The sequence below is a fragment of the Dermacentor variabilis genome, chromosome 8, assembly GCF_050947875.1.
Source record: "Dermacentor variabilis isolate Ectoservices chromosome 8, ASM5094787v1, whole genome shotgun sequence".
Taxonomy (NCBI): domain Eukaryota; kingdom Metazoa; phylum Arthropoda; class Arachnida; order Ixodida; family Ixodidae; genus Dermacentor; species Dermacentor variabilis.
The window spans coordinates 109,181,927-109,326,105 of NC_134575.1; the positions used below are offsets into that span (position 1 = coordinate 109,181,927).

General features: G+C 45.1%; 1 pseudogene; it reads right to left on the bottom strand.

Moving 5' to 3' along the window:
- Window positions 1–21,227: 21,227 nt before the first annotated feature.
- LOC142591523 (uncharacterized) lies at window positions 21,228–81,024 on the bottom strand (annotated as a pseudogene).
- Between the last annotated feature and the right edge of the window lie 63,155 nt (window positions 81,025–144,179).

Here is a 144,179-nt window from a genome sequence, read left to right on the forward strand (position 1 = left end):
ATTGAATAATATGTATTTTGTCTTATTTCTGTTTAGTGTTGGCTTATTACATGCAAACCAAGTTGATTATCAAAGGGAAAATCAGATATCCACCTGTTCGTACCAATTGCTACAAAGGAAACCAATACGGGTTCCTCGAAAGAAAAGCCTCAGAGTTGAAGAAAAAAATTCGTCCTGGACCGGGACAAATTTTTCTTATTAATTACTGCTCTCCACCTTGAAGTTTCCGCAGAACTACTACGCCAAACAAAGTTGATATATTTGACAACTCGTTGTTTAGCGTGTTTACAGGAGGTATTCAGAGACCTGGATTGGGAAGAATTGGGGATAAAAGGTAATGGAGAATACCTTAGTAACTTGCGATTCGCTGATGATATTGCCTTGCTTAGTAACTGAGGGGACCAATTGCAATGCATGCTCACTGACCTGGAGTGGCAAAGCAGAAGAGTGGGTTTAAAAATTACTCTGCAGAAAACTAAAGTAATGTTTAACAGTCTCGGAAGAGAACAACAATTTACAATAGGCAGCGAGGCACTGGAAGTCGTAAGGGAATACACCTACTTAGGGCAGTTAGTGATGGCGGATCCGGATCATAGGACGGAAATAATCAGAAAAATAAGAATGGGCTTGGGTGCGTTTGGCAAGCATTCTCAGGTCATTAACAGCAGGTTGCCATTATCTCTCCAGAGAAAAGTGTATAATAGCTGTGTCTCACCAGTACTCACCTACGGGGCAGAAACCTGGAGGCTTACGAAAAGGGTTCTACTCAAATTGAGGACGACGCAACGAGCTAGGGAAAGAAGAATGATAGGTCTAACGTTAAGGGATAAGAAAAGAGCAGATTGGGTGAGGGAACAAACGCGAGTTAATGACATCTTAGTTGAAATCAAGAAAAAAAATGGGCATGGGCAGGACATGTAATGAGGAGGGAAGATAACGGATGGTCATTAAGGGTTACGGACTGGATCCCAAGGGAAGGGAAGCGTAGCAGGGGGTGGCAGAAAGTTAGGTGGGCGGATGAGATTAAGAAGTTTGCAGGCACGGCATGGCCACAATTAGTACATGACCGGGGTTGTTGGAGAAGTATGGGAGAGGCCTTTGCCCTGCAGTGGGCGTAACCAGGCTGATGATGATAGTGTTCTGCAATACGCCAAGGGATTTACCTGAATACAATAGCGAGGTATTGTCAGCGCACATAATACATTTTGATGACTTTCGTATTGATGGGAGGTCATTGACATATAACGAGAACAGTATGGCCCCTAAACTGATCCCTGCGGAACTCCTGTTACCATAGCAGTATACTGGGAAGCAAAGGAGCCAAATTTTACATATTGTTTTCGAAAATTCAGGTAGCTTGAAACGAGGTTGATTGTAATTTGGCTAAAACCATAAGTTAGTAATGTTTTTGGAAGTATGGGATGACTGACCGTGTCAAATGCTTTCTTTAAATCCAAAATAGTCCTACCGCAAACTCGTTTTTCTGTAGAGCAGTGTATATACTCTGGGTTAGTTCTAACACTGCTGATGACGTTGATCTGTTGGCCCTAAATCTATGTTGCGAATCTGTTGGAAGCTTGTTTTCGTTTAGGTAGTGCTTCAGTTGAGCCGCGATGATCTTTTCAAATAGAGTACTTGTTATGCTAGGCCCAAAGATAGGCCACGTTGGCCTGTCAGAAAAACTCCTGTCTCTGTACACTGGCGCATATCGCATGCTGCGGGCCATGACTCCAGATGCCTACGAAATCGCCCCAGTCAGTAGCAATGCCTCATCTGTGTCTAGGGATCATCAAGAAACCCAAAAGTTGGGAGTACGCGAAGAACAGTTGCCCTTAACGGAACAAATAGCAAGAAAAGATAAGGGAGGCGAGTGAGCGCATGCATGAGACAAATGCAGAAGTGAACGTTGGATGCATAACATGTGCAAAAGACACAAAAGTGCCCTAGAGAGATTGCGGAACCATGTAAGAGCATTTCGAGCTTGAACATAGTTGGCACAGTGCTATAAGAGATAAAAACAGTAACACCTTCGAAATACTTTATTAGTGATAACTTAAGCGCAAAAGAAAGCATGGGACCAAAACAGACGCCTGAGTGATCAAACTTTAGCATGGAAATCTTTTTCTAGAAAAAGCAGAAGGAAGTGTCCCTAATAACACGGCTGCAGGAGCCGATGATATCCCAATGCAGCTTGTCGAAAACGTCGTTTCAAAGGGCAAGGTGCTGCTGGCTAATGCCATTGAGCAGGTGATTTAAAGAAGAAAAAGTCGATTGGATGGCGTGAAAGCCAAACGAACATCTACAAAGGGTAAGGTGACAAGGCTGGGAGAAGCTCGTACAGTACAGATAAAGTAACGTACATGATTTATAGAATGGCAATGCGAGCCACAAGATTAGAAATGCCGAAGACGGTGTACAAAATGATGTACTGGGAAAACGACAGAATGGGCTTGGACCAGACACACGCTTAGAGGATATGTTTGTATTAAGGATGTGCTTAGTGACTTTAGTAGCTCAGTATGGACCTTTATGGAAATAATTGCTGGGTATTAGGAGAGCCTACAAGCAATAAGAAAGGGGATTGCTAAGAGATGTATGTAGCTAATATGTTTCTCTAATTTTCAGGCTGTGCACTGGGGTGGTGTTTTTTTCTCTACACCCATATTGTTAGGAGATTGTATGTTCTTGCTGGATTCTATGCCCACTAAACTCAATGCCCCATGCAGGGGCCCCCTTGTAAGCTATGATACACATAAAAGCCAATATTCTCACGCATGAAAGCATAGATGACGATTTCGTGGAGCTGCGGAGGAACATGTATAAAATCAACTGAGAACAAATTCTACGGGATAGGCGTAAATATACCAGAGTTTTGGAAGTTCAACAAGAACTCAACCAAAGATGCAGTCTGCCTTCATTGCTGTTCACACTTTATGTCAAGGACATCGAAAGACGACTGGAAAGCAGTGAATTATCGTTTATCATACATGGGAAATGCACAAACGGAGCAACAGAAGGTTTTCGGACTGATGTATACGGACCGCATAGTGCTACTAGCGCAAACTGCAAGAGACATACAGAGACGTGTGCGGCAAGGGATCCGCAAATCTAGTAATTCAGTGTAACACAGAGAAATGGGTAATTTTGATCCTAAATGAAGAGACGAGATATTACGCGGTGCTAACTCAACAGCAATTCATACGCATAGTTAAGCAATATAAATACTTCGGCGTATACATAGACGAAAGAAAGACCAACTGAAGCACCCACCAAGATAGTCTGAAAAATAAGGAGAAGCGGAATGCGCAAAAACAAAACACACAACTTTGGGGCCGCACTAAATATGAGGTGGTACGTGGAATCACGAAAGGAGTTATGTTGGCAGCGCTAACGTTCGCAAATCCCATTCTGTTCTTAAAATTGCATATCCTGTAGCGGTTGCAAATTAACCGTAGATTGGTAGGCCAGTTGGCTTCGGGAGCCCACGGAAAAACCACAAATGAGGCAGCCAAGGATAGGATGGGTTGGGCCTCGTTGGAAGTCAGAGAAACGCAAAATAACATTAGTTTCGAAGAAAGATTTAGGAGCATAGATCAAGATAAATGGGCAGCTGAAGTGCACAAGTCTCTTTACCTAAGAAGCGTGCACAGAGAATGGAATAAGAAGTCCAGAAATTTGGCGACCAAGTACGGGGCAACTGAAAGGGTAAACAGACAACCAGGAGTCATCAAAGAGTAAGTGAGAGAAAGATAAACAGTGAACTCGATGAGCAGAAAGAAGAAAATGACCATAGAAATGTAAACGAATGAGAAGAAAAGTGGATGAAAGCATCAACTGGTCACCAGTCGAGATAGAAAAGAGACGTTTACACTGTCGGCGCAAACACGACCGGATCCGTTGCAGGCATAGACAGTTATAGAAGGTAGATAAATAAGTTTTGTAGAAGAGGAAAAAAATTAAAGAGATGTACAGAAAATGACTAGAATGAAAAGCATGTATAACATACCTGGGTAGCACAAGTAGGCTAAGCGACAATTCCTACCCCTTTCAGAAGGAATGCCAATAAATAATCATCATCATCATCGAAGCGAAAGCGCAGTCTCGCTGCAATACACCCTCACGCGACCATCGTTCCGGAGGCGCCAATACTTCTTCTCGTTGTATTGACTGAATGCCAAGCGCATTACCGCCGGCAGTCATCGTGAGATGGGTTCCAACAAAGTTTCTTTTTTTAGTTTATTTCTGAACGCGTTTGAGGGACGGGGACGGGCTTCAAGTCATCAGATGTTTTTCCACATTGCGCGTGTGAATTATTCACGAATTAATTTCATTCTAGCATCGGCGAATTTTGAAACTTTCACTGTTAAGATATGATTGCTGTTTGGGAGACCACTAATAACTGCATAACGCAGAGAATAAATTAGTTATGACGTGAATTCTCTCAGCGCACCTATAACCTCACATTGTTTACTCGAATCACTGATTCCATGCTTTCCACACTAAAGTTGGATTCAATAGCTTTTGTTCTAACAAAAACAAACAAGTATAATAAATGCAGCTCCAAGTTATTTAGTAATATTGGCATGACTCGTAAACAAAACGCTGTTACACTAACATATTTATTCGTCAATGTGAAGATTGGAAGCAATTGTAGAAAATACTAGAATATGAAGCTAGTCTCTAGTGAAAGAGACGAAAAACCCAATATTTCGTGCATGCACATGTTTTACAGTATACTTTATAGAAATTGATGAAAAGCTGTATCAGGCAATGTTCAATGAACGCTGTCACGGCTACAAATCGGAGCACGGTGGATATTTACTTCAATCTGCATGACATATCCAAAAGAAAAGGAAGGTAGTGCGGCAAAATAACGATAAACTATGTTTTTGTAAATGTGGGGCACAAGGGATGATAGGAATATAGAGACTTGATATACTACACTTAGCCATATATTCATTGAAGGCTTAAACCACAAGGTCTATCTTAAGCCAAATATCTTTGCCTGTAGATAATTAACGTTTGCTTTCCCCTTCCATCAAGAATCTTCATATTTTATGCAGGAGACAGAGCTCAGTCTGGCTGGTGTAGTGGACAATATCCAGTGCTCTTAGTAGCTGACTTTTAGATAATTTATTGGTGATAAACACTGGTGAAATAAAAAACGCGATAATTATTTCTGCAGAAAAGCAACAATGCAGACCCGTGCTACCGTGCAATCTGGCTGCCCTATTTCCAGCGACGATGTTTTTTCCAACCTGAACCGTTTTGATATCAATTGGCTGGACCATCATATTTTACTGTGAATTTATACCAACTCGCCCAACTATCAGTTCTGTTGAAATTGTAGTTGATAATATGGACTCCATTTCATGTAGTAATACGCTGGGCATAACCTGTTCTCCAAGAATACCTGAAAAGAATGCATATGACACTTGTCTAACGTCCTCATTAACCCATTAAATAGATTCCACATTAAACTTCATGCGACGAGCAGTAATTATGTGCTTCCCGTATTTTTGCAAAACGACAAATCAGTGCCAGTCTGATTTCTGTGATGCACTCACTATTTTCGAAGGTAATTATTAAGCCACATTCGTAAATGTTTTGCAACACGGTACTTTTAACTACCTATTTCCGCCGTCCCCATTTCAACAATATGTGATCTCGGTGCCAGATCAACTTCTCGGAGTTAACTGGGAAACATTGCGAATAAGTGTCGTGTTCACAGGATGAGCAGTTGTCTTTCGAAAGTGGTAATTTAACCAGGCACTTTTACTTCGGACGCACATCAGCCATGTTGATTCACAAGGTTTACCATCTCTGATATCAAGGAATCTCATAATTATTCCAGAACAGCGAATTAAAGCCTACACCCGTCGTAGAGCACACTTCGAACGTACAGCAGCGCATGCATATATTACGGCAAATGCATTACGGTACAGACAAACATGAAAATAGTTCGAATTAAACCGACTCATAATAAACAAATGCCCTGATCCTTATTTTCGCCGAATATAAACACGTCTCCTGGTTTATTTCACCGAAGCTATCGGTAAATCTACCAATGGGCTTAGTTTTCTCCTCACACAAACGTGAGGAGAAAACGAGTATTCAGCAAATGTTTGCAAAGTCTTCAATATGGCCAGAAATGCTAGGCTCTGAATGCATTAACCCTAACATGGGCTTTCACTCGTCGGAATTTGAAATCGTGCACAGCTGTCTCGAGAGAGCGGGGGGCATTGTGTGTGCACCCGTCGTTCTGGCGCCGTGACTATGGCTCTTTGTTGTTGAGCACGCAGCAGCGCTTTCTGATCACAAATCGCAGCAGCCACATTTGTAAAAATAGGAAATTTATGAACGCACTTGTAGTAAGGTTCAGCTTTAGTTAAAGAACCCTAGGCTGCCAGAATTACCGCCTACTTGAACTCTAGACTATCTGTCATAGTGCTAGCGCTGATTTGAGATGCTTAACACCATGGATCGATAAACATTGCTCACAACTCCCCTGTATAATATCAAGCGCTGTTTTAAATAATATTTCTGAAGGCCCGTTATTTGCGGTCATTATAAAAGATATCCAGCAGGTCGCTCATAAAATGTACCTTGTAGTCCCAAAATTTCTAAATGGGAGTAGATTCAGTAGTTTCAGAATATTTCGTAATTACCTTGGGCTCGATGCTCCAGCATTCTGCAATTTGCAATTGTTAAGTAAATGCATGCAAATCTTACGCAGTTCAATATTTTTTGTATATTATCCACAACCGTCTCTGGCCCATTTCAATTGAATACAAAAAAGCATATCTCATTCAGGTAACCGAGGGGATCGGGAAAAGCTTCTACGTGTATGCAGCATATGAAAAAAGATGGACATACGAGAATTAAGTAAATACATTTACAATTCGTATTTAAGCCTTCCGCTTCGTAATTTTGGGCCATATAATCGTTACATGGCCCCAGTCTATTAAAATATACAATTTTCTTCACATTTCGCTTACCAATGTTAGGGTGGTGGTTTTGTGGGTGCTTAAAGGGACACTAAAGCGAAACAATAGATCAGTTTACTCTAATAAAGCATTGTTCGAGAACCCTGCGGACAGTCATTTCAAAATAAAATTTTGATTATTGAATGAGAAAATGAAAGTCGAAGCATCAGTATTTGAATTTCGCGCCGAAACCCCGGTGTCGGTACGTCAGTGTGAGGTCAAGGATTCCAAGGTATATGTTCTCGTAGTTGGACCGCATTGGCTGAGTAAAGGTTCCCAAAACTTGCCATGTTTTATATTGTCACGTGGCGGTGACGTTGAAGAACACAGTAGCAATACTGTGAAGGACAAAACTAACTTTTATTGGGCGAACCTGTGCCCACAAAATAGGCTACACTTATAGGACAACGATAGCGGCGAGCACGGTCGGCGATCGTCGAAAATTTGATCAGCGGGTCAGGCGCGTCGGCTTTTATAGATCAGTCGTCGAATGTTCCAGATTAACCGCTGGGACCCCGTGCCTTCCACAAAGTTCTACACTATTCGCGTCGCGCATGCATGCAATCAGATTACACAAGTTGCGGTGAAAGAAAGTGGACGGAACCATCGATAACATTCCAGAAACTTCTTTTACATGCAGGCGTGTCCTGCGCTGTGCGATAACATTTGTTAGGCGGCGAAGCGTGGTCGCCCGATGAAGATAAGTACACTTGTCAATATTCGGTTCCTTTAGAACACAATGTAGTCAGTCTGTACCGCTATATAAATAAGTAGGCCCTAGAAGATGCCATCGATATCCATGACATCGCTGTGACCAGGTGCGGGAACTTCAAGGAGTCATCTCCCACCCGCCTTTCGTTCTGCCGCTTTTTCTGGCTTACCACGAGGATTATCGTGGTAAGCGTGGTGTTTTTGGGGATGTAGAAAGGTAATTTACTGACGCAGAAGAAATTTTTTTCTATTTAGTGTACGTTTATTTATTATCACACCTCCACACCACCAGAAGACCAGTGCTTATGACCAATGCTTGGTTAGGTGCTATTTACCTCCGTGACTCCTAAAATATTGCCTGTGCAGCCTACTTAACGTCTCCCCACCTTTTCTTTTAATATAAGCTTGCTGAACATCAACCTTCATTTAACAGGATAAAAGAAACATAACGTTCTCGACCATGTCAAGTTGCACTAAAATATTTGCTGTAAAATAATAGCATTGCATCTCATAGAAAGTAGGCGTCCATTGGGATTTTCTTTTAGATGAAAAAGAGGACGCACACATTGCTTGCAAAAAAAAATTCCCTTATTGGTAACACTTTGGTTTGTGCCCATTGATATTTTCAAAGCCGTTTACTTACTGTAATGCTGTAAAATATTAGGACTACAGTACGCAATCTAATTCACAGCTTCGTTTTGTTTTCGCGATGTAAGCAATAATAGGATTTTCCCACGTAGAACTTCAAGTAACACGTGCGATGAGTTGCACGTGTTTCAATTTACGGGATCGCATATTTAGCACACAACATAAAATATAGGAGCTCGCTCATTTCTGATGAAGCAGTTACGTTCCGAAGTCGGCATGCTATACAAGCATCTAATGGTAAATTCAATACTTCGAGTTGTCTTATTCGGAACTACGAGTGACTGTAATCACGTGGACTATCACGTTGGTTAACGTGCGGTGCGGTGAGAAAAGACCCCAAGGCGGTAATGGGACGATTTGCCACCGCGGACATTTAATTCACGCTATTCTCGTACACATAAACAAGTAATATCCTCTAGAACTGAGTATCTTCTAGCGTACGAAGTCTTACGATGGGGCATACTACGGAATTCATTCACTCGCCCAACAACACGCGAAGTCCGGGCGTCGCCGAGTACGCCCACCCCCTCCCACAGTGGTCGCTCACATGTGGCAGGAACTTTCCTTGACACGCCGAATGTGTCAGAGGCAGCTTGCATAGGCGGCGATGGAGATGCGGCGACAGCCGTTTCGTTGGTGGTTCAAGACCACGACGCCGGAACTCCGAGAGTACCAGACTCCGGAGCGCACAGGAACTGCAAGATCTCAGGACCCGGCCAGGCACAGGACACGGGCAGGACCTCGGTTCGGTGGCTCACGACCCATCACGACGCTGTCCAGCGGTACACCCGGGTAGCCCTCTCGTGACTCCTTCCACGAACCTCGCTCGGCCCTCGTTCGATCGGCCCTCCTGGCTGCCGCTGCCCGTTCTCTCGTGTCTCCCTCTTTCTTTTGCTTCTGCAACCAACCCTCGTCCTCTCTTATTTCCCGCGTCGTGCCGCATGTGCAGTTGCCATTGTCGTCGCCTTTCACCGCACTAAACCATAAGGCATAAAGCAGAACTGATAGAGACCCGACGAAGATTGGAAGCCTCTCATGTGCTTGCACTCGGGATGCATGGGCACTTGCCAATACTCATTGGTAAAGTCGAACTTGGAAAAGTACCGACCCTTGCCCAGCTTGGCGATCATCCTGTCGATTCGTGGTATAGGTTCGTTACCCATGACAACCAGGTGATTTAGTTGTCTAAAATCAATGCAGAAGCGCATGCTGCATACTTTTTTCTTCTCTACCACCATCGGGGACTTGTATGCCGAGTTCGACGGTTCAATAATCACTAGCTTTAGTATTTCTTGCACTTCATCTTCGACGACCTTTTCGATTACAAAAGGTATCGAATATTGCCGGACATGCACTGGTGTGTCCATTGTCTCACTTAGTTGGCAATATACGAGGTCGGTTTTTTCAGGTACGTCCGAGAATATATCTTGGAACGTAGGCAGTGTTTCCTTTGCTTCTACGGCGTGCTCAGCAAGCAAATCCGTGGCAATTTTTACGCCCTGGAGAGTTTCTTTCGGCTTCACTACAATACATGGCGCGTCGCTCCCTTCCTTTCACGAGTGTTGACAGCTACTGCGGCTTGGTGATCAGCCGACGGAAAGGGACATCTTTCCTTATACTGTTTAAGGAAGTTTATATGAAAAGCAGTTATTGGCGTGCCCAAGTCAACGACGTATTCAAGGTCGCTTTTCTTCTCCAGAAAGCTGAACAGTCCATCCGCGTAAGGATTGACTTGTTGTTCTCGTATGGCAGCAACAATAATACTATGTCTGCCACGGCAATGTGGCGCACCTTTGTCTTGCGATCATATTATTTTTGTGCAACCTTCGCTTTTCGAAGCTCCTCGTGGGCTAGTTGATATGTCTGTTGCAGCCACTCTTGCAGCTCTACTACGTAGCCATACGTCTTTGTAATTTCTTCGTCCAAATATTTCCTCGACCAAAGCTCTTCATGATGGTCATCGGTCCTTGTACGTAACGGTCATAAAGGAGATCAAAAGGTGAGAAGCTCAAGCTTGACTGTGGGACTTCTATGTACGCGAAAAGCAGTGGGGCAAAGTATCGATCCCAATTTTGGGACTTTCTTGACACATTCGCCGAGCCATTTGTTTCAACGTTCCAATAAAACGTTCCACTAAGCCATTTATCATTGGATGGTATGGAGTTGTGGGTAATTGTTTAAAGGAAAGCAGCCGGCTTAGCTCTTCATGAGTTGTGAGGTGAATTGCGTGCCTCGGTCAGTAACTGTTTCCCGTTGGATTCCAACGCAGGAAAACATCGCCGCCAATGGCTCGGCGTTCCTTTCCGAGTCAATGCTTGGTAAAGCGCCTGCGTCTGGGTAACGTGTTGCGAAGTCTACCATGGTAAGAAGAAATCGGTTACCATTAACGGAAGTAGGGAAAGTGGTCCGATAATATCAATAGTGACTCGCTGGAATGGAATATTGATTATCGGCATGTTTCGAAGAGGTACGCGTCCTACCAGGTGTTTTGGGATAGCCCTCTGACAAATGTCGCATGATTTCACGAACCGGTTGACATCTGCTTGGACGCCAGGCCAGTAGAATTCTCCTGAGACGCTGTCGGCCGTTCTCTTCGTCCCTTCATGACCAGATAGGATCCCTTCATGCGCTATCTTCAGGACGGAACACCGAAGATCTTTCGTAAGAACAAGCTGCGCAAATTCTGTTTTGTCGCAGATTTATAACGCCGTAAGAGGATATCATTCAGCAGTATAAATGTGACGGTGGCAGATTGCGTGGTTTTGCTCTTGCCCAGGTCCGAGAAGCAACCACTGAGACTTCTATCGTCCTTCTGCAACTTTGCCAGTGCATCGGCTGTGACGTCTAGTGGGTTTACAAGGGCTACTGGCAGCCTTGATGCAAGGGAATGTGACGTGACGCAGCAACTATAGTAGCATGCAGAGCTGGGTAGGTTTTCTCCTTGTCGTGCGGCTTACCCTCAGTATTATCTTGGCAATATAGTGCGGTACGTTCTATCTTCGCAAATGGGCCTCGAGGTGACTCAAGAGAGCGGCAAGCACTGTCAACATTGCCCAGAACAACATCATACAATGGACGCCAGCATGATATGGCACGCACAGTGCCTTTATAGAACGGACAGTCAACTGGGACTTCAGCTTCGGGAAGGTATTGTGCAGAAGTATCGATTAAATAGACAGTGCGCCTTTCCCCAGTAAACGTGTTGGCTGGCACAAGAGAGCGTTTTACTACGACAGTGTCGCAACTGGTATCTCTCAAAACAGTTACGGGCTGTCCTTTTAGACGCCCTTTTGCTGTCGGCATTCCTTCTGTTTGTAGTTTTGGCCCAACGATGCTTTGCGCACCTGAACGAATCTTTTCAGAACTGCGGTGTTTACAGCATGTGTGCGCTGTTTTGGCCGCCTACCATCTTCAGTTGTTTGGTCAGGTTCAGAAACACAACACAAAGCCTCGTTGCTGTCTTTAGGATTTTTTGGTAAAGCCTTTCGATCCATGCCCATGATGTTTCCCTTTCCTACCGGTCCCAGCATTAGACGCCCAATCCTAGTCCTGCAGTCTGACGGCTTGTGTCCTCGCTTGTGGCATATGAAGCAATGGGGCTTCGCTTGACCACTTGATGGCTCATTCGTTTGTTTTGCACTCTTCACATGCACCTTTTATTCTCGACATCTAGCCAGGCCTTGCGCTTCGAGATAGCGATGCGCTGTTTTCACCAAACTGTCATAACCTTTGCAAACTCGCTCCTTCAGAAAGATGGCAAGCTTCTGGTCACATCGTCACAAAAATTGCTCGGAGACAACATTGTTTCTCAAGGCGTCTTACGTCCTTTCAGTTTTGGCCAACTCTTGCCAGTGTCAAAATACTCGAGCAGCCTGCCTGCAAATTGGCGACCTGTTGGCGCCATTGTCGCGCTTAGCCTCTCGGAACTTGATATCATAGCGCGCTTCCGTAAATCGAAACCTCTGTAGCCTTAAGCTTCGCAAAATCAGCCACGTCTTCAGTGGACATGCGCGCTACGACAGTGAGAGACTCCCCCATTAAGCACAAACTAAGAGACAGGGCACACTTCTCGCTAGGCCACCCTTGGTCTCTGGCCACTCAATCAAAGCTTTGAATGTTATGCGTCGAGCTCATCCCAAACTTCACTGAACACAGGAATTAATTTGTGCGGGTTTCGGAAACCTTGATTATTCAATTCCCGATCACTTGAGTCAGCTGTGACTGCATGACTTGCCTGATGCAATTATTGCACGGGCAGGGGCAGTTCCATCACCTGGCGTTCTCCAGCTTGCCGCTCTAACACTCGTGCATGGCCCTCTTTGGCAACGTCACGCTCTTGTTAACGGCGTTCTGTTTCCCTGCTCCACTTCTCATCCATCCATTGCTGGAATGCCTCGCCTGTGAGTCCCAACTCTTTACCGAGACATATCAATATTTCGGCATCCATCCTCAACCACGGCACACGAACAAAGGTGTTACGAGAGTTTAGTCCTGTCGCGGACGCCGGATAACGTGGACCATCACGTTTGTTGATGTGCGCAGCGGTGAAAAAAGAGCCTAAGGCTGTAATGGGACACGCCGCCCACAGGCGGACATATGATTCACACTATTATCTTACACATAAACTAGTAATATTCTCTAGCACAGATTATATTCTAGCGTATAATGCCTTACAAAGTGGCATACTACGGAGTTCAGTCAGTCGTCGAATAACGCGAGAAGTGCGGGCGTCGCGGCGTACGCCTACTCCCCCCCCCCCAATTGGTCACTCACGTGTGGTAGGAGCTTTCCTTGACACGCCGGATGCGTCGGAGGTGGCTTGGCTCGGCGGCGACAGCCGTTTGGTTGGTCTATAGGCCTCCGTGGCGCATTACATAACGGCGGGTGCGTGTTGTACAATATGACCAATTCTGTGACAAATTTTATTCTCTTATTGAAGAAATGTGTAGTACATTCGTAGAAATAAAAATTTTAATGGGTTTGACTCACCTACAGTTATTGTAGTGTACCAGATACCAAGCGGAAAGGCCATTGGTCCGAATATTTTGTAAACGTGCCCTTTTCGACTGCGCAAGATAAATATCTGATTGATTCAATTGACTAAGTATATGCCGTTACCTGTTGCATTATATAATATGAAACATACTTTTAATATCCACGAAAATGGCCAGTTCTTTCCGAAATGATTAAAAGACACTCTAACAGTTTTTGAGTTAAGAAGGCATTCAGCTAAAGTGATTATGCTTCATTCTGAAAATCTGAATTTGTTGCTTCTGATAAATTGATGTATTCGACTAATGCAACCGTTGTATTTGGCTAGCAATGCAAATTAGTGTCCATAAAAGTAAAAAAAAATAAATAAAATGTGATGTTTTACGTGCGAAAACCACTTTTTGATTATAAGGCACGCCGGAGTGGAGGACTCCGGAAAGTTAGACCGCCTGGGGTTCTATAACGTGCTCCTAAATCTAAGTACACGGGTGTTTTCGCATTTCGCACCCATCGAAATGTGGTCGCCGTGGCCGAGATACGATCCCGCGACTTCGTGCTTAGTAGCCCAACACCATGGCCACTGAGCATCAGAAAAGTATACACTATGAAGAAGGAAGGGGAGGGGGGGTGTCGAGAGCTTGCTTTCGACCATTCTGTGCTTCCGTCTTTTTTGGAGCTTCCATTCATGAAGCGACTTGTTGTCATAACTGCTTTCGTCCGCACGTGATCTATTTAGACCAAGTAAAAGCACACTCGATTGTTTCAAAGCATGTTTTGCATGCGTATGGGCTTTGTAAACACTTATTTTACCCGAATCTCCAAATTCTCATTGGCAAGAACATTCAAATATATAATTAGATATTTAAAAAAATGCGTACCAGCGTCACGCAAATACACTACGACGTCTTGGAAGCATAACTAATGCCGCCTATGCATAATCCCACATAATGCCGATTACGCTTGCGCGGAGTCACACATTAATTGAAAATTTGAATGCTAAAGAGTTCTGACAGTTTATCCATTAATTATAGAAATTATTTTTGGGGCAATTCTATGAATAGCAAGAAATATGACCTAACCTACAAGATTACGCAAAGTGCCGTTCTATAACAAATGTTTAACTTACCATCGCAAATAGATGACACACAGCTTACCATGGCAATTACCAACGCACACTGCCACATCGTCATTTTGCTTCTTGGCGCGCGTCGTAGCCGTTCACTCTGGCAAATGGTTTCACCTGCAAAAAGATGCAATGAATAAGGGTGCATTCTGCTGTTGAAGAAAACGCACATATGGAAAATCGCCCCCAGCCCACAATTGTTCATACAAAAAAAATCCTAGTTTATTTCATTTCAGACGGATAGTTAGCGTCACTCTACACGTTTATCTAGCAGCCAAAACAAACAACTTTAAGTCTGGCTATTCACATCGCGTCACAGCAATGTTTACTCACTCGTAGCGGCATTGACACCTGGGCAAGCCTGCATGTTCTTTATTGGGGTATATTTGGGCTTGAGTACTTTCTTACACACGTGGTCCCAGGTGTGGTGTATGTCAACGCATAGGGCACAAGGCACAGCACAGTTGCGGTCTTCAGGGTCTTCATTTGTAGTCGCACACGGTAAGCACGCCAGGGCGTTTGGTATGTGACATACATCGGATGTGTGTCAAACTTGTTAGGATAATTTATAGGCGTGATATTGCCTTTCGGCCCCGTAATAGAATTGTTACGGGGTATCGTGTGTTTATTTACAGATTAAGGTTGGGGGGGGCGGGGGGCATAGAGCATTGATCTGTAAGATAGCCGTTAAAACGCTGCGGCTCGCCGCACAGATCATTGTCCTCTTCTTCAACCTCTGTATTCATGTTGTCAGAGGATACGTACAAGACTAGCATGCTTGTCAGCGTTCGATTCGTCCGCTGAACAAGACCATAGGTCTGTGGACGATACGGCAATGAGTGTCGGAAATGCACACCGCACAGACGAAGCAGCTCTTCTACAGCGTCGGTAATGAGTTGCCCTCCGCGATCCCTTATGATTACGCGAGGTGGGCCATGTCGCAGAATCACGAAACGCAAGAACCTGCGAAGCAAGCAGGGGTGGATAAGGGGGTTGCTATTGTTTCTGCGTACTGAGTAAGATCGCGAACACAGGCAATGACTCATTCGTTGTTTATCGCTAATCTTTAACAGCTATTCATCCTTTTTGTTGTTGAGTTTCCAATAATGATGCGATCTTGGCATTTATATTCAGTATATATACACGAAACGTCTTGATATTGAGGCCTTAAGCACAAAACGATGGTGTGATGTCACATACCATCGGTTCTACTAGGTCAAAGGCAGAGAAGCTCAAGAAATATGTGACAAAAGATACAGGAATAGCTACAGCCGAAATCATTTTATAGATTGAAAAGAAAGCAACATGATGCTTAATATTTGGAAAACGCCTTGTTGAATTGCCAACGTAATGTTTAGGTAAGCATAATGAAATATTTATTGAGTTGGTTCGAAGGTAACAGCAAATCAACGTCGAATGCCAATGTTTAAAATTAAATTGTCATGATGTCAAGAAACTGTCACAACTCATCGCTCATGTCTATCTAAGGAAGCTGAGCTTTCGAAGTTTTATACAATGCTGCATTGTGAGGCAACACATGGTATGTGTTCCCTTACGACTTGTCTATGGTTTCAAGTACTTTCTTCCTGTTTCGCAGCTGCCTAGGTCTAAGAGGGGGCGTAATTTAGAACTCAAAAAGAGGCCTTAAGTATTCTCTTTCATATACGCCTGATCACTTAAATCGCGTTTCCTATTAGTGAGCTGTACAAAGTGCTTTAGTGAAGGTATTTCGAAACGCAAACCATTTTGCTACTGACTATCACGTGTTTCGATCACTCGCTACTCGGCGCATACATCGCAAAACATGTTAGCGAAATGAAAACACATGTAGCGCACAAGCATGAGTCAAACGTCTAAGTGCACCTAGGCGGATTAGGCAACCTTGAGAGTTAATGGTGTGGGGAAGATTGAAGAGTAGAATCAGAATTACACATCATATACGCTCATACACGATATATGACGTCAGTGCGCACCTATGCCGACGATAGAGGTTAGAAGGAGAATCAAACTCATAATAAGAATCAGTTTATTCATGACATAAATGGGGATAAATCATAATAAATAAATAGAGAAGGAGGTCCCATGGTTGAAAACGTGAATGGGACCTCCTGTGCATGGTGACTAGAATTAATAGTACAAGTAACAATTACAGCATGTAAAATTTACCTTAATGAAGATTTTTGGAGACAAGGCATAAATGAACAAAAGCCGCAGATGAATGCATTAAAGAATAACAAGGCTTCGGATTAGCCAATAATAGGTGAAACTATAGAGGGACCTTAAGAAAAAAAATTAAAAATGCGGTAGACAAATATAGAAACAAAGTTAAAGTCCAGTCCAGTTAAAGTAAAAATCACAACACATACTAGACTCGAATAGGAAAGTCGGAGGAAGCTAAAAGAAAGTGCTTAAGTTCTGTAGGAAATCTGTGAGTTTCGAGAATTTTAAAGGAAATGTCTTCCAGACAGCTAAAGCTGAAAATGTAATGACTGCTCACCGTAGTTCATGCGAATGTAGGGTAAAATGAAGCTCAGATTTACTGCAAATCTAGTATTGTTTATATTAGTAAGGGATGTATTTAGTATGATGCTTACTGGGATATCATTGTTTAATGTCCTAAAGATAAATATGGCGAGGTTTTATTTGTTTATTTATTTATTTATTTATTTACCGTACTTTCTAGGCCCAAATGCATTACAGAAAGGAGTGGGTCGAAAGCTAATGAGACACATTCAAAGTATTATGTGCATGCAATAACAGTCTTGCGCTAATGCTACGAGGTGAAGATGTTATTAGGTGAATAGCTCGATTCTGAATGACTTGCAACGAAGTTAGGTGACTGTTATAAGTGTTTCCCTATGATTCATTGTTATGGTTAATATTAATATGAACGAAAGAATAATAAAGCGATCTGAGAGTAGAAAATGAGAAATATGGCTGTACTTTAATTAAAACGCGTATTCCATATGCAGATTTCTTTTTTACGTTAGCTATGTGAAAGTGAAATTTAAGGTGGCAATAAAATTCCGTATTTAAATAGCTGCGATGATCCACTGCAGAGATTAGGTGGTTGTTGATGGAAATAGACTGAAGCAGCTCAAGCGATCACTGATGCGAGGCAAAGAAAACAAAATTGGTCTTATTATTGCTAATGTGTAGCTTCTTAAGTTCACACCATGTGGGAATTTTCCAGAGATCTGTGTTTAGCTCTTTTGATTGTGTTGTTAAACAATTGGGTAGACTAAATTTAGTAGCGTCTTCAACGTGCAGAATGCACTTCGATGAGGAAAGGCAACTAGGCAGATAAATAATATAAATTATGAAAAGTAGAGGACCTAATAGGGACCCCTGTGATACAGCAATGTCAGCAGTAGCATTTTTTAGCATAGTTCCCAGAAATGTTACACTTGTTTTCTTTCTGGTAAGTAACTGCGCATTAAAAGTAGTGGCGTACGAGTTATTCCAATGACTTCAAGTTTAACAAAAAGAATAGTGTGATTAATTGTGTCGAAGGCCTCGTTTAGCTCAACGAATATCGAGGCTACAAAGGTACCTTCATCAATCGCTTTTTTGAGATAATCAGTAGGAGATATAAGCGCTAGATTAGTCGAAAAGCCAAAACAAAAGCCATGCCGATAAGGGGAAAAATGCTAAATTGATCTATATATACTGCAAGATACTTTTGATAAGTTGTTTCATAACTTTATTAAAAATGGAGGAACACAAATGGGTCTGTTATGCTGTGTAAGCATACGATCACCTTTTTTGACAACAGGAATGACTGGACCGTGTTTGAGTTCACGTGGGAAAACACCGGCGGTGAAAATCAGGTTAATGATAGCTGAGAGAATGTTAGCGATATGTTGTGCGATTATTTTATTGTGGTAAGCGTGAATGTTATCGGCGCCGGCACTAGTGGATTTAAGGGTCGTAATTATTTAAATTATTTCATAAGTTGTCGTTGGAAAAACGAAACATTCATATATTAAACGGTTAAAGGACATTTTACTGCATGAAGCAGAATCAGAAGTGTATTTAAAGGAAGCATCACAAAATGTGAATAATGTGTGCCACTTCACAGTGAATGGCTCTAGAAAGGACGTTCTGAGAGTTACGGTTTGAAAAGGTGTTGACTATTTCAGACTTTTTCTTCATGCTATTACCACATTCTATCAATATTGTTCGTTATAATTCCTCTTCGCACTTATCAGTTGTGGAGGAAGGGAGTTAGAAATTTTTTGTAACCGGCAAGTAGTTTAGTATTGAAAGGTTGCTACTTAGCTTATTTACACGAATTTTCACGAGACCGCATTACTTTCAGAAGGCTATCTATAAGCCATAGATTTTGTGAAGATTACACCTTTTTTCAGTTTCATTTTATGATAGTGTGAGCTGAAATACGATGAAAGTTTAGTTGAAAACAGTGAAGAAGCTTTTTGAGGATCATTTATTTCTTTATTTACAGAGTACCTACATCGCCATAAAGGCATTACGGAGGGGGGAACAAAATAGAACCAGTGATACAGAAAAGCTTTTGGACAGATATACTCACAAACAGAAGCACTACAATAGCTGTTAGAGAAAGGCATACAAGCAACGTGAAACAAGCAGGTTCCAAGATATATAACACATACATTTGTTTTATAAGAGCGCCGTCACAGCATTGAATAGAATAGTTCGTTATTTGACACATTTACTATATCATTTGATAAGCTGTTCCATCGTCTGATTGATTTGGGGAAAAAAAGAGTAGTAAAAAGTGTTTGTTGTGCAGTTAAAGGCTGAGATCTTTTTGTTGTTATCACAGCGAGTCGATATATAATTTGGTTCCAGGAGATAGTTATAGCGATTAATACCTGTCTCATTATTATATATTCAGTGCAATAGTTTAAGCCTTAACTTCTGCCTACGCATATGTAGTAGATCCCATCGTAAAGTGGCCTTCATTTCGGAAACGCTAGAGTGTGGGCTGTAATTATTGCAAACAAACCTTGCTGCTTGGTTCTGTAGTTTTGCCAGTCTTTTAATGAGGTAATCTTGATAGGGATGCCATATTACACAAGCATAACCAAGTATTGTTCTAACATGTAAGAAGTATAAAGATTCTTTAACTTCGCTTGTTGCCTGTTTAAAATTTCTGCGAATAAAATGTAACATCCTACTAGCTTTTGCTATGACAGTGTCAATCTGTTTATGCCAAGTGAGTGATTCGGTAAAATAGACTCCTAAATACTTATATTCCGACTGTATGCCGATAAGCGTGCCATTGATGTTATATCGGTGCTGAAATTTGGATAATTTTCTGGAAAAATTTACGCTACAGCACTTTCTTGTATTTAAATTCATGTTCCATTTTTTACACCAGATCGCTACCTTATCTAAATCTGTTTGCAATGTATCTATGTCATCTTCAGTGGTAATTTCTCTGTAAATCACACAGTCACCAGCAAATAGTTTTATGGGTGATGTAATTAGTTCGACAATGTAATTTATGTAGATTAAAAATAACAGGGGGCCTAGTACGCTTCCCTGAGGAACGCCCGAAGAAACAGTTATTGGTGAAGATGCAGCGTTGTTTAGGACAACAGACTGGGTTCTTCCGTTTAGGCAGTTTCTTATCCAATTTTGAACGTTTTCGTTTATATTTAACGCAGCAAGCTTTACATCTAGGATCTTATGGGACACAATATCGAAACATTTTTGAAAATCAATAAAAATCGCGTCTACCTGGCTATTGTTATCAATGGTTTTAGATAAGAAGTGCTGGAATTCTATTAGTTGTGTGTTGCAGGAATAACCTTTTCGGAATCCGTGCTGGGAAGGTTTAAAAAAGCGTTTGAGACAAGGAATGCAGATATGTTACTATATAAAATGCGCTCGAATATTTTGCAACATATTGACGTTAGTGAAATCGGCCTATAGTTTTCTCTGAGTTTTCTATCGACCGATTTAAAAACGGGTGTCACGCTTGCCGTTTTCCAATCTTTGGGAATGAGGCCTGTTTCAAGGGAAAGCTTATAAATGATCGTTAAATACGGAGAAATGATGCTATGACACTCTTTAAGGACTACTGGGGATATTCCATCAGGTCTAATTGCTTTTGTGTCATCTAAATGCCGTAATAAAGAGTTGATGCCACTAACATCAAATTCAATGTCTGGCTTTATATCGCCTTGATTGGCATTGTTCAAAAGCGAAGTCTCCCCAGCACATAATAGAGAAAACACAGATTGGAAGTACTGGTTAAAGCATTCCGCCCTCTGATAGTCCGACGTCACTGTTTTGCCGTCAACAGTTAAAGATGGTATTGATATGTCTTCTTTTCGATTTTGTTTTACATATTTCCAAAAACATTTTGGGTTTTCTCTCAACTCCTTGTTTAATTTAACAAAGAAGGTATCTTTGGCAGATTTAATTGTTGCTTTCAATAGCTTATATATCTCTTGCAAGCGTTTCTGATTTGCCAGACCGGTGTCGGCAGAAAATGTTTTATACGTTTGTCTTGCTTTCCCTATAAGTTTACGTATTTCTACGTTAAACCAAGGTTTTTGTTTTTTTAGTTGGCGCAGGTACCTGCATGGAACATGAATTTCGACTTGTTTAAGTATTTTGTCCCGAAATGCTGACCACAAAGTTAACGGACAGCGTGCGTTTGACATATATTGGAAAGTAGGAAAGAAATTTTCAAGTTCGGTCCTGATAGCAGCATAGTCTCCTCTGTCGTAGCTGTACACTTTCCTTTGCGGAATTTGTGCCATCCGTACTCGCTATATGTTCAGTTCTATGACAACTGCCCTGTGGTCACTAATAGCTGGGCAAACAGTAGCTTTTGATATTATGTTCGGCTCATTGCAAAGTACTAAGTCTAGAATTGCATTTTCTCGCTTAGGTTCCAGTACGTGCTGCTGCAATCCATTTAATCCGAGCAGTTCTTGGAACTCTGTGAAAATACAGGACATATTACCAGCCACACATCCGGCATTCCAGTTGAAGTCTGGCAAATTGAAATCCCCCCCTAGAAATATGCTGTTAGGCAGAAGAGATAGCATCTCAGACAGCAATCCGAATGAGTCGCTGCTGCCGGGTGGGGGGTAGAATGTCCCGTACACTACATTGTTTCCGTTAGGCGATTTCGCAAGGCACCAGACAGACTCAGAATTGTTTTCAAATAAAATTTGTGTACTTTACAATGTATTTGATATCCAAATGAATACTCCCCCGCCATGTCCATGCCTATCTTTCCGATAGACAGTAAAACCAGGCGGAAAGATTTCAACCTTAGGTACAGTCTTGTCTAAACATGATTCGGTGCCCATCACAATCTGAAGTTTAACAGTGGCTGCTAAAGACATGAACTTATCGACTTTGTTCTTTATGCTGCGACAATTTTCAAGGAGGACAGAGAGCCTTTCGGGCTGCGAGAAACGTGCTGAGTTACCTTTCGGAGGAACAGAATTCAGAATGCGTCATTTGCCTCTGTCCAGTCACGCATGCGCCTGAAGTGGAACTGGCATCCGCATATCGCTATCCCAGACAAACGTTTGCCCATTGATGATCAATTTATCATAACTCAAGCGAACACGATTTTCTTTGTTCTCTCTTTTTTCATTAGGAACAGGAACATCATTAGTTAATAGAACTTCCGACCAGTCCGTTTTATTTACGCTAGCAATGAACATTCCTTTGTCAAGTACAACTCTTTAGAATGGAGTGCGAGGTATTTATGAGGCATTGAGCAGACATAGAACGTTAGGATAGTGATCGGTAATATCGGTGGTGACAATGCCAGCATCAGGTGGGCCTGTTTGGTTCGATAATTCATGATCAATTAAGGCGCCATCGGCAATGTTAGGACATCCAGTAGGGACAGTAATGAAACATGTATACCCAAAACTACCGAAGATGCTTGAATAACTACAATAATTAAATGAAGTGGTATCCATGTGGTTAATGTTGATCCTGCCCATGAATATTGAGGTACGATTAGCGCATGATATTGTTCCATGGTTTGATCAAAGGCACTAAAGAAGTCAGTAACTAAAGAAGGTGAGTGATAAATTCATCCAAACATGTCTTGTTTTCTATACAGAAGACGGGGAATCAAATTCAACAAATACAGATTCACAGTTAGTAATATCCAACTCCAAGTAATGGCAGCGTTTGTATGTAATGTTATATGAGCCAAATATGGCTACACCACCGTGAATACTCGTTTCTCTATAAGAATACTCAAAATGTATGAGTTAAAGCAGAATAGATTTTTGCCAGCTTTACTAAGCCAGGTTTCAGACACACATACTATTGGAAAGGTGTTGTAAGGTGTCGAAAACAGCTGCTGAGAATCATTAAAATGCTTGTGGAGATCTCTAGCATTAATGTGAATGATTGAATGGTAGTCGCACCACATGAACTTATTCAGTACAGATGTTGACAAGTAAGAGTCCGTGGTGGATGGTAATGACATTGAAGGGCCAGAATACAGGCAGTCAGTTAAAACAAGCAAGGCCACACTCATCAGCAAAGTGACACATACGGTTCACACTTGTCTTTCTAGCCTTAATACATCCACAAGTGCTTCCAGTTGTTACCTTTTGTTAGCACCATTGCTTTAGAAAAAGTTCCTTATTTCGTGGGTTCAAGTGGTCACTAACAAACATAGTAAAGTTGTCATATTTGCCGATGTCACTCAGGCAGAGCCTTGCCTTTTGCGGTTTGCTGATAAAATAATGCTTTTTCGTTTACGAACAGAATCTAGCAGTTAAGTTTTTCTTGCCCTTATGTTTAGTAGAGAGGCGATGAACAACATCGATATCAGAGGAAGTCGCGGAACATCCAATTTTTCTGCCAACTGTCTCCAATACCGCAGCCCAGTCCTCGCTCTGAGTACAGAAGACAATAGTAGATGATGTATATTGTCTCGCACCTCTTCGCGACAGGTACCAACGTTACTGAGATTACTTGACAGGTTATTGACCAGCGCATTTCACAGTTACATAGCAGCGCCTCCTCAAGTATTGTAAACGTCCTCTCAAACCTTCTAAAATATTGAAGTTGAAATGTAGTGAACCAAGGGCCGCTAATTTTTTTTAAAATCAATGTGCTACTTCAATTCCTTGAAAACGACGTGCTGGGGGTGTCTTTCGAACATTTGAGTTAATAAACTCCGCGCAGGTCTGGTCTGTGCATGAGTACTGTCTCGACGGAAACAATACCAGATTATTTTTGGGGGCAGTGTTGGTAAACAATTGCAGTATGGTGCGTCCGCAGGAAGCAACACCATAATTGCTTAAGTCACCATTGCCATCATCAAGATAGACACGGGCAGATCAGTTCAAGCCATGCTACCATTTTTTTGTTTTGCTAGTTGGTTCGCACGGCAACCATGATTGCTCCGTTTTCGCGACGTAAGTCATAGAAATGTGAAAACCACATTTTATGATTTGGCATTACCACGCCGAGTATCTTTGGCTTAAGTCGGGCAATACTAAATATCATGCAAGAAGGCGATTGACGTTTACAACGGGAAAGTGAACTTAGAAATGAAATGAGTCACGTATTTGGAAGGTAGCAAAAGTAATTTATTGCAGTTTAGGATGATTTATTGTATTTGACAATGTGTCTTGTGGTTATTGCTACAAAACACATTGGCGCATCATTTGTGTATTTGCACCAAATGTCACAGACGAACGAGTCAAGTTTTTTTTTGCTATTGCTAAACGATTTTTTTTGCAAGGAATAAAATGATTATCTTCGGGATTTCTATCGCCTGGTCAAAGCTAAATATAGAACTTCTTGTAGGTTTTCTTGCGACAGTCGCAATGAAACCGTACTACAGATCATATGAAATATTGCCATTGGTGATGTAGGGGAATGTTTTGACGTGCCACGAGGGGAAAATTTCCGCATTCCTGGGAGCCCAGTCATGCGCGTTTAGATCGAATCTACTCGTCGGGTTGAACTGATCAATAAATGTAACGGTTACGCAGTAACTCCTGTTCGTTTTTCTGATCACTCCCGGGTAACGTGTGAAGTAGGCCCCAAGAAAATATCCGCTGCCATCTCATTGGATGTTTCGAAAAATAACTCAACATTGCTGCAAGAGCCATCATTTCACCAAATACTTGTTGACGGTTTAAAAGCTGTCATATTTGAAGATGGGCTGTGGAAACAATGGGATCATTTCAAACAGACAATAAAAATGAAAGCTATCGAAAGATACAGTACTATAGTTTATCAAAGAAGTGATAAAATAGGGCTCAAGGAAATTTAGGAAAACTTAACTGCACTAGATTGCAAAGGGCACGGGGTTGATGCTGCAGATATGTTGATGACAAAGCGGAAGTTTGGACTGTGCGAAAAAGAACCTTTTCTAGGAGCGCTGGTGGGAGTAAGCGCAGAAGCTTTCGCAGGCGAAGAGACGCCCACTACATCGGCGGTGAGTCAGGACTGAAAGCATATACAAGGAAATAACTTTCACTTTACCATGCATGAAGGAGTCGAAGCCACACATAATGAGGACAGGACGCGTTCACTCGAAACTATGAATTGCGTTTTGCCTTTAAGTTCCTCATATGTGAATAATTTATTAGACTGTTGTTTGAAAAAATTTCGGGGCTCTCAGAGGAAGACTGAACTTGACGCAGAACAGAACTTGAAGTGCAAAAGGCGATGGAAAACTTCAATCATGGAAGTGTCAAGGTAGGATGGCCTATATTCAATAAAACATTTAAAGTAAGCACACCCAGAGTTCTGGTGGCAATATTTAATGAGGCGCATAAGTTAAAGTGACTACGTCCGTCAGTTAGTGAAGCATGTACAGTTTAGATTCGAAAGACGGAAGACACTGACAAACTTAAATCAATCTCATCTTACAGGTCAATATCTGCAACAAACTGCGATTAATTTTTTTCTCAACGTTCACCCACGTGTTCAGAAGAAGATATAAGATAACAGACGTATTTGGGCCACAACAGACGTGCGACATGCATAATCGTCCCATTGTTGCGAACATGCACAAAGGGCGGGGTGTGCTGGAGTGCTGTGACGCCATGCAAGTTGGGTTCACTGTCTTTCAACTAGACTTAAAAAAAATGCCCTACAGTGTATTGATCACAGTATCTTGTTCAATATGCTGAATCATGTTAATCTAGGCACTATAACTGAAGCGGTGGTGAAGGCGTATTGAAACTGCAATACGATATTAAAAGTCAACCAGGCTTCTGGGCCCCCATTAAGTGAAGCGTTTTGCTCGCCAAAGATGTCCTATCGCTCACTATTGCTTATTATGCAGGTTGTCCCCACTTATTTTAGTCAGAGTTTAATAATATGCGAATGGCACGTAGCGGAGCACTACCAAGAAAATGCTGTTTGCCTTTGCTTGGGGATGCAGAAATTATTCTTTTTCATTTTGCCTAATTAGATATTTAACATTAAATTATTGTTCAACTTATCAAATATTATGATTAGATAAGAAGTGTCAACGAGAAAATTGTACAGCGACATTGAAAACTACAGATACAGATTTCTTTAGCTCAATACGTGCAACATAAAAGTGCTTCTGCGTGCGTGAAAGAAGCCCGCTAATGCACGTGAAATTGTCGCGCGACTGGGCGCTCGAGCCACTGCGTGTGTTGGGCTGCCCCTTTCACGCTTAGAAACACACTTTTATGTAGCACGTATTGAGCAACACAATGCTAAATCGGCAATTTTGCATGCTGTTCTACAATTTTCTCATTGACACCTTTCATCTAATTATATTATATGAGAAGTTGATTATTTCTCATGGCTAACTGTGTAATCTCTAATTGTATAATCTTTAACAAATACCGCTCTACCGACTCTCCCCACTCTCATGGCATAGTATAACATACCGACATTGGAAATACAAAAAAAAACATTCAAAGATTGGAGTTACTTTTTCTAATCAAAAATAACATGCTACATCAGTCGTAATTCATTTAGTAAGTCCACCAGAACACGCCGAACAAGAAAGCATCACGTGGAAACCCTAACACCGTACAATGCTGAAGTCAATATTTTTAGGTACTCTTTCTTTCCGCATACAATCACTCAATGCAATTTACTGCCAACTGATTTACTAACCAGTGTTGATGCCCTTGATAAAATTGCTTATTGTAACTTGCAGATGTATTGTTTCCTGTTCCTGCTATGCGTTATTCTTTATGTATTCTGTTTGCAATACAAATTGCTGTGCTTCTGTAGTTGTTATTTATTTATTTATTTGAACCTCAAGGGTCCTTGGCGGAACATTACATGAGGGGCGGGCGCAAGAACGGCGGTTAACAATCAATGTTACATGAGAATCATGACGATGACATGGCTTACTCGATGGCAGTCTTGAAATGGACTGGATCAGGGATTAGTGCTAAGTCACAGGGAAGGTCATTCCAGTCGCGTGCTGTGTGGACAAAAAATGATTTCTGAAATGAAGTTGTTCGGGAACGATGCCGGATGACGCTCTTTGGATGGCCTCTGCGGGGTGTTCGACGTATTGGTAGGATGAAGTTGCTGTCACGGGGTGAACAATGGAAAAACCTGTGATAAAGGTAGAGACGTGAAATTCGGCGACGGGAAGCGAGAGAAGGAAGTTTTAGTTGCAACTTCAGGGCGGATATGCTAGAGTATCGCGAGTAGTTTGAAAGAATAAAGCGAGTGGCACGATTCTGAACAGATTCAAGGGCTGAGATAAGGTTAGACTGATGGGGGTCAAATATTGCGCAAGCGTATTCAAGTTTAGGTCGTACAAATGTTCTATAAGCTAGTAATTTTAAGGAAGAAGGTGTCATGCGCAAGTTACGTCGGAGATACCCAACTGCTCGATTAGATGAATTTATTATGTGATTAATGTAGCAAGACCATGTTAAGTCACTAGCAAGGTTAATGCCAAGATACTTAAAAGAGTTAGTGGAAATAATGGCAGTATCGTTAATTTTATAAGTAGGCGGAGTATAATTTCGGCGGCTTTTGCTGTGTTTTTGTTTTGCCCCTCCTGCTAGGACCAATTTAGGGTCTGCAGTATGCTGTACATAAATAAATAAATAAAATAAACAAAGTAATTAGGAGGAATGAAAAAAATAATTGCGATATCTCCAAGCGACGGCAACGAGAAGTAGCTTGGTTCTATCCGGCTACATGCCATTCGCATATTTTTAAGGTTTGGCTAAAGTTACGTGCGACACCCTGTGTATCGAAAACATTGTGTAACGGCCTTATTGAAAATTAATCCATTCTTCGGTTTCCTGCACAAGGCACTGAAGTGAAGCTTCTGGCTTATGCAGACGATGTAGCTGTATGTTGCATTGACGAAGAAAACATCCAGGCAACCATAAATAGTGTGAAAAGCTATTTTGTGGTCCCGCTTAACTGTTACGGGAGCGCGGTCAGGAGTTTGGAGAAGGAAGGGTGAAGGCATTAACCCGCCACAGAGCACGCAAAATCGCCGCTCAAAATCGCCGCGATGGCACCAAGGATGCCATCGCAGCGGTGGCGGAAGGCGAGGAAGCACATTTCCTAGTAGAACCTGGGACAACGCAGGAAAAAGAAACAGTGTGACAGCAGAGGTGCAAATTAAAATGGTCCCCGTAGAAAATTCGCGTACTGGAGAAAGGTCGTCAGTGGAAGTAACAGAATGGGAGAGCCGCTCTGTGCATGCACCTTGCACCTGCCTGCATCTGGGGGCTTTGACAGGCTTGTGCACGTGGCCAGGGAGTCGCTCAGCGCGAAGAAACAAAGGGACCAGACTCTAACACGTTTACACTACAACGAGAAAGAGGGCATAGCTAGGTGCAACGTTACCATCGACGAAAAGGGAGGACTGCTGTATAGACACTGCCGAAATCCAAGGTGCCGTATCCTCGATCAGTTAATCGTTCCGGAGACGTAGTGGGCGGGTCTCCTGACTTTGTGTCACGGAAATGTCACGGGCCATCTGGGAATCAACAAAATGAAGGAGAGGCCTTTCTTAGAATATTACTGGCCAAGATGCTTTAAGGATGTGAAAAATTATGTAAGGTCCTGTGACGTGTGCCAGCGAGTTTGGAGGCCGGGGAATAAACGCAAGGCAGCTTTAAAGTTGGTTCTCTTAATCACGGAGCCATTCCGTCGGCTGGTTATCGACACAGTAAGGCCTTTGCTGCCGAGCCGATTAGGATGCAAGTACTTTTTGACCATGCTCTGTCCCGCGACAAAGTTTCTTCAAGCGATTCCTTTGAAGGAACTGAGCTCCACCGATATAGTCGATGCTCTGTTGTCCGCGTTTGCCGGGATACGTTTTCTTGCAGAGATTCAGGCTGCCCAGGGGACGGTATTTACAAGTGCTTTAACCACCACCTTCCTAGAAAGCTGTGGTGAGCGGCTGATAGACAGCTCCGTGTACCATCCACAATTAAACAGCATTGAGAAGATGTACTAGGTGCTTAAGAGAGTGTTACGTGCATTGTGCCATGAACACAAAGCTGACTGGGAGTACTGTTTACCGCAACCATGTTCGCATTGAGAACGGCCTCACGTGAGGCAACGGGGTTCACTCCTCATCTGGCGTATGGTCGGATGATCCGTTCCCGCCTCAGAGTGTTAAGAGAAATGTTTCAAAGCACAGGTGAAAGGCATACGGTGGTGAGTTACGTTTTAATGTTGCTGGATCACTTGAGTGTCTCACGAGAAGTGGTTGAAAAAAACCTAAAAGAGGCCCAGGAAACCGCGAAGCCGTACTATGAGAGAAATGCGCGTAGGCGAACATTTAAAGGTAGGCGACAGGTTCATGATCCTAAGGCCTAACGGAAAAACTAAGTTGAGGTAAAGTGGGACGGACCCGTAAATGCTACCCAGAAGATATCTGAGACTAACTGCACCCTAGAACTTCCCTTGAAAAGGAATAAAGGAATCATTTACCACTGCAATTTAATGAAACCCTATTGTGGAAGGGCAGAGATTGTGAACATGGTGGTAAAAGCGTCTGAAGAAGTAGCGCTCGAACTTCCAGTTTTAGAGACAGGGACAGATGCGGAACGCTCCATTGAGGACAACCTGAATCTGTCTGCAAACCGATTGACTCTAGAGGCCCATGAAATAAGCGCCCTCCGGAAACTCTTTGAGGAATTTCGCCATTGCTTCAGTAGCCGGCCGGGGAGAACGAAGCTCATTACTCATGAGATTCATTTGACATAGGATGAGCCCGTCCAATCCAAACCGTAAGGGGTCTCACCTCGTCAGTGAGAAATAATGGAAGTAGAGATCAAACGAATGCTTGAGTGGCGAATAATTGAGTCAGAAGACAGTGATTACACTTCCCCAATTATTCTCGTACAGATGAGCGGGAAAGAGCCGCCGCCAGGTGTGGACTATAGAAAATTGAATGCGATAACAAGGGATCAACTTTACCCTATACTTAACATAGAAGAACGAGTGGAACGGGTGGGCGGAGGCCAGTAAATTTCAACGATCGACTTAGTTAGGGTGCCTTGGCAGGTGCCCATTTCAGAAAGCTCAAGTCGCTAAGCCGCATTCACTTCCTCACTTGGCACATTTTTACCGCTAATGTTAAATTTCGGGCTTACGAATGCAAGATTACGCGATCCTCTCCTTAGATTATGTGGCCATCTATTCTAACAGCTGGAACGATAACATAGAGTACTTCAGGAAGGTGCTGGCACGTCTGCGAGGCGCGGGTCTCACGGGAACGGCCGAAAAGTGCAACTTCGGGTGCTCGCAAGTTACCTCCATAGGGAATGTCGTAGGACACGGAACGCGGCGGCCCTCCAAACTAAAGATAGGGTCTATCAGTAGCTTTCCATAACCGTGAACTAAGATGGATGTCAGAGCCTTTCTGCGGCTCGTGGGATATTACCAGCGGTACATTCCAAATTTATCACAGGTAGCAAGCCCCCCGACAGGCACCCGCCGAAAGGGAGAGCCCGAAAAAGTTCGATGAAATGAGGCGAAAGAAAGCGCATTTCAGCACCTGAAAGAGGTTCTGAGCTCAGTACCAGTGCTTCGGGTCCCCGATTATTCCATGCCAATGGTATTGGCCTTGGCGCTGTCCATGCGCAGCGCAAGTCTGGCTAGTCCGAGTACGTCGTTGCTTACGTCAGTCGTGCGCTGACCTAAGCGGAACGCAATTACAGCGTCACATAAAAAGAATGCCTGACCATCGTTTGGGCACTCGGGAAGTTTCGCCTTTATTTATACGGGAGGCCTTTCAATGCGGTTACTGACCATCACGCCCTTTGTTGGTTGTCCTCTTTAAAAGACCCCTCTGGATGCCTTGCCCGCTGGGCTCTGCGCACTGAAGAATATGATATACACGTCATATACCGCTCAGGTCGCGAGCAAATTGACGCTGACGCTCTGTCCAGCTCTCCGCTGCCAGCCGACACGGCCTCCCTCTCCACCATGAAGGTGGTATCGTCGGTCGACATGCATGCCTTCGCATTAGAACAGCGCAAGGATCCTTGGGTGGCCTCTCTTTTGGATCCCCTTTCTGGCTCGCCTGCATGTCTCATCTTCCGCTCCCCGCGTCGCCAGGCTGTCCATTTTGCTGTGCGGGAAGAGCTCTTGTATCGACGCAAATACCAGCCCAATGGTCGCAAGTGGCTCCTGGTTATCCCTAGGACTTTGCGTTCCGACATGTGCGCGTCGTTCCATACTGACCCACAATGTGCACACGCAGGCGTTTTGAAGACGTATGAGCGCCTGCGGCAACGTCACTACTGGCGAGGAATGTTTACTTTTGTCCAAAAGTTTGTGCGCTCGTACCCTCAATGCCAACGCCTCAAATCTCCGCCTCCTCCGGCGCACGGCTTTTTACAGCCGCTTCCGTGCCCTGCTCGTGCCCTCGACCGCGTGGGAATTGACCTGTACGGGCCGCTACCGCTAACACCCGCTGGAAAGCGATGGGTTATTGCCGCAGTTGATCACCTTACACGCTATGCTGAAACCGCTGTTCTACCTGCAGCGACCGCCAGTGACGCTGCATCCTTTCTGCTCCATCGTTTCATTCTTCGTGATGGCCCTCCCCTCGGGAGCTGCTGAGTGATAGAGGCCATGTGTTTCTGTCGCAGGTGGTTGAAGCTCTGCTTGCTCAATGCCGCATAGTTCACCGGACCAACACGGCGTTCCATCCTCTAACTAACGGGCTTAGAGAGCGTTTCAATCACACCCTTGGTGATATGCTCACCATGTACGTTTCATCGGAGCATACAAACTGGGACATCATCCTCCCATTTGTCACGTACGCATATAATACGGCTACACAGAGTACTACAGGATTTTCTCCATACTTTCTTCTCTACGGTCGCGATCCTTCCAATACTATCGTTACAGTTTCGCCGTGTACACCAGACACGCCAGAGTGTGCTCCCGTTTCAGCTGTCGCCCGATACGCTGAAGAATGCCGTCAATTAGCCCGAAAGTTCACCTCCGCCGACCAACAACGACGAAAAGCCAATCGTGATGGTGACGCTACGAATCCGAACTTCACTCCCGCCACACTTGTATTGCTGTCCGTGCCTTCTACCACGCCTGTACTTTCGACTAAACTTCTGTCGCAGTATGATGGACCATACCGCATCGTCGAACGCACCTCTCCGGTCAACTATGTCATAGAGCTGCTTACGTCGACATACGACAAGCGCCGCCGTGGACGGGATATTGTTCACGTTCGCCGCCTGAAACAATTCTATGACCCGCTCGTCTCCACGTTGTAGGTCGCCAAGATGTTCACTTTTCCACCGGGGGTAATTACAATGAGGAAGAAGAGCACAAGAAGAAGGCCAGCCAGATCGTCTCTTCCATGCCTGCTGTGCAACCAGTGGGCCAGCCGGATCGCCAGTGCTTAGCACGAGTGTGAGCCGTTCGGGCAACCAGCTGTTCCTGCTCTGCGTCACCTGCCTTCTCGGTTACGAACAGAGGATACCATCGGAACTGTTCAGTACACCCATTACATAAGGAATTTATTGTGCAGTACGACATTAGTGATATAATGTTCGGAGTCGTCCTCAGCCAGGTGGGCGAAGACGTGGGGGAGCATCCGGTACGGGATGCTCGCTCGAAAATTCACGTGCAGAGAGGAGGCGTACAGCGGGTCCGAAAAAGAATGCGCCTGCTTAGTTTGGGCGGTCCAGAAATTACCTTGTTATCTGTACGCAGCGAAACTCACTGTCGAGACCAACCACTCTCCTCTGACCTGGCTCAGACACATGTCCCCTAAGAACGGACGCTTGCTCAGATGGAGTATAATTCTCCAGGAATATAATTTCACCATCCTTTACAAGAAGGGCAAGCTAAATGAGAACAGAGATGGTTTGAGCCGGTTGTTTTGGTAAACCGACGTATTACCTTCTTTCTTTTGACTAACGAGGTAAGAAGTGTTATTATGGGCTGGAAGTCATACTTGTAATTTCAAAAGTTTGCTTTTGTATAGTTATAAAAGTTGTTTTTTTTTGTTTAACTTTCTCCCGTTTCAACGACAATATCGCTCTGGCGTTGTCGGCATTCGGGGAGATTTGGAAAGCTGCTTAGAAAGGAGGTGGTTGGAACTGCTTAATCAAAACTAGTGAAAGGAAAAAAAAAGCGAAGGTTGATTTTGACGTAGCAATAGCCTGGTGAGTCAGTGGTGAAAAGCTTGCGCTTTCACGCGGTGCAGAACTATGTTGTTTCGTTTATTTTACGTACGTTCTCTAGGGTCCCAGATCTAGAAATTCGTCACACGAGGCTCGCTACTAGCAAATTACACGTTCGATCAGCGTTCCTCATGGCTAGCGAATTGAGTTCACCGGGCATTCCGAACCTCCGGGGCGAGGGGGAGCTGTTGGATACGGAACATTTCGCTGGCATCACTCAAGTTCCCCCCACCACATCCAATCGCCATTGCATTATAATTATCGTACACCGGGGCGCGTCTACCACGTTAGCGGACCCGTCAGAAAGGTTGGCGACCCCCACCTGATGCCCCGCACGTCGAGCTATTCCCCCCCCCCCCCGCTTGACTCTTCCCGAAAGTGCAACGGGAGGCTGGCACGGATGCAGGTAGTTGATGTTGGTCCCGAGCTATGCTCTTTTGCGTATCAGGAAGGTCGTTCGAGAACAACCCATCTCCTCCAGCTGAGCGCTGCCAGGTGAGGAGGCGACCCCGAAGACAAGACAACCCTCGGAATATGCAGCCCTTGGAGCGTCCCCATTGGCCGAATGGAACGGCACTTGCACGGGCGCCTACCACTGGAGGAAAATGACGACACCTGAGCTGGCTCGACGATTGGCCGAAAGTCACGTGACCCCGAGAGACCGAACGGGTTAAAAGCGAGAGACAGGGATAAGAGTTTTTTTTTCGTACTTCTTGCCACGGGCCGCAGCGACCGATTTGCTGCCGGTCGTCGATAACTTTATGACTTTTCATTGCTTTGTGTTATTTCTGTAAATAATATAAATAAACCTTCAGTTCTCAAAATCCTCCTCAACGTCGGCCAACTCCGGCACTCAACTGCAAGATCTACTAGTGTTTAATACGCGGTGCCACCATCAGAGACAATGTCGTGCACGATGCAGCGTTGCGTGTGGAGATGTAGAAGGAGGATGGAAGCGACGCCTTCACAATTTACTCAGCCAAGTGACCTTTCATTGTGCAGCACCATGAATGGTGCTTTTGGGCCTGATATCAAGTCATGGGGCTCAAATAGGATCTTCAATGGCATACTATGCGCTCAAGTAGCTTCTTTGCGCATCGAACCAGCCTGTCAGGGGTGTTTACTTGGCATGGCTACTGTCATCGACTCATAACACGGCATAACCTATTTACAAGGCATCCATCCGGATCTGCATCGATAAAAGCAACAGCACCCAGTACAATATCGCAGCCAATCGCATTATGTGTCAGTAGGCAAGAAGTCAATGGCTGCTCAACGTCCTCAGAAACTTGTGCTTTGAATGCCCAACGTCAACATGGTTGGTGCTTCGGTGTCAGCTGTGAAGTCAAGCTACGCAAACAAAATCTGCCACCGCATCCCAGGCACAGCAGTGTTCTCGTTGGGAATTGCACCGGCCTCCATAGCGGATTCTTCTTGGCCCGTCTGCAGTCATCGACAGAAAACAGTGCAGAGCGTTTTTCCAAGCCGCCTTTCCGGAGCAGTGTCGACCACAGCAGCCGCACGCCATGCAGATTCGTAGCCAGTGACATTCTCAGGCAGTGAACATTAAAGTAACGACTTCACAATGTACTCACCTGAGTGATGTTCCATTGCATAGGTCTAACAGTTTGCACACGTAATTGCCAATGTTTTAGATTGAAGAATAAGAGTGTATTTCTGCTGCCATATCGAGAAGCATTTCTATAGTCTTTTAGTATATTGTTATTATTGCTGAGCGGCGACGTCGTTCGTAATCCTGGTCCCGACATCGACAATGAAGTAAGTGAATGCATTTTCTCTTCGAATCCCGCCTAGTTAACAACAAATGGTCCACAATATTAGTGTGGACCATTAGGCGGTGGTGTCATATTAGCCGTGAAACTACAAATTTAACGTGTCCCTGTCGTCTGTAGAACAGCGTTAGCAACAGTTTTGTGCTTCATAAATGTGAACATCAACAAAAAATTACTGGAAGATGATATCGACTGCCATCTAACTGCAGTAGGTGCTGTGACAAACCTCACGACGGCTTCAACAAGATCACCGGCCTCTTTACTTGAGTGCTGGTTCTGTTAATTAGGGATTTTAACTTTGGTACTATTTTAACCGCTTTTATGTGCAATACCACCATTTTTATTCGCATTTATAAGCACATTGGATCGACACAAGCCGTCAGTTTTCCAACACGTGAGACGGCCACAACATGATCGCTTCATGATGTCATCTGAAACTGAAGCGAAAATTTCTTCCATTGCTCTTATTCTAGATCATAGCGATCACAAAGTAATTTTTTCTGAATTCTCGCTGCCTGCATCTGTAAACGCTTGAAAACAATCCTACGTTACACCAAGGCCGACCTCAGTGCATTAACATCAATTTCTCAGCCTTATTGCTTTAATTATAGCGCGAATATCCAAACCGAACAGTTGAAGAGAACTGGGTCATGTTGAAAAAGATAATCTAGATTTAACACACAACTATATTCTTGTCAGAAATATACCCCCGAGGAAAAACGTTCCATGCTAGAAGTGGCATTCAAAGCGTCCTTCGAACCGCAAGGAAAGGCTTTTTCATGCTGTACGCAACATAGCTGCACGTTGGTCTAAAGAAAAGACAACTAGTTTTCTCACATATTAGAACGTATTAAAGAAAACTAACTTAGCGTGTTTCAACCACACGCTACCAGACATGCCCAAGGATAACTCAAAGCAATTTTCGACCTCTATGCGGGACAACAAAGGTAAGGGAATTTAAACACCTAACGGAAATGCGGCACTTGACCAGAAGTGCCCTACAATACTTAAGGTGTGAGGAAGAAGTTCGGCAAGCTGAAACGCCCCGTTGCCATAGCGTGACTCGTAGGCAATTCGCCTCTGGCGGCGCCCTACCTGCTACTCCTGCGTTTGTAGCTGTAGTTCTACGACCCGAAAAGGACGAGGGCCCTTATGTGATGGGTCATTTCGGGTCGTAGAGCAACAAAACAATCACAGCAACAACATTACGATGCATCGTATCGGCGTAACTCTGTATGAGACGGTACACTCTGAGGCCAGAACAACAGTAAGGACAGCTGGTTGGGTTCGTACCCTCGACTCGGCCTAGGCAGATGCGGGCATTTCCCTCGCTGCAGCGACTGAACTTAGCACAATAATCATCGGCTCAAAGACAGCCATATCCAATTTTGCGCGTGTAATTGTGGCGCCGACCCCGCTACGAATACTTCCCCCTCCCCCCTACTCCCCAACAAAAAACAAGATAGTGAAGAACCCAACCTAATTGCATTGATATAAGTCCCGGCTCACGCACGGAACCTGGGGAACGAGGCGGTGCACCAGTGTGCTCGATCATTCGTCACCTAAGCAGTGGGTCCCGTCTCTGACTTGGGCGACATGGTCATTGAGCAACTGTGCAAATACCACAACATAGAACAACACTACCGCCTGGCACGACAGACGAAACCCCCACTTGATCTGGCGCCTCCTTCAAAGGCACTCATTTCCCAGTCCACAAATATACACACACTTTCACCCTGACTTGATAAAATCACGCTGCTCACTATATGGGCGCATAGCCTCTTTAAATCATAATCTGCGGTACAATAGAGAAGACCCACTCCCACGAGATCTTCCGGCCACTTCCTCCCCTAAAGCGTGGGAAGCAATACTCCGGAGCTCGAGCCTGGAGGTCAACTTCGGGACATCGAAACAGCTGAGGAGGTGGCTTTAAGGCATTGCCTGGTAGCCACCCCTCAACAAACCAACTTGACAAAATAACGTTCCAGGGCGTGATGCCAGCGTGTGGCACGGCCACCACGAATGTGATCTCAAGAGGTGGGTGTCCTTGAAAACTAACATGACGGAGGTACTCTGACGCACCGCCGTTCGCAATCTTGGCGACGAGCAACCTTTGCATTGTCGTGCGCAACATTGGGGGGCGACATTTACGAGTTATATAGAAGATCAGAATGGTCAACAGCATACGAAATGGATATGTCCACTCGGTGGACTCTTGCGGATTACCTCACCTGGTGTTATGGATGGACCGCAGTGCCTTTTCTGCATTGTTGTTAGTTTATATCGGTTTTTAAGTCTGCTGTTTCCCAAGACTGACGCGCAGTAATACAAGTAGGTCCTAAACAAGGCGCAGTATGGAGTCCTTCTAACACTTCCCGGAATACTACTACTACTACTACTACTACTACTACTAATAATAATAATAATAATAATAATAATAATCTTTATTTCAGATAACAAGGTATCGGATACAAGGGCAAAAGGCAGGTGTGCTCTGCCTGACGGGACTCATGCACCGGAATACACACACTCAGAGCATGTACCAACAAAAAGAACATTATACACTACCAGACAGGCCGCCATTGGAACATGAACCTGACAATGTTTAACGCTAGAACGTTATCAAGTGAGGCGAGCCTAGCAGTGCTATTGGAGGAATTAGAGGGCAGTAAATGGGATATAATAGGGCTCAGTGAAGTTAGGCGGACGAAAAAAGCATATACAGTGCTGAAAAGCGGGCACGTCCTGTGCTACCGGGGCTTAGCGGAGAGACGAGAACTAGCAGTCGGATTCCTGATTAATAAGAATAAAGCTGGTAACATACAGGAATTCTATAGCATTAACGAGAGGGTGGCAGATCTTGTGAAACTTAATAAGAGGTACAAAATGAAGGTTGTACAGGTCTACGCCCCTACATCCAATCATGATGACCAGGAAGTCGAAAGCGTCTATGAAGACGTGGAATCAGCGATGGGTAGAGAGAAAACAAAATACACTATACTGATGGGCGACTTCAATGCCAAGGTAGGCAAGAAGCAGGCTGGAGACAAGGCAGTGGGGGAATATGGCATAGACACTGGGAATAGCAGGGGAGGGTTATTAGTAGAGTTTGCGGAACAGAATAATATGGGGATAATGAATACCTTCTTCCGCAAGCGGGATAGCCGAAATTGGATGTGGAAGAGCCCGAACGGCGAGACTAGAAATGAAATAGACTTCATACTCTGCGCTAGCCCTGGCATCATACAAGATGTGGACGTGCTCAGCAAGGTGCGCTGCAGTGACCATAGGATGGTAAGAACTTGAATTAGCCCAGACCTGAGGAGGGAACGGGAGAAAGTGGTACATAAGAAGCCGAACAATGAGTTAGCGGTAAGAGGGAAAATAGAAAAATTCCTGATCAAGCTACAGCACAGGTATTCGGCTTTAACTCAGGAAGAGGACCTTAGTGTTGAAGCCATGAACGACAACCTTGTGGGCATCATTAAGGAGTGTGCAATAGAAGTCGGTGGTAACTGCGTTAGACAGGATACCAGTAAGCTATCGCAGGAGACGAAAGACCTGATCAAGAAACGCCAATGTATTAAAGCCTCTAACCCTACAGCTAGAATAGAACTGGCAGAACTTTCGAAGTTAATCAACAAGCGTAAGACAGCTGACATAAGGAAGTATAATATGGATAGAATTGAACATGCTCTCAGGAACGGAGGAAGCCTAAAAGCAGTGAAGAAGAAACTAGGAATTGGTAAGAATCAGATGTATGCGTTGAGAGACAAAGCCGGCAATATCATTACTAATATGGATGAGATAGTTCAAGTGGCTGAGGAGTTCTATAGAGATTTATGCAGTACCAGTGGCACCCACGAAGATAATGGAAGAGAGGATAGTCTAGAGGAATTCGAAATCCGACAGGTAACGCCGGAATAAGTAAATAAAGCCTTGGGAGCTATGCAAAGGGGGAAGGTAGCTGTGGAGGATCAGGTAACAGCAGATTTGTTGAAGGATGGTGGGCAGATTGTTCTAGAGAAACTGGCCACCCTGCGTACGGAATGCCTCATCACTTCCGAGTGTACCGGAACCTTGGAAAAAAGCTAACATACTTCTAATCGATAGGAAAGGGGCCGCCAAATACTTGAAAAATTATAGACCGATCAGCTTACTGTCCGTTGCCTACAAAGTATTTACTAAGGTAATTGCAAATACAATCAGGAACACCTTAGACTTCCGTCAACCAAAGGACCAGGCAGGATTCCGTAAAGGATTCTCAACAATGGACCATATTCACACTATCAATCTTGTGATAGAAAAATGTGCAGAATATAACCAACCTTTATATATAGCTTTCATTCATTACGAGAAAGCGTTTGATTCAGTCGAAACATCAGCAGTCATGGAGGCATTGCGGAATCAGGGTGTAGACGAGCCGTATGTAAAAATACTGAAAGATATTTATGGCGGCTCCACAGCCACCGTAGTCCTCCATAAAGAGAGCAGCAAAATCCCAATAAAGAAAGGCGTCAGGTAGGCAGATACGATCTCTCCAATGTTATTCAGAGCATCTTTACAGGAGGTATTCGGAGACCTTGATTGGGAAGAATTGGGGATAAGAGTTAATGGAGAATACCTTAGTAACTTGCGATTCGCTGATAATATTGCCTTGCTTAGTAACTCAGGGGACCAGCTGCAATGCATGCTCACTGACCTGGAGACACAAAGCCGAAGGGTGGGTCTAAAAATTAATTTGCAGAAAACTAAAGTACTGTTTAACAGTCTCGGAAGAGAACAGCAGCTTACGATAGGTAGTGAGGCACTGGAAGTGGTAAGGGAATACATCTACTTAGGTGAGGTAGTGACTGCGGATCCGGATCATGAGACTGAAATAATCAGAAGAATAAGAATGGGCTGGGGCGCGTTTGGTAGGCATTCTCAGATCATGAACAGCAGGTTGCCATTATCCCTTAAGAGAAAACTTTATAACAGCTGTGTCTTACCAGTACTCACGTACGGGGCAGAAACCTGGAGGCTTACGAAAAGGGTTCTACTGAAATTGAGGACGACACAGCGAGCTATGGAAAGAAGAATGATAGGTGTAACGTTAAGGGATAAGAAAAGAGCTGATTGGGAGAGTGAACAAACGCGAGTTAATGATATCTTAGTTGAAATCAAGAAAAAGAAATGGGCATGGGCAGGACACGTAATGAGGAGGGAAGATAACCGATGGTCATTAAGAGTTACGGAATGGATTCCAAGGGAAGGGAAGCGTAGCAGCGCGCGGCAGAAAGTTATTTGTGCGGATGAGATTAAGACGTTTGCAGGGACAACATGGCCACAATTCGTACATGGCCGGGGTAGTTGGAGAAGTACGGGAGAGGCGTTTGCCCTGCAGTGGGCGTAACTAGGATGATGATGATGATGATGACACTACCGTCACATACACAACACAGTTTTATGCAAATAACCGAACAAGGTGCAAGCTTTTCGAATCTTCAAGGAAAAGTAGTACAAGTAAGTAACCCTGGGATCATAAAAAAATTATCTATACGCAACCTATTGATTATTAGGACAGGAAAGCAGGTAAGCTTTAACATTCGTTTTGAAAGAGTTCAGGGACAAGCATTTCTGAATAATTTCTATGGCCTGTGTATATCTATTCAGAAGACTGACAATTAAGTATGAAAGCATTTGGTTTACGTAATTGGTCCTCACGAGTGGGGTTCTATAATGGTCGTGCCTTAATTTGTAAGGCACATTACTACTAGAGTGCAATTCAAGATATTTAGAAGGATCCAGCTTGATTTTGTTAGAGACGTAAGAAAGCAATTTCGACTGGTATAATTGATTCACTTTTAGAACAAAGTGTTGGAAAAAGTGCAAACTTGTATGGTCGTTATAAGAGATTTTCGACATAGCGTATCGCTTTTTCTGTAATGTTATCAACCTCATGAGATTAGTTTTGGTTGTAGACCCCCATATCAGTATACAATAGTGAAGACGTGAATGTATAATAGTGTAATATAACTGACATTTCAGCCATTTGCGAACAAGATTTCTAATCTTGTAGAGCACACAGAGTTACCTTGATACCTTGGCATGAATTTTATTGTAGTGGCGAACTGATTAGATCGGCAACAGCAATATTTTGTTCGGCCTTAATTTCATATGCTCCAGTCACCGTGAATTTTGGTTTGGAAGGAATGTGCACACTTGATGTTTACTGCACGGCTTTAAGAATATAGAACTTGCAACCGAAGAGGCAATGTATTGGTTAATTTGATGCTTTCTATCTTTCTTTTTTTGAGCCGATTCACCAGAAGTTAAGGAATGCGCATTGAATTTGTCTGCCAAGGCAACGCCACCGAAGTCAACATTATTGAGTGTTAATGTGTTACGAACATGACAAGTAGCCCTTCCCACAAGGTCACTAAGACAATTGCCGATTTTTCTAGGACAGTTTGAAATTGCGGCAAATTTATTCTTGTGGTATTCTTTCCGTGCTTTTTTTATATCAGCACCTAAGTTGTTTCTTATTTTTTTCTATTCCTTAAGTATGCTGGGTCTTTTAATCGGATGAATTTGTCGAAAAGTTTGTCACGTGCTACAATTCGTTTATACAACTCCTTTGTTACCCAAGGCTTTCGAGATTCTTTGTTGGTTTTTTACTAACAATGAAAATGCACTATCACATTTGCTTTTTACTAACTCAAGGAAGATATTGTACGCTATACTAGGATGTTTTTCATTGTAAACATCGCTACGATCAATGCTTGCCATCATAGATGTAAACGTAGCTAGATTATCTTGTTTAAAACTTCGGTATACGATTTGTTAAGCTGGCAGCTTTTTTTCGTTTTATTGTTAACCGGGAAAAAAGCAGAAAATAGGTAGATGGTCGCTTAAGTCAAATGTAAGAACACCAGATAGAAGACTAGACAACTCATGGTTTGTGACACACAAATCGATTAACTTGTCGCTTTCTAACGTTATTCTGGTTGGGGACTGGAGTGAAATGTATCAATGGCTTCATAAAAAAAAAACGTCGTTGGGAGCTGTTTGTCAACATATCAATTTTACAATCTCCCACTAAAACAACAGGCGTATTTAGGATACATGCATATTCAAGCAGATCACGTACAAATTGAACAAATTCGGCAATTTCACTAGATGGGGGTTGATAAATACAGGCAACCAGGGTTCCACAACATTTCACAACAATCGATTCCTAGTGCATACGAACAAAAGAAAAGTGTGACAGAAATTAATACTGAAGAGTTTCTTTAACCTACAATGCTACGCCGCCGCCTGTACGGTTTTCTGTGAACACACCTTCAAATTTGTACCCAGGGAAGGATACAACACCATTTTCACTGGTGAACCATGTTTCTGACTATGCAAGTATATCAAATCTATGATTCAGGCAACCCAAAGCCGTCTGTATTTCAAAGTGATTATATTTTCGGCTTCTAGTATTCAAGTGCAAAACTGACTTCCTGTCACTTTCATGAACAAGCGAACTGCGCACAGCAGGATTAAAAGATAAAGCATCGTATCAAAGGGCCTAGTTTGTGATGCCATGAAAAAAGAAAGGAAAGGCGTACAGATAAACCAGACAAAGGAACAGCGGCGTCCGTTAGATTATCTTTTCCAGGTCTGCATCCCATGCAATTTGTATTGCCGGTTCACCGTTCCATTCGCGCACCAAGAGCTTCCGATTACTGTGTCGTGCATATTCATACTGCTTCTCTGTAGCCTTTGCCCTCATCATGCACATGAGCTTTTTGTTCTGCGCTGTTAAATTATCAAGAAAGTATACTATGGGCCTGGCTTCTCTCATATTTTGCTTCTTTGCCATCCATTGATCCTTCGATGCACGCGAGGAAAAACGAACCAGAACTGCCTGGGTTTTACCACATTTAGTTGGCAGTCTATGAAGGTCTTCTACGTCCTGTTTAGTCAAGTGAGCCTGGCCTAAATCCTGCGCAATAGCATTGATCTTCTGGAACAGATTTTCGTTGTCGACTTGGACAAGCCCATGTACTTCTACATTATTCCTTCCGCGGTATTGTTCCAAACTGTTCATTTGTTGTCGCAGTTCCACGATTCCTGATCAGTGTTCGCTGACTGAATCTTTTCAACTCCTTTCTTTACAGCAACAATTACTGTTTACTGAAGCTTCATTTCTTCTAGTACTTGATCGTACTGATCTGAAAGACGCTGGACATACTTTTCGATGCTTTCCACAGCCTCTTTGACCCGGAAAAGGACATTTAGTTTCTGTTTAATATCTGCCAATTCAGAAAGATTTTGTTGATTTCTATTAGGATCTTTTCAGTGAACGACTGCAAGTTCTGCACCTGCTTTGTTATTTTTGGGAGCCTCGAGCAACTGCAATTACACATGTTTGACATCTCCAGCTTTTTTAGCAGTGTCTGCTATTGCTTTGTAGGTAGTATTGCTCGTACCAGAACATGCACCCAAGTGGTAACCATACCTGTACTCTGAACAGACGAGGCACGAGCCATCTGTTAGAAGCGATTGCTTACAAACCAGACGTATATCGGAAGCAGAACTAGCCTTTGCAACCGGGAAGGAAAAGCATGCGGCACTGAAGCAGCAATACACTTAAACGCAGGCACGCGCTCTTGAGCTTGTGCGATCAAAGTAAATCAGTTGTGGTATCACTGGAATCACTCAGCAGCAGTGGCGGGTAACATGAATAAAAAAATAAATGTGAAAAGGTGAAAAAACCAACCTGCGTAGCATCGGATTATCTTAAGCTGCTTGAAGACGGTCTCGTTCCTGGCCACTGCCGCTGAGTGTGTGTAGGCTCTACGTGGGTAGCACAGCCTTTTATATTTTCTTGTCAGTGACGTATGGTCCGTGTTGACTTGAGGCCCAATGACAGTCTCTCTTGGCGCTGCAGTGTGGTGGTGGGCGTTTCCAAAGGTTTCCGAAGTTCCTGCGTAGTAACGGATTATTGTTAGCTGCTTGAAGAAGGTCTCGCTCGTGCCACTGCCGCTGAGTGTACGTATGTATGTGGCGACAACGACTTAGCACACAGACAGCTTTGCTTAACTTTCTTTGTAGGTTGATTTATCGGCTCCTTCGGAGACACGTCCTTCGTGAAACCGACTCCGAGTAATTTAACTCCGAGAAATTTTTTTGTAAATACTAAAGTGCTGGCTGCAAACGCTGCCAAATGGCTACATTACAGATTGTGGGCAGTAAAATAGCTCACGTCATAACCGGAGCACAGTATGGGCAAGTGATGATTTAACATCATCATAATCATGACTATGCTCTTCAGAAAAGTGATAGGTGACTGTTGAAGAGAAAAAAATGACACCGATTTGATAATCGCATAATTGTTTCATGCTTGTGGTTCTAATTTACACGGTGTCTAACTCCATTAACTCGGCGCCGTTTTGTGACTCTTCCGAGAGGTAACAATGGTATTAAAAAGAGTTTGCGAGTATAAGAACGGATAAATTACCTAGCAGATCAGTCAAGTACTTCTGCAGCAGCTAGCTGAATGGCGCATAGGCCTGTGGGCCGGGGAATTGAACGCGTCCTTGAACAACTCTTGTCACACGAGGGACCCAGAGATGTTCCAGACACAAAGGTAAGAACAGATGTTTCTGAAAAAGATATTTTGTACAACTTTTTCAAATAAAAGTGCTAAAAATTATCGGCGCCAACCGAGCAAGCGCGCTACTGCCGCTGCTCGCGCGTTCGTCGTGGCCTTCATCGACAGCTGGCTCTGTTGTGCAAGAAACTGTCATCCTCAGCAATGGCTGGAGCCTCTTCGTCTGCCACAGCTGGCTTCATTGGCGTTCATTGTAGGGTGATAGAAGAGGTGTGGTGCGCTCACAATGCGGCAGAGCTTCCCGCACTTCCTGTCGCCGCCGACTGGTGGCGCGTTTCGGAGCGTCCCCTGAAACTTTTCTATGAGTGGCGGTAAAGCGGCTGTCGCTCGTTGCCGTTTGGGTCATAATAAAGGCAACATTCACGACTCGCAACACACGAAGCTTCTTTCGGTAAACCTTCGCAGAGTGCAGTGGTATTAAAAGCAACATTCACGACGTGCAACGGACGAACCTTCTCTTGGTGCACTTCCACAGTGTGCAGTGGTAATAAAAGCAACATTCACGACGTGCAATGAACGAACCTTCTTTTAGTGCACTTTCTCACTGTGCAGTGGAATAAATTATGGTTTTACTTGGTCTACGTAGGTTTGGCGGTGTTTTGATCAAGCCTGTTAAAGGCTAGATAAGGACGCTGCAGTGAGCCTATCTAGGGGCCCTCGAGTATATTCTCCTGCTAATCGATAATATGGTGAGTGTGGGTAGGCCACAACGCTTAGGCCACAACGGTTAGTGCACAACCGCACTTCCGGGTTTCGAGCAACACCGCGCCGAATTAAAAAACAAAACATTTTGTTTTGTTTTTTCGCATGAGGGCACTGCAGCGCGAAAGTTGGTTGTACTAAAGGAACAATTTTCACGCTGCCCCGTCTATGCGCAAAATTTATTGCTTAGGCATCACTTCTGCGCACGTTAAGCTGGTTAGCTGGTTATTTATGTACATTACATCGTTCTTAACGTTAACGCGCCATGACGCCGAAAGGACGGAAATTCCAGCGACATTTACGCAATAGCATTGCTTATTTGCAAAGAAATAAGGAATGTACGCACCAGACAACACACGTTCACTTTCACCTTTTAATTTTGCTTGCACAACTATTTGAACCATATAGTTTTTCTCCAAGTATATTTGCTATTTACTGGTTACTTCATCCTGCAGCAACTGCGCCGTTTTTGCCTGTCTGCGCTGTCGGGATGATTTTTGTCGTTCGGCGATCGCTTCTTGTAATACCCTGTTCCACCAGCTTTTCGGTTTCTTTTTTTCCTATCCAAAGAGTAGATTGTTCCTCCTTCCGCATTTATGTCGTTATCACACATAGAAGCTCACTATATTCCCACTCTTTATTTGGCCATTTGTCAAGTTCTTTCTCGACTCCACTGACTATATTTCTTATTTGTTCAGCGTTAAAATTTGGACTGGCCATTTTGCACTCCTTGCTCTCTTTGCCAACTACATATCCCATTTTCAAAATGATGCGTTTATGGTTGCTCCATATGCTGCTATGCCCTTCCTCATCAATGACAATTTCTCTCGACTTATCATGAATTCCTTCTGTCATTAGGCAGTAATCAATGGTTGATTACCGGTTTCCCACTTCCCCCGTGATCTACCCTTCACACTTAGGCCCTGTATTCCAGATAACGAGCTTATATATGTTGCACACAAAGGTCTAGCATTGACTTCCCGTTGTTGTCGGTATAGCCATCTGAATCCTGCATGTGGGCATTCATGCCACCTAATACGATAATTTTAGCACCATTCCCGAAACTCTCAATATCAGCGCTTATGCATTCCACTAACTGTTCATTCTTCTCTGTGCAATTATTTCCGGTCCACATATACGTAACGCTATGCCAAGTTTTTTTCCAACTCATTGTTCCTGATAACCAAAGATGCTCTTGACATTTTGAATTTTCTCTTTTCCATTTGGCTCGCTGATGGATGAGCATTCCGACTCCCCTTCCCTTTCTTTCCGGCTTTGTTCTGTTGCACCCTTCCCTAACATAATTCTCAATCACTGGCGGCACTTCCGAGTCTCTAAAGTGCGCTTCTGTAACCGCATACACCCCTATTTGTTCTTTATTTAACTGCTCCTTAATCTCCGCCCACTTTTCCTTTCTTCTGACGCCCTGCATGTTTATGTGGCCTATTGCATGGCGAGCTCTCTTTCTTGCCTTCCTCCTTTTTTGTTATCGACGGCGATGTTCTTCTGAAGTTCCACTAGGGGACTATCTTCATTACTATCTACTCTGGCCTCCTGAGCGCCCGTGGGCCCCCTAAAAAAGCAACAGCGTGACCACCAAGTCGCCAGCCCACTACTCGTGCCAGCCTGTAATTGAAGTGGAGCCCCTCTTGTTTAAAACCACCAAACCTTCTCACTTCCCTGTTTACTTCGATAACCTCGAAGCCTTTCTCTCGGCTTATTTTCCATATCGCCTCATTAGCAGCCACTACGGCTCTTTGCACGGGGCTGTCACGTACAGGCACTTCCGGCACCGTGCACACCACGATCTGCACATGAGGGGACTGCTCGTGCAAGTCGTCCACCCCCTTCGCCAAGCGCTGGGCTAGCCCTATCGCTTTCCGATATAGGACGTCATTTAGTCCACCTGCTACTATGACAAGGTTGCGCACGTGGGCATTTTCCGGGAGCTTTTCTTTTGCTCGCTCCATGACAGAACCCAGTGTCTGCCCAGAAAATGTCCCTACCGCCACTCTTTTATCGCCTTTCACCCTCTTCACAGTTGCTTCTGAGCACCTAGCCAGGTTTCAGTCGCCAGCGGTAATCACGCTTTCACTCTCTTCTACCTCTCCTTGCTTCCCTTTGTCCTTTTCCTGGAAACGGACCTGGAAAACAGGCGACAGCGCCCCTGACGGGCGCCAGAGCAGTCGACGTTGAGTGAGCGGCGCCGGCGCGGTGCAAGGGGATACGGCAGTGCACCTGCTGCCCCCATTCTAGTACACTGTACAGCGCATTATTCCAGCGTAGAAGTTCTCTTATGCCGTAGGAATAGGTAGGCCACGTGTACGATGGTATGAGTCATTAGTTAAAGAGGCACGAACCACACATTGTTTTACGTGACAGACACATTTATAAGTGGTGGAACGTGAATGTGTGTTCGCAGCTGTATCGCTGCGATGATCACAGATTAGGGCACAAATATGTTCGTACCTTTGTTCAGTACTTTGGATCACCTCTGTGTCATGTGTTAAACAGCTTCGCTGGTCATCCATTATCACATAGTGGATGTGCTCTGAATTTTCTTCTTTTTTGCTATATTACTGCTTTTTCATTTTGTTCTCTTTTTATTGTCTTACTTTATACATGTACACTGACGTTTCGATACGCATCATCATAGACGAGAAAGTCCACAGGGGTATATGCCATTGAGCTTGAACCTGTTCTGCACTGTCACCTTGATCGCCCCACACGATGGTTGGATTTTTTTTTTCAACATCTCAGACACATATTTTTCCACATACGAACCATAAACAGCTTGGCTGTAAAATGTGGCCATTGCGTGAACTTAAAAACACAGTTTATGAAATGTGCATTAAATTCTGCCGCATACAACAGAGTCAAAGATAGGACGAATGAACCATTTACTAGAGATTTTCCCGTAGATTAGAACATAGCGTTGTGTGTACCTGAAGTAAACAAGCACTCGAAATTCAGGCATGGGTGCTGGTTCATGGACCGTGTGGGCTACAAATCGAGCTAACCATCCAAAAACCATGCCTTCTAAAGCCAAGTACACGAAAAAAAAACGCTTACTTCCAGTAACCTACCTGAGCTAAACCTTGAACCCTGTGCACTCTGCCACAAGTACACTATGACTGCTTCTCCTCTGCAAAAAGACTGACGCGATACTAAAATAATCATTGGAAATAGGCACCGAGTGGTATCTTCTTGTTTTCTGTTTAAAGAAAGCGGAACCAATAACAGGCTGTCATGCCGAATCACCCACAAGCTGCATTTCGCAAAAAAAGATTTCATGCAGCTTATGCTGCGTCGAATAATATGCCTCAGGTGCTGTGCCTGCAGCATGAGCAGTTCAACTGGAGCAAGTCATGCTGGCACACATTGGAAATCTTTTATCGGTAGCGCGGCGCTCACTTTGTGAGAAAGGCACCAACGCAGTTTGCGTCGATGCAAAACAGATTCCCTCACGCATATTTTCCTTCCTGCTGAGTGAACAAATCAGAAACTCACCGCAGCACTCTATGTTGAAGGTAAGGAAAGCGGTCCATCGGCCGTTCCATCCGTTGTCTTCTTCGAAGTCAGTCAAGCTCGGTCATAATATATACACGGACGCTACCACGCATAATAACCAGGAGTACAAGGCTAACAGAACCACCAATTATGCTCCTGGAAAGAAAGCGAAGCAGACAAAGTCGCCACACATTTTCTCCTTGTTCTTTTTCAGCCATATTCATTGCTTTAAGCTGTTGAGGTGAGATTTTCGCCAGACCTCCTACACGGCTCCCACTTGATCTGTCAGTGGAATACTCACAGTTGCAGCGTTGGCGAGCAAAAGCTGAGCATTTCACCATGTTGTCGCTTGATAAGGAAAACAAATCAAAGGAAACACATATAAGTCTTAAAGAATTGGACTTCGGCTGTGCGTATTGAAGGAATATGCTCTATATCATATAAATTGCTCGGTCCGCGCATCTGGCCTGAGACGGCGGCGCATTTTCAAGGCGTTCCTCGTGGGAAGAAACGTGTAATACTGTTCATGAAGCGCAACGGCGCCTTTAGTGAAAGAAGGCTTGTCTTCTGGACTTTGTGGAGTCGAGGAGAAGTGTTGAGTGAAAGCGCATTTAGTATTACGACGAAGCAGCAGAAAACATTACAAATTATTCAAATATATAGGCAGACGGCAGCGTCAAGTAAAAAACAGACAGGCCCTAAAATGTGTGGCATCATCATTAGTTACTCTTCAACAGCTCCGTCACGGGGGTTGTTTATGACATCTCTCTGAGCTGCGGCCAGTCCTACAAAAGGCTTACCAAGCGTTGCCTTAGATATCACCCCTAGAAACAAGTTAATAAAGTGAAACAGAAGTATTGCCCCAGCATGGCTTTGCACGGCCGGTCATGTGGGTGCAGGTCGAAGCCTGAGAAGTCGCTCTTCTCAAGAGGCACACAGATCAGCGTACACAAGATAATCGAGGCCTTCGCGATTGTCGTGCACAGCCTATCCGTGTCAGCCCGGAAATCTTTAAAACGTATGACAAGGAGATCGCCGTATCTACATCACCAAGCTTTCCCTTCTCTCTACCCCCCTCGTCCCCAGCGCGTGGTTTAAATCTGTGGGTAATAGTACCATCATTTCTTTGGCCTGCGTGCGTTTTGCTTTTTTCAAAGTTTTTCGCCTCCTATGTCTTTCGCCACAATGAAGAAACTGTGTCGCCTATCCCCTTGATTGTTCCGCTTAATTGCGCTGTTCGTCGTAATATGTCGCCAATCACACAGTAGGTGATCAGGCTCAGCATCGCGTCTGCGAAAGCCAATAAAACAGCAACGTCTGCTACTGAGTTCATTGCGTACTTCACAAGAAAAATTGTAGCCGTTCATAAGATATGCGGTGAGTGCCATCACACTTCCCTGCGTGAAGCATTGTCTACTTTTGATGCTCATCGCCTGATATGTTTGAAATAGACAGAATTATTTTCTTATCAGATCATTCCAAAGAACAATTCCTCCACAGCTAGAACAGCTGCGCAGTAGCCTGACAATGGACTGCTGAGATAAAACAAACGAAGAGCAGCATATCTAAAAGTAAAGGACCGGAGGGCTTTGTGTAACCAAACTAACACGCGTACTGGCCAGCTCTTTAAACTGAAATTTGTCTTACAGATACTCGATGGAGGCCTTTAATAAAGCGTGCATATAGTTTACACCAAGCAATAGCAAAAGAAAGACAAGCTGAAAGTTGACGATAGTTATTGTGCGAATCTGCGGGCAGTCCTTCACGAGCGCAAGACGCAGTGTTTGTCTCGCGCACTCTGTATTGCGTTTTCATCCAGATTCGCAAAGACATTTCGACACCAACACTGGCGTCTGCTATATGATCGTGTTTATTGCCTCTTTTGAGTTGAGCTCAGCATGAAAGAACGATGAGTCCACAGCTGGAACAGCTGCGCGGTAGTCTGACAATAGAATACTGATAAAAACACGCGCAAGAGCAGCATATCTCAAGGTGAAGGACAGCAGGAGTTTAAGTAAACAAAATAACACGTGTAATGACCCGCTCTTTAAACTGAAATTGGTCATAGAGATACTCGAAGGAGGCCATGAATAAAGCGTGCATATAGTTTACATCGAGCAGTAGCAAATAAAAGACGCGCTGAAAGTTGACGATTGTTATTGTGCGAATCTGCGGGCAATGCTTCACGAGCCCAAGAGCCAGTGTTTATGTCATGCACTCTGTATTGCACTTCAGTGCAGATTCGGAAAGAAATTTCGACACCAACACTGGTGTCTGCTATATGAGCGGGTTTATTGCCTCTTTTGAGTTGAGCTCAGCATCAAAGAACGATGAGTCCACAGCTGGAACAGCTGCGCCGTAGTCTGACAATGGAATACTGAGAAAAACACGCGCAAGAGCAGCATATCTCAAGGTGAAGGACAGTAGGAGTTTAAGTAAACAAAATAACACATGTAATGACCCGCTCTTTAAAATGAAATTTGCCTTACAGGTACGCGAAGGAGGCCTTCAATAAAGCGAGCATATAGTTTACAGTGAGCAATAGCAGAAGAAAAACGCACTGAAAGTTTGCAATAGTTAGTGTGCGAATCTGCAGGCAATGCTTCATGAGCGCAAGACCCAGTGTTTGTGTCATGCGCTCTGTATTGCAATTTTGTCCATCTTCGCAAAAAAATTTCGACACCAACACTGGCTTATGATATATCATCGTGATTATTGCTTCTTTTGTGTTGAGTTCAGGGCCAAAGAACGATTCGTCGGCAGCTGGAACTGCTGCGCAGTAGTCTGACAATAGAATAGAGAGAAAAACACGCGGAAGAGCAGCAAATCTAAAGGTGAAGGACAGGCGGACTTCATTAAACAAAGTAACACGCCTTCTGACCCTCTCTTTAAACTTAAATTTTTCTTACAGATAGTCGAAGGAGGCCTTCAATAAAGCGCGCATATAATTTACACCGAGAAATAGCAAAAGAAAGACGCGCTGAAAGTTAATGATAGTTAATGTGCGAATATGCGGGCAATGTTTCACGAGTACAATACCCAGTGCTTGTGTCATGTTCTCTGGATTGCACTTTGGCCCAGCCTCGCAAAGAAATTTCGATAGCAACACTGGCGTCCGCTATCTCGTCGTGATGATTGCCTTCTATGTGACGAGTTCCGCACGTTTTTAATGTTTCTTCACAATACGGTGTTAGAGCATGGAAATCATTACAGCCTTGAAGCTGTGGCCATCGGCAAGTCCTGTACTACGCTCAATGCGTCCCAATTTTTACTTGCAAGGTCACGAGGCATTACCGAACAAAACCCTCCTGAATACAAGAATCACTAATATATACGCGACAGGCGGCGGCAATGTGCGGCTCTGGTATTCTTCCTATTCACCTCTCCGTTGATTTGAAGGGCTGAACACCGACATGTATCACAGGCTGTATAGCATTGCGTCGCCATAGCCAGTAGTCTCATTTGAATCATATATCATAGTTTTCAATGTGCACACGTTTGCCTATTTATGAGTACTAATCTGTTTTTAGTGTATGAAGCACCGCGTTGTCGTCGTTATTTCTCCAGAAAAATCTGGGCTGTCAAAATTACCAGGCAAGCACCTTTCCACAAGAACGACTCATGTCCTAGTTGTCGTTGCTGCTGCTACTGGCAGTGAGACCTTCTGAATGCGACAGTAACAGCTAATGTCACACTAAAATAGCCGCAGCGCCTTCTTGAGTCTGCGTACTCAGCGAGAAACCTCGCCCAAATATCGCCCATCCTACTGAGCTACGGAGCTGAAGAGCAAATATCGAGCGCGATTTTGCTCCTCTCAGATTGACGAACGCTACCAAAGTGAACCAATTCAATGCAGCCTGGGTTCGCGACTTTGGGCACTCGAAATATATAGCGCGTCGACAGAGCTCTCTAGTGTACGGGGAAAGGACCAGACGAAAATAGCCCAAGGGAGGTTCATCAACTACTTCTCATTTGGCTCGAAGTACATATATGTAACACTGTCGATGTTTAATGAAATTTAAATCTACACAAAAATATATACATATGCATAAGAATTAAAACACGCAAATTGAAATCCGAGCGTCAAATACGCGGGAGTACTACGTGAGACGTCTACGTAGCGATGCCTCAAGGACAAAGGATATGTATCATGATTGCTATAAACCACGTCTTGCGCAGCTGTGATAGCAAAGTGTGCTCCATTTGTTGCGGAAGACACCCAGTCCTTTGTGTGTGAGTGCATTGTCAAGAAACCAAAGCACACATACAGCAAGAAAAAGTGGGAAGTATCGAAAGACGCTCCATCGAGGTTATAACTTAGCACCAGGCATTGTTGCACAACGTAAATAAATATGGCTAAAATATGTAACCTGAACATATTTTAATCTGAAACCAGCATGAACGGAAATGACAACGGCTAATGCAGAACCAGCAACCTGACTCGGTAGTTTGGATTATGCGCTCCTTGCAATTATTCATTTTCTAACTTTCGCTTCGCTTGTCACTACTTCTACATTTAAAATGTAGTGGGCATTACATACGCCCAATCGCCGTGAATCCTGGTAGCGTGCTGTTCGTAGTACGGTAAGGAGTGCTGGAAATTGGGGGCTGCTCATTTAATAGCCGCTAATAATTTGACATGAAGCACGGGATACAAGTGTAGCGTGTTCTTTTTTTTGCATTTGTCAAGGGTACGAAATTTCCATAGAGCCTATGTGGATAAGCGTGCCGTTGTCCCGGACGCCTTCTTGCTGCAGAGGCAAACGCATTAAGCCTGTCCAGTAGCACATTCACAGAAATTTTTGTTTCATTGCGTCCTTCTCGCTATAGATTTACGTTACGAGTGCGTAGCAAAACGTCAGTATGTCGTGTTTCTTTCAATTTTGGAACTGAAATTGCTAAATTGTGGACCAAGGGCAAAACATATTGAACCGCGTCACGACAATCCACTGTGGCATTAATATGGCCGTCCGTTATTGAAACCTATTGCAGTCTTCGTGAGTAACGTTAGGAGTTATTGATTCGTGCTTTGAACGTCGGGACTGTGGGATTTTTTATGAGGAGCTTTGGGGGAAATGTATTGCTACTTTGAAGACCTGACTGCAGGTGTTTCTGTAGTATATCCGCACTAATTTATTCCACCTTTTAATCCCATTATACAGGGTGTCTCTATTAGGTACCTTAGAAGCTTTCATAAGTTGGCTTACTTATTTTGGATCTTTTGGGAATTCACAGAAGCGTGGGAGTTGTTACACAGATCCTTTCGGAGCGGTTTCCCTTCTTGAGGGAGCTCTTAAGGATACCTTTGGAAAACTATTTCTGCTTCCTGTGTAAGTGCTAAGTGTAAATCTGGGTGCAATTGTTCCTATATTTTGGGAGCCTTGCGTAAGGGAGCTCTTACGTATAGTTTGGCGATTTCACATTTTGCTTTATATATGAACATATAGGCGAAAGCCTGGGAGGTACTTTGGCAGCATTAGGGAGCTATGTTTCTAGGGAGCTATCTTTCATAAATAGGAATTTCAGGGAGGCCATTTAAGCTCCTGTTCAAAACAGTTATAAAGATATCCGGGAGATTATTATGCTCCTTTTTGGAATTTTATGATGTTGAAGGGAGCTTTACTTTGTCTTGGTGTATGTGTTTAATATAATGGCTCCTTCAAGGAGATCCGATATGTTTGACAAAACAATAAAATGTCTGGAAATTTATTGTAGCTTCACGATCAAATGTGCAAGTACGACAGTAGAACCAACAATTGTTGGCATAATGAAAGAGACCTAACCCAATAAACTGGTTATGAGCATGTAAATAAGCACGACGGAAATTTCAAGCTTTTCGCAAGCTTCAGTAGAACTGGAAATCCATAGTTGCCACCAAGACCAAAACTGAATAGCTGAACACAGCACCAGGAGCTATTGGGCAGTCCTTGGATCTATTAGAACAGGCCACACTTGTTTTTGCAAGTCATAGATAATATTACAGAGAATAATACAAAGTAGGCCAGGTAGCCCCGATCACTCGAAGGAAAATAAATGTAGTGAAAGTCACTTTTAGTACCTACGAAATTTTTAATTATTATTATATCATGATCATCAGCCTATTTTATGTTCACTGCAGGACGAAGGCCTCTCCCTGCGAGCTCCAATTACCCCTGTCCTGTGCCAAGAAGAAGGAGTATTTTATTGATTGGAAAATGTAGAAAGGTCGGCCGGATAATGGAGCATCTGGCCTGCTGCTCTACGTAAGGGAAGGGGAAGAGGGGAAGAAAAAGGGTCACAATGGGGGATGATAATGGGAGGAACGAGGTGAATGACACATTACACAACTGGTATCACAGGCGTGAGTCCAGGCCCGTATCACCTAGGAAACGTGAAAGTGCAGGCATTGTCTCGGTCGTCTGCCAACTCTGTGGCCACGCGCCTAGCAAGAGGTCCTCCGACAGTGGTCCATTGTGTAAATGTCTCAATGTATCTGCCAATGTCAGTCTTTCTCGCGCAAACTCAGGGCACATCACGAGCACATGTTCTATAGTCTCTACAGCGCCACACACTTAACAGTCCGGGGAGTCTGTCCGTCCAATAATGTGCAAATATTTGCGCGTGAAGGCGACGCCTAATCGCAGTCTGTGTATCAGGCATGTATGAGGGCGTGGAATTCCACGCAGAATGGGAAATTTCATATCGGGATCCAGGCTTTTAAGGCGGACGTGACGAGCGTCTGGCTGGGCCCAGTATCTTCTCGTTGCACTCCTCCTTAATTCCGACAGGAGGCATGTGATGTCCGGTCTGGAGAATGGCACTACAGTTCGCAGGCCATTGCTGAGGGCGCGCCTTGCTGCAGCATCGGCCATCTCATTACCGTTGAGCCCACAGTGTCCCGGGATCCATTGGAACACTTTGCGGTGATGTTTTTCTTGAGCGTTTGAAAGTAGCTCGGTGATCTGCAGGGCCAGAACCTGATATGCGGTGTGGCGCAGGAAGCATCCCAAAATTTGCAGCGCGGGTTTTGAGTCCGTGAAAATGCACCACTCTCGAGGTCTTTCCCCGCAAATGTGGCGAATCGCTTCCTGAATAGCCACAAGCTCTGCAGCGGTTGATGTTGAAATATGGTCTAGTATGAAAGCTCGAGTCATCTGTTGGGCTGGTATCACAACAGCTGCTGTCGATGCCTCAGATGACGCGGAGCCGTCTGTGTAAACATGAACATATGTCTGGTATTCTGACCAGATGTACGCGAGAGCAAGTTGTTGTAGTCCACTGACGGGAACCAATGATTTCTTTGGTATGCCGGGGACATGTACGCATACGAAAGGTTGAACCATCACCCATGGTTCCAAGTAGCGCCTGCGAACTTATTATTTCATCACCCAGACTAATCTTCTGCCCTCCTCGAATCCGCCTCCCTTGATTGATATATAAGTACAACTTACTACCACATGTCACGCTGTCATATAACATGCAGCTACAAAGAAAAAAGAACCCATGGTCGCACAGCGAACACTACCAATTTCTTTAGCACTGTGCAGTACCTACAAGACAAACTACTCAACTAGATAACATGGCTTGTTCAAGACAAGATGGTCATAATGCGACAACTGTAGTCAAGCAGGTGATGTCTCAGGCTGAACAGGACTATTCTTTGCAAGGGAAAAAAATTCAACCATATAGAATTCCAGCTGATATTTACAATACATACGTCGATTTCACTACGTAGGTGCTTGTTGTGATACCCCCTAACCCATTTCATCATCCAAGATAGTGTATAAAGTGTGGCACCTTTGCAGTGGCACACACCTATTGGCGCATGCACAAGTCCGTGTAAAAGAGATCCATTGAAGAGCTACATGTACCCAGTGGCCCCAGGGGGACATTACTAGTGGCCTCAGTGGTGCATACCTACATTTCCACACATGTAAGGAGAGCTATTGGTTCAAAATTTATTGTCTAAGAACGTACCTCGCGGTATATAACCGACGCAGACACAAACACCGAGACACTTAGCAATCTGAGCAGTTTAAGGAAACCTCTGTTTATTCCACATAGCTCACTATCCCCACTAAAACTCCCTGTTGAGCATAGGAACTTACCTCACTCTGCTTCACGCACCCGATCCTCCTCCTATATGACGATGGAGAAGAGAAAAGTGAACTATATAAAGGCAAAGAGTTGTTGGCCTAGCAAAGGCAACCCCCTTGTAAAAATTTCTCTTCCTTACACATCACTTGTCCGACTACTGCTGATCACCTTCAGCTGAATATTGCATATCACACAAAGCAGAACCTCAACTATCATGTTGCTTTTATACTGAAACATGGACATTTCTATTTGATGTCAAAGGAAATATGTCAAAGGAAGCCTTAACAATACCCACAAGTGTAAAATTCCCACAAAGGCACAGGGGTCCACACTTTTTAGCAGGGCTCTACGAATTGGGCATCATTATCAAAAGTTTCTCGGAATAAAGCAATAACACTTTCGCGGCCGGGGGTGCGGCATGGAGCAAAGCAATCATTTCAAAAAGAGGGCATTTTGTATCTTCTACCGCCACATTGAACACGAAAATCAACGTGGCAGGCTGATGGTGTGCAAGCTGTGGTGTCCTTGAGTAAGAAAGGAATCCACACGAAAAGTATTGGCTCGTTGAGATCGCAGTCCTTGATAGGTAAAATCCTGGAAACTAAGTAAATCAACTACATACTATTCTACTTGCGAACGAGTAACATATAAATGTTGAAATGTAGCATAACAAATTATTTGACAGTGCTTGGCCATTGAATGCCACAAGGTCAAGTGTACTTGGGCACCTTATGTTTTCAGATAAGCGATAGCCAGTTTCTACCATTGCAGACTGCACACACAAAATATTTTGAAAACTTCATGTCGTGTCAGCATCATTATTATGTTGTGATCTGAGGTTTGATCATAGCATTCCGAAAGCTATCAAATTTTAATGAATGGCTGCAGATATTTCCAGAATGTTTTGTTAAGTATTATGGACCCTTAATATTTGTCATCTGAAAAGGTGTTTTTGACTAGAATGAAATTACGAATATTAGGACAATCCTGGTAAGTATTTTAATCCATCTAGGGTGGTTCATAGGTACCAGCAAAAAAGACTTAAGAACCACGATATTCTTTTGAAGAGCCTATCAGTAAAGCAATCTATGGCTGCAGTAAATAAAAGATTCTGAATTTTCTAATCAATTCTTTATATCTACAGAACTTATTTTATTAAGCAACTGGATGCGTAGCAATGCTGACCATACAAGGAAATTATGACCCCACATTACAAAAACTTTAAAAGTGAATGTTCTCTTGATATTAAATGTAATGTTTTGTTTTGTACGTGACCAAATTACGCAACACCACCAGCAATATTTTGTATATCTTCGGAGTGCACACACAGTTTACCGACGTAACAATAATCAATCCAGATCAACACCATAGCAACACATGGGGCTTTCTTCACATTGGATTAAACACCAATCACATGAGCATTCGGACATCTCAATAACACATTAGTCTTTGCCTCTTTGCTTGTGCCAATTTAACAAATAATGAGATGTGCTGAATTTTTTAGGACCATTTAAGCAATGGGCATGAAACGAGTACTGTGGTTAACTTGTTGCCTGTAAAGGTGCTATATCCGGTCAGCTAATAGTTCTGTCCTTCCACTGAAAGTTCCAGGTTTACATCACGCTGCTCAAAATTTCAGGACAAAGTGTTAAAGGAGCTGGTTGGAACCCATCAATGTTAGGAAAGTATATGATATGCAATATTACCATTTGCGTGAGAATTTTCAGGGATCTATAAAGGCATAGCTAAGTGCTGTGCCATACTCACTGACATAGCAGGCAGTTAGATAAACGATGGCACAAAGAAATATGCAAAGCGAAAGCTTGGTTCAGCATGGTTATGCCTTCGTTTCACTTGTTTAACCTTTGATTTAGCTGTACTTATTATACTTAAGTGTGCAATCATCTTTATACCAGGTATAACGGCTATGCCTATGTTAGTGGTTAGACATGACTGTGGTTAAGCTTTGGTAGACATGCATCGTTCGACGGTGCAACGCCTGTTGTGCCACAGGGAAAACGCAAATGCTCGATATGCGAAGATACAACGTGAGCATGCGCAGCATTGAAGCACAAACGGACAGGGTGCGAACGCGGTCACTGTATTGATCTACACGGTGCGACGCCTGTTGCATTCCGGGGCCTCTCCAGCGAAACAGCTCGCAGGGCGATATCTCCGTGGTGGTCAGAGGCCGCTTGCCGACGACGGCTCACAGCCTCCCGCTCCCACGCAACGCTCACAGAAGACGGCCCGGCCTCGCTTTCATCCATGGCCACGCTCGCACTGACTAGGAGAGCGCGACGCTTCTCTGAGCGAGGCACGCGCGAGTCACGAAGCCAGGCGGTGACCCAGCTGCGGAGAGCACATGCGCCAAGACGGCGGTGGTGGTGGAGCTCGGCGCGGTGAGTCACGTGATGCGTTGCCAAGGCTACGGTGCAGCTGCGGTCATATGAAGCTTAAATTGCTGGCGACGGCGAAATTCGGGCTCGACGCGGTCAGTAAAGCTTTCGCTTTAAAAGCGGCATCTAGATTAAACGAGGGCAAGTATTCTGCTTCACTTCATTACTGCAAAACTCAACAGTTACGGAAGGGCTTCACTCACTGAAAAAATGTTTAGCAATATGTTCACTGCTTAGCCACCCATAGCCATCAGCACGCAACAAATTGTTATGCTCAAATTGGTTTGTGCTCTTCAAACACAGACATCTGTCATGTAAATGTAAGAGCACAGTGAAATTCCGCAACGGCTCCTGAAAAAATGCCTACGTGGTGCGGGAAACAAAAAAAAGGAAGACAGGAATGTGGATGAAGGTAAGGTCAAACTGCCCCAAAGATTGATTTCAGCATTGTATGTAAGGTCTCGTGAAACATGATTAAACCAGTAAAATAAAACAACGAAGAGAATGTGTGCTGAACAGCAACTGACCTCACTACATAGTTATTACACGCGTAAGAGCACCAGATTCGCCGCATAAATTCACAATGCATGACATATAACCCATGCTGTCCTCTATATCGTACTTTCACTTGTTCGAGTAATAATTTTTGTTTGAAGATCCCTGCAGAAGTCACGTTGATGCAGTTAGTGGTTTCTTGTGTTGAACATGCCCAGTATTTATGCACTTTCCAGCGCCTTTTGCCGTGTTTTGTCGCGTTTTTACAATGGTTTGTGATATGTTTACATGTGTTAACACCTACGACTGGTAACGATGTTCCTGCAGGCTGTCATTAGAGCAACTCCTGAGGCGGCTTCCACGAACAGTTAACAACGAAGATAATAACTAATTTAAGAACGCGTTCTCAAATTTTTCGTAGACAACGCCTAGATCACCTAAGAACATGTTGTTAAATTTTTTATTACTTTCGTTATTAAATGTTCGTGGAACCCGCTCCCGTTTTATCCAATGTAACACTTGCTGCAGAAGGAGGTAGTTAACGCACTAAAATGTGACCTAATGACAGGCTGAGGGATAATTTTTATGGGTTAGGCTTTTATCAAGGTCTAAACATCTTGCGAAAAGTGACAGCACACAAATACTCGAATAAATGTAAGGCGCAAATGTACATTGGTCCAACACACAGATTTAGACTCAGTGCGCTACAGTTTTTTGGCTTCCGTTCTTAATTTTAAAAGCGATATGTTGTCACGACATTCGAACACAGAGTGAACAGCCGCGTGGGCTTTTCAGTTTAAATCTGTTAGCCCGTTCAACTAACAAAAGCAGAAAGCCTAGCTTGGATTTGTTTGTCACAGTCAAAACCCTGAAAGTTGACTGGCCGCTACGAGGGATTACCTCTGACAAGGGGACTTGGCAGAAATTGGTTGCTTTGTTTTTACGGGAGGAATTTGACCTGCTCATACTTGATAATCGCTTTTTTGCTAGAAGTCTCTAATGATATCATTGCGTATATATCAAGTAATGACAAAGGCCTCAATGCCTGCTCTATTGACATCAAAGACCAGTACCACAATTTATCGGATGATACGCTCTTACAGTGGGTAGAGAATTGTATTGACAACTACGGCTCAGTCGCGTTCCAGAATGCTACTGCTGTTTCGGCAAGCAGCTTCCTTGAGCTGCTTGGATCATACTTAGTGTCAACGTTGGCCTCATTGAATGAACACATTTACATTAAAAAAGCCGTGTGCTCATTCGTTCATGCATAGCACCAATTTTAGGCGACAGTTTTCTCGCTTATCATGACCGACTTCTTGCATACCGCCTTAGTAACGCAGTGGCTGTAAAAGATTTCAGTTTTGTGGACGACTCCTTGTTACTTTTTGCGAGTGAAGGTCAAGGCTTTGAGCCTGCTATTTTACCTGCACCTTGCCAATTCAACGAGTGTTTGTCGCCACTTGTCCTGACGCATGAACTACCAGTACATGGCTCGTTAAGGTTTTTAGATTTGCGACTTAGTAACCTTAGAGATCACTTGTGCTGGATGTACGAGCCTAGAGCGAGCAAGCCACTTTTGTCTTATCTGTCGGCCCATTACAAGCTTGTTCATATCGGCATTATAAATCTTTGCTTCACAAAGTCCTAAATAAGTCTTGCTTCCACTATTTAACACGCAATTTCCTTGCGCAGGCCTCCTGCCTAACATATGCTGGGTACCCTGAGCTTTCGTTAGTTTCCGTAGCAGAAAAGTTATTCAAGAAAATCAAACTGGGAGACAAAGCACCAGCTGACTGCGCTGCCAGAGACAGTGAGCCGGTCACGGGGCTTCCTTACTTGCACAGGAGATCGCACAACTTGACGAAGATAGGCAGTAAAGTAGATTTTGAAGTTCTATTTTCTGCTCGCGAAGAACTTATCAGCGCTTTGTAGGCATGTGAATGCTCATGCCACACAACAAAATATTAGCACTACTAAGCATAGGAAGCGGTCTGGAGCATACATACTGGGTGTTTACATGATTCCCCTGACTTGCGGTAAGAAATAAGTAGACCAAACGGGCAGATGTTTGAACGAGCGATTGAAAGAGCATTTTTACCATGTTTACACCACCGTGCAAGGTCGTTTTCGCATTCACTTCAGAGACTGTCATTATGACCCTGTATGTCAAAACTGCGTCGTAATCTTCAAACACAGAGAGCAGCCTACACGTGAAATCATAGGGGCTGACAAGATACAGCGGCTGGGTTACCTCTGCATCAGCCTGCCGTCTATTGCGTTCCCCAAAAACGAAATCAAGTATGTGGCTGTGATGCAATAGGGATTCATGTGTGACATATTGCAAAAGTTGTTTTTTCATACGTTTGGCTCATGTACATAGGTCTGGCGATTTCACAAATAAAGATCACTTAAAGTCAGCGCCTGTGTTGTGTACTTCCTTCAGTCCTCGTCTTTTGTCCTGTGCACACATGTCGATAATCTATCAGCAACTCGCCCAATCTTCCACCTTATCAACCAAACATTGCCACTTGGCTATGACACTCATTGTGCGAAAAGAAATCCCTAGACAAGTGAGACCCATCACTGGCACAAAAAGACTGATCGTGGTATGAATGCTTGTCTCCACGAATAAATCCGGCGAGGCACTTAAGTTTGCCTCCATGTGGGAGTCGTCATCATCGTCAGCAGCAGCCTACTTCTAGGTCCACTGCAGGACGAAGTTCTCTCCCTGCAATCTCTAGCCCCTGTCCTGCACCAACAACTGATTACAACTCTACAACTCTAGCCCCTGTCCTGCACCAACAACTCGCGCCTGAAAATTTCCTAATTGCTTCAGTCCACATAGTTTTCTTGCGCCCTCAGCAGCACATCATTTCTCTAATGGTGCACCAGTTATCCATCCTACCCTGTATACGGCCTGCCCAGCTATATTTTTTACCTTGGTACAACTTGCAAGGCAAACATGCCTTGCATTGTCGCATGTAAGCCATGTAAGACAGAGTGAAGAATTGCTTAGATAACCGGATGAATGCACCAGGGACATCTTAGAGGCTTTGGAAATTGACCCCTTAAATTTTTTTGGCATCAGCATCACGTCTCTTAAGCCGTCCAAGAAAGAAATCCATTTTTTTGAAAGTGCGCTGTAAGCAGAATGCACGAGCGGCGAGGTTTCCTTTTTTTTATTTTGCCCTTTTTCCTTCTTTCCCTTTTGACCAAGGTGTGTTTTCTTTTGATGGTCTTGTTGGTACTGCCTTAGTGCTCTGTATAAAAGGCTCAGCAAGCTTGCACGTAGTTCTTAGTCAACGCACTGTGTGTTTGCGTCCTCTGTGTCCTGTTTTGAAATGCTGTTCTATTTGTGATAATGAACAAAGCCCGTCAGTCACTCGATGAGCACACGCTTACGTATGCAGTAGTTATAGCCAATTCCCTCGACCACGTGAAATGGCAGCTGTGAGGAAGTTAGCACTTCCTGCTGGTCTGAAAACGTTTAATAAATACATGCATCTAATTCTCTGTGGAAGAAGAAGAAACTTTATAAATGAATGGTATGGCAGTTTCTGTTCTGGTGACCTCAAGTGGTGGCTCGAAGTCATTGGACTAGGGCGGCATCTTCGGCTTGCCGCACGGCCCTGAGCTGGTCTGCCGACTCTGAACTTGTGAGAGCCGCTTCTCAGCGGCGGCGACAACGACGGAGAAGGTCCCCGGTGGCTCTCGCAGCCGGGCCGGCATCGCGAAGAAGCGAGCTCGAGGCTTCCCTTAATGTGGCAACGGCCGCGATTACGGACGCTTCGCCGAAAGAAAGTAGTTTCATTACCATAGTATCCGGCACATTCCCAGTGCATGTGTCACTGCGTTGCTCTCTGTCCGCAAGCTCTACAGGCATCTGTTGGATATAAACCCGGGTAGCAGTGATGTAAGGCGGCGGGGCTACGGTAGATGTGTGTCTGGAGCAAGCGAAAAGTTACGGCCCTCATTCCTGTTTAATTTAACGTGCGGTGGCAGGAACGTGTCTTTCGAGTCTGTAGTGTTGGGTGAGGTCTCTGAACGTGGTCAGGCGATCGACCCACGCCCATTGTGATTATTGTTGCTGCATTTCTGTTGTAGTGTCCCGATCCGGCAGATCCGATGCCCCGCACTCGGGGGTGGAGGCGGCGGCCACATAATCTGCGACGGCTCGGCGTGTGAGACCTCGAGCCGTGGCTTGGGCCGCCACGTTGCCCGCGAGCGGGACATCAGTGTGTGGCGGAGTCAAGAGGATGAAGACCGTAGAATTTTGAGGTTGCGAGGGCGATGATGAGTCACCGTTGTCACAAATTTTTAGTACGAGGGCCGCTTCCCGCGAAACGCGAAGCCACGGATTGCCGCCAGCGAGTCGCGGATCACGATCGCAGCATTCGGCACCGTGGCCAGTGCTAGGGCTATTGCGGCTTCTTCGGCCGCCTGCGTGTGTCCCGTGGTCACCGTGGCGCTCACGAGGCACCTACCCGTGCAGTCCACAACAGCGATAAAGTGTGCGCTTCTCCCTCCGCCATATCGCGCAACGTCTACGTACACTGCCTCGTCGCTTTCGCCAAACTTCTGCAGGTTTCTTGCTCGTTTGTTGTGTCTTCAGGCGTGGTGCGTCGGGTGCATGTTCTTGGGAAGCGGTGGCATGATCACGTGGTTGCGTCCTAAGGCCAGAACCGCCATCTGTTCTCCATGCTGGCTGTGGTACGTGATGCCGTGTGACTCGAGGATGCATCGACCTGTCTTTGAATTAGATAATCGTTCCTGTTGCGCAACGTCGTGCGCCTCGATTAACTAAAGTGAGTCGTGAAGTACGAGCTCTAGAAAATTGTCGGTGCTCGCATTGAGTGGAACGGCGACCACCCTTTTGAAAGCCTTTCGTATCATGCATTCGACCTTATGCAAGAAAAGGTGAGGCGTGGAGACAGGACACAAGAAAAGTGGACAGCATGAACGCCGCGTTCGTGTTGACCACTTCTCTTCTCTTGTGTCCTGTCTGCACGCCTCACATTTTCTTGCATAATCCTTACCTTCTAATCCTTACATTGCATAATCCATACAAACTAGCTCAGCTTCTGTCGTTGTAAGCTTCATTCGACCTTGTTTTTTTTTCGCACCCTATTCACTTCAGGTAGGGGGCCACATACGTTATGCGCCTTATCGCGTAAGCCTGCACGGGTCTCCACGCATACCATTGCGCCTATTCGTGATGCGACGCAAGAGTCGGATCGTGTCATCTACCGAACGGCGATGTCTTCGCATCGCCTCTCCGTTATGGTCATTTACCTGCAAGTGTAACCCCAGGATTCTAATTTTGTCTACGGGCGATACGGGAGTACGATTTGCCAATATAATGCGTATTTTGGAGTATTCCCGTTCCTCATCGCGCAGGGTTTTACGACTTCTCCTTGTGGGTTTGTAGATTAAGAATTCAGACTTAGCAGCCGATCGCTCGAGGCCTGTTGCACGCAAGTCATTCTGGACCGCATCTAATCCTGCCTGTAGCGTTCGCTAGGCGTGATCGTCACATCCTCCCCAGGGAATCCAGAGGATGATGTCATCCGCGTAGCCGCGGATGATGTCATCCGCGTACTTCTCGGGTAGCCCGAGTAGAACTAAATTAAGGAGTAATGGTGGTATGACGGATCCTTGCGGCGTGCCCGGTGGACCCGTCTCAAATTCCGGCGATTTCTCGTCGCCAACGAAGATGCATGCGCGCCTGCCCGGGAGGAAATCTCTAACGTAATTATACGTTTTGGGCTAGTCCAAATGTTCTAGTTGTTTTTAAGATCGCTTCCTCTTTAACGTTGTCAAAGGGCTTTTTTAATACATAGGCCGAGTTGCCTTAGTGGAACTGGTAGTGTCGTCCACCATCTGGTGTTTAAGCTGAATCAATACGTCCTGTGTGGAGAGGTTGCGGCGGAATCCTAGCATGGTGTGCGGGAATGCGTCACGGTCTTCGAGAAAGTCGGTCACGCGAGTGAGAAGTGCGTGTTTCATGACTTTGCCGGTGCAAGACGTAAGCGGAATCGGTCTTAGAATATGGAGCGTAACTTGCTTGCCTGGTTTTTTAGTCATGATAACGCGGGCCCGTTTCCACGCTTCGGGAAGGGAGCCGCCTCGCCAGCACTCGTCGACGTAGGTCGCGAGGCGGGAAATTGACTCGTCATCTTCGTTAGGGATAGTCTCGTTGGTAACCCGGTCCGGGCCGGGCGCCGATCGGGTGTTTAGTTCGAACAAGTCTATCCGAATTTCGGCTTCGCTAAATTCTGCGTCCAGTTTCTCGTTTGCGACGCCGTCTTATTCGGCGTGCTGGATGTTTTCGGCCTTCTTAACGTAATGGTCACGTATTGCGTCGAGGAAGTTATCGCATTTGAAATCTCTTGCTACTCTACGAGTCTTCTGGCCTTGGGCGGCCCGAGACTCCTCCGGATCTAATATGTGTCGAAATAGGCGCCAAGCGCTCGCCCCAGTCATCTGCCTCTCGAGGCTGTTGCACGTGTCTTCCCACTGTGCCCTGCACACCTGGAGTGCGTGTTCTTCGATGTATCTGTCTGATTGCACTATTCGTTTGCGCAACGCCTTATTGTGTCTTTGACATTTACATCTCTTTGGGAGGGCTCGCTTTGCTTCCCACATGTGTAGAAGCCTGCTGTCAATTACTTCGAGGTTCGCTTCGGGCGGAACGTCCCTCGTTGCCCCGTCTACGTCCCTTCTGAGCGTCTCAGTCCACTTGTCTGTCCCCGTAATTGGATCGTCGCCTCACCCCGCTTCTTGTCGTTTCTTGTGGAACGTGTCCCACTTCACAAGTTTGAGTTTACGGCCTTGGCTTCCAGGTTTAGTTCCAAGACCGCTCGGGTCAGTGCCTATCGTGGTCTCGATCAGCGTGTGCTCCCTCCCTAAATCTTCCTTCGTATTTAGCCAGTGTGCTTTATATAGAATATTATTATTATTATTATTGTTTTATTATAGTATGTATGAAGAATTATCTGTATAAATTATAATTCATAGCCAGAAATTTCACGTCCTCTTACCTTTGAAGGAAAACAACACCAGTAACATGAATGTAGGCATGGTTTGAGGGTCTCTCCTAAAAATCACAATCCCTTTTCTCTGCGCTAATATTTATTGCATTAGGAGGCAATTAGAGCACGTGACGGTTGTTCAAAAGGCTGGGGAAAGGCCGTAGCAGCGGTCGCGGAAATTCCGAAAACATCTCAAAAATATCTAGCGCAGATGTCAGCTTTAAGTAATAATGTCACTGCGTCTTTTCAGCGGGGCGATATTAGGCTTCACTGACTGAAATTAGGCTTCTCTTAATGTGAAATGAACGCGCACTTCATTCGCACTGGCTAACACGTGGAATCAGAAAATGAACACTGTGGACCATAAGCGAGCTAACAAGAATGCTTTGAACACGTAAGGTTGCAATGGTACAATCGCGTAAGATGCCAGCACTGCGAACTCAAAAAAGTAATTTTTGAAATAATAACAAGCAGCATAAATTACTAATACTACTAATCCCAATCTCTTTTCACAGCAAAGGCAAATGTTTGTGTTAGGCCGGCTTGAAGTAGCCATAGGGCTTATTTATTTATTTATTTGTTTATATATTTTATACATAATACAGACCGTTGACGCACCCAAACAGGGTAGGAAAGAACGCAAAGAGAATGTATAGCATTGTGGTGCGGTAAGAAGACAAGCAACACATGCGTATTTTTTTATAGGGTATTCATTGTAGATGTTTAGTGCACGCTTTATTCGGTTAGGTCTCGTTAGTGTTCCAGGAAAGTAGCTTTTATATGTGTCGGTTCTCGCGAAGAGCGGTGTTGAAGAATGTGACTTGACATGGTCGTGTTAGTTTCCTTGCTAGTGGTAACAGGTACTCGTCGGAGTCTACAGGCAGCTTGTTACTCAGGATCAGGTAAAATAATTCATAGTCCTTCGATTTTTTGGCGTAAGTACGGTGGATCTATAGCATTTCTTTATTTCGTGGGAGGGGAACCAGGCCGTAATTACTTAGTGCAATTTAATCTGGCGGCTTCCCTCTATATTTGCTCAATAATGCTAATTCTGTCGACAGTGCGTATTCCATACGACGCATGCGTATTCAAGCGTAGCCCTGATCATATAACCATAACTGATTAGGTTTTTGCATGTAAGGTCATGTGCCTTAGTAAGAAAAGTTAACGAAAAGCCGAAGTGCAAAGTTTATCAATGTGCTTGTTGTAAGATAGAATGTTAGCGATAGTAGCTCCGAGCTGTTTGTCGCATGAAACTTACCGTAAATATGAAGAATAAGGAATGTAAGTGCTAAAAAATGCAACTTTTTTCTGCGGGAAACGAATAACGGCACTTTTTCTGCGTTAATGATCATTTGCCATCTTATGCACCAACTGATTATGTTTACACTTAAGGCAACCTTAGGATAAATTTGATGGTTGCTATTGCAGATCTCATGGTAAAAATCATGATTGTCAACAAAAAAAACTTATTCGAGTACGACAATCTACGTTGGTTACAATGTCTATATTATACACCAAGAAGACTAGGGTGCCGAAGACACTCATTTCCCTATCGCAGATATTACTGCAACACAGACAGGGTAGTGCCCTTTTATTTTTAAATACTTCTGTGGAAACGTCACATGCAGCAATTCAGGACAGTAGTATTACTGGCAAGCCGAAACTTTTGAGTGTATATATTAAGCGATCCCCTTACAAAAATTTTAATGTGTTTTTTATAAAGTCTTTTGAATTTTTTCTATACAACTCTATTGTGTTTATTTTGATTGCCTATAAAATTTTCCTATAGAGTTCCAAAAGTAATTTGGCCCCCGCATTCTTATAGGAACTCTAAAGACACATTTCTATAGAACATTTCTGTCGAGTTGCTTTAGAGATGCTAAAGACAAATTTCTATAGAATATTTCAATGGACTTTCTTTAGAGATGCTAAAGACACTTTTCTATAGAATATTTCTATCAGGTTGCTTTAGAGATACTAAAGACAAATTTCTATAGAATATTTCTATCGAGTTGCTTTAGATATGCTTAAGACAAATTTCTATGGAATATTTCTATGTAGTTACTTTCGAGTCCCTACAAGCAAATGCTTATAGAAGTTAGGCCGATGTGTGTAATGCGCTTGCAATTTACCAAAGTTCTACTGCAGGCAAGGACTACAGTGAATGGAGTGGCAAAAATAATTGGTGCTACAATCACAAAGTATTTAGTTTGAAATGTTTATTGCACGCCAGACTAGACGCATGCTTCATATATGTTACATACACGTTTCAGACTAGAACTTGCAACGCGCAAGCTGCCATCGTGCTTCTCGGGTCAAGTTGGTGGTGCAAACACATGAAACATGAGGTAAAAAAATTAGTGGCACACTTCATTACAGTTGACACCTGGCAATAACAGGCTTGACTAGTACAAGAAACCTTACCATTAAAACTGCAAAAGTTGTGCCTGTTTCAGCAGTGCACATTAAATGGTTGGATACTAAAGCCTGAAAATAGACTGATATGAATTTGCACTGCAATGTTGTGGGAGCGTGACGAAACAACACAGAATTATAGTCTGGTTAAGTGCAAAAATAACACTGGCAGTCCCTGCAAAAATGTGGCAAATAGTGGCCTTCATAGATAAATACACCTTATACCGAAACCACACAGCATTTTAGTCTATGTTTATGTGTAAAATTGACACTAGCAGTCCCTGCAAAAATGTGGCAAACAATGGTTTTCATGGAAAAGTACACCATATATCGTACAAAGTTTAAAAGCTTGAATTTCCTTGCAAGGAAAACAATTTTGTGATCAGAGCCAATATTCTAAAATTATGGTGAGAAATACAAACCAGATCGACACACGCAATGCCTAAAAAAGATTTGGCTCGGGAGCTCCTATGCAAGGCACATGAACAGTAACATCGTTTTTCTCGGAAACTATGGGACCAAATTTGATGAGGTTTGATACATTTTAAAACTTTTAAATCATAGTTTTTAATTAACGCAATCAATTTTGTGAGAGTTGCTGAAAACAGCAAAATTTGAAGGAATATAACTTAATCAACTTGCAACTGTAAATAAAAAAAGAACTAGCACAAGTCAGTTAAATCGGTAAATTTTCTTACTCAAATCCATCCAATATACAGAAATACTATTCAGACAACCACAGAACTTATTTGAATTAGGTTAATGGCATTTGAGAATTCTACTCATTGCAGGAAGAAGTATTTGGCAGGTTTAAGAAAAATAACACCACGAAGCTTAATAATCCGCGTCTCTGTGCCAGAAACAGATATCGCAGTTCTGCAGACTCCATCTGCTATGTCTAAAGTCAACAAATTTGATATATGAATTCTCACCTTAAATTAAATTGTTGCAATGTTTGAGTTAAGCGCATCTACTCACAAATTAGTGAATGTATTAGAGTAGCATATTGTATCTCAAATTCAACAGATTAAATTATGGTATTAGGTTCTATAGAAATGTCATCTCATTTTTTACCTATTAGTAAGATTTGTTAACCTTACAGCTTTGTTTCTTCAAGATTAGCAGTTTTCATGAATTCACATCAAAAGCAGAATAGTTGTCTAAAAACGTTTCGTCATGGTACTGTGCTAAGTGAATTAGGCTTTTTCGAATAACATATTTACTTTCATGCAACGATATTTCTTTATTTCACCTGATTCCTTGCTGGAAAACTGTACAGCATTCATGAAATATGCATAAAGAAATATTGCGGTTTGTCTTAGCATTCCACCACTAGCACAACCTGTATGGAGCTTTGGCCACTGCTCAGATGTTTCAACTTCATTCTTAAATGATCACATGCTATTTCACTTCCCAGAAAAGGGGTGGGGAAAGGCTAGTTTTTGGTCATTTGGTCCATCTAGTAATCGGCGATGGTGGAGCCTGGAAGATACAATGGAAATTAATTTTCAAAAGGGTTAATAAACTTTCAGCCCTAATGTATCAGCAGGCACAAACATGCCACAAATATCTATATAGTTGTAGCACTATGCTAAGTTTCATTTCAATATTTCAGAAAAAAATTATGACAGAAAAGTGGCAGAATGCCCCACCTCCCTCACCATTCTGCCAAACAGCGGCAGTAGTTTAGAGAATCACTTTTTAGGATATTGTTAATTTCCCAAGAGTCTGCGACATTGGCACTGGGTCAATGTGCCTGGCACTAGAATATCATTGCTAATGATAAAAAGTATCTCCAACCGACAACAGCCTAGTCACACATTATTCTCATCTTACAATGACAGAACATTCCCATTTATAACATAAGCAAGCAGAAACACCTATGAGCTAAGAGTCCTATACAGACGTCACACTATGCATAGCAAACAAATTTTTTGAAAAGAAGGGAATGGCCTACTGGCTTCTATTGTTAAGTGGTAGACAAAATTATTTCATCCGCTGTTAGCCATAGTTGCTATGTACAATGCCTAACATCCCAGTAATGAATTTCTCACATGGGGCTTGAGATTAAGCAATCATGATGATGCATGTAAGCATCCATTGCATGAGGACCAATAATGTTTTAGGTTGTTTTCGCAAATTATGTTGGATAACTGCCAATTTGTGGTATTTGCAACACAGTCGCAGTGTCACTGTAAGATACAATGGGCATGTACATTGATATGTATCCTAAACGCAATGACAAGACTTCCCAATTGTAATTGAAAAGTTATTTCAGTTTTAATTAAAAAGGGTCCTTCTTGCAACATAGCATGTGAAAAACAGAAAGCAAAAATTATACTAAATACGTAACTTTGAAAATTGATTGCATAACCGCTCTATAGGTCAAGCAGAAGGTTTTACAAGAAATGAGCTGCCTGAAACCAGTTGCGACAAAGAAATTTGTTACTATGGAGGTTGCGGACAATTCAGTAAACAGATTGTGACCCAGTCTTTTTATGTGACATTCCTCAGCGATTTTATTGGTCAATTGGTTGCCGCAGGTGAACGCGCTAGGGCTGTTTCTCGCACCAGTAGCCAGCGCCTCCAAGTGCGCCGTGCCTGCCCAGCGCCCCATGCATCCAGCGCGCGGCATTGGGCCCATAATCGGCCATGTACTGGATACTGGGTACTGTTTATGGAGTGAAAATATAGAGCCATTCTTAGGCAGGCCGCACTTTAGCTTCTTTAATGTCCTATAAACGTTCCTTTAGAGAACTCAGCACATATGTCATATACTGGCACATTTTTAGAATGGGAATGGAGAGTCAGTCTGGAGACAGGCCGCATTAGAAGTTCTGAAAACGTTCTATAAACATTTTTCTGTAAAATTTGGTACATAAGATGTCAATACGACCTCTATAGAACTTTTATGGAGGGTGGATGTAGAGCCATTCTATAGAAAAGCCGAATTAGAAGTTATGAAAAGGTTCTATAAAATTTTCTATAGTATTTGGTACATAAGATGTCAATACGACCTCTATAGAACGTTTCTGAAAACGTTCTATAAACATTTTTCTATAGAGTCTGGTACATAAGATGTCAATACGACCTCTATAAAATGTTCACAGAGGGTGAATGTAGAGCTATTCAATAGACAGGCCGCATTAGATGTTCTGAAAACCATCTACAAATTTTTTTATAGAATTTGGTACATAAGATGTCAATACAACCTCTATAAAACGTTTCTGAAAACCTTCTATAAACATTTTTCTATAGAATTTAGTACATAAGATGTCAATACGACCACTATCGAGCGTTTCTGAAAACGTTCTACAAACATTTTTCTGTAGAATTTGGTACCTAAGATGCCAATACGATCTCTATAGAACTTTAGGAGGGTGGATGTAGAGCCATTGTATGGACAGGCCGCATTAGAAGTTCTGAAAACGTTCTACAAAAAATTTTTAATAGAATTTGGTACATAATATGTCAATACAACCTATAAAGAACGTTTCTGAAAACGTTCTATCAACATTTTTCTATAAAATTTGGTACATAAGATGGCAATACAACCTCTATAGAACGTTTCTGAAAACGTTCTATAAACATTTTTCTATAGAATTTAGTACATATGAGATAAGTACACCTTCTATGGAACATTTATAGAGGGCGAATCGAGAGCCATTCTATGTACAGGTCGCGTTAGAAGTTTTGAAGATATTATATAAAAATTACTTTATAGAATTCAGTACACAAGACGTCAATACACCCTCTATTGCACATCTATTGTGTGTGAAATGACTTTTTTCTATAGACAGATTTCGACAGGCTTCTTATAAAGATTCTATGCAGACATAGATTGCGAGTTCCTATAGATCTCTTTTGACTCCGCAGGAACTCATTAGGAGTCCTAAAGCAACTCCAAATTTCATAAGGGTCCATTTCCATTTTCATAAGGGTCGTGAGATACAAGTTCAAATGATGTGCTAAAATTTATAAATAAAGTTCTCTGGGCATTTTTGTGAAGGGGTGATGCTAGTAAGTGGACTACTGTGATTAACATTTTTACTGTTGAATGGCACTTACTGAACACAAACTGCAAACTTATCACGCTGACATACCAAATTTAGTTTAACTATGGAAAACGCACAATTCTGCACAAGATGCGCCGATAATGGCACTAGAAAACATGCTATGATATTAACTGTTCAAATGTACAGCGTTTTCTCTAGCATTAGTTACCACTGAGCTTCCGCTTGCAACCTGTGCAAGAAGTTCATTAATGTAAAATAGTTTCAAAGCTTTAATTCCTTGAATCATGAGGTCCTCGCGGGAGACGCTCATAAACGATTTGCACACCAACAGCCCAAACGCAGAAATCACCCTAACAGTACTTCCCAGGATCGCAGACAAACACAAGTCACTTACTCCACAATCAGAGATGCTCTTAGCTCCCACTCTAGGGACACGTAAGCTCAATGATTTACTTATGGACGACTCAACTGACACCAGGGCGATCCTAAGTCTCGACCTCACCAAGGCATTTGACAACGTTAGCCATAAGGCTATCTTGGTAGGCCTCGAAGAGGTAGGTGTGGTACACAGGGTATATTAGCCATAAGGCTATCTTGCTAGGCCTCGAAGAGGTAGGTGTGGTACACAGGGTATATGTATACGTCAAAGACTTTCTGTCACAGAGGGAGGCGAATATAAAATTTCTGGATGTAATATCCTCTCCCATCACACTTGGGAGCAAAGGAACCCCGCAAGAGTCGGTGCTCTCACCCTTCCTATTCAACATAGCGATGAGGGGAGTCCCGGCGGAACTCAATAAGAATAAATCGATTAAATTTAGCATGTACGCGGATGATATCAACATCTGGGTTAACAGTGGGAGTGACGCATTCATCGAACTTAAACTACAGATATGGGAGAATATGTTGTAAGAGTATGCGGCCAGCAAAGACTTGGCGTGCTCGCCACCGAAATCGGAGCTGTTAATCATTGAGCCAAAACATCAAAGGAGACACGCTGGAAGCAGCAGACCCATCACTGTTTTCGTTAACGGAAATGAGGTTCCCAAGGTGGAGGGAATAAGAATTCTGGGCATGTATATCCAGAGAAATGGATGCAACCTCACGACAATAAAAAAACTAGAAGGATACGCGGTGTAGGTCACGGGGATCTTCAGGAGAATTTCACTCAAAGGCAGGGGCCTCAAAGAGAACAGCCTCCTCAGACTCATGCAAGCCTTCATCACCAGCCGTATAGCGTATGCCACACCGTATCTTGTGTTTAAACGAGAAGAAAAGGATAAAATAGATGCGATCAATAGGAAGAGCGTTAAGAGAGCCCTAGGGATCCGAGACGTGACCTCGACAGACCTCCTCCTCAAAATGGGGGTTCACAACACGCTAGTTGAAGTCACTGGGGCAGTACGAGTGTCACAGTTGGAAAGATTAGGCCAGTCTAAAACCCGGAGAAAAAACATGGAATGGGCAGGAATTCAATGCGACAGGGGTGCCCCGACTGACAAGAAAGACATTCCGTTGGACGTGCGTAAACGCTTCCGAATCGCCCCCTACCTAAAAATATGCATCTTATCTACAACAAAGCGAGGAGAGCTCACAGGGCTAAGGCTCTAGTAAATAAACTTAAAAACACACAGGCGCATAACGTAGCGTACGTGGACGCCGCTTGCGGCAGAGACGGGGCTGCGGAATCGACGGTGGTTGATGGTGACGGGTGCGTTAAGATAGCGTGCTCCACGTGCACGATGGACGCCTGTACAGCCGAGGAGGTTGCAGTAGCGCTCGCTTGTGCGGGTACAAAAGCGGGGGTAATATGAGGCGATAACAAATTAGCCATTCGAAATTTTAACAACGGGAGAATCTCGGAAGAAGCCCTCCACATTTTACTCAAAAACCCTCCCAGGAGGGACATACCTTTTATTTGGGTACCGGCCCATGAAGAAGTCCCAGGCAATGAAGCCACTCACGAGCTTGCCCGAGCACTCTACCACCGGGCAACTCCAGAGAAGCAAGTTCCAGGGATAAAAGATACCATGATCACGTACAGGGAAATTTTCGACCACTACAAAGCCGAAGGAAGAATCTTTCCGCCTCCGCATCGCTCTCTCTCTCTCTCTCTCTCGAGGACGCTCGCATTTGGTGACGCCTCCAGGGAAACAATTATACATAACCACATTGGATCTACTTAACAAAGAGGAGGGACAATAACGACGCCCTCTGAAAAATTCGTAAGCAAAAATGTACGTTAGACCATATAATATGGGAGTGTGCTGGCTCCGCAGGGGCCAAGGAAAACATTGACAGTAGAGAAGCCTGGGAGGCCTTGCTCCAGAGCGAGGCTGAAGACGACCAGCTTCCAGCAATCCGCCTGGCCGTTGAGGCCGTGAAGGCTCAACGTCCTCAACACGCGGGGACTGCTTCGTGCTCCCCCCCTACCTACGTGTCGGTTAAGAGGCGGGCACCCCAGTTCGGTGCAACAATAAAGTTTTCAATCAATCAGTCAATCTTCTTATGGACATGGGAAACCGACAAAAACGTCGATGTCATCCACCCCGCTGAAATGCACCCAGACCCCGACATTTGTTCGCCCGGGACTGACTACACCCCAATGTTTACGGCGGGAAGCTAATTGCTTACAACATCAACTACAAGATCAGGCAATCCTTGAAATCGACGCAACCAGCAACACAAGTAAAGCATGAGCCCCTGTTAGCTTCAACAGAGGAACACACGCCTGAAATCTTCAACACCAGCTCGTACGCAAGTTCCGCCAAAACTAGAACCCAAGAAGCATCTACACAGACGCTGGACGCGGAACCAACACCACCACAACACCCGCCAATACGGAAGCCCTCAACTACCCGCGAAGTGTTCGCTCAAAGAGCTACCTACACTAATAAGCAGGAAGGAAGGAAGGAAAAACTTTATTGCTCTATTTATAGCTTTCAGTGGCTAGCAGAGGTCTTCATGTTTTACTGAAGTCCCCGTCGTCTTGAGTGCTCGGCGGCCGTATTCCAGAGCACCCCTGAGTCTGGCCACTTTGAGCGCGTGTTGTACCAATCCTTTTTGGACTGTGAGCACGCCGCTGGTAGGCAGGCCCTCCCACTGTTCCGCACTGGGCTTTTTTTGTGGAAAGAAAAGAAATTTCTGCACTCCCGTGTGATGCGATATAGTGTTGGGATGGCCCCACATCATGGGCATGTGTCCCTGTATTGACTGGAAAACATTTTATGTAGGATGTGTAGATTGGAGAATGTTCCTGTTTACAGCCTTCGCCAGCCCACTGCTTCGTGTTGCGTTAAAGATGGGTGGGATGGTGGATATATTATCATTTTGCCTCTGTGATGGTTTAGTATTTCCGCGTACGTTGGTTCCACCGTCATAGTGGTATCCGGGTCCATTGACTGTCCCACTCGGTATGTGAGCTCGCGAACTAGACTGTCGGCCCTCTGGTTACCCTCTATTCCTGTGTGACCCGGCACCCAGAAAATCGTATGCAGTATCGTTTCGTTCGGAAGCCCTGCCTCGAGGAGGATTCACAGCGCCCCTTTGTTGATTCTACCTGCCGTGTAATTTCTCTAGCCTTCTTTGGAATCTGTGAGTATTATCAAGCATCTGTTTCCACGGTAACCCTCCGCCGCTGCTAGAGACATAGCTGCTCCTTCCCCCTCTGTTACCGTGCAGCTCCTTTGGTTTGCGCTGCTTATCAGCTCTCCCATGTGATCCACGGTCACTGCTGTAACTCTATGGTCTTTGGCGTTGTGGTCCCACGGGTATATGGCCGCGTCCGTGTATACCACATTGTTTTTTGTGGCCAGGTATTTTTCTACGCATTCTGCTCGCGCCTGTCTTCTGGGCGCATGCAGATTTGGATCTATATTCCTCGGTAGGTGGCTAACTTTCAGTGTCCGGAGAAAAGAATCTGGTATGTTAGCCATCCTATCCTTCGTTCCCTTTATGTTTTTATAGGCTAATCTTTTATGGAGTGCCCTGCCGGTGGTTGATTGCTGGACCCTCTACAGCTGCGCACCCATTTGCGCCTCCTTGAGCTCTTCAAATGTGTTGTGGATACCTAGCTTGCGTTGCTTGTCGTTCGACCTGTTTCTGGGCAGATGAACGCCATCTTGTATGCTTTCCTGATGAGACTCTCGGCTTGTTCTCTCTCTTGATGCGTTATCTAGTGAGGCGAGTCTAGCAGTGCTATTGGAGGAATTAGAGGGCAGTAAATGGGATATCACAGGGCTCAGTGAAGTTAGGAGGCCAAAAGAAGCATATACATTGCTAAAAAGCGGGCACGTCCTGTGCTACCGGGGCTTAGCGGAGAGAAGAGAACTAGGCATCGGATTCCTGATTAATAAGAATATAGCTGGTAACATACAGGAATTCTGCAGCATTAACGAGAGAGTGGCAGGTCTTGTTGTGAAACTTAATAAGAGGTACAAAATGAAGATTGTACAGGTCTACGCCCCTACATCCAGTCATGATGACCAGGAAGTCGAAAGCTTCTATGAAGACGTGGAATCGGCGATGGGTAGAATGAAAACTAAATACACTATACTAATGGGCGACTTTAATGCCAAGGTAGGCAAGGAGCAGGCTGGAGACAAGGCAGTGGGGGAATATGGCCTAGGCACTAGGAATATCAGGGGAGAGTTATTAGTAGAGTTTGCGGAACAGAATAATATGAGGATAATGAATACCTTCTGCCGCAAGCGGGATAGCCGAAAGTGGACGTGGAGGAGCCAGAACGGCGAGACTAGAAATGAAATAGACTTCATACTCTGCGCTAACCCTGGCATCATACAAGATGTGGACGTGCTCGGCAAGGTGTGCTGCAGTGACCACACGATGGTAAGAACTCGAATTATCCTAGACCTGAGAAGGGAACGCAAGAAACTGGTACATAAGAAGCCGATCAATGAGTTAGCGGTAAGAGGGAAAATAGAGGAATTCCAGATCAAGCTACAGAACAGGTATTCGGCTTTAACTCAGGAAGAGGACCTTAGTGTTGAAGCAATGAACGACAATCTTGTGGGCATCATTAAGCAGTGTGCAATGGAAGTCGGTGGTAACTCCGTTTGGCAGGATACCAGTAAACGATCGCAGGAGACGAAAGATCTCATTAAGAAACGCCAATGCATTATAGCTTCTAACCCTACAGCTAGAATAGAACTGGCAGAACTTTCGAAGTTAATCAACAAGCGTAAGTCAGCTGACATAAGGAAGTATAATATGGATAGAATTGAACATGCTCTCAGGAACGGAGGAAGCGTAAAAACAGTGAAGAAGAAACTAGGAATTGGCAAGAATCAGATGTATGCGTTAAGAGACAAAGCCGGCAATATCATTGCTAATATGGATGAGATAGTTCAAGTGGCTGAGGAGTTCTATAGAGATTTATACAGTACCAGTGGCACCCATGACGATAATGGAATAGAAAATAGTCTAGAGGAATTTGAAATCCCATAGGTAACGCCGGAAGAAGTAAAAGAAGCCTTAGGAGACATTCAAAGAGGGATGGCAGCTGGGGAGGATCAGGTAACAGCAGATTTGTTGAAGGATGGGGGGCAGATTGTTCTAGAGAAACTGGCCACCCTGTATACGCAATGCCTCATAACGTCGAGCGTACCGGAATTTTGGAAAAACGCTAACCTAATCCTAATCCATAAGAAAGGGGACGCCAAAGACTTGAAAAATTATAGACCGATCAACTTACTGTCCGTTGCCTACAAACTACTTACTAAGGTAATCGCAAATAGAATCAGGAACACCTTAGACTTCTGTCAAGCGAAAGACCAGGCAGGATTCCGTAAAGGCTCCTCAACAATAGATCATATTCACACTATCAATCACGTGATAGAGAAATCTGCGGATTATAACCAACCCTTATATATAGCTTTCATTGATTACGAGAAAGCATTTGATTCTGTCGAAACCTCAGCAGTCATGGAGGCATTACGGAAACAGGGTGTGGACGAGCCATATGTAAATGTACTGAAAGATATCTATAGCGGCTCCACAGCCACCGTAGTCCTCCATAAAGAACGCAACAAAATCCCAATAAAGAAAAGCGTCAGGCAGGGAGATACGATCTCTCCAATGCTATTCACAGCGTGTTTACCAGAGGTATTCAGAGACCTGGATTGGGAAGAAATGGGGATAAAAGTTACTGGTAACTTAGTAACTTGCGATTGCCTTGATGATATTGCGTTGCTTAGTAACTCAGCAGACCAACTGCAATGCATGCTCACTGACCTGGAGAGGCAAAGCAGAAGAGTGGGTCTAAAAATTAATCTGCAGAAAACTAAAATAATGTTTAACAGTCTCGGAAGAGAACAGCAATTTACAATAGACAGCGAGGCACTGGAAGTCGTAAGGGAATACATCTACTTAGGGCAGGTAGTGACTGCGGATCCGGATGATGAGACGGAAATAATCAGAAGAATAAGAATGGGCTCGGGTGCGTTTGGCAGGCATTCTCAAATCATGAACAGCAGGTTGCCATTATCCCTCAAGAGAAAAGTGTATAGTAGCTGTATCTTACCAGTACTCACCTACGGGGCAGAAACCTGGAAGCTTACGAAAAGGGTTCTACTCAAATTGAGGACGACGCAACAAGCTATGGAAAGAAGAATGGTAGGTGTAACGTTAAGGGATAAGAAAAGATCAGATTGGGTGAGGGAACAAACGCGAGTTAATGACATCTTAGTTGAAATCAAGAAAAAGAAATGGGCATGGGCAGGACATGTAATGAGGAGGGAAGATAACCGATGGTCATTAAGGGTTCCGGACTGGACTCCAAGGGATGGGAAGCGTCGCAGGGGGCGGCAGACAGTTAGTTGGGCGGATGAGATTAAGAAGTTTACAGGGACGGCATGGCCACAGCTAGTACATGACCGGGTTTGTTGGAGAAATATGCGAGAGGCCTTTGCCCTGCAGTGGGCGTAACCAGGCTGATGATGATGATGATGATGATGATGATGATGATGATGATGATGATGATGATGATGATGATGATGATGATGATGATGATGATGATGATGAATGTGGTACGGGAGTAAGTACGTGACCCTATTGACCACCAGGCTCCTGACCAGCTTGATCGTGTCCCCCTCCTTCATGCCGCTCCGCCTCTGCGACACTCTTAGTGATCATCCTGCTGACTTGCTCCGTCGATTGCTTGAGCAGGCCTAGCTTGTGTGTGCACCGTTTGCTGCTCTGGATCCACGTGCCGAGGATGCGTATTATGTCCTTCTCTGGTATGACTTGACCTTCTAGATACACTTCTATCTTTTCCTTGGTTGCGTTCCTTCCAATCCTCAGAATTTCTGATTTCTCGGTTGAGCACGCGAGGTCTCTCTTCTTGACGAATTATTGGACGCGTGTTGCGGCTTTCATAAGCTTTTCTTCTTTTTTGGCCCAATGATCCCTGATTTACCCAGACTGTGATGTTATCCACATACATGGCGTGCTGGATGCCCTCGATCTCGTTAAGTTTCTGGCCTAGCGCGATCATCGCGATGTTAAAGAGCATTGGTGAAATGACCGAGCCTTGAGGGGTACCCTTGCTAGGCGTGTCAAAGGTATCACTCCGCAGGTCTCCGAGTCATGCTGTCGCCGTGCGCTTTCACAAAAATGCCCGCACGTAATCGTGGACTCTCTTGCCGCAGTTGGTCTTGTTTAGCCCTTCCATGATGGCTCCGTGGCTGACATTGTCAAAAGCCCCTTTGAGGTCTAGGGTCATGATGATGTTTTTGCCTGCTTCGGGGATCTTGTTAAGGATCTCTTCCTTTATTTGTAGCGGAACGTCCTGTGTTGAGAGGCTCGCCCGGAAGCCAAACATGCTGTGGGGGTACAGTTTGTTGTCTTCAGGTGTCGCTGTATTCTTTTAGTGATCACTATTTCGTAAAGCTTGCCGAGACACGAGGTTAGCGAGATGGGCCGCAAGTTTTCTATCTCTAGCTTGTTGCCGGGTTTTGGTATCATGACCACTTCCGCGTGCTTCCATTCTTCTGGTACCGTGCCCGCTTCCTACTGCGTATGAGGTAGTCCGTGAGTTGGGCCACTGCTTCATCGCTGAGGTGGCTCATCAAGGAGTTCTTTATTTATCGGCTCGTGCTGCCGTGTTTTCGGTGACTGCTCTGTTGGCGGCATAGACCTCTTCTCTTGTAATTGGCTTGTTGAGTTCGGGGTTGTCCGTTCCCTGGTAGTACCCTTCGTATTCTTGCGGGTTGTCCTGGCCATAACGTTTGATCCGGACTTCACCTAATAATTCCTCGTCTTGTCCCTCATATTGGTGGACGAGCTTTTGAATTACCTTGTTGCTCGCAGATTTGGTTTTGGTTGGGTCCATGAGTGCCTTGAGTATTCGCCACGTTTTGGTTGTGCTGAGCGTGCCGTTTAGCGAGATGCTAAACTGCTGCCAGCCTTGTGTTGCCAATTCCGCTGCGTATTCCTCTGTCTTCTGGGTGACTTCAGCAATCTTCTTCGTTGGCTTCTCATTTAGCCTCTGTTTTTTCCATCTCTTGGTGAGCCCGCGTCTCGCCTCCCATAGCTTGAGTAGCCATGGGTCCACTTCGGTGCACTTTCGGAAGAACAGTAAACACATGAAGGGGGGAGATTACTTCAATAGAAGAATGGTGCCAACAGGTACTACAGCAACTACAAAAACAATACATGCAAGAAATGGACAGAACGGAACTAATAAGCAGACATATACACATACAGACATCGGTTCACGCCTCAACAAGAAAATAAAGCGTAAGAAGACACCACCTGAAGATGTAACGCCCTGGAGGTCTGCCGGAACCAAGTGAAATGACTACCACGCACTAGGGACAGCACACGCAGCAAGAAATCTCGCTCTTTCTTCCAATCCCGCAAACTCACCGCCAAATAAACAAAAAATTAGATTTCACCTAAAAACTGAAAGTAGCTGCATTAAAGAGAGGAAGATCCCAAAAGGTCTCACAATTAAGGGTAGACGTGCCATGGGCTCCTCACCATCCAAGTTATTATTGAATTGGAATGCGGTCCTAGAAAATGCATCGCTTTCTTTAATTGTTATTCGGAAAGAACACTGCAAGGAACAACTTACGGTAATTACTAATCAACCCTACATCATAATTTAATCTGAATCGGAAAAAACGAGAACTTAGACAATTCATCCAAACCAGGAAGTAAAAGTTACTAGACAAATACCAGCGTAAAAATATTAGAGCTGCACGTCCAATAAAAAAAACTAATGTAACCGCTAGAGCACACAGCTCCGCCTATAGTCCTGCAGGTGAGCATCCAGAGCACTGCAGCAACGTAATAGACGTATCCCAGAGTCCGAGGCCCGATGAAGTTGAGCTCCTGATACGTGGTCTATCGTTTCGTCCCAAGAACAACGCAAAAAACGAATACGAAGTCCACAAAGATATAACAGAAATTTCAAGATGCATGCCCATCAAGAAGTTCTTTTTCGACAGGCCAGACGTAGGAAAATAAGATAGAGGCTCTCTTAGATCACCAAGCCCGTGGTCACCGGAAACCGAACAGTGGCCAGACCTGGATTTATACATCAAGCTGATCTCAATGGAAACCCTAGAGTCAGCGTGGCATTAACGAAAACGCAAAAATTTGCCCCCATTGAGCATCAGATCCTCAAAGAACTTGCGAAAAGGAATAATATTGTAATAAAACCAGCACAAAGAAGCGGTAGTATCGTAATCTGGCCTATATAAATGTAGAAGAATGACGTCTCCAAGCAACTGAGCAACCACACCCACTACAGAAAGCTCCACTCTAACCCAGCTTCACAATACAGCAACACTGTTAAAGACACAATAGCGGAGCTCCTGTCTAGGAAATTGATCACACGCAATCTGAATATCGTTTCATGATGCGCAAGAATAAAAAAATAGGCAGCTTTTATCGTCTTCCTAAAATACATAAAGTGCCCGTCGAAGAAATATTTACAGCATAAATCCCAGGTCGGCCTATTTTGTCTAATAACAACACACCTACCTCGTCACTATCTAAATTCTTAAATCCCCACCTGACAAAATCTCCACCACCCTCCCAACTTTTGTTCAAGACATGCCGCACTTCTTTCGAATTATCAAAGGGATCAACGCCAACCAGATCCTTTTCGACAGCGCTATTCTAGTCATTTTGGAGGCTTCTTCCCTTTACACTAACATACCGATAAGGGAAATAATTGAAGCCGATTTGAAATCCCTCGTAATCAATATCCAAGCGCACGCTCCTGAAGTTTACCTGTCGCTCCTTAGGATAGTTCATGCCTTCAGCTATTTCGAATTCGATTCTATTCCTCACCAGCATACTTTCGGCGCTAGCATGGGAATACGATTCGATCCGACGTACTCCAACATCCTCATGGGTCAGCTTGAAGCAGACATGTTGAACTCCTACCCTTTAAAACCCCACATCTATTTCAGTTACGTTGACGACATAATTATAATGTAGGAACACGGCACACGCCCGTTAACCTACGTAATCAGCCATTTTAATCGCTTTCACCCGAGTATTAAATTTACTGCTCGTTACTATCCTAGTAAGATCAACTTCATCGACACGACGGTCTACGTAGAAAACGGAAAACTGAGAACGACGCTTTACCGGTCGCCTACGGGTAGCCTCCTATATTTTCGCTACAACAGTCATCATCCGGGACACTGCAAGCAAGAAATTTTTGCCGCACAGGCGAAACAAACAAGAGGAATCTGCAGCGAAGACCACAATTATGTCCACCACCTAAATGACTTCACAACAATGCTAGCAGAAATGTTGCTTGATGATAATGACAGAGAAAAGATATCTACCAAGCAACGTTAAATACTAAAATAAATATCTTTAAGTATTTTGTTGTGGAAGCCATTATGATCAGATGCAGATGAAGTTTTCAATTTTCCAAGTAAAGATGAAATACCGCCTTCGTCAATTATTATTTCAATCATATTAATACCGGAAACAACATGAATGTTAGGGCATATAGTAATATCCCGAAGAGTAAAAACTGATGAAAATGAATCATTTAATAACTTGGCACATTCGAATTCAGGAACAGGAGAGCAATTGGTATTAGCAAGAGTGACATGGGGGTCGTTGCTTGGATTTATGGTGTGCCAAAAGCGGTGAGGGTTAGTTATTAGCTAAGATGACAGAACACGACTGAAGAAGCGGCGACGATTAGCTTTTAAAAGCTGTTGATATTCCTTGTCACATTCTTTATAGCGAGAACTTGAAGCCGATAATGTGTTTTTGTCTGCATTCTGAGCAGTCGTTCTTTTCAATTATTAAGTCGACGTAATTGCTGATTGAACCATGGAGCAATGGTGCTTGTTTTGGTGGCCATAACTGGAACATATTGGTCAATTATGTTTGAAAGAGTATCTTTGAAAAGGTTCCAGTTATCTTTTATGGAAAGTGACTAGTGGGCATCTAATAAATGTTCCGTGAAAGGGGATAAGTCAATACTCGGATCAAACATCGCTCGCTTACAACACTTTATACACATTCCACTAACGCTCTTTTTGTTAAGTGAAGAAGTTAAGCTTCCGCTAATTATGTCATGATCACAAAGACCGTCGAGGTGGGCTATGTCAGTACACAGGTCAGGATGAGAAGTTAAAATTAGTTCACGAATGTTTGCGCATGTCGTCGAGCAACGTGTTGGTTTTTCGATAAGCTGGCACACCAAAAAATCAAGGCAAGAATCAAGACGTTCCTGTGCATGGGTATTGTTGGCTGAAACAGAAAGTGTAGGTCAGTGAATACTGGGTAGTTGAAATCTCCGAAGATTATAAGATCCAAATTAAACAACCACCCGCATATTTCAACAACGCGATGAAATTTGCTTTCGAACGACGCATTCATATCCGGGGGGCGATAAAAAAACACCAGCAATTAGATGAGTGGAACCAAGCCTCAGGGACACAAACACGCTTTCGAGAAATGAGTTAAAAAGAATAGGTAAAGCAATGTAATCGTTACAAGTTCGAGTTAGCACGCCACTGTCTCTTCAATCCTTTCTATCGCAGCGGAAAAAGTTAAAATCTATGTGACAGAGACGAATATTACTATTACGTTATGTGGCTATGCGCGCAAGACGCCATGCGTCTATTGGGACCTTGTAGTGACCGTGCTTTTCTGTGGACACGAGCAGATCTTGCCTTTCTTCTTTCTTTTTCGGTGTATTTTTATTATTGTTCTTGTAAGTCCTGCTTTTGCGAGGTGTTATCTATGCGTATGCATGTACTATGCCATGACTCTATAAAAGCTCTGCCTAAGTGCATCTGTATGTGTATGTGCATATATTGCACCGCCTAGGACGCTGTAGAGCCGGCCACTTATATCGAAACGTGTAGTCACACATCGATAACTTACCTACGATATTTTACTAACGACATACTGCTAATGCCGGTTGTGGTTTCGGTACTGACTGCTTTTTTCTTGAACTTCTCGAAAGCGTTTCACACTATTTTTCACCGTTTGCTTGCTCTAAAGCTTAATGAGCACACTCTTCACAAACGCTACTTATCTTATTCACATTTTTCCACAAGGTCATCCAGAGTACGTAATCCCGTAGAAATATTTATCCTGCTGTTCTGTGACATTTGGGGTTGCACATGGATTTGTTCTTAGGCCACTACTATTTTTTTGTTTTTAGTGACGACTTCCCTGAGAGTGTTCAATTTTCTTCTCTTCAAAAATTTTAAGGAGATTGTGTAATGCGCGACAAAATATTTAGCTGCGATGGCTCTTCTAAACTACAAAGCAGTCTTCACAGAATTCTTCGTGCTGTATATCTTGCGCATGAATCTAAATATTACCGATGTAAATCTACGCATGCATCTCGTGGTCTAAACAATCATAAGAACGCGGTTCTTTATGACATAAATGGTACCAGGTTAGAGTTTGTTGACTCCTAGAAGTAACTTGAGCTACAATAAACTTACATGAAGCGAACATTTTGACTACGTGGTTAACAATGCCGATCGTGCATTAGAGTACTACGCCATAAGTTTAAAACTCTACCGAACGAAATTAAACCAATCTTCTGTAAGACACTTGTTGCCTCTAAACTAGGGTAAGCTTCGGTAATTTCGGATCTTTAACAAACTAGTGTAATACATAAAATTCAACGTGTTCAAAATTGCGCTGCTCGTTTCATCTTGACCAAGTATCCTTTTTTACACTAGTGCAACCGTCCATAAACCTTACCCTTAATCTGCCTGAACTCTCATCCCGCGTGAATGCGTACGATTGTGCCATTTTCGTCAAACTTCTACGTGTTACAGGAGAAAGCAACTGCTTGCAAATGAAAACTTCATTCGACATGGAATTGATTTCCGTTACGAAAAGTGCCGTAGGAAAGTAATTGACGAGCAACTAAAATGTAATTGATTTAATGCACTTTACTTTTCTCTTAGCTCTTAACCATCTAGCACAGATTCAGTAAACAGGAGGAAGTGGCTTGACACTTTCACTGCGTCCCCTGAAGCCTTTCACACAAGTCTTACTTTTACAAACCATTGTTTTCAAAAATTCTTTCGGTCACCTCGTTTTTGTAATGAAGAAATCAGCAGTGATACAACTTTCTGGATGTGCGTGCTTGGGAGTAGAGCGTCGTTCTAACGTACGGACAACATGCACAGAATATTTTTGTTGCAAAACGTCTTGCTCCTCTATGAAACGCTGCGCCTTCCCAATTCTAGGAGTATGTAATTTATTGGCAATACGATCTTCAGTCTCCATCGCCATAGAAACAGTTTGGTCGACAAACTGGTTCAGTTTGTCGACCCATATCTGGTTCAGCCATCAGCAAGAGGAAGAAAAGACTAAGCTCGAGGATTTGCATGTCTGAACATGCGCATCGTGACTCTATTTCGGGCACTATGCCGTAGTTCCCAGAAAACTCGGGTTCTCGAAGGTGCGTCAGCTGTTTCAGTACGCCTCTTCAGTAGCGTAATTGCTTAAACGACATAGTAAGCAGTTGAAATACAGTGAGCATTACTGAGGTAAACATTGAAATTCGTAAAGTGCAAGAATAGAAAAACCCAAAAATTTATTTGCCTGAAAGTAATCCAGAACATATAATTCGTTAGGTGCGAGATGTGTCATTTCAACTCCATTGTAACACGTACGTTGACGCATTTATTCCTGTTTTGATCCGAACTTTAAAGCTGGTGTACGATCCTGTCGAACCAAAGCTGTTTCAGTATTATTTTACTCCAAGAACAAGCCTAAATAGGAACCGCCTGCCTATAGCCACTATTCCGGACAACGGAAGCTTCAAAACAGCCGTAAGAAACACGTTGTTTCAAAACGTTATTGCTGCGCATGTGTCGGATCAGTGGGTATACCACTACTTTCTATCGTGACTTTAGGCCTGAAAAGTAATTTGTTAAATGACTCAATAAATAAATAAGTAAACAAATAAATAAATAAACACGTATAAAACAAATAAATCGTCAAACGCTAGTACCGCGGTGGAAGAACTTTGCACCTCTGATAGTCAGCGGCCTGGCCCCCAGATATCACTTCCTTTAGTTTTCCGGGTTTAGGCTACGCAAACAACGCCTAGGCGAGCTTAAAGAGACGCATGAGCTAGGCGATCGGCAACTCCGAAGCTATGGTGACCGTTAATGGGCATGACAAAGTATGCTGAAGACCCGATTCCTACGTAAGTACTCTTGGATCTCGGATGGCCCTTCGTCCTGCGGAGCATTCATGGGAAATCCTTTTAGACTAGCTTGGAGGTTATGGACGAAACCAGTACAGATTATTAGCCTCTCCACAGTAAAAACGCAAAGGAATACGGTTGGCATCACGCCACACGGGACTGATTCTCTGTTGGCAGTGCGCGACTTCTTGGCATCGCGATGGGCGCACTGGGACCGCGGATTACCAGAGCATCTCACGGCATGCTGGTGTCAGTCGCGCCAATGGTTACTAGCACTGTGGTTTCCGCATGGCCTGCCTCACTTCATTTCTGAGCAGATCTACGAAAACCAGTTTGGTTCGAGCCTCCGGAGACTACAGTTCACGTAGCTACTTCGTTACTGCAGACCTGCGGAGTTCCCGCAGTGTGTCCAGATTACTCCCAATGCACACTGAAAAGACATGTGCTGTTACAGCGATTACGTGGCGGCGATATTGCCAGGCCCATCGCTGGAGCGTCATTTTCATCGTTACTGAAAAGAAGACGAAGTGTCTTTCAGGCGAAACGCCGGGTCTTCCAGCTCTACTCATTTTGTGAATTTCTTAGACTTTGCCAATGAACTGCTATTTCCTCGTTCACTGCGATGGAGATGGAGTCTCAGGCGCGTCCGTCGGACTCGGCAGTGCCCGCGGCGGCTGCCTCCAGGAAGCGCAACGGCACCGAGAGCGACACTGACAGCGACGACACCATGCAGTACTATGTCAGCAGTGAAGATCCTTGTGACGACACCTTCGAGCTGGTGTGGAGTCGTAAAGCAAAGCGAACATTTCTCAGCGCATCATCAAGTTCGAGTGAATCCACCGTGAGATCTTCGCGGGATACCGAGGAGCTCACCATCCTGTTCTCGCCAGTTCTCACCACTGACATCTTGAGACGCCTCAACTGGCAAGCCGTGTCTTCACATCTAAAGGCGCTGGTTCCAAATGAAATCAAAGACAGAGTGAATACCCGTAAGAACGTGCTAGCGATTGACGTAGAACACTCGACTGCGTTGGGTTCTTCGCGCAAGGTCACGGAACTTGGCGGGATGAAAGTCCGCCTTCACATTTCGCTGGGCAAAGAAGTACTGGCGTAATTTACGAAGTTGGCGAGACCATTGTCGACTCCGATCTGTCAATTTTAATCCAGCCAGCTACGGTGAACACCATCATCACAAACGCGTTTCGTCTCGGCACGTCATGGTGTGTGAAGATCGCACTTAAGGGCGAATCCCTCCCATCGCATGTAAAAGTGGGCCACTTCCGACACACAGTTCGCCCCTTTATACCAAAAACCGCTGCAGTCCTGGAAGTGCACGACGCTTCGCCATGTGAGTAGTGTGTGCAATAAGACTACCGTCTGTTCTCGCTGCACTGGGCCCCACACCACAAACACGTGAGAGGCCAGTGTTCTGAAGTGCACAAACTGCAGCGGCCCTCACGATGCATCTTCGAAGGAATGCCTTTTTATTCGAAAGGAAATGCAAATATTGAAGAAAATGGTTAGAGACCACTCGTCTCACCGAGAAGCAGCAAAATCTATTAGGTGTATTAAGCAACATCTATCAAGAGCCTCCAAAGCATCTGCAGAACGCCACACACGTATATTACCACCCACTCTTCCGCCCAGGCCAAACGCAGACATCTCAAATGACAAAGGTGCACCGAACAGCGCGGCTGCTGACGCATAGCCTGCACTTGCGAGGCTACATGCCCCTACTGAGCGAAATGATACTTCTACAGCAGGGGACACTTCGTCTGTTCCTGATAAATTGGCGGACCAAGATCAACAAATTGTTGTTATGATCAGCTCTCTGCTGAGTGCTATTCGTGTTCTTCTGGACAAGCTGCAGACACCAACAGCTCGAAGCGCATTGCAAGTGCTGGAGGCAATCGGTCCGGTACTGGCGAGCCTTCACAAGTCCAGTGATTGAGAACTTTTACAGCAGAACCATGGCTCATCGACAACAACAACGGTCGTTCCGGGATGATGTCAGAACTGCCTCCATGTTCCAATGGAATGCGAGAGGCCTGAGGTCACGTATTTCGCATTATCGACAGTTTGTATTTGAAAACATTTTCCTATACTGGTCATCTGTGCACCGAACTTCTCAGCCTCCATAAGACCATCAGGATATCAATCTTTTATTTCAAACACATCTGTACGTAGTTGTAAGGTTCTGGTTTACATTCGCAAGGACCTTACGTATTTTTCCCAACACGTAGCCCCGCACGACGGTAACCAATATGTATGTGTTACTGTGAAAAAGAAGAAGCTGTCTTTTACTCTTATTGGCGTCTACCTTTCCCCAACAAATCAGTTTGATAGAAAAAGGCTGGAAGGTAATATTACTGCTACTCCCAGTCCTTGGATAATAACAGGAGACTTCAATGCTCACCACCATATATGGGGAAGCTCCAGGATAAATTCGAGGGGCAGGTCACTCTAATCCTTTGCATCAGGCCACAACCTGTCTTCTTAATGACGGAAGCCCGAAATTGTGCGAGGAACTACGTACAGCAGCTGCCTTGACTCGATTTTGGTGCCACGTTGTCTGATTTTGAATGTGCAGTGGTTCACTGATATTGAAACCCATGGAAGTGATCATATTCCGACCTATGTGAGAATCGATGGACTAGACGCCGCATTACCGGTTGTCTCTCGCCAAATCGACTGGTCACTATTTTCAGATTGCGTAGAAGACACATGCAAGACACATATCGCACGCAGGTTAGAAGACATAATTGCAGACGCTGTGCAAGATTGTACACGCTGCTTCACACATTCATCAAAGCGTACAGAGAATGACATTGAATTGGAAAGGCTTCGTGCACCACATCACCGAGCTGAAAGGAGGTACAGGCGCACGAAGTCCATTCTTGACCTCAGAGAAGCTCGGCGCATGCACAATAAAATCAAACGCCGAATGGATAAGCCAGCGTATCAAAGATGGAAATGCTTTTGCTCCTCACTGGACCCCCGCAAGCCATTGTCCCGTGTGTGGTGTACCCTAAGGGGTCCTTGCTCAAGTCCCTCGCAACGACACCCTTTTAACACCCTTGCTCTCTATGAAAGCCGCCGTGAGATAGATGTCGCAGAGGAATTTTGTGCGAAAGTCGCCGGCGGCACAGTTTTAGTCCCTGACATAGTTTTAGGCAACATCCCCAGCCCACGAGATGCAAGTATGGACGCCCCATTCTCTGTGGAAGCGTTAGAAGCTGCTATGGCGCTCTGCAGGTGTTCGTCTTCACCATGGCCCGATGGCATAACATATACTGCTTTGCGCCACCTAGGTCGAGAAGCACGAAGAGAACTCCTGAGCCTTTTTAATAGTTCATGGCAAGATGGTGTCGTCCCACAGGAATGCAAAGGCAGCCGCCTGGTACCTCTTCTAAAAGCAGGAAACTCACCGCTCGAACCGGCATCATATCGGCCTATAGCTCTTGCTAGCTGCGTCGGGAAGCTCATGGAACTTATGATCCTCATGCGTCTCGAATGGTACCCTAAACACCACTAAATTTACCCTGACTCTATGGCGGGATTTCGACGCGGTCGTTCACTGATTGACAGTGTCATCGATCTAGTATCATCTGTAGAACAACAAAAATCTCGGAAGCGATTATCAGTAGTCCTCTTTCTCGACGTGAAAGGCGCTTACGACAACATTTCCCATCAAACCATTCTAGACGCACTATTGACAATTGAACTAGGAGGGCGAGCATATCAATGGATCCGAAACTACTTGACACAAAGATCCTTGTTCGTAAATATGGAAGATGGTCCGACTACCGACCACTACACATGTCGAGGTGTTCCCCAAGGTGGTGTTCTGAACGCTATTCTTTTCAACCTCGCGCTTCTTCGGCTGGCCGAATCCCTACCGGAAACAGTGAGTGTCTTAATCTACGCCGACGACATCTGCACCTGCACATCAGCGGTCACTCGCCTGCAGGTTCGCGCACGGCTACAGAAAGCAGCAACACAGGCATCTGACTACATTCACACACAAGGCCTTACCACCTCAACAGAAAAATGTGCGTTGCTCGGTTTTACGCGAAACGCGATGACTCGTTATCCAGTATGCATCACTGGTCAGCCTATCTCCTACAAGAGAAATCACCGGTTTTTGGGCGTCATTGTAGACCGGGACCTCACTCGGAGCCCTCAGGTTGCCCACTTAAAGAAGAAGCTCAAATCTATTGTTACACGTCTTCAAGTTCATCGCCGGCAAAACATGGGGATCGTCAGTGGGCTCCATGCTACAGTTATATCGAACCCTTTTCATCGGATTCTTACGCTATAGCTCTCCCGTGCTTACTAAAACATGCAAGTCAAATCTTCGAAACCTTCAGTACGTGCTGGCGCAGGCACTACGCGTTTGCCTAGGCCTTCCGCGGATCGCCTCAACAGCAGGAACCATTATAATGGCTCAAGACCATCCGATCACGACTTACATCAGCACCGACACGCTTAGGGCCCATGTTCGCCATGCATCACGGATGCAATCAAGCTCTCTTGCCTACCTGCAAGAACGACGACCACAGGCGTTCTTCTCCAACGAAGTCTACACGCATCGCGCCTCCCTATCATCGGGCTTCACACCCTCAGCACGTCCAACCTCAACTTTGTGGTGTTTAAAACAACCTCAAGTGCGTCTTACGGTTCCAGGTATAAGAAAGAAGACCTACCTGCCTACGTTGGTCTTGAAGCAAACAGCTCTGGATTGTTCGCACACTTTCTACTTTGACCAAGTTCACATATATACGGATGGCTCTTGCACTCAAACCAGCTGCACCAGTGCAGTGATTATACCATCACGATCACTAAGCATCCAATACAAGATTTCTCACTTGAGAACATCGACCGGTTCGGAGCTTGTTGCCCTCCGAGGTGCCGTTGATTGTATTAATAACCAACCGGCTAATCGGTGGGCAATATTCCGCGATTCGAAGGCGGCCTTACAATGTCTTCTGTCATATCTTGGTCGCGGGTCATGTGAACAACTCCTGTCAGAGAAACGAGAAATGCGCCATCACATGATCGCGAAAGGAAACGACGTCGTGTTTCAGTGGCTGCTTGGTCATTGCGGTACTTCCGGCAACGAACTCGCTGAAGAAGCTGCTAGAAAAGCACACGAAGGACCAACCCTTGTTTCTATACCCTTATCGCGGACCCACGCGGCTCAACACTTAAGCAAGCTAGCGCACTCTTTGAGATTGGAGAAGCGACACACACCTTAATTCACTCAACATCGATTGCATTCCGTCGATCCCTCTATGCAACTGCGGATGTTACCAGGGCTTCCGCGAAATAAGGAAACAGTGCTGTGCGGCTTGCGTTTGGGCGTCGCATTCACCAAAGCCTACGCATATTTGATTGGAATGGCTGATAGCGCCGAGTTCAATCCATGCGGTGTCGAGGAAACCATAGAACACCTACTGTTCTACTGCCCATCTTTTGAAAATGAAAGGCAAGACCTCTGCACAGCTTTCAATCAGCTAGATGGAAAACTGTTCAACTTGAACAAGCTCTTGGGACCATGGCCTCGCATATCGCAGCTACAAAAGGCCCCGCAAGCGCTGCTGCGATATTTGAAAGCTACCGGATTGAGTCAGCGTCTGTGATCCGGACTGAGTGACCGACTGATATCCCCATTGGACTTTCTCTTCTTTTAATCTTTCAGTCCCTCTTTCCCTTTCCCCAGTGTAGGGTAGCCAACCGGGCTCAGTCCTGGTTAACCTCCCTACCTTTCATTTATCATTTTCTCTCTCTTCATCGTTACTACTTCCGATCGAAACACGAGAAGGGTGTTTGGTGCGGATTATGAACGACTCTTGCGAAAAGTTCTTGCTTTAGCCATTGCATGAAATTACGTGCCTTTCTATCTCCACTCACGTTGGGCTTGCCGCTGGCTTGCAAGACAGGACATGTCCTTTAAGTACACGTTCATGCTCTTGTTGGTGCAGTGATGCCTTGACATAAGGGTAGTTTCTGGGTACTCCCCGAGTTCGTTACGACCATATGTTAACTACAGCTGCTGCAGAAATTCTTCTCCATAGGACAAAGAGGGCTGCCGGTTTTCATGCCACGTTCGCGCAATGACCTTTAAAGCAAAGTTCGCATTGCGCAGCTTGCGTTCTTCCCTCAGTTTGCTCTTCCTTGCCATTTTCTTTAAACGGCCCAATCAGACTTCGGTGTATTCGAACGAGGCCCCGTGGAAGGCTCCGTGTTGCGATAGATTGGCTGAAGGGGAGTTGCACCGGCATAACGTGACTGGTCATGGTGGCAGTGTCGGCTGCCTGTGTTGTTCCGTAGAGTATAGGTTTGAATTCTGCCCACCAATTTGCCCATTCGTGCACCGATGTCAGTTCCATGGTTTCCAATCGCTAAAGGACACGACTGCGCTGGCCTGCGTATGTGTGGCGCTCCGAACGATGCACAGCTCCTCCACCAGCTATGTCATGACTTTAGCCAACACGGTTTATACAAATAATCTGTTTATCTAGGACCAACTAGTGGCTAGAACTAAAGAGAACTCCCTCCCCTGTGCGGCAAAGACAGTCGAGGATCTCATCTGCCGCGTGCCACTGTCTTTCAACGCCGGCTTCGACCTGCCTTGATCAAGCTACACGCGGTGGTTTCCCATTGGTAAGGCAGCTCCTCCGTAGGAGTTGGTGCGCAAGGAGATCTGTCAAACGCATTTGGGTTTCACGTTTAGCGATGGATGCTGTTGGTGCTTATCTTTCTTGCTACGCTTGCCATATTAATATTGATCAGCGTGGTGTTTTCATGCGGGCTACGTGGCAATATGTCCAATGGTATAGATAAAAGAGAAAATTATCGATATAACTCAGTGATACCGATTTCCAATATAATATTTAAAACTATTTTCAGGCGGCGGAATGTTTACCTGGATAAAATGCTAAATTCTTGAACGGAATATTTATAGAAAGAAATGCACTATGACAATGGCGATTCGATCTTTCGTGGAAACCAAAAGAAAATCAATATACTCTGCTCTTATTTCTAATGTGCGCGTTTGGCTGCCTAAATTGCTATATTTTTTTGTACAACTTACTTTGCTTTATAATATGGGTCGACGTTGACAATCTCCACATTTACGCTACATCAAAAAATAGTTGCAGTTTCAGTCAAAGTGCAAAGCATCGATGCCTATAGAAAATTATTAGACCGCTGTCCGAAGTAAGGTAATTAGTTTTTTCGGATGTATAAATTAAAGGTATCATGCACTTACTAAAATAACACGTGTGGAGTCACGCGTGTACAGGCTAAACTACATACATAGATACATACATACATACATACATACATACATACATACATACATACATACATACATACATACATACATACATACATACATACATACATACATACATACATACATACATACATACATACATACATACATACATACATACATACATACATACATACATACATATACATACATACATACCCTTATTTCTCGCAAAAATAAAATAAGCCACACTTATGTGGAACATGTCGGCTAAATTGAATTTACAAAATTTATGGAATTGAAAATAAGGCAGCTCGTTTTATCAGGGCAAGATATTCACATCTATATAGTAGAACTGACATCAAACTTTCATTTAAACTGCCTACCATCGAGAAGCGAAGGAGAGCAGCTTAGACTTAGTGCACCATGCCTTTGGGAAAAATAGACGCAAACACGGCAACTGGAGAGGTGCCACCATATAGCTTATTTTTGCTAATCAAGAATACCCTAACTCTGATGCAATAGCAAGCCTTTACGCCTAGCTCGTACGTATGGACAATATGTGAAGTTCGTTCCGTATATTTTTGCGGAAGATCCAACGGCTATTTTTCAAATTTCGATGTAAAATATACAGTGCGTTGAATGGTGCGTTTGTAGACATTTGAACGAGATTTCGTTGCCAAAACGAGGGAGGCTCTCGATCGGTGATTGCGCATCTCGTCTCAATGGCATCTCTTCAATGATGCCGGTGCGTTTACACAGGGCAGCAACACGGAGACGCCCTTGCGGTCAAGGCACGGGTGCTATGGGGTAGGTTTTTCTCTAGAGTTAGTGACATTAACTCCATGGCTGGTAGCGCCACTCTCCTACTGTCACTGAATCTAACGAAGTAATTCTTCGTTTTCATTATATCATACCAAACCAGTTCATCTCATTATCCAACAATTGAACCATGGAATTATACTGCTAGCTATGTTAACTCACGCTCACTTAGAGTTTCCCTCTTACCATTTTAACAAAACGGCGAGCGACCTCTTAGCCGCGCGATAGCCATTTATTTGTTAACAGATTGAAGCACCTGCCCAACGTAAAGTTGTCGATATATCTTGTTTCCCACTTTGTGCGGACTATTCTGATTTATGTTGTCTTGTAACATATTATTTGCATTGCATCCTTCAAGCTGACGTTGCACCTAAACATTTAGTGCTTTTCTAATTACTCACGATTACCTAGTGAACGTAACCTCTTTGCACTGTCGTTCGCCCCTGTGTAATGTCTGTTAGGGCCTTTAGGGTATACGAATGAATAAATATTTGGCATACCTATCTGCAGGGAAGTCACCGGCATCGCTACCTCAAGCATGGACAGCAAATTTCTCCAAGAATGCAGTGGAAGAAGCTGGCTGACTTGACTGAGGAAAAACTGTGGATTAACAAGCACGTGATATTGCACGTGCGCTAGTGTTCTGTTTGCGCTTAATCGGCTGTCGAATAATCACTACGATGACGGACATCGAATTGCGATCAGAAAGGAAGTGTACTCTAGTCCCATTTGCACGACATAGTTAGGCGCCAGATGTACGCTTACGCTGCTCCTGCACAACTGCTGTTCTGCTTCTATGAATCATCGTCAATCGTATTTCTACAATTCATTTCTATCTTTGTGCATTCCCTTAAGACCAACAATCATTTGTAGCGTTACGAGAAATTCTCGGGCTACGGGAATAAATGTTATACTATAATGTCACAAGCACAGTGCCGATTCGTCACATCGCTCTTCTTAGCCCAGTAGGTGCAATATTGTCACGTCGTAGTGACAGTAAAGAACACAGTAGCAATACTGTGAATGGCGGAACTCAATTTTATTTGCGGGAACCTGTGCCCACAAAACAGGCTATGCTTAAAGCACAAAACGATAGCGGCGAACACACTAGGGGATCGTCGGATCGTCGAAATCTCATCTGCCGTCCAAGCGCGTCAGCTTTTGTACACAAGCCATCGAACGTTCCAGAGTAATCACTGGTGCCCGCGTGTATTCCATAAAGCTCTACACCATTCCCGTCGCGCATACATGCAATCAGATTTGAAGTTGAAGTTGAATTTATTTTCATCAGTAGTACAAACTGTAGTACGAACAGGTGAAATATAGTTGCACAATCGGACGTCCCAAAGTAAGAACTGTCGGGGGACCTCCTATACAAGAAACAAATGGGGGTTTGTACAATTGTGGCAGCAGTAGCAGGCTACATCATACAAAGGTTGTGTTTCTCAGCAAAAACAAAAACAAAAAATCAGGATAGAAAGAAGAAGAAAAGAAAAACAAAGCTTTGAGTACAAAAGTGTGGTAGCAGTGTGTGGAACATGGAACTCGGTAAAGTCTTCATCGGGAAAAAAATTACAGTGTTTTAATACAGAATTAGGCGGTGGTAGTATGGGGAACCACCAATGCTGTAGACTAGTGACAGGGACAGAATAAAATAAAAAACTAAAAAGAAAATTAGGAACAGTACGATACAAATATATTTAATAATGTTTACATCACACAACATATACTAGGAGTCCGGTAAGAAGTTAATATAATACGCTTAGCTTTGCGCTTGAAGGCTTCATATGCACAAGATTCGATATCGGACGGAATCGAATTCCACAATAATATGCCTGAAAACATGAGAGTAAATTTCCCATAGTTAATTGGAGTTTTAGGAGGGAGCAAATTTTGATGTGCGGAAAACCTTGTGTTATTAATATTAGTGAGGCCAGTACGGGTAAAGCCTTCAATACCTAGCTCCGTATTTATGAGGCGGAATACTATTAGCAACAGCTTATGATTTAATAACATGCGCAAGGGCAGAAGGTTTAGGGACGCAAGGACAGAAGGTTTAGATTGGCGCAATAGTTCTTCCCTTATATATAGCTTTCATTGATTACGAGAAAGCGTTTGATTCAGTCGAAACCTCAGCAGTCATGGAGCCATTACGGAATCAGGGTGTAGATTAGCCAAATGTAAAAATACTGGAAGATATCTATAGCGGCTCCACAGCCACCGTAGTCCTACATAAAGCAAGCAACGAAATCCCAATAAAGAAAGGCGTCAGGCAGGGAGATACGATATCTCCAATGCTATTCACAGCGTGTTTACAGGAGGTATTCAGAGACCTGGATTGGGAAGAATTGGGGATAAAAGTTAATGGAGAATACCTTAGTAATTTGCGATTCGCTGATGATATTGCCTTGCTTAGTAACTCAGGGGACCAATTGCAATGCATGCTCACTGACCTGGAGAGGCAAAGCAGAAGAGTGGGTCTAAAAATAATATGCAGAAAACTAAAGTAATGCTTAACAGTATCGGGAGAGAACAGCAATTTACAATAGGCAGCGAGGCACTGGAAGTCGTAAGGGAATACATCTACTTAGGGCAGGTAGTGACGGCGGATCCGGATCATGAGACGGAAATAATCAGAAGAATAAGAATGGGCTGGAGTGCGTTTGGCAGGCGTTCCCAAATCATGAACAGCAGGTTGCCGTTATCCCTGAAGAGAAAAGTATATAATAGCTGTGTCTTACCAGTACTCACCTACGGGGCAGAAACCTGGAGGCTTACTAAAAGGGTTCTACTCAAATTGAGGACGACACAACGAGCTATGGAAAGAAGAATGATAGGTGTAACGTTAAGGGATAAGAAAAGAGCAGATTGGGTGAGGGAACAAATGCGAGTTAATGACATCTTAGTTGAAATCAAGAAAAAGAAATGGGCATGGGCAGGACATGTAATGAGGGAAGATAACCGATGGCCATTAAGGGTTACGGACTGGATCCCAAGGGAAGGGAAGCGTAGCAGCGGGCGGCAGAAAGTTAGGTGGGCGGATGAGATTACGAAGTTTGCAGGGACGGCATGGCCACAATCAGTACATGTCCGGGGTTGTTGGAGAAGTATGGGAGAGGCCTTTGCCCTGCAGTGGGCGTAACCAGGCTGATGATGATGATGATGATGATGATAGCTCTTCGGAAACCCGCAACGTGGAGAAAAGTAATTAATAAAGGGAAAATGAGACATCCACCCAAATGTGGCTAAGTGCTACGAAGGAAACCCACACGGGTTCCTGGAAAGAAAAGCTTCGTAGTTGAGGAGAAATTTGTCCTCGTCAGGGAGTCGAACCTGAGACCACCGCATTTCCGGGGCAGCCGATCTACCACCTTAGCTAACATGGCGGCTAGCAGATGGCAGGCGAAGTCGAATTTATCGACAACTCAGAAGCAAAGGCAACAGTTTGGCTTAATAGCTCCGCGGAAGCCCGCAAGGTGGAGAGGAGTAATTAACAAAGACAAAACGGGACATCCACCCAAACGTAGCGAAGTGCTACAAACCTGCCGCGATGGTAAAGGAGGACAGCAGTTGCGTTCCGTGATAGCGGCCTCAAAGCTCACTAAGCACTTAGGCGGGCTCCATGAAGTGTTCCAGTAAATAGCGCAAGACCTCTAAGGTTAGCGCACATATGGCGATTCAGCTTGTAAGTTAATGACTGCTGCAGATGCGCTGTTCGAAATTACGCAGTGAAGTAAGAAGCGTTTCCGAGATGTCGCCATTTCAACAAATAAGCACCTTCATCGCACCATTCTTTAAGAAAGTGAATTGTCAACTAGCTTTCGGCTTTTGGCTGACATTGAACATCATCGTCAATTGTATTGGTGTAGTTCATTTATATCTTTATGCATTGCTTTCAGGCCAACAATTGTTTGTATCCTTAATGACAATTTCTGGGCTTCGGCAGTAGTGGTCTAATATGAAGTCACAAGCCCAGTGCCGATTCTTCACATTGCTCTTCTTGACCCAGTAGGTGCAGTATGTTCTGACTGGAAAACAAGTGGTAAAACAAGATTCAAATAAGTCACTAGTTTTGGCACAATCTCGTAGTAAACATTCAAAGAGAACAAACAATTTTTGGTCCCTATGAGTTGCTACAGGAATACCCGTGCCAAAGAGAGCCTCGACACTGCCAGAGAGCATATCTGTAAACAAACGGCCTTTCAATTGTTAGTAATGTCCCTCATGTTGAGCCCAATAGCTGATGTGTTATCAAGCTGCCATACTTAACTACCAAATATGCCATGTCTTAACAGCTGGAAAGATCACAAGACGACATAACTGTGGCCGACGAGATTCCTTGCTTTTTTGCCTAATCCAAGCTGTTATATTGAAATTGGATTGCTGTTTGCAGAAGCGAATATTCGGGCAGATGGACAAGTTAAGCTGCACTTTGCGCCATGCCCACAAAGCAAAAGGTACGCTGCCCCTCAATCAATGGGAACTATAGTTCGCCATCCCGGTTGGTCAATCCGTAGATTCAGCCTAGGAATTTCAAGTTTACAAAAAAAGAACGTGCTAGAACTGCTGTGAAGGTTGCAATCAGCGCTCCGGTGGAAGAAACGCCGACCAATTTTCCCTGCAGATCTAGCGACAGGCAACAAAGTTTCACCGTAACATTTTTTACGACGTTGACCACTGGCTTGCATTCTCCGGATTTCGTGCTTCCATTTACGACCATCTTTTAATGAAACGTTCTCTTACGGCGCCAAGCCCTCGCAGCCACATGAGCAGCTGGTTTCTCAAATAGGCCTCAGAAGTTTCGTTGCAGCTTGTCCTGCGTGCACCTGATCTTCGTCACGGTTAAGTAACCCATAGGTGACGGCGTCGGATTGCTTGCGAGTCCGACTCCCTCTGCATGGCGAGCCCTTTCACGTGCAATTTCCTGCCGCTGCTCGTCGAACGCTGCTAGTTCCCCGGGGTAAAAGAGAATGGGTGGCCTTCCCGCGCGTTTTTCGATAACGTACTGAATGGAAAAAATGCCGGCGCAGTGCGCGCGACACCCTTTTCTGCCCTTTCCCTCCCTGGAAGAAGCGAAACGGCACTGATCGGCTGCGGGCGTGGCGTGAGCGCGTGCTTATGCAGCTGAAATCCTTGACAGCGACTCACGCTCCGGCGTTGGCGGAGCTGTCAGCTATGAAACTGCCCTTTGACGCAGCTGCTCGCTATGGGAGCAGCTGGGCTTTTTGCTTGAGCAGGCCGCCACCGAAGCTTGTGAGGCAATACAAGCTCCGCTTGAAAAGAGAATGCCAATAGAGATACATACGGCTCTTCAGAAAATGCATGTTGAAGCTTCCTGTAGGCGTGGGCGTACTTGTAATTTGGGTGTGGGCCAACTTGAGATTTGGGGGTGGCCAAATATCTAATTGAGCGCCGCAGATCGAACTTTGAGTTATGAACACCTCGTGGGAAAACGAGTGAGTTTTCCTTGGGTCTTACCGAGGCGCCGTGAGAAAGCAGGCGAGAGCATGCGTGGAGAAGGAACGCGGCATTACACAGGCTTGCGAGAGCCACGGCAGAGGTGACATGGCTCTGCGGTGATGCGCTCTGCCCTGACGCAGCGCCTCACGCGCTACTGCGTCAGCTGGTGTTCCCTTTCAACCGCTCTGCTCGGTCGAGGCGCACTCGTTCCCGGCGTTCCGGCTCAATTGCTTAGATTGCATTGAAATGGCCGTATCTGGCGTGAAATTCTGACACTTCTATACTAAAGTTTAAGCATGATTTGCCAACGGAAAGGCCATGGGTGCACGTGCATGATATCGGAAAAACAAGTAGGCAAAGTTAACAAAAATGAAGTCATAGCCGAGGCAAACAATGATTACGCGGTATTAGACAGTTCTCAGATATTCTGTATATCTTATCGCAAAAATGATGGTACGTTTTTGTGGGGCCGAATGATCTACGTCGCAGAATTTTTTTTTTTGGTGCCAGAATTCAATTCCTCCTGCCTATTTGAGATTATTTATGATACTTGTAAAAATATGACTGCTATACTACTGGTCGGAGTTTGCCGCGTTTGGTAAATGCTCTATGCGACCTTTGCGCATCGTACTTTGTGTGAGAAACGCCAATATTTGCAAGGTAGTCTGTTTTCGGCGACAGTTCTTTAAAGAAACTGCCTCCAGCTCTTGTTTGTGATGATTATGTAACACGACAACAAGAGCTTCCGTCAGTTTCTTCTAGGAGATGTCTGGCGACAAGATTTCGAGAGCAAGTTATTTTGTATGTGGACCTACAATGAATATCAGAGCACAGCAACTCGTGTCCCACGGGTACCATGACCTTGAACTGCAGTAGGAACGATCTCCATGACAGAGAACCATTAAAATAGTTCCCGCCTAGTACACGCTCATGTTGGTTATTCACAGAATCGTTTATCCGTTGAGAGAACCTCCAGTAGTGGATGTGTAACCTTACCACTATCACACTTACGCCAGGGAAAAAGGAGAGATCCACAATTATCTACCGAAGTTGTAAGAATCAAATTCCAGAAATTCCATCTTGTAAACATACTTCTAGTCCAGCGCACTGCTGTGGTTGTGGCTCCCATCTTCATGTTTTTTCAGAACGGCACAGACGGTGCGTTTTTATTACACTATACAAAATGTTAAAAAAATAGACTGTGCCAGGTAACATATCTTAGACATGGACCCCAAGCGGTGAATATTACTTGCACGAGAAATCAGAGACACAGAAAGAGATGCAAATGAGAGAAAGGCAGGAAAGTCGACCAGAGTTGCCATGCCCAAGGGGAAGGAAAAGGAAAAGCAAGGACGGAAACAAAGAACGGGGACAGAAAGAAAGGCCTAAAAAGGGACGGGATGGCATCATTACGATCTTTCTAATAGGCCACTGCACCACTAAAAGGTGAACAAAGCTCTGACTGACTTTCGGTGCGACGACAGTTCTTGCCAGCATTCCAAGACTGTCTCTTCGGAAAGCGGCCTGTCGTCAAGGCGTGCCAAGTCGGCCGCTAGTGATGGCCGGTGTGCGCTGTATTGAGGGTAGTGGCAAAGTACGTGTTCTATAGTCTCCTCGCCGCGCACGAGAAATCGCGATGCATAATTAAGTAAGTAAGAATATAACTGACTAGGCTAAAAGATACGCAGCCGAATACATGGGCAATTACCATCAGTTTCAAACAGATCTTTAATCGCCAATAAAAGAAAACAGCACTAATGGCCTATCAACCTTTGTAGAGCTTGGTTGCTGTAAGATACGGCAAACTGAGCGCCTGTTGCCACTACTTCTTGCCAAGAATCTGCCGCCATCGCAACCGCATTCAAATCTTTTCGACACGGCCACCCGAGTGACAGCCGGGTGCCTGCTGCCACTGCTTGGTGCCAGGAATGACTCGACGTTGCACTGCAACCATTGTTCGTCAGAAACTTGTGCACACGTGGTTTGTTGGGTTGACAACCCGATAACTGTACGTGTCTTGAGGTAAGTGATCCGAACGTTGACCTCACACCACTGTTCGCCTTACATGAGCCACCCAGAAAGTAGGAGGTCTGAAAGAACACTAAAAAGAAATGAAGCAGAAAGAACGTGGAGAAGGGATGGCTGACCAATTGATTAGAAAGCTGCAGCTTGAAATTCAGAAGGCGAGTGCGGTAACAACTGAAGTAGACAAAGTAATTTGAAATTATGTCATATGGACTATTGGATTAAACTACACAAGGTTGGCGAGGACATTGCATTGTCCTAAGTTTAGTTAGAAAGAACTTGCAAGAGGTATAACTTCGCTCCAGGCACATGGTCGCACGGGTTGGTGACTTCGTTGACATGTGCAGTCACAAAGCTCGAGGCCACTAAAGCGAGGAACTACGAGAAAAAAAATCACCTCTGCTTTCAGTACGTGAAGATCGTCGAACAGCGAAGCTCTGTTACACCGAGTGTTACACCATGCAAGTCAAACTTCGCAAGCAGTTTATATTATTACGCGAACGAAGGATTAAGAACTGGAGACTATTTACAAATTATATTTACAAAGGATAACTGCAGCGCTGGTCAGTTCAGCTGACAGCTCGAGAGCCAGAGAGTGTTCGTCGTCTTCACCGGGGCGCCCGCGTGCATCGTCCACAAGCAACAGGCAATATGCATGCATCATTATCCGAGGCGGCATATGCACCGTCCCGCTACATCTAAATATCGGTGATAAGAGGAGAGTAATACGCCTTGAGGCGTGCGACATGCGCAACGGGTCAGTGGAATTCCGGGCATACGAGGCGCTGGAGCTGACTGGGTCGATTTCGTATGTAACTCGAGTCATGGCACGCAGCACTTGATATGGGCCTGTGTACCGATACGGGAGTTTTTCTGACAGGACAACGTGACGAGTCGGGGACCACAGGAGTACCAGAAATCCAGGCGAAAAGTGGACGTCTCTGTGTTGACGACCGCACAAATGCCGTTGCTTCTCTTGTGAGGTCAGGAGGTGAGCGCGGGCAATTTCACGTGCTTGGGCTGCCCTGGTCATAGCGCCAAGTGCAGGCTCGCTGGCCTCTGCCGTGGCGGATGGAAGGGATACGTCCAGCGGCAATGTGGGTTCTCGGCCGAACAACAGAAAGAACGGGGAATAACGGGCGCTGTCGTGTTGGGAACAACTATGCAAAAGGGACATAGGACAGGGCAAGGCCCCAATCAGTATGGTCGGACGACACATACTTTGCAAGTATGTCTGTTAGGGCGTGATTCAGACGCACTGTGAGACCATTAGCCTGTGAACAGTAAGACGTAGTCAGCTTGTGCTTTGTTAAGCAGCACTGCAGGATGTCGGCGATGAATTTAAAGACAAATGTCTGACCACGTTCAGAGTGCAGTTGCTGTGGAGCACCATGCTGCAGAATCACGTCGCGTTAAAGAAAATTGGCTGCATCCGTGGCGCAGCATGTTGAAAGCGCTCTGGTGATGGCCTGACGCGTGGCGTAATCTGTGGCCACAGCAACCCACTTGTTGCCTGATATGGATAGAGGAAAAGGGCCAAGTAAATACAAGCCAATGCGAAAGAACGGCTCCGAAGGAATTTCGGGCAGTTGAAGGCACCCGAAAAAGGGCGTCGATGGTATTTTTCGGCGCTGGCAGTTTTCACACGCCGCTACCTATTTCCGCAAGGAGCAGGCAAGGCCTGGCCAGAAGAAGCTTCGGTGAATCCGGTCCTAGGTGCAGGAGACACCACGGTGATTTGCCTTGGTAAATCTTGAAGTTCTTGGAGAATAGCTCACCGGAGGAGCTTAGGGATAACGAGAAGGAAGGCAGAACCGTCGTTGCGTACATTGTGGCAGTATAATACATTATCGCGGAGAACAAACAGGCGAAGGAACGAATCAGAAGGCGAACATTCCAAGCCATCGATGATGGCGCGCAAGGTGGCGTCACGGCGTTGCTCGTCGGCAAAGTGTAGCAGCTGAGAAACGGAGAGAACGAAAGCGTCGGCATCGGGATCATTGTCGTCAGTAGGCTCGTCCAGAGGATAACGTGATAAACAGTGTGCGTCTTAGTGTAATTCTCGACTTGTACACCACTGCATAGGAATATTCTTGCAGCCGCAGAGCTCAGTGACCAAGCCGGCCGGTAGGATCCTCAATTAAGGAAAGCCAGCAGAGCAGTTGGTGGTTAGTGACTACCAAGAAGTGCGTGCCGTACAAGTTCGGGCGAAATTTGGAAACCGCCGAGATGAGCGCCAGGGATTCACGATCTGTAATCGAATTGTTGCGCTCCGCAGCTGTGAGGAGGCGGCTAGCGTAGGCGGTAACACGATCTTGACTTTGTTGGTGTTGGGCTAAGACGGCTCCGATTACGCGACAACTGGCATCGGTGCGCCCCTCTGTAAGAGAGAATGGGTCAATGTGGGCCACTATAGGTAGCGTGGTGAGAATGTTGGTGTGGTCGGCAAACGCGCCAGTTTGAGCGGGGCCCCACGTAAACGGCACGTCAGTCTTCAGAACATCATTATATGGTGGGGCAGTCGCTGCGAGGTGTTTAACGAAGCGTCGGAAGCAGGAGCAGAGTCCTCAAAAACTTCGGAAGTCTTTTACAGACTGAGGTACATGAAACGACGTGACAGCACGAATTTTTGCCGGGTCTGGTTGAATACCGGTAGCGTGGGCGAGTTAGCCCAGCACTGAAATCTGCTGACGACGGAAGTGACACTTTGAGGAATTTAAATGCAGTGCAGCCTCGCAGAAGACTTGAAGAGCAGCTGATTAGCGCTCAAGGTGTGTCTGAACTGTAGGCGCAAATACGAGAACGTTGTTTATGTACTAGAGGCATGTTGACCATTTGAAGCTATTGAAGGAAAGAATCCATCATACGTTCGAACGTTGCTGGAGCATTGCATAGACAACATGGAACAACATTGAATTGATATAGACCTTCAGGGATGATGAACGCGCTCTTCTCTTGGTCCTTTACATCCAGATAAATTTACCAATAGCCAGACAGAAGGTCTATTGATGAATAAATAGCAGTTGGCACCGTGGAGACAATAGAGGGCGTCGTCAATGGGTGGCAAGGCGCAGACGTCTTCCTTGGTAAATGGTTTAGATTACGATAATCTGCGCAGAAACACCATCAGCCATCTTCGTTTATAACAAGCACCACTGACGATGCCCAAGGACTAGTCTAAGGTTCAACAATTCCAGTGGCAAACATCTGGTTCACTTCCTCTTGAATAACCTTATGCTCTGAAGCAGAAACTCGATATGGCCAGCGATGAATAGGACGGACATCACCAGTATTGATGTGATTGTCACGATCCGCCCGGGTTCGTGAACAAGGGAGGGCTCGAGGCACCCTTCGTTAGACGGACGCTCTGCAGCGTGGTGGGGACGAATGATGACAAACCACCGAGCAGCTGTGCTCGCCGGTGTTTATTGGTGGGGTCGTCAGTGTTGCCTAACTGACCCTGGCAGACCACGGAGCCTGGCGGGCCAACGAAGATTATGCCCGAGGGGGCGTCACATGCTTGCTACACTAACTTATCCCCAGTTTGTCGCCAACAAAAACCACTCCTAAGTGCAATGTACGAGGTTCTGTCTCCATCCTAGCCGGGTCGACGGTGCCTACTATCCGTGCGAGTAACGTTCCGGTGCCATCCGCCGCCGTCGAGTACTCCGCCTGGGCACCGGTGTTGATGGGCGGGGTGCGGCAATGCCGGGTGCTGCTCCGACAGCCTCGCTCCATCCGGAGAGTCCGTAGTGGTCGGCCTTGTGAGTGGTGACTTGCCCGACACTGCCCCAACGGGCGCCGCACCACAGGGAACGCTTTCCGCCTCTGAGGTGGGTGGTGCTCCGCTGGAAGCGACTGGTGCTGCCGCTAGTCCTCCTGCGGGCTGGAACCCGGAAGTGGCCGTAGAGGGTGCTGGTAAGGTCCCGAGGCGAGGCTTGACATAGTCGGCATGTCTGTGTCATGTGGCGCTGTCTGGCATGCGAACGAGCAGCGATGAGGCGCTGGCAGGATACACCACCTGTGCGGCGGACCAGGGTGGGCCAGGACGGAAGTTCCTGGCAATAACTGGAGCTCCCGACTCCGGCAAAGGCCCGGGACCGCACCCTTGGTCAGCAGCCAGCTTCTGCTTCAGCTGCTTCAGGAGCACTGTGGATCGGAACTCCGGATGCAAGGCGTCCAAGGGTGTCTTGACCATCCGACCCAGCAGGAGCTTACAGGGGACACGGCCAGTCACATCGTGTGGTGTGGTCCTGTAATGAAACAGTATCCGGGCAATTTGCGTCCAGAAATCCCCAGTCTGGCTCTTCTTGAGGTTGTCCTTGATGGTTTGCACCGCCCGCTCGGCAGCACCATTCGAAGCAAGGTGGTACGGCGGAACCATCATCGGGCGGATACCGTCCTTCTTCAGCCAGGCCAGGTACTCTGTGCTGGCGAGACCATTGTCGGACACGATGACGTCCGGCAACGCCTGGGTGGCGAAGACCTGTCGTAGCGCCACAATTGTCGCGCATACTGATGGAATGGTGACAGGTAGAACCTCCACCCACTTCGAAAAAGGATCCACCACCACCAGAAACTAATGGCCCTTGAAAGGTCCCCCAAAATCCACAAGTAGGCGGGACCAAGGTCCCAGTGGGAACGGCCAGGTGGTAATTCCCACATGGCATGAGGCGCGCTAATGCTTCTGGCAGATTTGGCAGCTCTGCACCATGTGAGTGATGTCCTAGTCTAGGCCACGCCCCCAAACATGGGACCGGGCCACCATCTTGGTCTTTTCTACGCCAAGATGACTTGTGTGCAGCAACTACAGGACTCTGGACCGGAGACTTTGTGGGATCACCACCCTGGAACCTCACAGTAGGCAGCCCTGCTCCAAGTTCAGCTCAGCGGCCTTGTAGCTATAGTACTGCTGAATCGATTCCTCACCACGGGACAACGCCTTGACCACTGAGACAGGACTGGGTCCCGGCTGGTCGCTTGTGATACCGCAGATCAGGAGAGCACCTCCGGGAAGGCGTGTTCCAGCATGAACTCTTCTGCCGGTTCTGGAACTGCATCAGGCACCTCTCGCAGGGGCAGGCTGCTCAGGGCATCAGCAGCTCACAGGTCCTTTCCCGGATGGTAAACCAGCTGGTAACTGTAAGGTGCCAGCCTCAAGGCGCAGCGTACCACTCGAGGTGATGCCTGCATATGAACTGCCTTGTCAGGCCCCAGCAGCCCTAACAGCGGCTTGAGGTCCGTGACCGCCTTGAATTTCCGGCCCCACAGATATTGGTGCTGGCTGTAGCGGCTGTATATTGGTCCTGCCAGCTGGCTGTAGCACTGCTCTGCAGCATGAAGCCGACGAGAAGCAAACGACACAGGGCGTTCCTGGCCATCCTTGTACCGGTGTACCAGGATGGCTCCCATGCCGTACGGCGATGCATCTACAGTAAGGACGACAGGATTGGCAGGATCAAAGTGTAGTAGTACTGGAGCCTTGGTGATTATCTCCTTGCTGCGGTGGAAGGGCCGGTGCTGCTCCTGCTTCCAGACCCATTGCTGACCATCTCGAAGCAGAAGATGGAGTGGCTGTAGATGCTCTGAGAGGTACGGCAGGAAACTCCTGTGGAAGTTCATGAGGCCGAGGTAGCTCTGAAGCTCATTCTTGTTCTGGGGCTTAGGCGCCTTGAGCACAGCATCAAATTTGCCGGGAGGCGGGGCTAGGCCAGCCTGGGAATTGACATGTACCAAGTTTTCAACACTGAGGGCCAGGAAAATGCATTTTTCCAGCTTGAGCTTCAGTACGGCGTCCTGCAGCCATGTCAGGACATTGTGCAGCTTTTGCAGGTGGTCCCTGTCGTTGCTTCCAGTAAGCAGGATGTCGTCCAAGTACACGGCCACGTGCCTCATTCCCCTGAAGAGATTGTCGGTCTTCCTCTGAAATATCGCTGGGACCGAGGCCCCGCCAAACTGTAAGCGCGTGTACTGGAACAGCCCCAAATTTGTCGATATTGTGACATACTTTCGGGATGCATCCTAAAGCACCAGCTGCTGGTAAGCATCCCTGAAGTCTAGCTTGGTGAACTTCTGTCCACCCGACAATGCTGACCAGAGATCTTCAATCCGGGGCAACAGGTACTTCTCAACGGTAGCGACGGTGCTGATGGTAACCTTGAAATAACCGCAGATCCCCACACTACCACCTCGCTTGAGGAATGGTACGATGGGAGCGGCCCATTCAGATGCCTTGACGGGTACTAGGATGCCCTCTCGCTGTAACCATTGCAGCTCCTGGATGACGCCATCTTTCTGGGCGAACGGCAGTGGGCGAGCCTTGAAGAAACGAGGCCGGACTCCCTCGGGTACGTAAATGGCAGCCGTCGTGCCGGCGAATGTGCCCCTGGCTGGAATAGGGACTTGAACTTTGTAAGGAGGATGGAGAGGTCTTTCATCCCATGCAGGCTGGCTTCCTGGCTGGCACTCTGGTAGACAAACTCCCAGTGCATGAATCCAGTTTCCGCCCAGCAGCGTCGGCGACGACCCCTTGGTTAAATAAAGGGAAAAGGTTGCCTCCCTGTCGCCAAAGCGAAGGCTGACCTGTGCCGGACCCTGGACCTGGGAGAGCTGCTCGTAGTAGCTGCGCATCATCACGCCCGAAGCCTCGACGGATACGCCAGGTAAGGTACGCTTTAAGAGTTTCCCGGATTTGATCCACTGGCCCCGGCGTCCAGCTCTTTGGAAATAGGGTGCCCGCCGGTTTCGACGGTCAGCATGTACGGCGGCACAGACGACATTACAATGCGCGTGTGCCACATGTCGAAAATTGGTGGGTCCTCGGCCACGACGTGGAGCCTGGCCGCGGAAGAAATCGAGCCTGCGACCGCACGCCCCCGCTGCACACCCTTGCGGCGGCTACCCTGGGCCGCGGGCTTGTGTGGTACATGGGCTTGAACCAGTCTGCTGCTGCTGTCCGTTTATCGTCCTCCCTCTTCGGCATACCCGTGCCAGGTGCCCAGTTTTCCCGCACGTGAAGCATTGTGCTTGAGAGAACTGGTACTGTGAGGAGGAGTGGGCACCACCACAGCGATCGAAGGTACTGCCCTTTGTCTCCAACTTGTCTACCAGTTGGTCCCCGAATGCGCAGGCGCTCGCTAACCCTCGTAGCGCAGCAACGAACTGCCCGGGGGTCTCTCCTTCCCGGCTGCTGCGGTTGTTGAAGCGGAAACGCTCCATTAGTGTCGACGGTGTTGGATTGAAATGCGAGTGCACTATGGCGAGCAGCTCACCCAGCGTCTTAACATGCGGCGTGGCTGGCTTGAGAAGGTGGAGCCGGAGACTTTATACGCGGGTCCTGTAGCTGGCCAGGAAAATGTCCCGCTGTTTGGCCTCGGATGTGTCGGTAGCCCGGAAGAACACGTGGACTTGTTCCTCGTAAATTGGCCAGGCGGACCCATCTCCCTCTAACGCCTCGAGCCTTCCGTACAACGGCGTCGCGGAAGCAACGGGGAGTGGTGTTTCGCCGCTCGTGGCGGCGTTGGACGGTTCGTGGGTCCTCGTCGCCAGTGTCACTTTCCGCCCAGGTTTGTGAACAAGGAAGGGCTCGAGGCACCCCCCGTAAGACGGACGCTCCGCAGCGTGGTGGTGATGAATGATGACTAACCGCCGAGCAGCTGTGCTCACCCGTATTTATTGGTGCGGTGACCAATGTTGCCAAACTGACCCTGGCAGGCCACCGAGCATGGCGGGCCAACGAAGATTATGCCCGAGGGGGCATCACATGCTTGCTACTGTGATGCTTAGCAATTGAAGTCTAGCAAAATTTCAGGTTGTGGAGGTCGAATATATCGTGGTGGCAAACCAAATGGCCACATAGAGCTGATGTTTGTTCAGGCAATAGATCCGCAGCAGTCATGGGACGAAATGTGCCGTCAGGACAAATGGAATCCCGTGGCCATGGGGAATAATCTGAGCAGAAGTCTACTGAAAACGTCATGACGTGGTGATCTCTGTAAGCACGCAGCGTTGCAGCCGGTATGCCTTCGGGCAGAACTTCCTTTGTCAGACCGAAATTGACGACGCGGAGGCATGTCCGCTTATCGACGACGGTGAAGAGGAAGCGGGGCACAGTGATATTGCGCATCAAAAGGACATCAGGAACAGGTGAGACGACATAATCACCATCATGCACAGGAAAACATGATAGCAATTCGATGAAAGTCAAGACTTTAGACCGCTGGCGGACGAAGGCGGTCGTACTAAAGTTGCTCGGCTGTTCGGCGCGAATATGCGCAGGTAGAGGAAGTTCAAGGTGCTGGTAGAACAGTCGATCAAAGCTGAATGCCCCGCAGTGGGTCGAGTCCGACGTCTAGCTCATGGGGACAATTAGTCAGCACTGTAAAAAAAACAGGAACGTGGCGGTCGTGGATAATTATACGGGAAGTACAAATTCCAGTCACGGCAACAGTGCTGCCATCAGCCATGCGTGCGGCTCGTGTAGTAGGAGGCGTGGGAACCTTCCTCGGTCGACGATAGAGATTATAACTCATTATGGACACCTGGGCTCCAGTATCTATTAACGCCGTCAAAGAGGCTCCGTCGACGAGAACATCAAGTTTCTGGTTCGTTAGGATTGTCAATGGAGGATTTCGACACGACGAAGATAACGCCGCAATGTAATAAATCTTTTGTTTCAGCATTCTTTCACCTAATTTTCGCTTTTGCGGTTCGCAGGTTCTCCCGCAGCAGGACATACTACTCGTGGCCTTCCCATAGCTGTAGCTAGGATGGAATGTATAGAACCACTAATCCGAAAATCTCCGTGTATTGGGCGCAAAACTCACCACTGGAGATGCGGGCGCTGCAATCGTTTTGAGGATTGGGTAGATTGGGTTGGCTTGGCTGCCGGCACTTCTTAGTGGCACAAAACGGGCCGGCAGCCACGCGTTCCTAGTGTCGCGTTTCAATTCCTGGGAACTGTTAGTTGGCTGTAAACCATCAGCACAAGTTTCCTTTTTTGTAACAGGGGGGAATCAATATAAATAATAGAGCTGGAATGGGGTGGAATCAACAAGTCGAAGTCGATAGATTCGATGCCGGCCTTGTTCGATCACCGAAAATGCACCCTGTGACTGCCACCCAAGATTCGCGTATATATAGCATTCTCATCGGTGGAGGGGGATCACACGACCTGTTTTTTCCCCTGTCGACCACTTTTATTCTCCCGTTAGGTCCTGTGGCCCCTCTTTAGCGAAGTTCGACACAGGGTCCGCACATACAATTTCGCGGTAATAAAGACAACATTCTTAGGGAGAAATTGACTTACACCTGAAGCGTTCAGGCAGCGTTTCTGACGGGTGAACAAAAAGCAACGTGGTTCATTTTGTGGCGCACGCAAATTTTCAGAGTTTGCGCGTCGTCTGAAAGTGAACCTCGTTGAGTTGCTTTAGGGTGTCTTAATTTACGAAAGTGGAAACAAGGTTTTATAATGCATTTCCCGAACAACTCGAGCATTGCGCACTGAGTCAGGCCTTTGGTGCGGTATAGAGTGGCTGTAGATACGATAGAAAAGGCAGCTTGGCTAAATGATGAGTACGCGACGCAGTGTACCGAGGACACGCCTTCATATGGAAAGTATAACCCGAGACGTCATTACTCCCATAAAAGGCAATCACAATTAAAGCCCACGGAACGAGCCGAATCGAAGAGACAAGAGCCCAAGATAATGGTGCTCGTCACCCTAAGGAGCACGTGACAGACAAGGTTGTCACGAAAAAAAAATGTAGAAGAGACAACCGATACGGTGTTACAGTTGTCACCTACTAGGGCACTCTTCGCAATGAACGCTTCGAGCTTCCGCGTTCATATCTTCAAGAGCTACAGACAAAAGGAAAACCTGTGGGTTATTAGGGGAAAACTAGGGACATCATCGGGGCGTCTCGAAAGCGCTACCCAATGACTGGTAGCGCCAGCGTCATAGACGGGATCGTCTTAGGAAAGATGACGAAGTCAGGAGAGGCCACGAGCGGCGCGGGATCTTAGCTCGCGCTGGGCACAAAAGAAATAAAGATTAGTAGAGCTTGAGCTCTGGTGCTGGATTAACGCCTCGTCGTCTTTCTCTGATGTGCTGTACCATTGGTCACCGCTGACGTCTGGATCAACGCGAAACTTGTGCCTGATAATAACGCGCCACAGAAGAAGGAAGTGGAGGCATCACACCGACAACACCGACAACAAACGCCAGCAAGCCTCGACCAACCGGGAAGCCGCTGAGCTCGTTTCAATCGCTGTGCTTGTCTTGAACGTCATCCACCTGCCAGAATTTTTGGAGCGGAACCCGATGGCGTAGTTTGTCCAAGCAGAGGCCCACTTCGAGCTTTCGCGAATAACGTCACAGACCCGCAAGTACCAGCTTGTGGTCAACGCGCTTCCTGCGGCCGTCATAAACGTAATTGCCACTCTTCTTTCGTCCGTACACACCCTCCCAGAGTCATCTTATGATGCAATCAAGGGCGCTATACTGGATCGTACAGCTTCACGGAATGCACACTAATGCAACCGCTACTTTCATTCGAACAGCTGCGCAAGCATTGCCCAAGTCAGTTTCTGCGCCGAATGCCTAACTTTCTTGGCCTCGTGCTGTCACCACGGACAGCACCTCTTGACGTGAGCTATTTCTTGAGCGCTTGCCCACTCAAGTCCAGATGGTGCTGGCCACTTCCTCAACCCGGCATCTGTCAGAGCTCGCTGCATTGGCCGCCAAGGAGATGGAAGTTGCCAATGTCCTTCGGCTGGTTGCAGCTGTGATGTCGGCGGCAGCGTCGTGCACTGCGCATTCTTTACCTCCAAACCGGCGAGAGCCAACATCGAGAGCATTTCCCGTGACTGAGCTGTGCGACAGACTGAACGAACTGCTGGTGGCGACAACTCGTAGGAACGTTTCTCGTCGTTCCCTTCGTCATCGCCGCTCTCCATCTCGTCAGCACGGTCCGTCCAGCAAGCACAAGCGCTACCGTGCAGCAGATCAGCAAGCCATCTGCTCCTATTACCTCCGTTTTGGTGCGGAATCACGTCGCTCCCTTCTTCCTTGATCTTGGTCGGAAACCGCCCGACGGACTGCCAGTGGCGATTAATGGTCACGACAATACCCCAAGTCGCCTCTTCTACGTCATCGATGAGGTCACTGGTCAACGCTTCCAGACGGACACGGGAGCACAGACAGCATTCTACCTGCTACACGAGCGGATCGCACATATGTTCCCATTCTGTACATACAAGCCGTGAATGGAACTCGCATTCCGATATTTTGACAACGTTCGCTCGCACATAACCTGGGCCTGCGAAGAGCTTTCCGATGGCTGTTCATGGTTGCCGACGTTCCTTCTGCCATTATCGATGATGATTTCCTCACTGACCATCGCCTTATGTAGACGTCAAGCGACATCTCCTGGACGCGAACACGCAGAATTCTGCAAGACATTGATGCGCCGGAAACCACAAATTCAGCGCTCTCTAGCATTGCGGTTTCCAATGGACCCTTCTCCACTTTGCTGCCAGAATTGCCTGAACTCACCGCATCGCCCTAATAAAAAATATCTTCTGCCACGACGTGCAACGCCAAATCACTTCCGAACCTCCTGCATTCTTCTGGCCACTTCGACTTGCGCGGTACAAGCTCGAATTTGGACGTGCAGAGTTCGACGACATGTCTGAATTAGGCATCATTCGGCCGTACACCAGTAAGTGGGCAGCTCCACTCCATATGTTGCCTAAGAAATCGGGCGACTGCAGGCTATCTAGAGACCATGAGCCATGAGCCATGACCATGACCATGAGCCATGGTCATGACCATGAGACTAGAAAGGCTCATGGTGAAGTTTGTGTCACCAGGCCTGACCGCCGGTGTGTCCGCCGAAGTGTGATCACGCCAGATAAAGACAGATTAAAGAAAGGTGAAAGAATGAAAAATTATTGATTGGGACAGTTAGTGAATGATAACATTAAAATATGGATTGGTAGAGGTTATAAATGACTAGTAATGACTACTAAATACTTCTAATTGATCAATCTGTCTAACTTCGGCTTGCAATGACCACAATTGACAGAAATGACTCAGATGTCTAGTAATGAGTAGTAATGACTGAAATGACTACTAAGGACTGCTAATGACTACTAATGACTATGAAATGACCACTCTATCTAACGACGGCTTGTAATGACCACAGTTGATTACAAATTACTTAATATGCTTAGTAGTGAGAACTAATGTCTAAAAGAAATAAGTGTAAGAGAAGAGGTAAGGGAGAGAGCCGAATGATAAGAGGGGGAAGATTAGGCTTGCGCCGTTCACCTCTTAAGAGAGATATCAAGGGACCCTGTAAATTCAAAGATCGGCCTACCACAAAATTCCAGTGGCTCAGCAAGACATACTTAAGACGCCCATTACAACGCCATTCGAACTCTTCGAGTTTCTGTGAAAGCCATTTCGTCTCAGGAACGCCACCCAGTCTTTCTAATGTTTTAATTACACGGTACAGCGTGGACTACCCTTCGCCTACGTCGACGACTTGATGGCAGTGAGAAAATGCGTCAAAGAGCACTTACAACATGTACGGCTTTTGCTCCCACGATTATCTGAAGATGGCATCGTCATCGACGTCTCCAAGAAAGAGTTTGGTGTGGTCAAACATCACCTCAATGTCAGTGGCATTCGCCCACTTTCATCAAAAATTGAAGTAGCAGAGAGATTCCACAAGACTACAACGATCACAAAGCTGCACAGATCCTCGGTATGGTTAAATTTTACCGCCAATTTATCAGCAACTGCGGCGCCATAGCAGCGGCTGTGGATAACCTCCTTACCAACAAGCAGACGTCCTTGATGCATTCGTGGGTGCCACCGCATCGTTTGCAAGGTTGATCTTTGACGCAGACTTTAGCTACATGCCCAAAGCGTTGGCACCTAAAGCATCGGGGAGGAGGTTCAACGAATTCTTTGACTGCATGCTTGGTAAAACCGAGGTCAATTTTTTCGGGGCGCTCGGTGTTAGGAGCAAACGTTATCACAAATATCACCAAAAAGTACCGTTTAATATGCAATGGAACTGCGCTGGGATTATAAGTCGATTAGCAGAACTTAAATTATTTCTGAAAGATACGTGTGTTTCAGTATTAGCCTTCTCGGAGGCTGGCCTACCAAGCGGGAGATCGTTGACTGGCTATGTCGCCCATAAGAATTGCAGCATAAAGTCATTTCCTGCGGGAAGTGCCGCCCTTTACATACGAAGAGAGATTCCTCATGTGGCTTTGAACGCCACCGATCTTTTCACCGATAGTATTGAGGTAGCGGCTGTAAGGATACGGCTCGGCTTCCGAACTCTTTCTGTTGCCTCCGTATACGTGTCTCCGCGGAAGAAGGTAGCAATGGACTTGTTTCTCCAGCAGCTTTGTGACCGTTGCCCAGCGCCCCGAATTATCTGCGGGGACTTCAACGCCCATCACTCTGTCTGGGGTGACAGGAACACAGATTCCCGTGGACGCAAACTTGTAGAAGTTATCGACAGTTTGGACCTGTGCGTGGCCAATGACGGAAGTCCGACTTTCTTCCAGCCTCCAGCCTCAGCCACATCCATAGACCTAACCTTGCATTCATCTGACGTCCGCGTGAAGTGGTCAACTGCACCTGACCACATGGGAAGTGATCACTATCCAATTTTAGTGTTTACTGCCGACTTCCATATGCGCGGCTATAAAATTAGCCATGTCGTTAATTGGGACAAATACAGGGAGCAACATGCATGTGTTTCTGGTGATGTCATAGACAAAATGATTTCTGGTAAGATGGCTGCTACCACAGCGGTCAAGTTGCCTAATCATTTTCCGACTCCGGATTTAAAACTCAGGAACCTTTGCGCAGCGCGCAGAAGGGCGGAGCGAGGACTGATGCAGAAGAAGGACGACAGATCCTTGAAGACGACCTCCAATAGGCTTAACTCTGCCATTCGACGCCATACGAACAAGCTCTGTAGGTCGCAGTGGGCGTCCTTCTGCGCTAGCTTGACGGTTTTCTCAGCGATGACGAGAATTTGGCGAGTCATTGGCAGTCTTGCTGGAGATTCTCGTCCTAGTAAACCTTTCGAAGCGCTTGCACTGCGCAAGCAGAAACCTCTTGTGTGCTTGGCAGAGGAATTTGCAGATGCATTTGTAAGTGTAAGTTCAGGAATTCATCCCTGCGCTCTGCCTGCAACATCTACGTCTGTGATGGACGCCCCGTTTACACTTCGAGAGCTACAGACAGCACTCAGCAGCCTGCGGCGTCGATGTGCACCAGGTCCTGATGGCATCACCAACCATATAATGCAGAACCTACCTCTGGAACACCGGAAGATGCTACTAAGCTATCTCAATCGAGTGTGGGAGACTGGCGACGTTCCTCCTTCATGGAAGGTGGCTCACGTTGTCCCAGTGCTGAAGCCCGGCAAAGAAATGACAGACGTGGCCTCGTATCGTCCTGTAGCACAGACGTCGTGCGTGGCTAAGCTCATGGAGAAGCTGGCAAGTAAGCGTTTATCTTGGTGGCTCGAAGATAGACGGGCTCTGCCAACATGTACGACTGGATTCCGAACAGGTTTAAGCGCGCACGATAGCGTCTTGGACTTGATAAGCCATATTGAACATCATAGAGCTTTCGGCCTTTCAACACTAGTTATTTTCCTAGACGTATCAAAGGCTTATGATAACGTCCTTCAGAGCTGAATACTAAACAGTTTGCAGGTCATGGGCGTACAGGGCTATCTTCTGCGATTCATTCACTCATTTATCAGTCATCGGAAAATTCAAGTGCGATTAGGAAGTACCACAAGCACCGAAAGGGCGGTATCGCGAGGTGTACCTCAGGGAAGTGTTCTTTCCCCAACTCTCTTTAACATTGCAATGGCTGGTCTTCCCGCTGAAGTGCAAAAACATTGCAGGCATGTCCATGTGTCGAGATACGCGGACGACATTTGTCTTTGGTTAACCAGATATCAACACAAGCGTTTAGCTCTGATAGCTCGACAGCCATTACTTTCAGTTCAAAATTACCTTCAAGGTGTTGGGCTGACTCTCTCGGTAGAAAAATCTGGCTTCCTCATGTTTCCAGGTAGAGGAAGAAGGTATGCGCGGCTGAAGATAACCTTAATCAATCTTGTCTTCGACAATTGAAACACAAGCGCTTTTTGGGCGTCATTATTGACTGCCGCCTACAGTGGCGACGAGCTGTGGACTCGGTTGTGACATCGATATCTTCGCGTCTCAATGTGATCCGTAGAGTTGCAAGTGAGCAATGGGGAAATCACCCTTCTTCAATGATCAGGTTGCACGATGCACTAGTGACGAGTCGAATAATGTATCAGCTCCCTTTAATTTCCCCATCGATATCACAGCTCGAACGACTTGATGTTCTGCACAGATAGGGCCTAAGAAGGGCTCTTGGCGTTCCGCAGACTGCTCCTAACAATGCAGTACTTTATGAATCTCTATCGAGACCTCTTACCTTAGTCGCTTCGCAAAGGTTATTCATGCAAATTGGCCGCCTCAAGCAGACGGCAGCCGTCCGAGCCCTTCTACAGCGCCTTCGAAAGAGATCCGAGTCCCGAGCGTACTTGGCCCTTAATACTCTTGGTTATCGGGGTCTTGACGCTAGAGGTTGAACTAAGAGGTTGAAACCACCTTGGTCTTTTGCGAGCCTCGATTGTTCGTTGGCAGTTCCTCACGTTCGTGCTAAGCGGAGTTCTCCTTTGGCGGCGACGCGTTCGCTCGCACTGGAACATCTTGAAACTGAATATGCACGTCATCTTCAAATTTTTACTGATGGCTCTGTGGACAAGGTCAGAGGATCTAGTGCAGCTACTTTTCACATTCCCTCTTTGAACTATGATTGGTCCGTTCGCTTCACTGCAGTCGTGTCCTCCACAACGGCAGAAAGCGTTGCCATTGAGGCAGCTCTCAAAAAGCTACGGTTTTGTACGCCTCAACGTGTTGTCATTCTTACAGATTCGAAATCCGCCCTTCAAAGGTTAGAGCACGGGTTCCCTACTGATTCCTTATCTCTAAACTCCCTACGTTCGGTGCAAAATCTCCGTGTCAAAGGCTTCTCTATACGATTCCAATGGGTGCCATCACACATAGGTATCATAGGCAACGAGATGGCGGACAGCCTCGCCCATAGAGCGCTGTCTGGGAGTCCTTTGAGAAAAGTGCCTCAAGAAGAAAAAGAGACTCTTCAGAGAAGCAGTGTCGTGCCACTTCAGTCCTTTGTGGAGCTCACCTCACAAGCCATGTGTGATCAAGGGTCTCAAAAGAAACCAAGCCACCTTACTGCTCCGCATTCGCACGGGTTCTGCTCGTACCCCTGCGTGGAAGTATAAGACTGGCCGGGCGTTATCACCATTATGTTCAACGTGTGGTGTGTACGGTGACATAGAACATTACCTAATGTGCTGTATTGTGTATAACGCGGAAAGGAGGGTGTTTTTCGGGTCCCTCAAGAACACAGGACTTCCTCACAGTTCTCTTCAGGACATTATTTTCCGGCGCGGGAACCGATTGTGTAGGAAGGAGGTCTCTCGCCTTCTGGTAAATTACCTACAGGACATGGATTTGGCTTCCACATGGTGAACTGAGGAGTGACCATTTGTAATCGCGTGTCTGATTATATGATTTATTTATTTGAAGCGTCGCTACGGTGGAGCAATTGCCGGCAGCAACTGCAAGGCTAATCCCACCAGTAGCCTACAACAACTCAACTAAACTCAACAACTCAACTCCTTGATGCATTGGGACGCCGCCCCTAAAGACGCCTTCATCAAGATCTGGGGCGCACTCGCAAACGCCGTACTTCTCGCACGTCCTAACCCCATACCATCATTGGCCGTCATGAGGGACGTGTCCAGCACAGCTATGGGAGCGGTTTTTCAGCGGATCGACAGTTCATGGCAACCTCTATCCTTCTTCTCCAAGAAACTCGCTCCAACCCACGCTCCCTCCAGCACTTTTGCTTGAGAGTAGCTCAACCGCCTGGCCTGGTCCAGAAAAAGAATTTCGTGACTGATGGTTCGCACCTCCTCTTAATGGTTGCTAAGAATTTTAGGACATACATGCAAAAGCACTGAACAGGCCCGTGTACGGCCAGGTCCGCGGGCCGGGCTCGGGTCGGGTAAACTATCTAGTGTGCGACCGGGCATCGGTCAGGCCTGTAATGGCCCCGGCTTTCCATCAAGCCTGTAATAGGCCCGGTATGCCATCGGTAAATTTTCAAAACTGCCTACTATAGGTAGCAAAAGTTTATTTCGTCACCGTAAGGCGGGGTGATTAGGCGTGGTATATTCAGGTGGGACTGGTGGCCGTCTATCGATGTTTCATGGCTACCTCCTGAGCTCATTCTATGACATGGAGGTGGGTGTCTAGGCTACAAGTGCGCACCTTAACAATTCACGCTTCAGGTGAGGAAGCAGCCAGGAGGTTAGGAGAAGGCTTGGTCTCCTCGCAGTGCCATATTATGTGATTCAGTGTCGCTAGTTCCTCACAGCATCTACAGAGTGGCCTCAGTCGCATTGATAGCCATTTAAAGCCTGCGCTACGGCGCAAGAGGAGAAACACACTTACCTCTCCCTCCCCTTAGCGCTTGCTCACTTTGCCCCTGTTCGCGCTTAGCTATCTTTTGATCAGCTGACCTGCAGCATCTGGCACGCTGGGGGACGCAGCAACAATTTTGCAATTGTAGCACAGGTTTTCCTATCGAAGGTTAAGGAATGAGTTTATCGGGTTGAGTATGTAATCTTTCTTTCTATTTTACCTGTTGATTTAACAGCAACAATGCCAGACAAAGTACTGACACAGTCAAAAATATCCATAGAAAACTTCCTGTGCCACGAATAGCATCTTCACTATTACGGAGAATTGGACCATGCTTTGCTTACGCTCAAGGGCTCACGAAACGAAGCGGGGCGAGTTTGTGTTGGGTGTGAAACAACTGAGTCGGGTTTGGGCGGGCCGCCGCAAAGTTCTTTCGGGCCTCGGGACAGACCCGTCCTGAGGACGCGGCCCGTGCAGCGCTTGAAGACGTGCTCCTTGTTATCCACGATGATGTGACCATGGGGCTCATGGGTTTCAGGAGAACATACCATGGTATTCCGGGCCTATTGTACTAGCCTAGTATGCGGTGGAATATAGAAAGGTATATGGCCATTTGTGAAAAGTACCAGCAATTCAAGCGTCTTAATACTTCTCCGGTTGGACTCCTTCACTCCGTGGCACCACCATCAACCACTTTCATAATGCTCGAAGTAGATCTTCTCGGCGCTTTCCCACGCTCAACAAACGACAACCATAGGATGATAATGTTCGTCAACCACCTGACGCGTTAGGCTGAAATGACAGTGATACCAATGGCCACTGCTTTAGACATTACGAGCTTCCTGCTGTGCTTAGTCCTACTGCGTCATGGATCCCTCGTATGAATCTGAGCGATCGTGGTCGCCTGTTTGTGACTGACATTGTCGAAGGGATGCTGTGTCTCTTGACTTGTCAATTTGACCTCGCGACCCGCAGATAAATGGTCTCGTCGAGCGCACCAAGAGAACTTTGACGAACATGCTTTCTGTGTGAATACTGGGCACTAATCGCATTGACATTTTGCCTTTTCTCACATACGCCTACAATACTGGAAAGCATGAAACCACCGGAAACAGTCCCTTGTATCTTATTTATGTTAGACCATCCCGCAGCTTCCTTGACAGCATTCTGCCTTTTACTTCTCATGCGGACTCTTATATCTCCCAGGAATTCCGCCACGCTGAGGAAGGACGTCGCATAGATCAGATCCGTAAGATGGCGTCAAAGGACCACCCTAAAATCGGCAATAGTTCATGGCAGATCAAGTGTTGTGCTAAAAAGGGGACATAATATAGGTTTGGACAGTACTTCGCAAGCACGGCCCGTACCAAAAGTTTCCGACTCGTTACACCGGGCCTTTAGTTATCGCTAATCGCTTAAGTGATTTGGCATTATCCTTTGTGGCTCGTCTCGTGTCTCATTCATACTGTTCCAAGAAGACGCAGCTTGTTTTTGTGACCCCCCTGAAGCGCTGTCGTCCCCGTAACTCTCAGTGCACGTAACAGTTAGTCGCCCAGTTGTCTCCATTTGTAAAGAGAGGAGTGCTACGCTAATGTGAAAGCAGGGATGGATGAAGAAAAGGACGAAGTGCGCTTGTTCTTGGAGCACATCGGTGTGGGCACGGCAACCCTTGTTGCATAGTTAAGCCCACCCCATTGCAGCAATAAGATATGGACAGCACAACATGCGCATAACAGATGACACTTAGCGGTCCTAATAACTCTGATCGAAGAGAATTTTTATAATGCACTACATATTTAAGATTTGTATGCTGTGTAAAGAACACACAGTGTCTTCACATAACATAAAGTTATCACAACTTAACGTATCGTGAAGCATTCCAATGGTGTTCTTCAGAATATTCAACGGTCTTTGTAACGTTCTTAACAATAGTTGCGTTCCACATCGTATTCTACGTGCTCCTTGTACGGCGCTCTGTAGTCGTGTTTATGCCTACTGTGTGCGAGAACAATCATTTATTAAAAACTGGATGATAAAAACTTTAAATTAGGGACAAATCGGTGACTGCCATTCCTGTTTCAAGTTTAGTTATCTTTATTTTTTTCTAGTCGACACATACAGGTTATTTAGAACATCTATATAGGCGCGGGTGCGAAACTTTATATAAACACATCGATGTATTGTTTACTTACGTGTTGGCTGCGGTACGTCACCGACAATAATGCAGCGTTGCGTAGCATACAAAACTTCGTATTTTTCGTTCACGTGTACAGGTGGTGGTCGTCCCGCTTTGAATGGTGCAGGAAGAGGGAGGCGGGGCAGAAGACAGTGTTACTTTGCAGCTGTTAATAGCGTCACGGATGAACTAAAATAATAGCACAAAACGAATACTTTGTTTGCAGCACTTTCGTTTATTGGGTAGTAATTGTCTAGAAGCAGCAACCTTGCGTTCTACACAAAACAGGAGTGGGAGTTATCTTTCAGCCAAGGACTACTCCTGAAATCTACATCTACCATGCACAGATTGACACGTTGTATTGACGGCGAAGAAGTAAACATCGCCAAAAGTTACACTTAGAAATTTACCTCTGCACGCCATGGTGGTGTAGTGGATTTGGCGTTGGGCTGCTAAGACGGAGGCTCAGGATGGAATCCTGTGCGTGGCAGCCGAATTTTGATTGTGGTCGAAATGCAAACCCTTGTTGTGGTCCTTGGGTGCACGTTAAGAAAGCCAAGGTGGTCAAATTTATTCTTGAGTCTCCTGCTACGGCGTGCCTCATACTCATATCAGGGTTTTTGCATGTAAAAATCAAGAATTCTTTTTCGAAGGAACTCTCTATCGTGCAGAATTGTGAAGCAACAACAAAACTCGAATCGCAACGTTAGCGCCGAGGACTGTTGCCGTTGCTTGAAATTAAACGTGAGGGGTGAAGTGCATCCGATATTTATGTAAATATCACCATACGTTGCAGAGTTATCGCTTCTATTCCCGTTCATTTGAGAGTGTGCAACACCAACATTCTCAAGTCGTGCACTAAGTCCGATTTGACAAGGCTCTTTGAAATGTGATCGCTGACAATACTAACGAAATTTTGGATATAGCACAGGCGCATTTCCGCGTGTGGAAAATTGATAATTCTAATAATCCTGTAAAAACAGACAGCGTGAAAAAGAAACCACGTACGCGCGGCCATCTCCTGCTGAACGTCGGGTGCCCCGGTCACCAGTGACATGCCCGGCACAGGCACTCGACCAACTCTAGAACGCGTGTCAGGCTGCAGTAAAATTATGCCATTACACTTTACTACGCAGCCAAACAGCTACAGAAATGGCACAAAGCGAAATGACGGTGCACGATCTCTTCTGGCAAAGCGGTTTCTTAGGAACTTTGCGAGACATGTAAAAGCATTGTTGATTTTAATTTCATATATATATATATTTAGGCTCTTCGTCTTTTCTCTCGTAATTATCGCGGTCCTTCATATAGACTTTCCATATTTAGCAAACAATAATTTAGTGTTTAGTGTCATCAGACTAACGACAATACGGCTTCAGGAATTGCTGAGAAGATTTACTGCCGCTGTGTAATTATCAAGAGCAGAGTACAATGCTGCCGTACTTTCATACTTACGATTGATCATTATATCAGCTGCTTTTCCTTGCTTGTGCATCTGGACCGCCAACGTAACATTACTTTGCCTGAAACATAGTGGACAGAGGTACCACTTAGTGAAGACTCTCGCTTCACCACCGTTAGAAGAAAAATCGACAGAGGTCACAACTCCGCACCTTAAGCCTTGAATACCAGGTGTTGTTTAGCTGCATGAAACTAAAAAAAATTCCCTGTGGCTGATAGCGTAATGCCAGCCGTTGAGCGAAATTATTCGATGATGTGGCCATTACTTCTACGAGAAGTGCAAACGCTAAAGTGAAGAATTACCATGAAAGCACTATTTACATAATGAATAAGCTACTTTGCGGCGCATGTTTCAATTTACGAATTGTAGCCAGTGAGTTCACAACGTGTGTCGAAGTAGAGCAGATTTTCAAGATACCCGACGAAAGGCATTGGCCTTCCGGTTGGTTTTGTGCTGAAATGCATAAAGGGTTTATTTCTTGAAAAATATAAATTCAAAAACAATGCATTTTTACCGCAAATTTTACGGCGCATATATAGAAACTGGTGCCATCCTCAAAATTCTTTGCAAGTGAATATGCCTTTCAAGCTCACTAGCTGCGTACGATCCTTAGATTGAGATTGGTGCCCTAAATTATTACCTAAAAAGTAACTCGTGTAAATATATGTTATTTATTAAATAAGACGCTTCCATTCCTTGTGCAAACATTTTTCGCGTTATTGCCTAATTTAGCTCGCGGGGCTACAATTATTACTCCCAAATCATTGGAAATTTGAAACAATGAAAGAAGGCCAAATATTCGATGCAACGTAACATCGAGCAAACAGCACCCGTTTCAGCAAATGGTATGTGTAGAATGACGCAAAAACGCTTTAACTGCTGAAGTACTAGTAAATATTAACATAATTAAAGATACCGAACTTGGCCGTTCATAATTGCCACACGTTTTGACTAGTTCAGGCGAGACAACAGTTCATTTTGTTAAGGTGTACGGCCGCTGTATCGTTGTCAGTGCCATCGTGGTCTCGTTTCAAAATAACAAGTAATTCTCTGCGGCCAGCTGAGAAGAGCCGTAAGGTGAAGTGATGGGCACTGTATAGCAGTACGTCAACCTTAGGTCAACGCAGTGTAATTAAGATTGAATAGAAATTACGGGAGGCGAATCGTGCACAATTAAAATAACAGGATTCCGTAGGCATACCGCTTACAATCTTTTCAGCCTGTGTAATGATTGATGACTTTTTTTCGTATAAAAGAACTGTCATTATCAACGCAGGTAATAAAACATGGCTTGTTTCTGTCCTATTGATGCATGCTTACTTTGTAGGATCCTTGATCTAAAGGTATCCTCCTCTAGTTATGCCGAAAAGCTTTGGACAGGAAGCAGGCAAAAAAGTGAGAGCATTACCTTTCTCATTCTTGACGCTAACTTACGAAACAAAAGAATATAATAACAGGTACTCTGTAAGTATACAAGCATACGTACACACCACCCTGAAAAACAAGAAAAGTGTTATTGTTACTCTTCGCGGCTCGCTAACCTATTGCACAGTAATACAAATCCCACAAATACACATATTCACTTGGCCGAACAACATTCACTGCTCGGTTATCTAACGAATTTTTACTACCACTTGTACGTGATGTCTCTCAAAAAGCGAAGCGGTGAAAAAGCCCGAGTATCCTTGGAAGCATGTAACTTGTGAAGTTTTATTGGTTATTGCTAAACTGAGGAAACTGTCGAACACGCTAATGCTAACATGGTGCGATAGCCCACGACACGCCTTCTTCCAGTTATACAGTCAACACACTTCCAGTGCTGCTGCCACATATACTTCAAATTCGATTTCCTCCTTCGGGCCTCTCGATATTGGCCTCTGGTTCCTACAGGTCGGGACAAGTTCTCCTGTACAGCGGGCGCATCCACTCTGCAGAGATGCGCTATTTCTACATTCCGTCCAAATAACTTAATATCATGGCACAAATTAGTGACCTTATTGTCATCCGTCAGTCCGTCGCCGCCTATAGAACCTTCACTCATTTGTATCGTTTTGTGGTGACTCTGTGACATACCCAAACTGAGTCAAATAACAATGTGGCAATAAGGAAACAAAATTGCTGATATTTATGTCATCCGTGGTAGGAGAGAACAAGCCTAAGCGTGTCACCATTTCCAACTCAGAGAGCAACACAGTGTGCACGGCGCTTTCAACGAGGGCGAAAGAATGCTCGAAAAGAGTCGTATGTCTGCGTCCATCTAGCTGCATAAATTTGAAGTCAATATCTCTGGAATACCCACTATTTCGCACGCTTTGCATTTTTTGACATAGCTAACGTGTCGAGTATGTGTTTGTTTACTGGGGAAAACATGCCAATATATACTAATCGCTATTGTTTTTGTTGCCCATATTATTCTGAACGGCCCGAGAGCTTGCATAATATTCTTTCATTAGATATGATTAGTTGTAACTGACATTGGAATGTTTTCCTCGGTCAAATACTTCAGGCTATAAGACTTAAAAGAAACAATGACTAATTGTGTTCAGTTTCGATCGGAAGCGTCTTCAGAAATCATTCGCAGCAGAAGGCTTTTGTGACCGCAGAACATCGCCGTTGCATTGCTGCATGTAATGCCTCCTTCCTGAAAGAACAAACACCACCGATATATGTCTCCTGTGTCAGCACTTCTCGAACAATTGAATGAATGTTTTATCTTAGTTGCAGGTGATGATATTCACCTCTGTAGTCTCGCAGACTTACGCACAAGCATATAGACCTTTCGGCATCTTCTATATTGACCATCAAAGATCGCATATTCGGGGATCCAGTGGTAGAACTACGCTAAGACGTGTCCCGCCTTGCTGACTTTATGCAATCTGTGTATGTTCATTTATAATGAAGCCGTTTGTGTAACCTACGCCACACTGGGGCCTGTTCTCATGCCGCCAGGATTTGCCGGTATCGCCTCCGTTTCGATAGAACCACCCGCCAGTGCGTTCCCCCGCAGTCTCACGAGAACAGGGTGAGTCCCATGACTGACAGCGGTAACTGCCTCTGTCCCACCTACGTGCTGCTAAATCGTTTCTGGACTCGTCACTGGAGCCTTCTTCTAGGTAGACACAAATTGCGAAGTCAGTGCCTTACCGACCACGGCTGGCCCACCAGAGACGTTCGCCGACTTCGTACTCAGAGCTGTGAAGGCTGCAGTATGGCAACTGACGGTGGTAATTCACTGACTGTGAGCCTATCTTTTCTTGCCTCTCTTCATTACCTTTCTACTTCCGCCGATGTTCACCACCCAAGCATCGGTGCAGAGATGTTTTGTTATTAAAACATCCTATTTCATGTTCGTCTGCAATGCGTTGATATATTGCATGTGGTTTTCGTACAAGAGGTTTGGGTTATGTCGTGGTACTCATTAAGTAAATCCAGCTGCCTTCACCTGGTCTAGCTTTATTGAGAGATGATCTGGAGGTTCCTAATCGGATTCTGTCGGCGTGCAATGGCAAGGCAATTAGTGACGATATTGTGCATTCTAAAGAACAGTCTCTCCACAACCATATGTGTCGCCGTTGACATAAAACATTCAAAAAAGCACAGAATGAGTTACAACACGACTTGGCGCTAGGCAACATATTATGTTCGAACACCTTTTGGTCGCCACCATTGCATATAGAATTAAAATGTACACCTGTACCATCACACACATATATATATGCATCGGAAGCAACTGCGTAGAGACTATATCTTTGAAGAAGGTTGTTGTCCTGGTAGGCGACCAGCGAACATTTTAGAGGACAGCGATCATCGCCCGTTTCGGCTTTATTAACTTGTGCGGATTTCTCTCGGCCATTGAAGGTTGGCGCAACGCTTTCAGCCCTTAACCAACAAAGTGCGGCGCAGTCTACACTTTTGCAACAGCTACCTCGACGACGCGCTTTGCGGGAGAAACGAGCCACAAGCAAACCGTGGAAGCATTCCGATTGTCTCCCAGCGCCTAGTCTCTAATAGACGCATCGCAAATATCAGAAAGCGCAAGTTTAAGCGCCATATCTAACTCTCACGCGATAGACCCTTGATTTCACCTTGATGCGTCTACTACAGTTTAATTTTGCGGCCAGCCGAGATTTTGCACAGTCAGCAGCACGACGCCAATGACGAGACATCAATTTCATGCCAGTTTCTTACACTCAATTGAGCTCGCATACATATACCTTTGAACGACCTCATGACGTCAGCTTGCCAACCAATTGACCTGTAGATAACCATATATCTGACATCCGCGATCTGGATAATTCATACAACGGCACAGTGAGCACGATTGACAGCACAAACATTTTTGCCCTCGCGAATAATTTTCCCAGAAAAGAGCTGCATCACGTCCACAAGAGAGGGCTTGGCAGCTCACCGAACAGTTCTCTATTTCCGCGCCTTTCTCGATGTAAGCTGGCTCTGCATCCTCACCAATGACAATATGTTTGTTGATCAGATCTGCGATGGCTAAGTTGGTTATGTGCAATCCTGAGCACGCAGTCGGTGGAAATAGTTGACATTGGTGGCGACAACTTTTCAGTGGAAGAAAAATGCTATGACGCTCATTTACGTGCTTAAGGTTCATATAGAGAGCCGCACGTGACCAAAGTTACACTTCGGGTGCCACTATAGCGTTCTTAATAGCCCTCCATTTATACTCATAGTTGGAAAGGGAGTCGAAGTCAATTATGGGGCCAACAAATGGAATCACACACTATGGGATAGAAGTTACATAAACAGAGATGAATTGCATCAAAAAGGGTTGCCTACGTTTCAATACGTGGACCTTTGTAAATGGAGTTGTATAGTAAACAGTTTACTCGGTTTTAGCATCGAAAAACAGAACCTGTTAACACCACACCAATCTGGTTTTTGTAAGAAAAATCCGTCAAGTTATGATTAGTAGAGCAGAACGAATATATATTAACAGAGTTTTTAAAAAAAATCTACAGTTGTTGGTATTTTCGCTGACTTTTCTAAGGCCTTTGATTTAGTAGATCATTTTATTGGAGAAAGTAAACTATTATGGAATACGCGGGCAGGCGTTATCTCTTAAGAAATCCTACTTATTTAATAGAACAGAAATTGTGAGAATTGACACCTTAACTTCTAACGCTAGAGCTGTCCAGTGTCGAGCGCCCCAGGGAAGTACATTAGGGCCTTTGCTTTTTATTATCTATCTGAGTGATATCGTGAATATTAACTCTAAGGTGAGGTTTATTATTTATGGGGACGACATGAGTATTTTTTCACTGCTAATAATATGCATGTTATTATAGAACAGCGCAACAATGCAATGAAATCTTTAGAGGAATGGTCGAGAGTGAACTTAATGAAGATGAATGCAAACAAAACAAAAGGAGTTATATTCAGACCGTGAAACAAGGAAATATCTCGCCATCAGGACTTTGTAATACACTCAAGGAGTATTGAAATAGTCGAGACTTTCAAATGTCGGGGTGTCATCTTTTCAGCTAACGTGTCATGGGACAATCATGTAAAATACGTTCTAAGCACAATAAGCAGGCCGTATGAGATACATTCTTTCCACACGTATTAAACTCCTGCTGTACAATTCACTTTTCCAATCATATTGAAACTATTGCCAATGAGTAAGGGGTAACACAACATCCATCAATCCAGAACATATTCAGCTGTTACAAAAGAAGTATCTCCGCGACGCATATATCTCTTCCTACACAGCATCCACAGTAACCTTTAATAACTTTGGTGTCATCCCAGCTCCCAATCTCTACAGATATCGTCAGATTCGTGCATATAAATTGGAAATCCATCGAATATCAGCAACTTGAGTGCTGTAGCCCAATTTCAGAGAAAACCTACAAATTAGGTCACAAGACACTTTGAGGATTGCTTAGTACCAACACTACATTCAAACTATGGCAAACAATGGCGTAAATACATAATACAAACACTGTTAAATTACTAGAATTTGGTCAGATTTGATCTTTTTACGTCATCATCCAAGGAACCGAAACTCAGACCGAAACTCATATATTATGCTGCTTTCCTGCTGAAACAGGGATTGCAGACACCTGAAGCTGTTGAAGGATAACTTTTTTTCTACAGTTCCTCCACCTGAATATGTACAGGATGGCAAATAAACAATTTCATTTCATAAATAAATGTGACAGCTGAGGATAACTTTTCAGTGCTGATGCGTATGACTGTTTAGGTTAACATTTATTTGTTCCTCAGCCGGTGGTGCCTTCAAAAGTCCATGTAGTTAAGTACGAAATTTCAGACGGAGCATTCTTTTTCTGTGAACCTTGTTTTGGAAAGGAATGATGGTACGACTGCGTCAATTGGAAGGTTAATTTACATTTATGTTTATGTTGCTAAACGGCTTCATGTAGTTATGTTTGTACTGGCAACACTTAGGCAAAATGTTGCTCATACTGGTAACTAAAAAAGGAACTTCCGGATTATTTTTGCTTACCAACTTAAAGAATGGAAAATAACTTTGGTTGCGATAGATAGGAATACAATGCACAAAAATCTGAATGAGTTTACCAGCAATCGGGGTAGTTTTTTCTCGCCAAAAACATATAAATTAAAGAATCCATTAATATCGTGGCCATAAAAATCCAGTTTTATATTTCCACGTCTACCAAAAGAGTTAATAGGCCTAAAGCGAAATGCACGCCAAGTGCTGCTTTTTAGGTATTTAGGAAGCGATTGACGAGGGTTTCTTTTAGTACTTCCTCTTTTTTTACACTCCGAGGGACAGCAAGAAATTGCGAATACCAATAGCCAGTGCGCAATCGTCGATTCGTATTGGAGACTTCGAACACTAAGTGTATCTAAATCGTGTATATGTTGTGTTATCCCCTTTGGCTACCGAACATACAGACACCCAGCCACTATTGTTTAGTTCTCTCTCTCTCTCTCTTTGGTGGTGTGCAGAAGTTCACTCTACTTCTATTTCTGTAGCATGTGAAAAATGGTAGGACTAATTACCGCTCTCAGTTTATTCTTTCTTATTTGAGCCTCAACTAATCTCGAACCGAGTATTTTACCTAGATATATTCACCTTCTGCAAGCGTGGATGTTTAGCCTACTTTCTAGAGATACTGTGCGAAACAACCACACCTGCCGAAGGTGAATATATCTTAACCATATGAATCTGTTGCCATGGCTGTACGAAACGAACGTGTAAGGAGAGCATTCTATGAAGGCTTTCCAGAAACATTTGGTAATGGTGCAATAAAGGTCATCTCTAGGACAGCTTGTAAATAGAGCCAATTTAGAGAGTGGAGAACATCAGGCAAATTTCGGCTTCGATAACATTTATTGGCGAACGAGCCACAGCAGCGGTGCGTTTAGGTGGACGCTGTACGCACCTTCCATTGAGCGTTCCTTCACCGACCGTAATTCCACCGATTTCCGCGGACTCATGAGCTTCGCGTAGCACTACACAGACAGATCAAGAGTCAATGAGTTGATAAGGATGACAAGGAGTTATGACGGGCTATATGGGTCTCATCACTTAGATAATGGTTTGATGCGCATAGATAAAGTGTTCATTTATCCGTAATTATTAAAGCGCAAGACTTAGACAGCACATGGGAGGAAAATTTTCCCGTCCAGAGTTACGGCTTTCAAATTCAATGGCACAAGATTTGGAGGTTGAGCCCACCACTTTTGGAGGTTGAGCCCACCAGTCGAAACCACGACTTTTGGTGCTGATTACGGAAAAATGAATTGAGCCACAGCTAATTAGGATATAAGTTAATTAGGTCACTAGAACTCACGACCTCTGATGGGAGTCCAACACTGTACATTTGGTGTTAATTAAGATGAAGGGAATCAGGGAACAGTTAAGATGGAGTTACTGATGGCACTCGAACCATCGATCTTTCGTCCGTGTCTAACCAACTTCGGAATATGGGCCAACGGGCAATACCTCCAAGTTCGATTCCAATTGACATCGCGAAGGGCAAGAGTCGAACTTACGACCTTTGGTGAGAGTGGAACCCACGACTTTTTGTGTTAGTTAAAACAAAGTTGAATAAGGCGTACGAACCCGCGACCCAATATGGAGATAAGGGGAAACCAGCTGTATCTCCAAGTTGGATTACAATTGACATACTGAAGGACGAGAGTTGAACCCCCTATTCTTTGGGTTAATTAAGAGACGGTTAATAACGATAGAGGTCATTAGAGCAATCGAACCCAGTATCTTTAGTTGGAGTCGAAGCCACGACCTTTGGTGTCAATTAGGCCGAAGTTAATAAGCCACAGTTAATTGAGGCATTCTAACTCATATACTCTGGTTAGAGAAAGCAATGGGAAGTGACAACGCGCAAGAATGAAAATGCCAAGTAATGTCATGAACATCTCGCACCATTGCGACTTCATGCTCTTTACCGTATGCTAAAGTGAGTGTCAACTTTTTGGGACACCTTCAATTTAACCAAGATTAAAAATCTAGAACGTGTACACTATAAAATTGTGCGAATTTTTAATCCATATGGTCGCAGGTCTGTCTGCGAGCTCATTAGACGCGACGACGCAGTGGATTACCCCCGGTGACTCTGCGCAAACGCGTCTGCTGTATAAAGTTCCCCTTTCAACTTGTAAACGGTCAGTAAAACGGTTGCACTTCCATGATTTCATTTATTCATTCGGCTCTGAAAGGAGACGAAGGCATACGCTAACAATAACCTTCTTAAGCGCACACAATAATTGTTTCAAATATTATTGTCCCCTATCATAGTAATAGAGTGAAATAATCCTAATATTATTCCCGGCCACGGCCACCACGTTTCCATGAAGGTAAAATGGGAAAACACCCGTGTACTAATATTTAAGTGCACATTAAAGAACCCCCGGTAGTCCCCATTTCGGCAGTCCTCCGCTACAGCGTGCCTCATAATAAGATCGTAGCTTTGTCACGAAAACCCTATGATAAAATTATTTAATAAACCACCCTAATTACGATATTCTCACCTAGAATTTCGCAGCAGTTTTTGAAAAATGCTTGCAAATATAATGAATTCGTGTTTATTTGCTTGTGTGTTTCTCTGTATTCTTTACAAGCGTGTATAGGTATCCTTTACAAGCTCGTATATATTGATGTAGGCCCCCTCTGCAATATTCTGATATTACATCGCTGTATCAATTATAAATAAATAATAGCGATAAGGGCTTTGAATGCTTGAAAGGACTGCGATAACGTTGATAAGGGTTGATAAAGATCGGGTCAAGCCGAATAATTTTAATAAGCACCGATAAGGGTTGATACGGTTTCGATCAACTGGGGTAAGGCTGATAACCACCGATGCGGGTTCATAAGAACCAGATCGACTCCGATCAGATCAGCTCGAATCAGATCGATTCGCTAAGCCACCAATGGGTCTGTAATTATTTTAGAATGTTGGAAAAAGGGCTGCAATTCTCGTGAATCTGTAGGCTTACATTCCTGTATATATCTATGTATGCACACTCTGCTATTAGCCGGTATCAAGTCGCAGTATCTATCAATAAATAAATAACAGCAATCAGGGCTTATAATGGTGGGAAGAATTCCGAGACGCTGATAAGGGTTGATTATTGTTGGTCAAGACCGATAATCTTGATAAGGATAAGGATAACTGTTGATAAGCACCAGATTCTTTCCAATAAGGTTGATAAGAACAGGTAAAGGTTCTTAATGATCAGATCAACAGTGATAAAGTAGAAAAAGATCGATAAGGGCTCATAAGGATCAGATCGAGTCCACTAAGGTTGATAACAATCGATGAGGGTTGGCAAGAGTCGGACCAAGACCGATAAGACTGATAACGAGTGATAAGGGTTTATGAGTGTTTACACTGTTCTCATCAAATAGTATAAGATTGATAATAACACCGGGCTGAGTGGAGATCAGCAAGGGACATCATGCTCACGCATACCTAGAAAGCTGCAGTGTAGTTTCTGCATCACTTTTGCACAATTCTTTCGCAGTAATCTCCGATAACCAATCTGTGAGCGCTTATCTTTTATCGCCTACCGCTGACGGCGACTAAATGCCATCGAAGACGGGCGAAATAGCTAGAAATAAATATTCAATTGTTGCATTAGGCAGGCTCGCAAACCTACCATAATTCGCGACTGTGACTTCCGGAATCGTTTAAGGCATGTGACTACCTTAAGCGGCAAATTCTTGTATCAAGACATTTCTGCTTAGGTCCATTATGTGCGCCCTTTACAGACATGCGATATACATTTGGTGCAGAATTTATCAACCTTGTTTCTCATTTTTTAGATGGACCATTTTCGCGAACTAAACAACATACTCCCATCAATTCTTGCTCATTCTACTTTTTATAGTTGCTTGCACCATAACATCTTTGTTGAAATGCAAACGATTTCATTCAAATCGAGGAAGTGGTTGTCTCATAAGGTAATGCCTGCGTTTTCCATATTTGCACAGTGAAATCAAAGTTGGCCCCGATTTAAACCTTTCGTTCAGAATGTGCCTCTAAAAGTCACAACTTTTTGGGCATTAACTGCTTGTTGTGACCTGCTATAATCGAACTGTGAATTTTCGTTGAGGGCGGCATTTGGCCGCAGCCAACGTTTCTACAATGGAAATTGTCTTCGACAAGGCTCCGTCATCGTTTGCGCTGTCCGCTTTCTATGCCAAGGAAAAGCCCTTCTTGCAGTCCACTGGAACTATGGTTGCAGGTTCTCTGAAAGCCATTGATTTAGTGTAGCTGGACAACTTCATTGTGAGGTGTACCGTTCTTTCCTGTCGTGTTGTAATTCATGTGTCGTACTATTAAAATCCGCTAAAAATTGCTGAAAACGTAAGCTCCAGCTGTATTCCTTGTTAGACCACTGTTCGAAAATTCAAGCCTCCACTATATTGTGGACTTCTCGTTGTTCAAGTAACTCATTGTAATGTCGTCACCACCATTATCAGCCTATATTTATTCCCCTTCAATGCAAAGTCATTTTCAAGCGATCTTTCATTAGGCTTCTCCTGCGCTATCTTGTCCCAGTTTGCACCTGCTAATTTCCTAATTTCAATTTTCTGCCGTCCTAGACTGCGCATGCCTTCTCTTGGCACTCTTTCCGTAAATTTTATGGTCCGCCTGTTATTCACCCTACGCCTTACATAGTCTGCCCAGCTGCACCTTTTTCTGCTAATGCCAACTGGAATATCAGCTATCCCCGTTTGTTTCCTAATCCCCACTGCTATCTTCCAGTCTACTAAAGTTACGCCTAACATTTATCGTCTCATCGCTTCTTTCGCGGTCTTCAGCTTGTTCTCTAGCTTCATTGTGCACCCCCATGTTTATGCACTATATGTAAGCAAGACTACAATAAAATCATTGTAAACGTTTTTTTCTGGGACTGTGGTAAGCTCCCAGTTAGGATTCCGTAATGTTTGTTGTATGCGTGCCAAACCATTTTTATTCTTCTGCAAATTTCCTTTTCATCATCAGGGTCCACTGTGAGTAATCAAACTACGTGTACCTACTCCTGTACATATTCTGTAGTATTTCCCTATAAAATGTTTCAGTGTCCCAGGCCTGGCGCAAAGTGTGCATCGTTTCTCAAAAGTGTGCGAATTATTTTCCGCCTTCGACGTGAGTGTCCATTATGGTATGGTTTGCTTGGCGTTCTTGGTTAGTACTCCAGACCTCGGCATAGGGAGTACAATTTTTTTAAACAGCCAATCATTTCGCTTTCTTCTCAGCGACGAAACACTTCCTTCCCTCCTATAAGACGATTCCCTATAAAGAAATAAATGTATAAAACGAAAGAAATTCGAAGAGAAAAACGTACGTCCTGGTGAGCTTCGAACGGAAAAGCCCACGATCAGATGTCGAGTGTCTTATCAACTGGACTAAAACTCCTGCCTTCTATAAGGTAAATCTAAATTAACCATATGAGCGTGCTGTATGGAGGGTACAAAAGAAATGTCAAAGGAGAATAATTTATATGAAGGCGTTCTTAAAAGATTTCGCGACGGCGCAATAAAAGCGTTAGCTGGGAGTACACGTAAAGACGAATTGGGACATGTTATACATGAGTACATTTCCGACTTTGTAGAAAGGTAATAACAAACGCCCCGCATCCCGGATTCTTTTTGGTGGTCTGTCGAGGCGCCTTCCATTAGGCTGCTCCTCTACCGAACGCAATGCCACCGATCTCTGAGGGCTCATGCGCTTCGCGTAGCGCCACAGTGAGAAGCTAAGCAGTCAATGAGTTGATAGGGATCGTAAGGAGTGATGATTATATGGGTCGCATTACTGTTGAAAATAGCTCCATGCGGATTGGTTAGGTGCTAACGAGCGATAATGGCTCATCGAGAGCGGAGCAATTCTAATAATGTTCATAAGAACCGAAAAGTGTTGACAACGGTCGGGTCGAGTCTGCTAACGTTGATAAAAGCGATAATGGTTGATAAGGGTCGGATGATGACCGATAAGCTTGATATGAGCTGTGAAATAACGTGGATAGCTCATATTGACTGTTTCTAAATCACTTTTTTGGCTACAGGAGCGCAATTGCAATGCCGCCATTTCTTTCCTAGCAAGGTGAGAATGCAAAGATCTAATGTGCTGTTTCATACTCGCGAAAATTTTGGCACAGTTGTGTGGGGAACAATTATCCTCATAGATCTGCGTAGATTTTTTTTTTTGCTACAGAAGAAAGCGATGCGATGCGTTGGAAACATTTTGTACGCCCTTTCTACCAGGGAATTCTTTTGCCGCTATCAAAGGAAATAGGCGATCCTCGAACTAGAGGCAACGGGATATATTTGGTTCCGCGATAGGCAAACATCTTTTGGCAAACGCCCACTGACTTGCAATGCCCCATATCTTTTGAACAAACATCAAGAGCGGGGGATCAATTTTACCAACGTTTACAAGCAACCTTTGGCGCGAATACTTCATTTTGGAAACGTACTGAACATTTCCATCAATTTCTTGCCTCTACACTTTAATTTAATTATACCTGATTGCCATGTTTTCTTTTCCATGACATATTTACCTACCGTATGTGTTTTTTTTTGTAATATTATTATCTTGTCTTCTTTACCAAATGCTACTGTGCTGCAACTATGTGATATCAATCATAAAAAAAATTTAATATGCGGCTTTACCTGCCAAAACCACTTTCTGATAATGAGGCAAGCCGTTCGTTAACGTGCACCTAAATCTAAGCACACGGGTGTTTTCGCATTTCGCGCCCATCGAAATGCGGCCACCGTGGCAGGGATTCGATGCCGCGACCTATCATTCCTATGTTTAATACTTCTAGTTACACCGACTCATGTAAAACGTTTGCATCGGTTATGTTTCACGGCATTTTAGTTCATCAATTTTGTTAGATGAAAGATGCTTGTTCATCGTGTGTGTTATGTTTATTTGCATGTTATCTATCTGTTGTACGGGCTCCCAGGAACCTTAAATCTGCATTTTTTTGCTTTTCGCTTGGGGTGTCCCTCAACTATTTGGGTGGAAATAAAATCCTTTGATTGATTGATTGAAGCACACATAACTGTTGATAAGGATTGGATCGATTGCAGTAAGGATGATAACGGCCGATAAGGGTTAATAAGGGATGGATCTAGTCCGACAAGGACTGATACATATTTATAGTGGCCGGATCAAATCAAATGATGACACCGCGCAGCGCGAATATGACGAAGTAGAACAGTGCGCAGACATATTTAGACAACTCCAATGCTGGAGCTTCTGTGTGAATTTGTGTTTTTTTTCATTCCTGAGGTCGTTTTCAACTTTAGCAATACCAAAAGAACTCACTTAAACACCCTATAGCAAGCATGATCTCACCAAGTAAGGTAATCTGTATGCGATAAACACTGACCACACTTCCAGTCTTATTGTGCACACGGCGAGTACACGCACATCATTGCAACCTGCCTGAACTAACGAAAATTTACTTAAATGTGAGATAACAGCAGATAGTCATTACACTATCTTCAAGGGCTGTTGCCCTCCTTACTTTGAACAAAAGACTTTCACTCAGCCTGTTTCAGCAGCATGATAAATATTTCACAATTAAACTGCTTCGGAGGGGAATGTAGGTCATAAGAAAATGGAGCGATACTCACGTAGCGACCTGTTTCGTATTGTATGGTGCGCTGGAGTTCCTTATTGTTATAGTCAATAAATACAGATTTGAAGCAGCTGACAGGAGCCCATCGGTACATGTCTCCCGAAACGCCCACCATGATGAGGTCTTCTTTGCTCGTCAGCAGCTGCGTAAAGAAATCGATGTTTAATATTATACTCTCTGCGCACGATAGAGCTTTGTGGGGTTCTCTGTGGCGAGTTTCGCCGAGCAGATGCGGAGGGGAGCGTGGAGCTTGAAAAAGTCCGGCTTCGAATGAGTTTGGATGCCGTAGAAATTAAGACAATATGGCACTTTACTGCGAGATACACGTTTTAGCAAAAATATGATCTATATTTCATTTATTGTGTTTATAGGGTAAATGATCCTAACCTGGCGCTGCGTGTCATTCGCGAATAGCCTCGGAAAATGGCCTCCAGAATATTTAGCGCGATGGCATTCCCACTACTTACTGTATCCATTGTGTCCAAAACAATGATGGCGAACCGAATAGTCACAATTAAGCCATGCAGATCACCCAGTATACTGCTAAATGTGCGAACACGCAGATGTTTATTGGTTAGCGTAACTATAGAAATTGTCTTTGAGACAGGCGCCAAGGGTTACGAAAAAAGGATTGAGATGACAAAAGCACATGCACTAATACACCCACAGCATACAGATGGAAGGAGCACACGAAGTTGATAATTGTAGCTACAATGGAGTAGTTTGAAATGACCAACGTCAAATGTTCTGCTAAGCAACGTCAATGATGTGGCCGTAGTGATCACTGGTTGTGTGCTGGAAGAATGCACCATGTAGCACTTAGATCTCGAATAGAAACTTACTGCTATTCCATCGTAAATAATGCATTTTCCAGAAATGATCGTAGCTGCATCTTTGTTCGTTACGTTTATGATTGCAATAGGCAAAGTGAGCCACCCAACTACGCATTGTATGGCGTTCCTCCGAAACAGGCGATGACTACCTGAAGGGACGGCAGGAGTTGCTGACGGAAAACCTCTCATAAGTAAAGACAACATACGGTTGGGGCCCGACGCTGTATGTGAAGAGAAAAGACGAGGAGCTGGGGCAACCGGCAACCTTCAGTGCCGAAAATATCCGAGGAAACCTAAGCACTTCCTATGAATTGCTGAAGCAAGAGCATTAATGTCAAATTGAACGCCGCAGAGCGGTGTTCAATAGTGTTTTGGCTTGCGAGTTATATTTTCGAGTTTCGTTTTGGGGGTATGTTATCAGGTTTTAGATTTATTTTCCATGGATTATTCTTGTACAGCTTCTAAGTTAGCCTGTTGCCTGCATTTTCGGCGATTTTGCTCAGAAACCACGGACACCGCATGCACGGAAGCAGCAGTGGCCAACGAGGCTGGCATGCGAGGGCAGCAGATAAGCGCACCGCGCGCCGGCTTCGAAGAGTAACTCGGCCTGCCCGCCCGCGCGCATCACGCGACCGCCTTGGCAAAGATAACCCCCTCTCGCCCCGAGGCACCCCATTGCCTCATCTGCTCCATCGAGTCGCCCTCGTGACGCGTCGTCATCGCGATGCCCTCTCCACTTAAGAGGAAGCTTTAGCTCGGGCCCAACTCCGACGCGGCCTATTCAAATACATGTAAAACGCAAAAACGTTTTTATAAGATAACCCCTGGACCGATTTTGATGAAATTTGTTGCATTTGAAAGAGGAAGTTAAATTCTAGTGACTGTTGGAAGCGGAATTTCTATTTAGGGCTTGAATTTTCTTAAAACGATTTTCAAATATTTGACCGTGTGAAAAAAATAGAAGCACGAAGTTTATAAATTCATAGCTCTGCATCAAGAACCGATATCGCGGTTCTGTAAACGGCATCCATTAGATCATTCAAAGCGGACAAATTCAATTTGTCATTTTACATCTTACGTGAATTTGTTACGTTGGTTACAACGGTTTTGCAAAAGTTGTATTTCTCTATTATTAAATTTTTTTATATTCATGTGTAACATATCAATTTTGTCCGCTTTAGATGTACTATTAGATGCAATTCACAGAATTGTATTATCACTTTTAGTGGTTAAGTTACAGAGTTGTAAACTTGATAGTTTCGTTTTCTGAAAATGTTCGATTTTTGCCAATTTTTAACAAAAAATTGACAATCTAACTCAAAAATTCGAAACCAACAGTCACTAGATTTTAAGTTTGTCTTTTAAATGCAACAAACCTCGTCAAATTTGGTGCAGTGGTTGCCGAGAAAAACGAATTCTCCTTTTACATGTATTTAGATAGGAGCACTTGAGCTAAAGCTTCCTCTTAAGCAACATCGGATGGGCTAACGCAGTAGCAGGATTTCCCTTTCGCCCGCTCTGCTTCGTAGAGCCGCATACGTGATGCGGCGTAGCAGTCAGTATGAATTTAGGTGCCGTTTCACTGATACGGACGCCGCCTTTTTCGCTCAATGGGCCCATTTGATGCTTTCGCATCAAAACATATAGATGAAAAGCCAGCAGAGATTATTCTCAAACTAAGGAATATATTTTTCGTGTGACCCTGCTGCCTGCCTCCATGCCATCCCATTGCCCACAGTAGATCTTCTACCTACAATTGCTCGTGCACTAAGCTCAAACGCAATGCATGTTTACTGCAAGATACGGGGGTGTCGGTGTATATGAGACACAATTTCGCGCACGCGCACAATGTGCTTGATAATGACGTCATTGTCCGACGTCAAATCCGCTGTAAGTATGTTATACGCCCTGTGTAGTTGTTTTTGCGATGACGTCAGGGAAGTTGTGAAAATAAACCAAGCGCACGCACTCTTCACGCTTTATGCAAATTAGTGCAAATGCCGAAGCTGACGTCATAACAGTTTTTAAAATGCTATCCCGCAAGCATTGTGTTCATGCCCTGTGCGCATCTTCGCGATGACGTCATGTCAGGGGTTTACGTTTGGCCCGTCAATTCCTTTCATTCGTTCTACCTTATCTAAGCGATGTCATGGGGAGCGCTCTCATATCAAGTGTTCTGTTCTTTGCATGTCCATGTCTGCACCTCCACAATGAGTCCTATCTCTCCTCCTACATAGATCATGTCACCATCTATACCTACACCGGACAGAAAGTGGGCCCAGTGGGCATGAATAATGGGCAAAGTAGCTGAAGAATGCTGCGGCTGTAAAGCAATGTGCGAGAGAATTCAACAATGACGTCAGGCCTTCGGCGAGCAAACGTTGAAAGTGGTTTACGTAGCACTGGATTAGTCACCATGCAACGTAATCTCGGACGATGACTTTCGTCCATGCTAACGCATTCGAAATGATTTCATGCTCAACCAGCCAATCAGCCCATCCATTTAGCTTGACCAGTGGATAAGCGCGCTCTGAAAGTGATATCGCGGAAAGCGACCGTCAGATAAGCCCTACATCTCGAGCAAACGGTTCCCTAGAATAGGGGCCCCGACCAGGTTGAAGATCTCTCGTCCTATTTTCTACAAGAAATGTTCTCGACTGCTACTCCCCGTCAGAGCTGTGGAGATTTTGTTCGCAGAAGACTCCCACATAGACACAGAATCACTCCTTTTTCATGGCCCCTTTTGACGGGCGCAATTAGTGAGTCTAACCAAGTCCAGGCTAGCATCTCAAACTACATCTGCCAAGCTCTGAAAGGGGATAGTGAATAGAATACACGGCCACTGCTGGTGCCTTTAGCAGGTTGTGTTACCCTCAGCACCGGCGAGTGCTTTCGTATCCAGACCGAACCTTCTGCACACTTACTGGACGTCGCGCCTAGTTTTCCAGTAACATGTTCAGGTCGTAATGACGAAGCTCGTACAAACGTTTCGGCGGCTGTATGGCTCTTGAAATGAGGAAGATAACGACCAAAGGATAGGTGTCGCTGCTTTGGCTCGCGCTGTCGTTTGGCCGGGACTGCTCGGCTGCTTTCTGCGTTAGACCCGCAAACCATCAATAAACATCGTACCATATGGTGGAGGTGCTGGGTATCTTAACGCATCGCCCTGGAACTCTGGAGCCGCACTCTGCCCACCGCTACCACCCAGACCATACCAGACGATGGCGATGATCGACCTACGTCAACTGGATCAGTCACCTGCGGTGCCGTTCGTCAACGAGACACAGCTGTATTCAGGGGCATTGCTGACACTGACGTCGAGGACTGGCTTTCGTCGTATCAACGGGTGAGCAAACAAATGAAATGAGACGACTCAACAAAGCTCACCAACATTATTTTTATCTTGCGGATGTCGGAAACCTCTGGTTCCGTAACAATCAGGTCACCATTGCGACATGGAATGACTTTAAGACTGCCTTCGTGGAAGTATTTGGTCGTGCAGCCCTGCGAGAGCTTCACGCCGAACAACGCCTCCGCCAACGAGCACAACAGCCTGACGGCAATATCACTAGTTATATCGAGGACATGATCGATCTCTGCAACCGAGTAAGCCTCACGATGACTGAGGAAGAGAAGAATAAAGAAATCCTCAAAGGCACTGAAGGCAACACTTTTCAAATGCTCCTGGCTAAGAATCCTACTACCATGGCAGCCGTATTCACCTACTGCCTCAGCTTCGACGAATTACGCCGGCAACGAGCGCTCACTCGCCAAACTGTTTCTCACATGACCTCCTTTTCCTATTATGTGACTGCTCCCGGACAGGCTGACGACGGGTCTCTGCTACCTCAAACCAAAGTCTTCATTCGTGAAGACGTGGTCCGTTAGCTCCCGTTGTTCCCTCTCTACCAGGAGCCTGTCCAACCTATGTCCTCGGCCGTGCAGCAGGCCATCCGCGAGCAGATTGCAGACTATTCCGCCAGGCTGCCAGCGCGCTCCGGTTACCGTACCACTCACGTGCGCTGAAGTCGTGTCGCGTCTTTGACCAACGACCCTTCTCTACCCGACACCACCACCATGCCCAGCACTTCTCCTTGTGCCTCAAATGCCCCCCCCCCCCCCCACGTACTTCCGGCCGCAAGATCCACGGCGCACGCCGGATAATCTTCTACGTTCTCGCGGGACATGTGGCGCATTTTTGTAGCCGCCGCCTGCCGCGTCCGGACGTCGTCGTTGATCGAAACATTCCTGATGCCCACCAGGATTCCGACTCGAGTGTCCCGTATCTTGTCTCCACGAGGTTTTGACGCATCCTCACCGATCTTGCGAAATTTTGAGCTGTTGACGAATTCCCTAAATCGACGTCGTCGAAGAAATTGCGGAGCTTCATTGGCATTTGTTTTTATTTTCTTCGATTTCTGCGCAATTTTGCGACCGTTACCGCTCCTTTGACGCACCTTCTCACGTTTGGCACCGATATGTCTAACTGGTCTCCTGAATGTGAAAACGTATTGCAGA